Below are 144,179 nucleotides of genomic sequence, written 5' to 3'. Positions count from 1 at the left end.
AAAAAATTAAAAACACGTCATTTTTATATAATTTTATCTTTTGGGAGGGTGGAAATAATTTTTAAAAATATTATTTTATATTTATTTTTGTTAAATTAGTTTCTATTTTTTCAAAAGTCAAGCATGGCGACAACTTTGATGTCATTATTAAATCAATCCATTAATCAAAAAACCCAAAAGTAAAAATATTACATATATTAAACATATCGATTACACCTTAAAAGCCTAATAACCAACCATTACATGATAAACATCCAAACATATCTGTTAACAACAATTATAACGATCTATTACATGATAACCATTTAAAAATATCAACAAAAATATTTACCCATTACATGATCATCATCCAAACACATATTAAAAATTAATTTGGTAAAAAAAAAATGTAAAAGATTTATCATTTTTATATAATTTTATTTTTGGTAGGTAGAAATAATTTTTTTACATTTATTTTTGTTAAATTAGTTTATATTTTATCAAATTGACGACTTTGCCCTTAAAATGAAGTAACGGTGTCTTCAATTGTCCTTATTTGGAATGAAATTCAAAATTTAGATCCAAATGTATCACAATTGAAAGGTTAAAGACAAAAGTGATACCCCCAAACTATAGGGACCGTTAATGTAATTCGCCCATCTATTTAAATTTTTCAAAAAATAAAAATAAAAAAATAAGAAGGGAGAGATGATTTGTTTAAAGAGTTATGCTAGGGACCCCAAATAAATTACCAAATTTTCTACCAAATCTCTCACATAGGTGTGGGACCCACACACATTTGATTTGTGTGGATCCCACACCCATATGAGAGATTTGGTAAAAAATTTAATAATTTGTTTGGGATCCATAGCATTTTCCTTGTTTAAAAGATAATCTTCATTTTCACCATATTTTCCACTATTTTCCAATCGACCAAATAGAACCCATTCCAAGTAAATTAAACTATCTTGGCAACTCTGCTTCGTCCCCATTGTTAGGCCTCTCTTCGTACTGAAACTTTAAAGATAGAAAAGAGACGAATAAGAGAGGCTAGAGTAATCTGCATTTGATTAAGATCCATGGCTCTAAAGCTAGTTCACTCAGGTCGAGCTTCGAAGCATGAAATCTCACATAAGTCTTCGAAATTCTCATTCTCATGCTAATTTTTGCTACAAATCTTTGATCTCTTGATTGCAATGGCGAATTATGATTGTAATTATCGCAGTTCATGACAACGAAGAGAGAGAACGGTCGTTTCACGCTTGTCAACCTGGGGACGAAGATGTTGAGGCTGAAACATGTAGGTGAGAATGTTACAGAGCAAGAGAGAACTTCATCTCTTTAAGATACGTATCAGAACTTGGACGACAATGTCAATTTCAATCTCTTTTTTGCCAATGCATACCAAGTTTTCTAGGCAGTAGACAACGTCATAAGCCTTGGAGTCGGCGGTGAGGTAGATGAATTCGCCACTGTGGAACTCTTGTGTCGACCTCTTCAATGCTGTCAGAGTCCGACACCAACAGTGGCGACTTTAGAAATTTTTGTCAGTGGTGTCAATCAAAAACTTAAATGTCATTGTGTGGGTGATTCTCCGACCACACTGCCCGCTTAGTAACCAGCTGGAGAGCACTGGCAGAATAGATGGCACCTGACTGACCTGCAATAGAAATATAAGAATCCCGCGGTGGTTTCGACCACCCGGGGGCACTCCGACGATCAAGTCAGTAGATCTCTCAAAGATAAATCAAATACTAAACTCACAAGCTTGAGTATCAAAAGCATACCTCAGACCCATGGGGGTGCCTCTCTTTTATAGCCATTACAATCCTAGTCCCAATAGGAGCCTAGCCCTAATGGACTTAGGATTGCTCCAAATCTGGGACTCCCAGTGATATTAGGATAAACTCTCTAAGAGTCTTATCTTAATACAAACTGAAGTCTTCTCCCAATCTAGGACTCTTGTCCATATCCAAGTTGAGTTCCTTCTTCATTCTAGGACTCTTGTCCCTTATCCGCTTATCTCGGATTTCGATATCTTCGGAGGCAACCTCGGCCTAGCCAAGATGACCTCGGCACAACGACCAAGACACGTGGCACCTCGGCTGACACATCGGCGTCACCTTACCACGTGTTGGTACTCAGAAAATATTTCCCCACAGTCATATATCTTACAAAAAATTCACATTAATCATTATATCACCTATGAAGAAAAAAAAATCAACAAATTAATTTAAATTCTGAAATTATAAACAAAAATATTTCAATGTATTGATATTATTGTTTAAACAAAAGACATGCTAATACACGAGCTTCTACAATTGACCATGACGCAATTTCATATTTTGAAATCATTGCATAATAAGCTCATTATTAATACTATCAAATACATCTTTCTCAATATATGTAACCAAACAATCATTCAACCATTGATCTCCTATTCAGTTACGCAATCAATTCTTTATGAATTTCATTGCTAAAAATGCTTTCTCCACTGTTGCAGTCGCAACTGGTAAAATCAATGCCAATTTCACAAGCAAATACACTAATGGATATACAATGTCTTTCTTTGTCTCTACCAACTTTCTAGTAAGGTCACCAATTCCTCTGAGTTCAGAAAATTCATTGCTCGAGCGCATGTCAACAATGTAGTTCTGAAGTTGATTATCAAGTGCCATGAGATCTACCACAGAAAAATCAGATAGATAGAATTTAGCAAGATGGATTAACCTTTGCTTATCAAAAGCAAAAAATGAATTATTGGGTTTCAAGCATGCCACGCATAGAAGCAATTCTGTACTTGCCTCTGTAAACCGGTCGTTAAGCTCTTGAAGTTGCATATCTATAATAGTATAGAAGATAACAACATGGTAGTGGTATAAATTTGTGATTTCAAGAGCTTTGCGGCGTGACCTCCCACGAGCTACAAATCTATCATCAATGTTGGGGATAGGAATATCATGTTCGCCACAAAATAAATACACTTCTTCCAATAGGGATTCTCATTCATAATCTCTCATCATTTGCAATCGTTGCTTAGACACTTTAACTAATGTCATTGCATTTACAATATCTTGATCTTTTCTTTGTAGTGGTAATGACAACTCATGTGTGATCCATAATATATTTTTCATCAAGTGTAAATTGAAGACAAATTCAAAAGATTGCATTGAATCCATAAGAGAACGAGCTTCAACTCTTTGCTGGGCGTGTAAACCATCCTCTTTAACAACCTCAAGCACATCAATAACAGATGGGAACATCAAAATCAAGTTTATAATTGTTCCATAATGTGATCCCCAATGTGTATCACCAATCTTTTTAAGATTAGTTTCTTGATTCAAACCTTGCCCAATGAAGAGTTCACCATTGTTCAATGCTTCAGCAACTTTAGTAGTGTAGACACCCCATTTTTGACCGCCCTTAAGACTTGGGTGCCTCCGATTGATCTCTCAATGATGAATTTATACGTTGGACAAACACTCAATTTCCTCAACAAGAAGCCTTAGTTTTAAGTCTGAGAAGCCTACAAACCTTGCACCACTTTTGGACCAAAACATTATTTTTCCAAGCTTGACCACCCATAGGCCCGCAGGCCAACTAGTGGCTGGCTGACCAGAAATTACTGGCCAGCCGTCCCCCTAGTGATCGGCCGACCAGTTATTCCGGTAGAACAGATATTTTGCTGCCAGCTGTGCCAGTTGTCCCCACAGGTGCATACACTACACTAGCTGTCTCTATACTGATATTTCCGAGATAGTAACATATTTTTCTATATATACTTGACTACCCCTCTTGAAATTAGGTTAGAAAAATTTTGTGAAGCAAAATTCTTGAAAAATATTTCTCTTTCTCTACCTTGTAACCTATATACCCCTTACCTAGACTCCCTAAAACAAATTTTTAGGGCTCTTTGCTGAGGTTATTGAGCTTGAATTTTAGCTCTTGATGGTGGGAATTTGTTGGTTTGAAACTCAAAGTGTTACTCCTCTTCAAGAGGTATAACCCCTAGCTCTTTTACACCACTTCTTTCCTATCTTTATTTGTTGTTTTTGGACTATTTTTTTCAACTATTTTTATGGGTTAAAACTTATGGCTTAAAGCTATTAAAGGTAGAGGGGTTCATCACCCTTTTTTGAACCTTATTTCCCAAGCTTTTGCCCTTATGTTCCCATCTTTTTCTCAACTTTTTACCACTGTTTTTCAGAGGTTTTAGAGGCTGAAAATGTTGTTTTGAGGTCCCAAAAATGGACGGGTTAGCCACTTCTCCTTATGCTTGTTTATTAGCTCAATTGCTCTATTGTTTTAGCTAACTTTTTCAAGCTTTTCCTGTTATCCCCATCACTGTTTTTAGTTATTTTAGGACTGTTTTGGGTTGTTCATTTGGTTTATGCTTTGTATAGCATGCTTGTAGTATAGTTGTCCTTATAGGTTTGATGGTTTAGGCATTAGCTACCAACCTATTTGAGTTGATAGCATTTATTTCATACTTTTCATACTTGTGTTCACACATAATCATCTCTGCACTCTCCCTCCTTTCTTGGCTTTTTGTTACTTTGAGAGTTGTTTCAACCAAGTGTTGTGTAAGCTTAAGAAAGAGACCTTTCCATGCTTAATGGTTTAATCTCTTCGGAGGTTCATTGCCAAGGCATGACATCTCTCTCATGCCCAAAATAACTTCTTGTTTGACACTTCTCTCCATTGGTGGACTTAATGCTCGTTTTTGGACTAAAATAACTAAAGAATGGAAAGGTAATTAAAAGAAACAACAAAATTGGCGCTAAAATGGAACAAGATAATAAAATGGTTTGGGTTCAATCAGACATTAATTGAACCCATCGAGTCTTGAGTCATTTCATACTTTTAGTGATGAAAATGGTTCAAGATTCAAGGTCTACCACTTCCCTTGATCAATTTCATGATAAGGAGAAGGTCTATGAGTCTTTCATTATTATTTATTGAGATTTTGTCCCTTCATTCATAAGTCGTTATGCAATGAGTTTGCGTCGATTGATGCCTTGCGAATCAAGCCTACCCCTCATTTGATATGTTTGATGATAAGGAGAGGTAGGGTGGACAAACATCTCCTGAAAATACTCTGTTTGTGCTCTGTTTCTTTTTTGTTGTAGCAGGGGAGAACCCAAAACTAGTGGGCAGCCGGCCACCTCTCTATACAGCCGACCACTTTTACTGGCCGACCGGCTACCTCTTTTCAGCAAAGTAGTGTTTTTTTTTCCTTGCAAAACAAAGTAGAGGCTGGGGTAAAAATAGTTCAATTTTCGAACTACACAACAGAACCATTCTGGCAGCAGAACAGAGGCATTTTCGGGTGGAAATTTGCATTCATGCATGAGCCATCCCTCACTTCTCGGGGCCCATTTAAATCATGTTTTATAATAGTATGTTGTACCTAAGTAGTGGACTTGTAATAATTAATTAGTTAGGCCTATTTTGGGAAGTGGGTTACAAGCCATTTCCCAGCTTTTAACCCACTTTCCTCTCTCACAAAAAAGTCAAAAAAAGGCCAAAAAATAGCTTTTAACCATCTTTCCAAAACACCCCTTAGTTAATTAATTTCGTATTGTAACTAAGTAGTTAGTTTAATTCTAATTTGTATTAATTAGTTAGAATAGCTAGTTAATTTTTGTGTTGTAATTAATTAATTAGTTAGAATAGTTAGTTAATTTTTGTGTTGTAATTCATTAATTAGTTAGAATAGCTAGTTAAGTTTGCATTGTACTTAATTGATTAGTTAGGATAGCTAGTTGATTTTGGCGTTGTAATAATTAGTTAATTAGGACATTTATTCGGACCCTCCCGTGCGAGGGCGAAATTGTAATATTATGTATATCTTCCAACCCCTATTTCTTTCTCTCTTTTATTTACTTGCTTATGATGGATAGTGTAGAGCATCATGTTTCTTTTAGCATTTCCCATGATTTGCATCCATTTGTCTCGCATGCATAGCATTCGGTTTATCATTCTAACAACATTGTCATTTATTACTTTGTTGAATACGTGTGCCACCGCATGCTATCAAATTGATTCATATGACATATTAAAAACCGAACCTATTAATTGCATTCTTGCATGTATGGCATTAGGCACTTGCATATTAGAGCATGTATTTTTCTAACAATTTTGTTTCTTTTGGCTCGCCTCTGTTGAGTACTAGGTGGCATTCATGGCTTTAGCATATTGCATGAGTGTTAGTGTTACCATATCAAGCATAATACCATGAGGCTAAGTGCTTAAGTGATATACTTGTTTGATTGCCTGTAGATGAAGGCTAATTGCTTAAATTGGGATGGTTTGATTAATGTACATAAGAGCCCACTTTTTCAAAAAGACACTTATTCCAAACACTTTTTAAGATAAACATGAAATCAAAGTGTTTTAACTTTTGCAAATTAGTCTATATTTGTGTGCAACACATAGTAAAATTAGCCTAATAAATCGGAGGCCGATCTTTGATCGAGGGAGTAGGGTGCTCAATTCATGACCTTCCCTTCTCATATCTAAGTTCCCGAGCTGAGACACTTTGGTGATGACGGATAAGTGGCCTTTGGCACGAGTCTCGGGTTTCCTAAATTTCTCGAAAAATATTTAGATGGCGACTCTGTAATCTGGCAAAGTAGTCCATTTTTGGTATTTTGATTCAAAATCGATTTTCCAAAAGATTTGTCGGATTTGGACTCATTTGTGTTTATTTATTTCACATGGCATTTGTGAAATCAGATTCAGAACCACGAGATTCTGAACTGTAGGGCTATCATATCCGAAACGAGCACAAAAAGTAAGCTACAAGTAACTTGTGTCTCGAAGAATATCTCGTCTCTTACAAGACCCTCTAACAACATTCACCAAATTGGAAACCAAGCAAAAAACTTCAGTAACATCAATGTGATTTTTAGCATCGGCAATAAAAGTCAACTGAAGTTGATGAGCAAAATAATGAACATCATACGCTGACTTATTCTCCCTCAGAATTAAAGTTTTAAGACCATTGAATGCACATTGCATATTAGAAGCTCCATCATAACCTTGCCCACGTATTCTTGCTGAGCTCAATCCATGCCTAGAAAACAAAGACTCAATTGCGCCTTAAATGATAAAGTTGTGGTATCTGCTACATGTACAATACCAAGAAACCGCTCAGTAACAATACCCCTTTTATCTACATAATGCAGAACAGCAGCCATTTGTTCTTTGATCGACACGTCATGAGATTCATCGACTAATATTGAAAAATATTCATTGCTAAGATCCTTGATGATAGCATTGGTAGTTTTACTTACAGCATCATTGGCAATATCTTTTTGAATATTTTGATGACATAACTTGTTATTTTTTGGACTATTCTTCAACACAACTTCATTGACAGATTCATTGTGATCAGCTAGAAATTGTAAAAGTTCAAGGAAACGCTCAACCCTGCCACGAAAGAAACCTTACACAATCAATCGATGCATTCAGACGAGTTTGATATTTAATCCTTGCTTGTTTAGATTGCTTAAAAAACACTTTCAATGTGTTGCTTTTGTTTCATAAGAACCTCACACTTCTTCACAACTTGATTATGAGCACTATTAAGACTCCCAACATGAATTCGTAGCCTTTCTTTCTTGTTCCAAGTTGTGAACCCTCCTACTATAAAAGTGTCACCACCCGATTATTTACCGATATTAGGTCTAAATAGATAACAACTTATGCAAAATACATCATTTTCTATGCTATATTCCAACAAATTATTGTTTTCTTTAAACCAAGCAGGATCAAACTGACGCATGACTCCACTAATGTCACTTTGAGAAAAATTGTGGTCAAGAGGTTGACAAGGACCCTTTTGTAAATATGCTCTTCTGATTTCATCCTGATTGTTAGGATGATAAGATGAAATTTTTTGTCGTAGCCCCGGGTCAGATGGAAGATTGTTCACATCTACATGACTTTGCTTAGAAGAAGTTTCTTGTGTAAGAGATGAATCTTCTACTATTGTTGATTTTCTTTTAAGAAATTTGTCCATAGCAGTAGAACCAATTGGAAAAAAAAAAAAAGAAAAGAAAAACATTGTACATAAAACCACACCAAGTCAACCACTCATAAATTAATTACAGTGCAATGTAACATCTCTAACAAAACATACACAAGAATTGAAGCATTATATGCATAATAATACATTTACAAATTACAAACAATTAGTGATCCAAAAAAAAAAAACAAAACTAAAGAAAAAAAAGGCCCTAATTTTTAGCCCCAAACATAAGGGGAAAATTAAACAGTATTGATGTTTTAACAAAACATATACAAACAAAATATACATAATACATTTACAAACAAGACAATTATTGAACCAAAAAAAAAAGCCCTAATTTTTATCCCAAAAATTGTTGATTTATATTTATTCTATCCAAAACACTATAAAATAGAAAAATGACTATACAAGATTTACCTAATAACTGAGTAGTTGATGTCGTTGGAGATGATTGATGATGAAAAGAGAGAGCTATGGATGGAGAGTGATGAATGAGAGAGAGCTTGGAGTGTCTCTATCTAAGTCATCTCTCGCCTGAAGCTTGAAAAGAGATGGCAAGAATAGTCTAGTGTCCAAAGCAAGATACAAACTATCACTTTACAAATAAAATATTTTAAACAAAAAGTTAACAAAAGAAAGAGATAGTTTTACAAATAAAATATTTTAAACAAAAAGTAGGCAAAAGTCAAAAAGTAAGCTTTTTTTATTAGTGGGTTCAAAGTTTTGGGACTGAAAGCTATGAGTTCAAAGTTGTATTTTAGTGGGTTTAGTTGCAGATTTTTTCCCCTAAAATCTAATACTTATATAATAATAATAAAAAAATCAACCAGGAGGTTCGGGCGACACCCCTGGCCATGTGTTGAAGCTGCTCCTAGACACTGTAGACACCCCATTTTTGACCAACCTTAAGACTCAGACGTCATCGTTTGTGCGTGCGATGATTGTGCACGTTTGTGCTCGTTTTGAGCACCCGAAAGTCTTGGCTGAGTGCCTTGTCTTTGAACCTATAAACACTTTGTGTTTTGGCCTTGTTTTTGGGCCAACCCTTGATGCCTCTTGCCTAGAAGGGGAGAAGGGCTTTGCCGGCCACTTTTGTTTCTTGTCGGTCACTTTTATCCTTTGTAGGCCACTTGAATCCTTTGTAGGCCACTTGAAGTGGTTGGTCGGCTAGGGGAGGTGGCCGGCTATCCACCTGAAGTGGCCGACGGCCAAAATTCTTATTTTTCAGATATTTTTAGATCTTTTGAGCCAGTTGGTGAGCACTGAATGCATCTATGGAGGGATTGAGACCAAGCTTTTGGCTTGACCCTTTATATAAGGGGAGGTCCCTCCCCCTTCTTGAGGGTTCAGAAATTTTGGAAGCAAAATTTTACTCTCTCTCTAGATTTCTCTCTCTCTCTCTCTATATATGTATATATATTGTACTTGAAAGTGAGCTTTCTCTACAATTTTGCAAAGGGACTCTTGATCAAATATCCCTATCTTGGAGATGAGGTTCCTTAAGGCTTGTTTGAAGTTCCTAAAGTTGGTTTTGGCTTAGAAATTGTGCTGTTAGTTGCTGTGCTTCAAGGGTAAGGCATTACTCTCTTTAAAGCTTTGTCATAGTTACTTGCTTAGTCACCTTTGCATGCTGTTTTTAGGCAAGTTTTCAACTAAAAAAACCTTTCTTTTTAAGGTTAAAAAATGGTGGTTTAAGGCCCTTTTGGAGTTGGGGGTAGTCTACCCTCTTTGGTGGCTTGTTTGCGAAGAATTGTGATACTTTTAAAGCTTTTCAAACAACCACTTTTTGGCCTTTTAACCATTGAAATCCAGGGGATTTTCAGTGGTAAAAACTTGGTTTTGAGGTCCAAAATAGGAGGGAGTGGCCTTCCCTCCTTGTGTTTTCTTTGCAAGTGTTGATGGCCTAACATTTGAGCATGTTTTTCTACCTTCTCATGGCTTGATCTCAGCATGTTTTTGTGACTTTTTTGACCTGATTTAACTCCATTTTTGGCTGGTTGTGTCACTTGTTGCTTGTTTCTTACACTTGTAGTGTAACCATGCTTCCTAGCTTAATATGCCTAATGAGTTAGCCTATCATTTCAGCTTATGTTAGCGCTATCTCAGCATGCTTTTGCTCATGTTTTGACATGCTTTAACTTTGTTTTGAGTGGTTTTGGTCATATGGCTCATGCTTTGTATAGCTGTAGTGTAAATGGCCTTGGCTAGTTTTGAGTTTTAAGGCCTTTAACATATTGTGCATGTGATGATTGCATGTTTTGGAATCATTTAGCATGTAATTTTAGTGCATATAGTATAGTCACACTCTCACATATTTCACTCTTTCATAGCTTTTGAGAGTTGTGCTTTACGCCTTGTTTATGAGCCAATACATGAGCATGATTTTCTTACTTTTCATGCTACCATCTCACTATATTTTAGCCTTTGTTTTGACATGTTTGAGGTCTATCCAGAGTTGGTTTGGTCCTTTGAGTTTGATATTGCATGCCTCTAGTGTAATGCTCTTCACTAGTCTTGATGATTATGGCTTTTGAACATGTCTTGTTTGCATGATTTAGTGTCTTTAGCATGCCATTTCAGCACTGAAAAGCCTGCTACCTCCCCCCTCTTTTTCACTTTTCAATTTGCTTTGAAAGTGGACTTCAGCCCTTGTTGACTTGAGTGTGAATTTGAGGTTCTCATGCCTAATGGCTTTAATCCTCTCTTGAGGGTTTCTACTAGTCAACAGCATGAGACCTATTTCATGCTCAAGGCACTTATGGCTTAAGCCATCTTTCCCATTAGAGGACTTTCACATTTGGACAAATCAATTAAAGAATGGTTTGGTAACTTAAAGGGTGTAAATAAGAATTGAGCAAAGTAAAACATGAACAAGATAAGCATTTGCATCGCATTGCATGTGTTTGGATTAGACGTTAATCCAAACACAAGAAATGTGAGACGTTTCATACTCAAAGTGATGAAACGTATCGCGTTTCTTGGTCGTCATCACCCTTGATCATGAATGATAGGGGGATGGTCATTTGAGTCTTATGTGCGCATTCACTAAGCTTGTACAAGCTTGGTTCTTTGGCCATCATGCATGAAAATGCTTGATTGGTGGCTTGAGAACCAAGTGTCACACTCCTTTGAGCTTGAGACATGATAAGGAGGGTGACAGTACACATATTCCTTGAAGAATACATTGTTGTGCCTCTGTTATTCTCTATTGCAGCAAAACTAGCAGCCTAGAAAAGCAGGTGGCCGGCCGGCCACTTGAGGTAGCCGACCGACCACTCTCACTAGCCGGCCGGCCAGTTGAGATAGTCGGCAGTCACTTTTTGTGGCCGATCGGCCACCAGTCCAATTTTTGTGCAAAATGTTCCTATTTTGAAACAAAAGTAGTCTGGAATATTGGTTCGATGTTGAGAGACCAAGGCGAGTGTAAACAGAGGCAACTGGTGGCAAGGCGATAGATTTTCGGGGAGACGCAACCGAGTATGCATGTCTCCCTCACCTGCGAGGTTACTTTATCGCTTTATTAGCTAGTTGTAGCTTTATTACATGCGTTGTAATTTAATTGGTTTATTCTGTTTTGTAATATTTTAATTAGCTTAGCATAGCTAGTTATTTATTTGTGATGTAATAATTAATTAGCTTAGAATAGTTAATTAGTTTGTTTGTAATAATTAGCTTAGCTTAGTATAGCTTAGCTTATTTATTCGGACCCTCCTTCGAGAGGGCACAATATTGTAATAAGGGTGCGTATGTGTGTGCATGTCTGCCAACCCCACTTCTTTCTCCCTTTTACTTTACTGCTTTCGATGGTTAGATTAGGGCACATTTTCAATTAGCATACCTTATGCTTGCATGTTTGCATCATTCATTTGTCTTGTATGCATCGAGGCTCGGCGCATCATTCAAACTGCATTGTATTTTAATACACTTATTTGAATACGTGTTTAAAAGCATGTATCGAATTGTTGCAAATCATATACCATGTTTAGGTAGTCGAGCCTATTTAGTTGCATTATTGCATGTGTTGCATTAGGCATCTTGTATAGTTAAGAATCATGCATTTTTCTAACTTTGTTTTCTTTTGGCTCAGAGTACACTGTGAGTCTTTACGATTTAGCATACTTGCATACGTGTGAGTGTTGCCATAATAGCAGGCTTGCCATGAGGCTATTTGCTTAAGTGCTTAATTGCATGAATGCTTGTGGATGAAAGCTTTGTTACTTGAATTGGAACAATTAATCAAATGTGAGTTTTAGGCCAACTTTACAAAGTGGCAAATCATCATGTTTTAAGCCCACTTGAGGGTGGCAAATCCGCGCTTTAGCCCACTTGCGAGTAGCACTTTCAAACCATTTTCGAAAGCAAACATGAGTTGTTTCATTCCAATTCTCGCGATTTAGTCTATACTTGTATGTTGTGCGCATCACATTGTAAGTTAGCTAATAACCGGATAAGAACACATGAGGTTTCTAAAACAACATATCTTGTTAGTAGAAGCCGATCTTTTGATCTGGCGGGCGGGGGTGCTCATTTCATGACCTTCCCGCCTCGAACCCAAGTTCTCCAGCCGACGCAACTTTGGTGATGACAAATACGTAGCCTTTGGCACAAGTTAAGGTTTCCTAAATTTCCCAAAAATAAAATATTTAGGTGGTGACTCTGTAATCTGGCAAAACAGTCCAGTTTGGCATTAGTTGATTTAAAATCTAATTTTTCAAAATGATTTGCCGGATTGGACTCTTTGGTGTTTATCAGTCTCGCATTGCACTTTGTGAGATTAGATTTAGAACCGTGACAGGAGTCCGAACTGTAGGAGACCAATTCGCGCCTCTCCAAAATGGGGGGCATGCGAAGGAAGTCAAGTCTACAGTTTCTGGCGACTCTGCTGGGGATCTAGAGAACTTGACTCGAACTCATGATATGTTATTTTATTTACACTTATGTGTTTCTTTGCATTACATTTGCATTGGTGCGCCTAAGTCACAGTGTTTGCCATCTACTATTCCTGAACGGTTTGCCAGAGGCTTGCTTGGAAAAGCGTGCCATAAGGCTGACCGGTTGCTGGCTCTGCCACGACGGGAACACAAACCTTGGATCTGGACTACCGTTATGTCGTTTGATCCTCCTTTCACTTCTCGGTGTTAGGTGTGAGAGGTATATTAGGTGGTTTTGCTGAGGCACCCTTTTTGACCATTTGACCTAGTTGCATATCGGAAGCCTTAGAGACTGTTCCAAACTAGGACATGTTGCTCACCCGAATGCAGGATTGTTTTAAACCACATGCGTTCATAGTGAACCCCTAGTTCCTGACGAAACTAGGACAGGGAAACCCTACCCCACCATAGGGGTGTTTTGACTGTCACTTGTTTGCTATGTGCTGTTAGGGTATGTCTCTAAAGGAATGGATGTATCAGTCGCAAGTCTGGGTACCAGTTTTGGGGTATCAGTTCTGAGGCAGAAAATTTGGGGGGCAGAAATCAGTGTTTGAGTATAGATTCTCCAGCTTATGATTTCAACTGTGTGCTGTCTTTATCTAATCCGAGGTGTTGTGCTTTTGCTGATTGTTGTTTCCTTTTTGCTTTGTTTTTCTTTTTACAAGGTAGTAGTTCATCATTGCTTCCGATGAGGCAGTTACCCCCCAAGCACTCTGGACCAGAGTTAGGAGACTTTATCGATCTGGGGATCTTGGTAGAGGATAGCCAGTGTTTGCTTCGCTCCCTCCGGTTACCAGACGGAGAAGAGTTCAGCATAGTTCACCGGCTCGTTAGTTACCTATGCTCAGTGAGACCCAGTTTTCTGCTTCTACCTCAGAAAGAGGATACACATCGGATCAGATAGATCAACACCCCTCAGTCAGTATGCAGTCAGTATGGAGGAAATGATGCATCAACTCCAGCAAATTGTCGAGGCCATGCAGCGGGACGCTACTCGCCAAGCGGAAGTTACCGCTCGTCAAATAGAGGTTGTAGCCCAGCAAGCTGAAGTAGTTGCCAGGCTTCAACAACAACAGCATCAACAACCACAAATAGCAGCTTCTGTTTCGCACCCACCCCCACCTAGGGTTCCACTACCCGGGGATACGGCTAATGTCCAGGAGAATACAGACATTCCGGCAGGGCCAGTCCCACCTCAGACAACAGGACCAGTCCCGCCTTAGACCTCTAAGGCACCGGCCTATCCAATAGATACACCATTCGAATTTGAGGTTGATCCTACAGCCTTGAAAGTAAGCAAGCTCGAGAAGCTGCTCAAGCAAGCTTAGGGAGTCAACTCGATCCCAGATATAGAGAACGACTACACAGATTCATTGTCGAACAGATTTAAAATGCCTTACATAGATCGCTTCGACGGCTCGAGCGATCCTATGGTTCATTTGAGGCTCTTTTCAGATATCCTGGGGCCGATGGGCCTGACTAGACTCCAGAAACTATCCCTTTTTGGCCGGACCCTGTCGAGTATTACGGCTATCTAGTATGCCAAACTGGAGGATTCAGTGAAAAGAAGTTGGGAAGAGATGGATGAGGTCTTTATTGCCCAATACTCTTACAATACTCAAATCGAGGTCACAACTCATGATCTTGAGGCAACCAGGCAAGAGCCGAAGGAGGGCTTTTCTGACTTTGTCACCAAGTGGAGGGCCAAGGCCTCCATGATGCCAACCAGGCCAACTGAAGAAGAGCAGATAAGGATGGTCGTCCAGAATTTGTAACTGAAGCTGATGCAGAAGATGATTGTCTTACCCCTACCCACTTTTGCTGATCTTCACGAGATTGGGGTACAGATCGAGGACGCTATGAAACAGGGGCTGATTGACCATGAGAATGAGCAGCCCAAGAGGGCGTTTACACGCGGTTCGAATGCAGCTACGAGTAGCAATGCAGCCACAAGAACTTCTGATGTTGGCATGGTCAGCACTGCACCAAAAACAGCCACACCCTTGACCAGCACATCTGGAACCACCCCACCACTTGCAAAGTACCCACCCAGAGGCCAGAGGACCTTCACCCCACTTTACATGTCTTTATCAGTGGCCTTGAGGGTCTTGATTAGGAAATGGCATCTGAAGCCCATAGAACCATGTCCATTGCTGAATCCCCTCCCTCCCATACATAACCCAGCCAAGTATTGTGCCTTCCATCAGCAGCATGGATATGATATTGACCAGTGCTTCAGATTACGTCATGAGATTTAGGATCTCATTGACAACAAAGTAATAGCACCTCTTGACAAGCCAAATGTCGCCACAAACCCTCTCCCACGACATAATCAACAACCCCCTCCTCCACCTAGGCAAGTAAACCTGATCCAAACAATGGCCGTCCCGTACGACCCCAGCATATACATCACTCCCTCCCACATGCCTAAGCCAGCGTTGTTCATTCTAAAATGCACAGATTTATGCATGATGAGCACGTCAACACCTCAACCTGAACCCATGGCGGTGGCCATGATAGAAGAGGGCATGCTTGAGGAATCTGCAAGCTTAATTGAGGAAGCATACAATCCTTGTCGCTTTATTGCGCCAACTAATCAGACCAAGCCGATGGTAGAACTGCCAATAGGGGTTGAGGTTGATGTAATCTGGGAGGATAGGCCAAGTCAGGGGCTGGATTGTTTAGCTGAGCTTGAGAAGGATATCAGTACCCTACAGTTCTTTGATGAACATGATTCGGGGGATGTGCGCATCAATTGGTTTGACTTGAATGGAGCAACGGATAATACGGGGTGGCTTAGTGATGAGCTAGATATTGATGAGGGGTCTCAGCCGAAATAGGGACAGTCAGAAACAGGAACATCTGCAATGCCCGAAATGGCCGACAACAAAGAGAAGATGCCAGATAGCACCGGTATTGAGAATTTTGCTTGGGAATTGGGCAGTTTGTGTACAGATGATACAGAACAGGGGGCCGTGTTGAGGCGTTTTGAGGATAAAAGGATTGAGACTGATCAGAGGGCAAGAAAATCCAAGAGTCCTGAGGGGACAGAATGTGTTGTGAACATAGGAACAAATGCAGCGGAACCGGAAAGTTGTTTGTTGGTGTTGAGGGAATGTGGTGGGAAGACGATGATTTGCGTCTGGCCCATACTGATGAAGACTGGGGTCAGAATCAATCAGACGATACTTGGTATACCGAAGAAGCAGACCACATGACTCGGAATGGGCGGTATTTCAAGCCCTCGTACCTAGACCAGCCAGAGGCATCTGGGAAAGATAAGGAAACAGAGAAGCAGAAAGAAAAACTGTTGGAAGAGGAAGCTGTACTGAAGCAGCTGAAAAAAATTCAAGCAGACATCTCCATCTGGGGACTGCTCAAGGCCTCACGGGTGCATAGACAAGCCATCTTATCAGCAATGGATAAGCCAAAGCTTTCTATTAATACAACCCCCGAGCAGTTGGTGGGACTGGTGTTCCCGGGTGGCGCTTCACCAACTTTGACATTCACAGATAAAGAATTACCGCCTGAGGGCTCCGAGCACAACAAGATGCTATATATCTCTATGGAGTGTAAGGAGAGTGGATACCAATTGTCTTACTTGATACAGGATCTGCAATAAATGTGTGTCCGTCGCATGCGGCCTATGCTATTGGGTTAAAACCTGCAGATTTCATACCAACAGCCCAGGTGATCCGGGCTTATGACAATACCAGTCAAGAAGTAATGGGATATGCGGATCAGAACTCAGGTTGGCACGGCCCAACAGGATATTGAGTTTCATGTTTTGGATGTTCTAGCCACTTCAACTTACTCCTTGGACGGCCGTGGCTGCACCAAGTAAAAGTTGTCTCTTCTACTTTACATCAGATGCTGAAATACCCCCATAGGAAAGGGGTAGCAATTGTTTTTGGGAACTCTTCCATACATCCACCGCCGAAGGTTACAACGCCGATCTTGGAAATTGCACACGGTGAAGAGGATGTTTTCCTGTCTGGGTTTACTTTGGCCGAGGCTTGGGTAGTGCAAGATCTTCTAGCTGTTGATGAGGGACTGTATGTCAGTCTGCAATCTGTTTACCTCATGAATAAGCTTCAACATATGCCCGGAATAGAATTGGGAAGGAGTGACTGGAAGGGCGTCGCTGAACTGGCCAAAGTGCCACATAACCCTTATACCTTTGGTCTAGGTTACACGCCTACCAAGGAGGATTGGGTGAGAAAGGGAAAGGAAATGGCTGGAAGAGCCAAGGCTAAACAAGCTGGAAATCACTATGAGTTGGTGCATAGACCTATTCAAGGAACCCTGAACGGACGCTTTGTCTGGGAGGGAGAGGATTTCCCATTTTGTGGCTTTCCAGAGCCATGGCTAAATTCAAAGAAGTGGCGTTTGCCCGGCTTTGAGATCTTTTTTGACTTGCAGTTGCCAGGGAATGAAGTTACAAAAGAGCAGACTGACCCACCAGCTGAGGCTGAACAGTGCAAAGAGGATGAGTCCAGTGGCACAGAACTTGAGATGGGAGCAGCACTGGCTTGTCTCATCTCGGATCCTCAGATCATATCGGAGTGCTCAGGGGATGACTTCTTTGTTACCATGATTGGGGATCAAACGGCTGTGGGCCCTTATTCTGGCATTCTGGACACATCCATCACACCCTCCTTCGTCTGGCAGTATGAGGAAGGCTTTTTATCTAGCAGTTCTAGGTCAGGTAGTGAACCAAAATTTGATTCCACAGAGTCTGTGGAGTTGGAATCAGATTCTAGTTCTTCTGAGTCCGAGTCCGATATTCCTGGGGGTAATAACCCGGATGCCGTTGTCTTGTCCAGGTCATCTTTTTCTTTTTCTTTTGAGTCGGTTGTAACCGAGGAATCAGACGAACTGAAAGCTGTTAATGAGAATGGCACCACTGCTGCTTTTGAGTACTTTTCTATGTCGTTTGTTTGTTGCATTAATCAGGACTTTCAAAACTTTGATGAAAACGACGAGGAAGAAATTCCTCCGGTTTTGAAAAATTTGATTGATCGAGAAGAGGAGAGGTTTGTAAAACCTTTGGTTGATGAAATCACTTCAATTAATGTTGGTACTGAGAATGATCCACGTCTGGTCCAGATCGGGTCCCCGTTGTCTTCGGAGGAATGCAAGTGCTTAGTTGCTTTATTAAAATATTTCAAAGATGTTTTCACGTGGTCCTACGAAGACATGCCTGGAATCGATCATGAGATTGTACAGCAACGGATCCCTCTTGACCTTGAGGCCCGACCCGTTAAGCAGAAGCTTCAGAGAATACGCCCGGATTGGGCTCTAAAAATCAAAGAAGAGGTGACCAAGTAGATTGATGGAGGGTTCCTGTTAGTATCTGAGTATCCTACTTGGTTGGCCAACATTGTTCCTGTGCCGAAGAAAGATGACAAAATTCGTATGTGTGTGGATTTCAGGGATCTGAACAAAGCTAGTCCGAAGGACGACTTTCCATTACCGCACATTGACGAATTGGTGGACTTCACCGCTGGGTATGCGCTGCTTTCTTTTATGGATGGGTTTTTCGAGTACAACCAGATCTTGATGGCACCCGAGGATAGAGAGAAGACTGCCTTTACCACCCTGTGGGGGACCTACTATTATAGGGTGATGCCGTTCGGTTTGAAGAATGCTGGGGCTGCTTATCAATGGGCTGTGACCACTATCTTACACGATATGATCCACAAAGAGGTTGAGGTGTACGTGGAAGACATGATTGTCAAGTCCAAGGAAAGAGACGGCCACTACACCGCCTTGAAATTTTTTTTCCAATGGATCAGAGAGTATCGGTTGCGACTAAATCCTCAGAAATGTACTTTTGGTGTCACAGCAGGGAAAATGCTAGGGTTCTTTATTACACAAAGGGGCATTGAAATTGACCCTTCCAAAATTAAGGCCATCTTAGAAATGCCACCACCAAGGACTGAAAATGAGATGCGTGGCTTTCTGGATAAAGTGAAATTCATAAGACGGTTTATTACAAAATTAACCTTGACTTGTGAACCACTATTTGGTCTCCTAAAGAAATGAAAGAAGTTCCAATGGGATGACCGATGACAAGTTGCTTTCGAGTAGATCAAGCAGTATCTACAGAACCTACCCATGTTGTCACCGCCAGAACTGGAAAAACCGTTGATTTTGTATTTGTCAGTAACCAACACGACAATGGGCTGCATGCTTGCGCAGGAATCTAAGGATAAAGTAGAGAGGGCTATCTATTACCTGAGCAAGAAGACGCTGGAATATGAGACCCGTTATACTTCGCTTGAGAAGGCTTGTTTGGCCTTGGTATGGGCTACCAGGAAGTTGAGGCACTACCTGTTAGCTCACTCTATAATTCTGGTTTCGAGATTGGATACCATCAAATATCTCTTCGAGAGACCAGCGCTTACGGGTAGTCTAGCTCGTTGATTGCTTTTTCTCTCCGAATTTGATTTGAAGTATAAGACTCACAAGTCTGTGAAAGGAAGAACGGTAGCGGAGTTCCTAGCCGATCACCTAGTGGAGGGGGATGAAGCAGTAGAGTATCTATTCCTAGATGAGGCCATTCTGCAGGTTGAAGAAAAGATTTGGACTATGTACTTTGACGGAGCGTCTAACCAGTACGGGTATAGGATAGGGGTGTTGTTGATAGCACCCGACAATTCCCACATACCCTTAGCCTTCAAACTCCGGTTTAAGGTATCAAACAACGAAGCAGAGTACGAGGCATGTATCGCTGGCTTGGAAGCCACCCTGGAACTAGGGGCAAAACGGTTGGATGTCATTGGGAACTCGAACCTTGTTGTGTCTCAAGCGAATGGAGATTGCAAGGTTAAAGAAGAAAGGATGAAAATCTATCACCAAACTCTGGACGTTCTAATTCCCAAGTTTGAGAAGTTAACCTTCACCCATCTGTTAAGAGAGAGCAACAGGTTCCCTGACGCTTTATCAACTCTATCTTCCATGATAGACATCCCTTTGTTGTGTTAAATTTGTTGATTTTGACACATAGATTGGATTTGGAAGAAAATGGGGTTTTGCCCTAAAACGTTCAAATAATTATTTTGTTTAAATAACGAAATTGATAATAAGAATATGAAATTCGATGAATGTATACATGAATGGTAGAGTTAGATATGTATTACCTCTCATTTATGGAAATTTGGATAATTTATTTGTCTTTGAAATTGTATAAATATTTAGAAATATCTGTTTTAGGCTATTGGTGGAAGATAACTATGATTGTTGTAGAAATTGCATGAGGATTAGGCAAATTGAAACTAATCTTTTGTTGGTTGTCATTGAATATGACTATATTTTAATATATTGTATATGTATGATGTTTGGGAGAAGAAATGGGATGTACTCCATGTTTGGGAGAAGATAGATGATGGACTTCATTAAATTAAGTTGGCCTATATATCTAGGGTGAAAGTCCCGAAAAGCGCGCGTATATATGGGTGTCGATCCCGCAGACAAAATTTCCGTAAAATGGTAAATTGAAACGTTTGTGTGATAGTTATATGTTAGAGAACCACTGGGTTGTAGTCTCAGCTTAGTTTTTCGGATAATAATGAACATGACTTATGAATTGAGGTGAAATGAATTGACGTGAATGGAATTGAGATAACATGGATTGGGATATAGAGAATTTGGCATATCATGATTTTGTGAAATGTGTATGATTTTACCACGGGCATTGTATATGCACATTTTACTTATATCTTTTTTAAGACTCATGTATTATGTTAGATTGTTTTTATTGGGATTTGACCCACCCTATTTGGGAAAAACCATTTTCAAGTGTCGATGATATGTCTCCGCCAAGGCAGTAGCTTGGAGAGATTTGGAGTAAGAGCTTCTATTTTTATTGTGTCTATTTTTGTATAGCCAAGGGCTTTAAATTTGTTAAGCTAGGCTCATTTTTGGGGGCTTTTCCCAAATTAAGCCAAATTTGCAACTTAATTCCCAAACTATGTCTAGTTCGGACGAAATTCTCAAACTAGGCTAAAGCGCTATTACAAACCACACTTCTGTTTCTAAAACCCTCCCGCGAAAAATTTGTGAAATAGTAACAGCGTGGTTACAAACCACGCTTTTAAGAAATTTTTTATTTTTTTTCATAAAACGTGGTTTCAAACCACGCTTTAGAATTTTTTTGAGAAAACGTGGTTTAGAACCACTTTTTCAACACACATCCTACGCTCGCTCTCTCTCTCTCTCTCTCTCTCTCTCTCTCTCTCTCTCTCTCTCTCTCTCTCTCTCTCTCTCTCTCTCTCTCTCTCTCTCTCTCTCTCTCTGTGACACACAAATACTCATCTCACACACACACCCCAAAGCAATATAATTTTTAATATATATAAATTTTATTTTATAAAATTAAGACCAATATTAAATATATATAATAATAATTTATAATAGCAAAAAATAATCAACTATATGAAATTAAGACCGATATTTTCAAATAATTTTTTTTTTCAATTATTTTTTTTCTATTAATTTTTTTTAATTAATCTTTTATTTCAATTAAATTTTTTTCAAATATTTTTTTCCCAATTAAATTTGTTTTCAAATATTTTTTTTTTCAATTATTTTTTTAATTATTATTTTTTCAATTATAATATGTGTCATCCCATTGTCATAAATAATAAAAATAAATATAAATATTTTAGGCCTGAACAAACATATTTTTTATTTTATGTTTTTAAATTTTTTTAAACATTTTGTTCAAACCAAACGCGTTTGTAATTTATGTTTTTCCAAAAATAAACAAAAATCAGTTTATAAAATTTTTATAAACATAAACAAAAAATGTAAACGTTACCAAACGCTACCTTAGTGTTTAGGGATTAAATTTTATAAAATTTATAGATATATAAGATTCCGTTTGGTAACGTTTTTCAAACCAAAACCAAACGCTACCTTAGTGGTTTTTGTTTATTTTTAGAAAAACATAAATTACAAACGCGTTTGGTTTGAACAAAATATTTAAAAAAATTTAAAAACATAAAATAAAAAATATGTTTGTTCAGGCCTAAAATATTTATATTTATTTTTATTATTTATGACAATGGGATGACACATATTATAATTGAAAAAAAATTAATTTAAAAAAAAATTAATTGAAAAAAATAGTTGAAAAAAAAAATTATTTGAAAAAATTTTAATTGGGAAAAAAAATATTTGAAAAAAAATTAATTGAAGTAAAAGACTAATTAAAAAAAATTAATAGAAAAAAAATTAATTGAAAATAAAATTATTTGAAAATATTGGTCTTAATTTCATATAGTTGATTATTATTTGCTATTATAAATTATTATTATATATATTTAATAGTGGTCTTAATTTTATAAAATAAAATTTATATATATTAAAAATTATATTGGTTTGGGGTGTGTGTGTGTGTGCGCGCGTGTGTGATGAGTGTTTGTGTGTCACAGAGAGAGAGAGAGAGAGAGAGAGAGTGGAATGTGTGTTGAAAGCGTGGTTCTAAACCACGTTTTCTCAAAAAAATTTCTAAAGCGTGGTTTGAAACCACGTTTTATGAAGAAAAAAATAATAATTCTTAAAAGCGTGGTTTGTAATTACGCTTTCTTAATTAAAAGCGTGGTTTGTAACCACGCTTTTACTATTTCACAAATTTTCCGCGGGAGGGTCCTAGAAATAGTGAAAGCGTGGTTTGTAATAGCGCTTTAGCCTAGTTTGGGAATTCTGTCCAAACTAGGCATAGTTTGAGAATTAAGTTGCTAATTTGGCTTAATTTGAGAAAAGCCCCTCATTTTTGTTGTAACTGAGCAGTGACTTTGAAAGATGTAAGCCATTAAGGTAAATGGTTATCTATGTAACCTTCATTCCTTCTTGTATCTATATCTCATGTATAGAAACTCTGATGAATGAAGGCATGTTAATTCAATTATATTTCCGCTTATGGGATAAGTTTGTTGTATTTATTTTTGGGCATTACATTGTTAGTTATTATATTTTGATCCTTATGTTTTTTTTTTTTTTTGTCCTTATAATTTTAATTGAATAGATTTTGATATTGAATTTTTAATTTTGTGCCAAATTAGTTCAATTCATTTTAATTGTTATCAGTTTTTTATGATAAATGCGTAGATGAATAACATGTGTCACGCTTTTAAAAGTAAAATTGTAAAATTGAGCAATTCAATAACCTAACTTCAATCAATTTAGTGAATTTTTTTATTAAAATCCTTAACGATATTATCAATTGAAAAAAAATTAATATAAAATTTAAAATTAAGAGTCAAAATTGAGTAAATTAAAATTACAAATACTAAAATACTATCACTGACAATATACACTTTGTTTGGTTTTGATTGATTTTTTAAAAATTAAATTTTTTTTTTTTTCGTTTTTTTTTTTTTTAGTGAATAAAATTTTAAGTAATTTTTTTACTTTCTAAATGCATATAATGTAGATGCACCTAAAAAATAAAATATTTGTGAAAAAATATTGAAAAAATTTATAAAATTTATAAGAATACAAAAATGTACTAAATATATATATTTTTTGTATTTGATGAATTTTGTAAAGATTTTTTCATAAATATTATATTTTTTAAGAATATTTAGGTTAGGTATATCTAAAAATTGAAAAATTATTAAAATATTAAATTTTTTGATTAAAAATAAAAAATACAATTTTATGAAAAGTGTACTTAATTTTCTGAAAACCGAAGAAAACAAGAATTACCAATATAATCTATCATTTTTAAAAAAATAAAAAAACTTTTTTTATTTTCTCCTTTTTCTAGACCTAAACAGGCCAAAACAAATGGGAAATGAATCAAAGCTCTTGTTTCATTTTTTCTTTTGCTTCCTAAAACCCCAAACACCCCCCCCCCCCCCCCCCAAAAAAAAAAAGATAAGATTTCACACTGTTTAGTTTTGATTTTCAGAATTTATTTTTTTAAAATTTTTAGTTTTTTATTTTTCATATTTTTTTTGTTTCCACTGAATTTTTTTAACATTTTAAGTAATTTTTAATTTTTAGACACGCCTAACATAAATATACTTAAAAAATATAATATTTGTAAATCTAAATACCAAAAATATAAAAAATAAAAAAATTCAGTACATTTTTTTAATTTTTTTGTGTATTTATTAATTTTAAAAATATTTTTTTACAAATATTTTACTTTTTAGATACATCTAAATAAGGTATATCTAAACAAATAAAAAAAAATTATTAAAAATATTCACTAAAAATAAAATATAAAAAAATTTAATTTTTAAAAAATTAAATTTAGAAAATTAAAACCACAATTTTATACTCACACTCAATCACCAACCAAAATTAAAATAACAAAGAAGAGTTGTGAAACATAATTCTAAAATAGTAATTCTAAACATTTTTTAACATTTCAAAATTTTAATGAATATTTTTAACATTTTAAACATTTTTTTTTATTTTTTTAGATGTACCTTACTTAGATGTATTTAAAAAAGTAAAAAAATTGTGAAAAAATATTTAAAAAAATTAATAAATACATAAAAATATAAAAAATGTACTGAATTTTCATTTTTTTTTGTATTTTTAGTATTTAGTGAATTTTTAAAAGATTTTTTCACAATTTTTTTATTTTTTAGGTATATTTATATTAAATATGTCTAAAAATTAAAAAATTACTTAAAATATTAAAAAATTTAATTAAAAAAAATTTAAATATGTCTAAAAATAAAAAAAATTACTTAAAATATTAAAAAATTTAATAAAAACAAAAAAAAACAAAAAAATAAGAAAATAAAATTCTTTAAAAAGTATTTTTGGAAAACTGACCACACAAAATGAAATAGAACTCTCACGGGAAGAGAAGAGAAAGGGTATATGCATGATCTCATGTCACATATGTATGATCCCATGTCACATACACACTACTCTCCGCATCATTAGAGCTCGGTCAAATTAGAGCCCCAAACATTATTTATTGCCCCAAACATCTATTATATATTAAGCAAAAATAATTTTTAAGCCAAGACTTGTGGAAATTTCAATATATCAATCCTAATTTTTTAATTTAAAAAAAAAAAATTAATCTCAGCATTTATTAACTTCTCTCAATCCATAAGACTTTTTGATTTCTCTCATAATTACTACAGTAATTTTTCCAAAACAAATAATATGTATATTAAAAAAAATTTAAAACAAATATAAATATTTATATTTATATCTATCTATTTATTTATATCTATCTCTAACCCACAAGTTTTGTGAGAGTTTCAATATCCCAATCTAAATTTCTTGATTTTTTGATTTAAAAAAAAACCTTTTATTAATTTCTCACAACCCCCAAACCTTACCCTTATAATAACACTTTAATACATTAAGAATAAGTATAAAAAAAATTTCTTGAAAAGTCCAACACATATGAATTACTTGAAAAGTCCCAACACATATGAGTATTATTCCTCGTAATAATACTTTAATACATTAAGAACAGGTATAAAAAATATTTCTTAAAAAGTATAACACATATGATTATTATCAAAATATTAAACTTTAATATAATATAAAAAAACAAGATATTTAATTCATTGAAAAGTTCAACACATATGATTATTATATTGAACTTTAATATAATATAAAAAAAGAAAAAGAAGATATTTAAAAAGAAAGACATTTAAAAATCACAATTCACATATATATTACATGATCAGCATTTATTACTTTTTTTCAATCCACATGTCTTTTCACATGCCTGAATTTATTGATTTGGTCAAAATTATCTAATCAACATTTAAAATCCCCTCATACAGATAATTATAAATACAACCTGTGCATAGTTACTGCAGTATTCTTTTTAATTTCTCCAATACATTATGATTAGTGATAAAATTATTAAATTATTATTATAAAAAATCTTAAAAAATATAATTTATATACTAAAAAAATTTAAAATAAATATAAATATTAATTTTTCCAATACATTACGATTAGTGATAAAATTATTAAATTATTATTATAAAAAAATTTTAAAAATATAATTTATATATTAAAAAAATCTAAAATAAATATACTCCCTCCGTCCCATAATATTAGTCCCTTATTCCATTTTTCATTGTCCCAAAATATTAGTCCCTCTTTAAAAATCAAGTACAAAAATAATATAAATTTCTCATTTTGCCCTTCTTTTAAATTCATAAATAATATAAAAAGTACAATTATGACATTGATATTTCCAAAAAAGTGTACTATCAAAGGGTAATTTTGAAAAATCAAATTTTTAAAAGTACAATAATTGTACTACTAAAAAAAGTTAGATTCCCAAAAGGACCATTATTTTGGGACGGAGAGAGTAAATATTTATAATTATCCGTGCATGGCAACGGTGATACTACTTTATTGTAACAAGGAATTCCTAGTGTTTTTACGCAACTCTCTCTCTCTATATATATAGAGTGTGGTAGTGTATTTGTTGGGTACATGCTACATACTTACAGGTTGAAGTGAGGTTGAATTGGTGGTAGTGGAATTGGAAATGGGTTCGATGGAGGAAGGGGCGTTTCCGGTGAAATTGAATTCGGCTTCAGATTCGGATTCGTCATGGAATCCGACGGACGGAGTGATATTCTTCGGGATAAGCATGGTGATGGGAATTGCATCCAGACATCTCCTCAGAGGAACCAGAGTCCCTTACACCGTCGCTTTGCTCATCCTTGGGATCGCCCTCGGATCTTTAGGTTCGTCTGTCTCACCGTTTCAATTTTTTTTTAATAATTTGAAAGAAAAAACCAGTCAGTCTGTAAATGGATCAGAAAAAAGTACGGTGGTTGTTTGATTCTGGTTTTTTAAGAACTACTAAGAAATTACTGTTCAATTCCAACTGTTCCATATATATAGTGTTAATTTCAATAAGAAATTGAGTTCTTGTCGATAGATTTTCATTCTCCCTATTCAAAAATGTATATGAAGATTTTTTTAATTTCTTATATATTTTTTACACTTCTATATTATTAAGAATTGCATTTTTATATAATTAATTACTATATAATATGAAGATTGGTTTCTTTCTTTCTTTTTTCTTTTCATTTATTTTTTAAATACATTTTATAAATGGGAAATTCTATATCCTTTTGTGTCAAGGGATAACTGTTAGTTATGATGTGATATTAGTTATGATATTATTTTTGTTTAGTTTTACACGCAAGTTTGGATTATGGAGTGAGAAAAGAAAAGAAAAGAAAAGAAAAGAAAAGAAATGCTGGGTGAGAAAAGAAATGATTATGATTTCTCACAATTGTGTTTGGATAAATAGAAAAAACAAATGTGATTTTTCACCTATCTTGTTTGGAAGAGTAAATAAGAGGAAAAAAAAAGAAAGAAAGTATTTTATTGCTTCCACCATAGGATAATTTTGGTATTTTAGAAAAATTTTATTGGATAAATAGAAAAAACAAATGTGATTTTTCACCTATCTTGTTTGATAGAGTAAATAAGAGGAAAAAAAAAGAAGAAAGTATTTTATTGCTTCCACCGTAGGATAATTTTGGTATTTTAGAAAAATTTTATTGGATGAATAGAAAAAACAAATGTGATTTTTCACCTATCTGTTTGATAGAGTAAATAAGAGGAAAAAAAAAGAAGAAAGTATTTTATTGCTTCCACCATAGGATAATTTTGGTATTTTAGAAAAATTTTATTAAACCCATTTCATTTCTCAACACTTTTGGCGAGAAGCAAAACAAAACTTTGGTGACAAGTACTTTTCTCACCATTTCTCACTATTTCTCATCATTTCTCACTTATTTAACCATCTAAATAAGTAAAGGATTTCCTATTCTTACCATTTCTTTTCTTTTGGATGGAGTGTTAGTTATGACTCTGGCATAACTTGCATATGGTACACACCTCATAGCATTACCCTTTATAAAAATTAGTTTGCAAAATATTCTTAAATTTGAAGTATATATTTATGAGAAGTATAAAGAGTGTTTCATTTGTAATCAAATTGACACAATTTTAAGCACAAAGACACAAACCCCATATTTCAGGGACTAAAAATGTAATTTTTAAAATTATTGCTTTCTATGTTGACTTTTCTCTATGAACAATTTAACGATTGCTATTACTTCAAAAAGTCAGTTTGTTGGCGTTTTTAAATGAAAATTGGAACAAAATAAATTTTTTCTTTTTGTATGGGGTAAAGCAAAATAAGATTTACATAAATATTAGTTAAATCATCACACATTTGTTCTTGTTTGTGTTTGTGTTTGTGTTTGCGTTTGTGTTTGTGTGCCAGTATTTATATGAATTATTATTTCATGTGTAGGAAAATCTAGTCATAACAACATTACGCTAAAATGAAATACTTAATTATACTTTTAGTTATTAACTTTTACTTCAAACATTTATGATATGATCATTTTCATCTGCACTTTTAATGTAATAATGTTGTAAGCTATGTTACTTTTAATGGAATAATGCTTAAACTAATTTAGTTTGATACTTAAGTTAAATTAAATAATAATTCTAATTTTGAATTTACATTTGTGCAAAAAGATTATGTTATAGAAGGTTATTTATATTTATCAAAATACAATACCAAACCTTCTTAAAATAAAGTCTTGCTAAGTTATGCTAAAATTTTGAAATATGCACATGTCCTTATTAATCCATTATTATCTATAGAACTCTTCGATTTATTTTAAAAAACCCAACTATTGTCATCAAATTTTAACAGAAATCCACCTTATTTATTAGTGAATTGAGATAGATTAACTTGAAATCAATACCTCTACAGATTGGGCGCCCTTTATTGGTAATAATTATTTGCAAGAACCCCCTGGGCCTTTATACTATACAAAAGAATATGATTAATTTAGTCTCCTCCAATAGTTTGTTCTGCACAAGGTTAAGGTAATTTCTTTGTTAATAATTGACCTCAAAATTTATCGTGTAACTTAGTTTTGTGGTTTGTGTAAAGTTTAATAGCAAGTTTTTTAATTAGGAATTTTTGAAAAATTTTTAGGTAGATCAGTGTTTCCATTTATTCTATTTTATTTTATTTTTATAGGACAATTGAATTAGATTATGAAAAATGATCCGGACCCCCTTTCTCCCCGCACCCCCTTGACCCCCTCTCTTTCTGATTGGCCAGTTTTTGTTTTTTGTTTTTTGTTTTTTCCTTCTCCTCCAATCACCACCTGCCACGTGTGTGTGGGGGGTGATGGGGGTGGTGATTGGAGGGGGTCTCAATCACATCCCTTAGATTATTAAGTATCAAAAGATATTTTTTTAAGAATAAAGAATCGATATCTAACATATTTAATTTGATCATTTTAACATGCATGGCAGGGGTGGAAGGGATATTAGGCAAATTTGTTAAAAAAAATCAATAATTATATAGAATTACTGGATTCCTTAATTAGCAATAATTAGTAAAGGGCTTTTTCATTTATTTATTTTTTTGGTCAAGACTTCTCGATAATAAATAATGTTCAAATATATGGGGTATGATCCTTCTAAAATGTTGTCTGTCGAAAAGCTTTTTTGTTTATTTGTTCTTGAGGTTATTCCATGTGCCTTCATATCTACTTTCTGAGCAGAAATATACTGCTATCCAATTTCTTGAGCTCCTTTGATAGACACTCATACTTCTTCTTCCCATAGCGCTTCATGCGAAGGGCAGCGATGATCTACTTACTGATGCTAAGTTATATTAGTAGTCTCATCTATCTCACTATTTGTTGCCACGGCATTATTTGTGTTGTGCATGTTAAGCTGATTTGCTGCTCCCCACATTTGTCCATTGCATAGCTCTTCTTCATTCTTCGGTTTGTCTACCATGTAGCTCTTCGCCTTTTTATTAGACAAGCTCTTGGTGTGTGACCAACCATGAGTCAGTGGCAAAGTAGGGGCTTTAAATTTGATAGCATTTAGCCACACTAAATCATAACAATGTTTCTTTTTGGGCAGTTAAGCATTGTATGTGTGTATCAAGGCCTCGACTTCATTACACAACATGCAATTTTTCTCTTTCACAATGCTAACAGCGTGTTCTACTTCTAGAGTGATTTAGGATTGACCTATTTTTCCCAATCTTCTCAATTGGCATCAAGCTGCACCAGTAATGAACTAGTCATCTTTCCTATGAACTCAGCATCTTTAACATACTGATAGAACATTCAACTTCCGTAGAAAATTATATGCTTTAATGATATGCACAAACTTTCTTCCCATAAAGACATTAGGTACTCAATACATGCAACTTTTCAAATGAGTTAGATTCATAAACCTTGCCATATGCACCAAACTTGACCTGACTCTTTGATGTGTACAATCGTTGGCTGTGAAGGCTTACAGATGATTTTTCCTTTTAACTTCACACATCAGCCAAATGGTTTGTTATGCCACAGTGACCATGTTGTCTTGGTGAAATGTTTTGTGGGTGAGAGGATTCAAACACCTTTGCCTGTGTGCTATTCTTTTCCTCTCCCCCCCCCCGCCCCAAATTTTCCTTGAGGGAAAATGCAACCCTTTTTCATGGTTCTTTCTAAAATTTATTAGGTAATCAAGTTATCTGTTAGTCATTTAAATTTTCAGGCAGTTGAATTTAATGCCGATCTGCCATTAATACATCATGGTTTATTTCAAAATCTTAATGATAACTCAATCTGCAGAATACGGAACACATCATCAGCTGGGAAGGATTGGGGATGGCATTCGTCTTTGTGAGTTCAACCTGCATTTTACTTAAGTATATTGTGGTGTGGGGATATGCAAAGGATTGAGTTTGTTTACTTTTTCCTTCTAATATAGCTTTCAATTATGAAGGGCTTCTTTACTGTTAAAGTGTCAACTATTTAAAGGGGTTTGATGGTGTCCATGTGCAGGGGCAAATATTGATCCTAATCTTCTATTGGCTATTTTTCTTCCTGCGCTTCTTTTTGAGAGTTCATTTGCGATGGAAGTGCACCAAATAAAGGTTCCTTTATCTACTTTTTCAACTTCAGCAGTTGCATTTGAGTACGAGTGGCTAGATGAATTATTTCCTCTCTATCTCTCTCCCCTCTCTTTTTTGTTACGCATAAATTATGTGCCTTGGTGTAGTAATTGTACCTTTATTTGTTGCTTTACATGGATGAATTATTTCTTCTTAGCTCTCTCCCGTTTCCCTATTATGTAATATATAAATTATGTGCCTTTGTTTAGCAATTGTATCTTTCTTTGTTGCTTTAGTGCCTAGAAACTACATAGGGGGTGTTTGGCAAAGGTGGCAAAGGCTATGTTTTGGCTTTTTGGGCTAAAATTCATAAAAAGACAAAATAGGCTAAAATAGCCAATAAAACAAAATATCACATTAAACTCATAATCATTTCGTTTTTTCTCTCACAAACATCACATTCAACTACAAAAAAATCTAACTATCTTTCCAAACACAAAAATTTTAGCCTACTAAAATAGTCAAAAACTAAAATAGCAACTTCCCAAACACCCACATAGTGTAAAAGATCATTTACTATATGTTGAAATAAAAGAAATTTTGAAATGCAACATAGCACAAGCATTCAAACTTATGACATAAAAATGATAGATACATCAATTATATTTCGTCCTGATGTTTCAGATGTGTGTTTCCTTTCCTTATTCTTACGTTTATTCTACAAAAGGTTGCAATAACATTTTTCTATTGACCTATTTTCCTGTTATTTATTTATTTATTAATATTTCTGTTGGCAAATTTTTACTATTATCTATTATCTTTTTTAAAAAGATATTATTTTGATAAAGTAATACTCTTTTGGTCAGACAGTTCCCTTTATTTGTAAGGCATCTGCTTGTTGTGTGCTTGACTTCTTGTTGTGTTGTAATTTGTGCATCGCAAGCAGCATTTAACCTTCACAATCTTGTCCTGGTAGTTCATTTCTTCTCAATTCATTCACCCATCTATTCCTCCTCTACCCCAAGGACTTTCTAATGGAGTCTTGCTAGTGTTGGAAACCATTTCTTAGTGTATAATCTCAATTTTCAAGAGCGAAGAGGTTTAACATAACATGAGATGAAAAAGCATGTTGTGATTGATCATCATTTTATTTAGGAAAAGTTGGATAGACATCTATGCACCAATTTGAAGGGGAGTGTAACAAGTATGGGGTAACTTATACTAACCACTGAGGTTTGTGACTGAGGTCCTAGAATTTACATTCCCCTCTAAAGCTCTATTTTGCCCCTCTAAAGGTTTAGTCAACTGTTAGTTGACCTAATGTATTGGTCCGATGTCAACAATTAAAAATTTTAAATTACAAATTTTACCCTCATTAAAATCATTCCCTCTCAACCCGTCTTGACTTTCTCTCTATATCCTTCCTTGTCTCTCAACTTGATTCTTTCACTCTCTCTCTCTCTACCCCGTGACCCTCCACCAACAGTCAAGTAGCCACCAGTCTGTCTGTGTGTGTGTTGTGACAAAGACTCCCTTTTCTCTCTACAAATCAACAACCACTATTGTCGCTAGCATCTCGTCTACCTACCAACCCACCACCAAAATTACTGTATACATGGTATCGTGAAACCCATATCATGTATAAAAATAGTTAGTTTCTTACCACCAAGAAAGTTGGGATCATAATTGACATATTTTACAGCAATATTCATGGGAATCTTTGTGACTTTCCCATTGACACTGCTAAACCAAACCAAACCAAACCAAATCTTAAGTCTCATAAAATGGGGTCGGCTACATGAATACTTCTTCTCCACTCGACTTTATCAATGGTCATTTGGTTAGTCAAATTAAGGAGATTTATATCTCTATTTACTACACTAGCACACGTTAGTCTAGGTATACCCCTTCCCCTGATACTTCCATCTACCGTCACTATATTGCATCACTTCACTATTGCCTCCGTTGGTCTCCGTTGTATATGAACAAACCATCTCAATCTATTTTCTCTCAACTTATCTTTTATCGGTACTACTCCTACCCATTCACGAATATACTCATTCCTAATTTTGTCTTTTATAGTCTTGCCACACATCTACCTTAGCATCTTCATCTCAGCAACACTCATCTTATCTACATGTTGTTTCTTAGTTACCCAACATTTCGTCCCATATAATATCGCTGGTCTATAGCCATTCTATGGAACTTTCATTTTAGTCTAGTGGGCACTCGTTTATCACATAGTATCTTAGGCGCATTCCTTCACTTAAGTCACTCTGCCTTAATTCTATAGATCACATCTGCTCCAATCTCTCCAGCCATTGTGATAATCGATCCTAAATAATGAAAATGGTCACTCTTAGGTAGTTCTTGGTTCTCAATCTTCACTTCCTCTCTGCTTCCATGGTTACTGTTACTAAAATTACATTTCATGTACTCTGGCTTAGTTCTACTTATTCTAAATCCTTTAGATTCAAGTGTTTCTCTCCAAGTTTCCAATTTAGTGTTAACTCCTTCTCTAGTCTCATCTACTAATATAATATCATTTGCAAAATGCATATACCATGGCACATCATCTTGAATATTTCTTGTCAACTCATCCATAACTAAAGCAAAAAGATAAGGACTTAAGGTTGATCCTTGGTGTAACCCCACAGTAATTAGAAATTCACTTGTCTCTCCAGCAGGTGATCTAATAGTTGTAACACCCCAAAATAATATCAGCAAACCACCTCATAATATTCAATGAAAAAACAGAAGTTTATTCAATATTTACCTTTCATTGATTCTCTTTTGCAGTATAAAAGATGATGTATGCATGTATACATTCATAAATCTTAGATTCTGAATTTATAGCATATGACATGTGGTAATCGCATCAAACAAAAGAAAGTATGAATAAGTTTAAATCTTAATGGCTACATCTTTTCAAGTCGATACTTGGGTACAACAAAATGAGTTAGACTCAATACATATAAAGCTTAAGGCTTGTAAAAATAAATATTTATACAAAAGACCAAAAAGAAGCTCTCGTCTCCAAGGTCCTTCCAAGCTACTTCCTTGGTGGAGGCATATCATCAGTACCTGAAAGTTGTTTTCCATATAGGGTTAGCTAATGCCGAGTGTTATGTATCCACTGTCTTTTTTTCTGATGTAAAAAGTATTTTTTTATAAATTGATATATAACTATGGCATTGCATTGTTTTGAAAGAAGAAGTGTAACGTTTTGGTAAATGTTATGTATATGCATTCATCATATGATTTTGTATATGCATTCATCATATGATTTTGTTAAGCTTCATACATGGTGTTCCCCAAATCATTAACATATGATAACGCAGATTAACTCATCAATAATTCTCGATCCTCATTAATTATGAATCTTTTACCATTAAATAATCATATAATTTCCATTCAATCTCATCATACATGTATATTCATGACATTTATTCAAGAGATGTAAGGGTTCCACATGCCCTTATGCTTTCATAAATTCTAAGACAATATTTGACAGCATGTAACAAGAATTCAATAGAAATTAAAACACAAAATAATGCCCCTATGGATTACATATTCCGAGGCTTAAGCTCAGTTATAGGTAAATGGTTCTCTAACCCATACAAATATAGCTCTTGGTTTATCGAGATAAAACAATTAGAGATAAGAGCCTCGTGCTCCCAAAACAATTTTCCACGCTTCTACTTTGGCGGGATCACCACAGCTTTTCCTACAACAAATCCACTAGGGGTGAGCATTTAACAAAGTATATACATTTTATACAGTCTCATGAGATAGATGCACATGACATGCCATGCTCAAAATAATTTTTCTCTTTTGAAGATCTCATGCACGATGTTCGTTCAAAAATATAATCAAACCAATGATTTTCATATATCAACAAGGGATGGTTAATATGACTCAGACAAATCTCCAGGGCTAGTGTCTGCAAGTAGGCGTCTCAAGCACTACAAAATCCTACCTTACCAGTTTCTAATTGGAGGGCTTAGACACCCGCATGTGCGTATTTCTTGTCTTACACCAAGGACACTCAGGCTAATTTAATTCTCCAACTACACCTCCTAGCCGCATTTCCCACTATATTTACCCCAAAACGGTTTAGTAACAACATTTGTTCCACAAAATCATTTCCGTTTCAAAAGTGATCTCAACAATGCCAGTTTAAAAGAAAACAATGAACATGAAATGAAATGCCAATGAAATATAAATCTATATTAATGTCTTGAACTTTTTCAAATTTTCTCAACACTTTCTCATTTCATCCACACAATCTTCTATTGTGTTCAAGTCCCACATCTTTACTCAATATACATATATATATATACAGTATATATTCCAAGAGATAGATAAAAACACATCATTGAATACATTTCTTTCTTTTTAAATCAAAGAAATCTCAACAAGAAAATCATCATTTCCGATCTTCATCCTTTCAAGATAGGTACAACATACTATTCACCATTTTCTCAATATCAATTTCTTTCTTACAAGGGATTTCACAAAATCCTAACTTTTCTACAAATTTTCAAAATCTAGGTTTTCACAAAAGAAAAATAGAGTTTCTATTTTTGAAAGATTTTATGCAATTAGAAACCCTAACTATCACACAACTCATTTTTCATCGACACAACTTTTTTTTCAACTTCCTCAAGCCTAGGGTTTTCACAAAATTAGGATTTCCTCACTTTTAAAAAGGGTTTTTTATTTTTTATTTTTTATTTAATTATTTTAAACTCATGAAACTCCCAAAACATTCTTATAGTTCATAAATTAAAAGATTTGAGAAAACCCCTCTTTGAGCAAAACACAATCACATAAAATCAAACCCTAACTCAACACACTCCAAACAACATCAAAATAACCATAAACTTATAAAAAATTATATATAACTCAAAGAAAATCCCTATCTCAAAAGCTAGAAGAGGAAACAAGAAAAACCCCCAATTTTTGACGTTGTCGAATTTCTATCTCCACCGGTCAAAACATTCCCCTTGAGATGCTTGTCAAAATAGCCTTAAGAACTATGGCCAAAAAATTAATGAATTTGTGTGGATTAAATGAAATGCAAGAATTTTTTGGTTTGATAGAAAGAGAAACGAAGGAGAGCTGTGAGAGAGACAGAGAGCCAAGAGGGAAAGAGGGAAAGAGATGTGTTCTCTGCAAAGAAAGAGAAAGGAAAAGAGGAAAGAGTAAAGGAAGAGAAATGGGGAAAGGGGGGCCGCCCGACGTGGGTGTGTCCTTCCTTTAAAATTAATTTCTAATTTTTTTATTTTTTATACAAGTATTACATATACACATACCAATTAAAAGTATATTTTAGCACCATCATAATATTTTGTACCATAAATGACACAATGACATAATATTTTCTCACCACAAAATATATTTCGTTTGATGGTGCACATCATAAATATTTGTAACTCTCTCATGGCCATAAAATCAATAATAATAATAACAATGATAATAACAACAATACTAGATGGTTATAAATGAGTCGTAATTCAATCAATTGAGTCCAAAATGAATGAAATTTAATAATTTAAAATAAATCTCTAATTGAAATTAAAGTATAAAATAATTTAAATAGACTTAAGGTGGTCCCCACCCTATGAAGCATGGACACGCCAAAATGGAAGCCGTGGGGGTGTCGGATATTGTCCCTGAAATTTGCCTAGATAAAAAGAATAATAAGATTTATTTTTATCACAATCACCTAATCTTTGAACTCTCAATAACCGCCTCTTCATTGAGACATTACTTCAATACCCCCAAACACTTACCAAGCCCACTCTCAATGATTTAATGCTTTCTTGCCTTCTATTATAAAAGACACCGCAACCAAAATTGAAACTCTCAAACACACTTTAAACGTAGGGGATCTACAAAAGTATTATACCAATATGAAGTAATATCATATCCCTAATCATATTAGTGTAACCTTTTGCCCGTTTCTTCTCTAATACCCACCAGATTTTATCCCGAGACACTCTATCATATGCTTTTTCAAGATTAATAAAAATCATATGAATGTCTCTGCTATTTTCTCTATATTTTTCTGTTACTATCCTCAAAAGATAGATTGCTTCCATTGTTAATCTACCAGGTATAAATCCAAATTGATTCTCTGACATCTCTGTTATATCTCACAATCGACATTCCATCACTCTTTCCCACACTTCCATTATATAACACATCAGCTTGATTCGTCTATAGTTGTTGCAATTTTGCACATCTCTTTTATTCTTATAGATTGGCACTAAAATACTCTTCCTCCACTCCTTCGACATTTTTCTAGTCAACAAAATTTTGCTAAATAACCTAGTTAACCAAGCAACCCCTTTCTTACACAAACATTTCTAAGCTCCAATAGAAATATGTTAAAATTGATGTATTATTGATTGATTGTTTTGATATATTACAATGATTCCTATATATAGAAGAGAGGATGTGGGAAGAGAATAGGTGAGCGTGTAGTAGGTGAGGAGTAGGTGGAGAGTAGGTGAAGTAGGTGAGTGTGTAGTAGGTGGTAGTGGTAGGTGTGTAGTAGGTGAATTTTAACAGCCCCGCAAACTCAAGGGGGATAGGAACTAACCAACTTGAGTTTGGAGAGAGTAACAAAACAAGAAAATACATAAAAATAAAAGAGGATAGGAGACACTGTATGGTCGTGTCAGACCATTGGTGAAGACACTGGATGGTGGTGCCATAACGTTGTAGAGGACACTGTATGGTGGTGTCATAACGTTGTAGAGGACACTGTATGGGGGTGTCATAACGTTGTAGAAGACACTGTATGGTGGTGTCATAACGGTGTAGAGGACACTGGATGGCGGTGTCAGACTGATGTAGAAGACAGTTTATGGGGTCATGTCGGACCGTTGTAGCAGACAATGTTGTGACAGTTGTTGTGACAGTTTACAGAGTCTTGCTGGACCCTTGTAGAAACTAACCGGAATCAATGTCGGGACAGTTTACAGAGTCTTGTCGGACCCATGTAGAAACTAACCGGAATCAATGTCGGGACAGTTTACAGAGTCTTATCGGACCCATGAAGGAGCTAACCGGAATCAATGTCGGGACAGTTTACAGAGTCTTGTCGGACCCATGAAAGAGCTAACTGGAATCAATGTCGGGACAGTTTACAGAGTCTTGTCGGACCCCTAAAAAGTCGCACCCTCAAAAGGTGTTGTCCAATCTATCAAAAGGCGTGCCATAAAAAGGCGTGCCCAATCCATAAAAAGGCGTGCCAGATATGATGGCGAGGCACGTGAGTGCCTTGGCTGGCGCGCCCGTTTGTCGTCTGGCGTCAAGTGGCGCGCGATACGCGTGGCTGCCTCGGCTATTTAAACTAAGGTTGAGGCGGAGGCTGTGCAAACCAGTCTGAAACCGCTAAACATTTTCATTCTGAAACATCTGAATATTTGCATTCTGAAACATCTGAACAATGGCCTCTTCTTCTCGTTCAGCTACCCAGAATATGGCCTCCTCTTCCCGTGGTCTGCTCACGCTCTTTCCAGACCTAAACGAGTCCACAAGAGAAATAACTGGTGCGGTGGCACTGGAACCTCAACCAAGCGCCCCGGAGTTTGCTCCGTTGAACTTTCCTATGCGGTCTGTGGAGCAAAGAATGGCAGTGCAGTCGGATGTGGAGGCCAATCAGTATACATTGAAGTCATGTGTGGAAACCATGACTGCGGTTACAAATTTGTCGAACCGGCTGCAGAGTAGGACAAATGAGGTGCAGCAGTTAAACGCCCAACTGGCTCTGCTCCAACGCATGTATAAGGATGCGCGAGTAGAGATAAGTGTGCTAAAGGCGGAAAATAAGGAGCTGAAGCGGAAGGCCACCGTGATGTTCCGATTTGGAGGGCCGCCATATGCTGCAGTGGAGGAGCAGGGAGTAGTGATCATGCCCAGTGGAGTGGGAAACACGGAGGCAACACCGGCAAGGGCCGCCCAGGACGGAGGCAAGAAGAAAAGACCGGCGGCAGAGTAGAGAAGAAAAATCCCACTGTGGGTGTGGTTGTTTGGTTTTTGTTTGTTTGTGTTTTGCGGTTTTTTTTTTTTTTTGTTTTGTTTTTTTTTTTTTTTGTGTGTAAAATTGTGATCGGGGTTGATCCCTGAGATGAATAAAATATGGGTTGTTGTGAAAATTTGTAATTTTTTTTTATTTTTTATTTTTTATTTATTTTTTTTGAGCATGGTGATGATGAATATATAATGATGAATAAAAAATAAGAAAAGTAGGAGTGGGGAACAGGGCGAATCAAGAGCACCAATTAAGCTTGATAAGAAAAAAAAAATTTTTGGGCGGTGGTTTTTTTTTTTTTTTTGGTGTGTATCCATGAAAGAGAGGAATGTTAGAGAAAAGTTGATATAGTCGGGGCAAAAGTTGACATAGTGGAGGTGTAAGTAATATAGTATAATAAACATATATATATAAAATAAAAAGAAGAGTGGGTAGTAAAATAAAAAGAAACGAAAAGAGGGGACAAAACTCACGTGATAAAGTGGAGAGGAGGTGAGAGAATAAATGCATTTTCCTATTTTGAGTTGGCAGAGATTAAATGCATTTTCCTATTTTGAGTTGTGCACCCTAGCATAGCAGAGTCTCTCTCTATTTCTGTGTTCCTGGCCACTGCACGCCCTCTTGGTTGTGTATTTGAAAAATAAAAATGAAAAATTGAAAAGCAGATTGGCGGAGTTGCAGGCCGAAACACCGTCGAGCTTCGAAGAGAAGAGTGACTCGGTTGCTCTTCCATGGCTACAATAGCTGCTGAATCAGTATCTATATGGACAGTTGATTCAAATGCTTCATTCACCCCAAAATGGAAAGCTTCAAGAAGTGTCAAATTCAATGCTTGCCCATTTCAATCTGCAACAATTCGAGCTTCTCAGCCTATGGAGGACAAGAACAAGGTCTACAAAGAACTGGGTATGTTCTCTTTAAGAAAGAAGATTGAAGATGCGGTTCTTCGTGCTGAGACATTGGCACCAACAACATTGGAACTTGAAGAAGCAAGCTGCATTAAACTGGAATCTCAACAATTCTCTGATAAAGATGGATCTGTTAAAAATGCAGTAATTGGTGAATCATCTTCGGCTTCTGCTTCTGGTAATGTTGAACTAGAAGGGAGTTCAAAGCCTCAGGAAGGAGCTGCTGATGATGTTTCTGGCGGGAAGGATCAGGAAGAAAATGATAAGGAAAGTGATGTTGAGGACCTGCCTGAGGGAGATGAGGACAGTCAGCGGCTGGTTTGGACATGTGGGGGTGAATGAAGACGACCGAGACGGTGGTGTATGGGAGGACAACAGTGAGAGGAGGGGCAGTGGTGGTGGACTCAAAGAAATTTCAAGGTATGTGTAGAAAATTCTAGCGGACTAGGTTGAGGTCCGGCGGGCGGCCAAGGCGAAGTTGCCGCCCGCCGGTGAAGCAAAAATGCTAGGTTCTAAACCTGCTCTGATACCATGTTAAAATTGATGTATTATTGATTGATTGTTTTGATATATTACAATGATTCCTATATATAGAAGAGAGGATGTGGGAAGAGAATAGGTGAGTGTGTAGTAGGTGAGGAGTAGGTGGAGAGTAGGTGAAGTAGGTGAGTGTGTAGTAGGTGGTAGTGGTAGGTGTGTAGTAGGTGAATTTTAACAAAATATCATCGGGTCCTAAAAGCCTTATTCGATTTCATCTTCTTAAGTTTAATCTCCACTTCAAAGTTCCTAATTCTGTGATAGAACTTGTAGTCTTGGTTTTTCTTATTACTGGCTACTTACCTTTTAACCTTTCTCCATGGTTCTCATTTAACAACTTCTCAAAATAGTTCTTCCACCTCTCTTTAATCTCTTCATCTTTCACCAACACCTTATAGTCCTCACTCTTGATGCATTTAACTTGATTAAAATCTCTTGTTTTCCTCTCTCTTATCTTAGCAAGTTTGTATATTCTCTTCTCTCCTTCCTTACTATCTAGTCTAGTGTATAGGTCATCGTAGGCTTTCAACTTAGCCTTTCTCACTACTTTTTTGACCTCCTTATTAGCCAATCTATAACTGATAAGGTTTTCCTCAGCTTTATCCTTTTGGCACTTTTTAAAATACTCTTTTTTCATCTTTACTACTGCTTGAACCTCCTCCTTCCACCGCCAAATTTCTTTAGAGTTGGATCCATTTCCTTGTGACTCTCCAAGGATTTCCCTTGAGATTCTCTTTATACAATTGGTCATCGAGTTCCACATAGTGTTAGCATTATCTTCCAAGTCCCAAGGGCCTTCTTTATCCATTCTATTCTTAAATATTTATAGTTTATCCCCTTTTAGGTCCCATCAGCTCATCCTATGATGCTCACTATCCTTCCTAGCCTGGTATTGCCCTTTAGAGCATAAATTTAGTACCAAAATCCTATGTTGAGATGTCAGGCTCTCTCTAGGAATCCCCTTACAGCCACTGCATTTTAGATGGTCCACTTTTCTTATTGAAAAGTAATCTATTTGGCTCCTAATTAATCCACTCTTAAAGGTTATCAAATGCTCCTCTCTCTTTTTATACATAATATTGGCCACCATCAGGTCAGAAGCTAACGCACAATCTAAAATACTCTCTACAACCTCAATTCCATCACCAAAATCATACCCACCATGCATCCTCTCATAACCTAATTTATCTATTTTTATATGGCCGTTGAAATCTCCACCTATAACTGGGTTTTCTCTTATGTGCATCTCCTGTAATACCTCATCCATTTGGTCCCAAAAATCTCTCTTAGTCTAATCCTACTTGGGAGGTGTATGCACTAATAACGTTAACTATATTCTCTCCAATAACTAGTTTAATTAACATAATCCTATCACATTTCCTAATGACTGCAACTACATTACAAGACCCTTGGCAATTATTATTCCTACCCCATTCCTGTGCCTATCCTTGTCACTATAATATAGTTTAAAACCGGTATCCTCTATTTCCCTAGTTTTCTCACCCGTTCACTTAGTTTTTTGTATGCAAGCTATACTAACTCTCCTTCTAATCATGACATCTACCAATTCCATAGTCTTACCAGTTAAAGTTCCTATATTCCTTGTGGCTATCCTAAACCTATGGTCTTGGACTAGATTCTTCATTTGCGCTCATCCAGAAAAACACAGAAATCTTTGCCCATTTTTCACCGCACCCAGGTGTCGATGCGGCGCCCCTTGCTCACTTTTCAAAACACCCGGAGACAGGCGCAACGCGTCACTTAAGGGGAATGACCTAGCATTTAATCGATTCAAAGTAGGACTTATTTTCATAAGGGATCAGAGTGGCTTTTTTAACGTGTTGACTGTCAGCTACCTAACACACAACGCTCCTCCTTTACCCGGGTTTGGGACCTGCGGAGTTGTTAAACAACCTGGCAGATTTTTCTCGTTGATACTGCTAAATGTGAATATTGCATAAGTGGGATCATAGATTCATAATTGTATAGAATTGTTTTCATTGATGTACCCTATGCAATTCACTCAGAAATTTCTTAAAATTTTCTTGGATTGCAGAGATGTATGGCACAAATGATTCTACTTGCCGGGCCTGGAGTTCTCATTTCTACCTTCTGTCTTGGCGCTGCTTTAAAGGTTTGCTGAACTTTTTTTGTGTTGTTGGTAAGTATTAATGTTTTTCAATAATATCTGCAACAACATTCTGCAGCTTACTTTTCCATATCAATGGAGTTGGAAAATGTCTTTGTTGCTTGGGGGACTTCTTAGTGCTACTGATCCTGTGGCTGTTGTAGCTCTGTTGAAAGAACTTGGTGCAAGCAAAAAACTGAGTACTATAATAGAAGGAGAATCCTTGATGAATGATGGGTATAATTTTTCATTTTTTCTGTACTATAGTCTGTTATCCAACTCTCTTAGATATGTTGCTAGGTTGAGGAAGATCACAAAAAATAGCAAGTTGCTTAAAGAAGCCTTTTCCTTGGATATTTTGAGAATGTAAATCATTAAATCATCCCTCTCCAATAGCTTAAGCTTTTAGATGAGTTGGTGGTCAATAATTTAACATGGTATTAAAGCAAACAATTGATCTTGTGTTTGAACCTCACCCCCTACCAGAAAATTATATTACTTGCACAGGTTGGGCCTTCTCATGGAGGTGTTTGAACCTCACAAACTACCAAATAATTATAATACTTGTGTGTTTGGGCACTTATAGAGGAGAGGATGGCTAAATGTGAGGAGGTTGAGTATATAAATGGTTAAATTTTTGCTCTCCAAGAGCTTAAGCTGTAGATGTGTTGGTAGTCAACAATTTAACAAGATAAAATATCATTAATCCTAATTACATCCTTAATATATGGTCTTATTTGAAAGAGCTTGATTTTTGTTTTCAGGACGGCAATAGTGGTCTATCAACTATTCTATCGGATGGTCCTTGGGCAGAGCTTTAATGTGGGCTCTGTCCTAAAATTTCTAACCCAAGTTTCTCTTGGAGCGTAAGTGTCTCTTATTCTCAACTTATAATGGTGGCACATGTAAGTTGGTTTTTAAGACTCATTCCTTGGTTCCAGTGTAGGCATTGGTCTAGCTTTTGGAATAGCCTCTGTTTTGTGGCTTGGATTTATTTTCAATGACACTGTGATAGAGATTGCGTTGACACTTACCGTGAGCTACATTGCTTACTTCACTGTATGTACCTTTTCCAGCTTGGGAAATCCAAATTTTTTGAATTCATGAATTTGTCATTTCTGAATTCTGCTATACGTAGCTCGCATATTGCCATTTTCTGTTAATTTGGTAAATGCTATCTCTCATAAATTGTGATTGCATCAAATGGGATTAGTTTGAACTGAAACCATAAATAATTTCACTTGATCAACAAGAGTCTCAAGTATCAATAATTTTTCTGTATTGCCTGCAATTTGATCAATTTGCTCTTTGGTTCCTGTAGATTTTTTCAATAGATGGCTTGTTGGTTGAAATATACATATATTTAGGTTTGAGATTCTGATAGATGTTGCATCTAAACTTGATGATATCAAGCTATGACCACTGTTTTTGCTGTTTGTTGTGGAGTACTTTGTTAGTATTGATTATGTTTGTCTGACGTGTTGACTGGTGCTAATTTCATTGAGATTGCATTTATTATAGTTTTTTGATTTTACTAAATCTGTGTATTTTTATTTTTTTATTTTTATTTTCCAGTTCATGCATAATTAGAATGTTGGATAATTTGATTTGTATTTTGGACCCATTTTCTAATAGTTCAAGCCCTTGGGACAATTAGTGGTTTAATATGGTGGTAAGATTTGGTGTCAAGAGGTCTTGAATTCAAGTCTCGTGATTTGTATCCCCATTATGTTTTCTATTGTGCATTCTGTTCTGTTTGTGCTTTTGCACCCATTCAGTTTAGTTTTTTTACTTCTTCATGTGTGACACAAGGTCACACTGAGGAGTGTTGGATGTGTCTCTTCAGCAAGTATATAGTCACTAAAACCACACAAATAAGGGACAGAAATCTCAGGATTAGACCTAAAAACAAGAAGAGACAATGCCATCCCCTCCACCCTCCAAAAGCTTTGACAATTAAGCGATTAGCTTTATATAATTTGAGGAACAAAATGTGTTTGAGATAAATATAATTACAAATAAATTACATTTCTGTGGAAAGCTTAAGTGCATCACCTCTTGAAACGTGTGTGCTAAGAAAGTATATAACCTCTTGAACCCTTCAAAAATTGAATCCTTTGACAACACCATTGTCATTTGATTAGTTATTATTAGTTTTAATATTATTTCTGATATATTTGCGTACCTTGTCTGGCAAGAAGCTTATGCACATTCAGAATCATAAACAATTGTGTTTGATAATTTGTTTTGACTCTAATTTAATGATTTTTGGTTCGTATTGGCATATGGCTCCAAATTGTACACTTACATCCTTAAACATGAATGGATTAGTAGATGTCATTCATGTTTTATAATTTAATTATCAGGTTACATTTGCATTTAGATGGGTTTTAGTTTCAGTTTCAAACACTTTTGTGTGATTCCAAAAACTCCTAACATCTCATCCACGTTTCCAAATGTTTCGGTTTCGAAGCTAACCGAAACAACATTTTTAATTGATATGAAGTTTAGTTTCTTTTTATAAAGAAGGTGCAGTTCCTGTGGTTTGACTGATTATTGGAATTCTTTGGTTATTCATTTTCAATTTTGTTTTATGGAAATGCTAAAGTTTTCTATTTTCTTTTATTTTTTCCATCTTTCAATTTGATAGGCTCAAGAGGGAGCTGATGTTTCTGGTGTTTTGGCAGTGATGACTTTGGGGATGTAAGTTAAATTGGCTTTTTCAGGGTTTTTCATTTTGTGAATAGCATTTGATATTACTATGCATGGACAGGTTCTATGCTGCAGTTGCTAGGACTGCCTTTAAGAGTGACGGACAACAAAGCTTGCATCATTTTTGGTACGCTTTGGGTCTTCTTATTTCCGTCTTGTGTAGTCCTTTCAAAAATTGAATTCAAAAGTTCATGTGATGAGTGGAGTTCTTGATAGTGTTTATAGTATTTCTTTTGCAAAATGTATAAATTACATTGCATAAAAATTGTAATTGCTGTCTTTCTATATACCACAGGAGGATCTATTAGGTTGTCTTTAAGTGTTTCAAAACTTGGAAAATACTTGCACATGCTTCTAAACTTTGATATATCAGTGAATACAGCTGAGTGGTGGAAAGAGAAAGGACCTAAAGTGAAGTAGCGCTTTTCTTCACAAGTAGTCTGAAATTGGTTTTCTTATGCTTAGATGTTTAAGGGTACAAATAATAACCTCCTTAAAGTCACCAAGTTATCACAAACCTCCTCTTTGTGGTTCTGTTTTTTCAACTTGAATATGCAATTACAAATAGACCATTACACACTTGGCATGGATTTTAATTGAAAAAAAAAGTTTTCAATTGATGATGAGCATGGAAAGAAGAAGAGGATAAATATGGAATTTCACATTGAGCATGTTTAGGATATCATGAAGTGAAGTTTTGAAATAATTTTGAGTCATTATTTGTATTTATTTCAGTTTAATATGCTGATGGACAGATTTATGTCATTATATTAGGTTTTAGTAATTTATGGTATTTTTTTAATTTTGCAAGTTCTTGGTCATGGGATGTAGGGGTCACCTATTGGTTAAGTAATGTAATTTGATTTTTTATTTTGACTCAGAGTTGATCTAGAAGATTTCTATTGTTCCAAATATTCTTAGTTTTTTAAAAATTGGAGTCTTAGTCCTTATAGTAGGAGTTTTTAAGCCTGTAAATTTATGTGTTATCTCGTTGATTCAATAGAGTTGATATTATGAGAATTTGAGATTGTGAGAATTTGAGATTGTGTTTGTGTGAGTTTGCCTAACCCTTGTGAGGGTGAAGCGTTCTGCTGCTCCTTTTTCTTCTTTTTTGTGCACATACCCAAGTTACTATTCTTAGAGTTTTGTTCAATAGAGTTTTGTTCACAGCCATAAAGCAATCCTGTTTCCAGTTTTGTTCACAGCCATAAGGCAACCCTGTTTTCACTATGGCATGAGCACAAGAGGGTTGCAGGGGCAAGGGGAGTTAAGTCCACCCAGTTCTACCAATCCAGAATAAGTTTGTTTTTTATATTCTTCCTGTCTTTAAAGATTATCATAGATTTAAAGGGCAGAACTATGATGCTATTTCTGGTTAGTATAATCTTTCAGTTAAGTATTTTGATGTTATATTGTTGTGTATTGGTACTCAGTGTATTAATTGCAAGCCATTGGGTCTTCTAAGACTTACATTTACACAAATATTTTGAACTCGACAATATATATGTACTTAATAGTTTGTCTTCTTGAAATTATGAAGTATTTAAATGAAAATTTGCAATGAAACTCTGTATATGGAAGGATTTTGTTCTTTCTGGGGATCTGTCCTTGGAAATGATGGTGCAGTGTAAACACTAAAATAGAAAAAAAACAAACCAGAATCTTTTGCTGAAAACAACAAATATGCCCCGTGAGACTGTTCAAGAGTCTGTACTTGGCCTTTTCCCCCCAATTTGTATGTTATTTAGTTTGTCCAGGCCACTTGAAGTCAGTATTGTGGTCTTGACCATAGGCAAGTTCAATTTGTCAAATCCAGTTTGTATGAGTTTATCCCTAAAAGGTTTCTACAGAATCGCTACAGGGGAAGAAAAAAAAAAAAAAACTGATGTGGTTATAATGGCAAAATTTCCTACAACATGTAATTAAGACACATTCTATCCAAAATGAACTCATAAAGTTTTTATTATTTGTATTTTTTAATTTTGTTTTGCAGGGACATGGTTTCTTATATTGCTAATACTCTGATTTTCATCTTAAGGTATGTGCTTCAATTTAGCGCTGCAGTTCATATAATTATTTTTGGTGTAACCTTTTTTGTTAATTACTTATTTTTAGGATGACAAAGTGGAAGAGAGCAATTATGTGCGCTTCAGTCAAACATATGTCAAACTCTCCTCCTCTTCTCTCTCAAAGTATATCTACATAAAGAGGAGAGAGGAGAGAGGAGAGGACAAAGAATAGAGAAAAGGGTCACTGCGAGAACCTAAATAACTCTCAATTCATTAATTCAAAGCTAAAGATTACAATGCAAAACCCAATATTTATAGGCTAGAAACCTAATCAAAATAGGAAACTAAATCATAACCTAGACTCTTAATAAAACTCAATTAGGGAACTAAATCCTAATAGAATCAAAGTTATTAATCCCGTACTGGTCATCATACCCATTTTATTATTGGTACGGTGTGTATTGCCGGTATATTTTGGCTTACTGTTTCGGATTTATCATTATAAATATTATATATTTATATAATTTTCTAAATTCATAAATCTTTAAGGAATTTTTTTTTCTAAATATTAATTACTTAAAATAATTATACATTAATTAATTCATATAGCATAACATGCAAGACTTAAACGTATCAATATTTTTTAGAAAATTTTTATTCAAAACAATAAATACATTAACAAATATATTTGAGAGAGAATGACTATTTCACACTCCTAAATATCAGATTGATTTGATATGACATTTGCTTTTCACACCATCAAAGAAGGTGTTGAAGTGAACTTGAATCGTGTATTGGTACATTGGAGAACATTACGGAATGGTGGTAGTAGTAAGACGAAACAACTTGTAAACATCGGAACAATCCGAAATATTTCAAGTGTATTGGTACATTGCAGAACATTACGGAATGGCTGTTGTAAGAAGAAACAACTTGTAAACATCGGAATAATCTGAAATATTAAGCAAGACGAAACTCAAATATAATGGTACCGTTTTTTGGTTGAAATGAGATATTCTGAGCCGTACCGGACATTATGGAATGGATTTGACAACCATGAATAGAATAGGAATACGAATATTAATTAAATTCCTAATCAAAATAAAACTCTTGCTTAAACTATATTAACAAATAAAATACTAAAATAACCTAAATAATAACTATTAAAGGCAAAATTATAACACATGTTTTGCATCCCTTCATGATGCCTCTTGATGTTTAGGGTTTAGGGATAACATTACCTCTTGATGTAATGTTATAGACAACCTAAGAAGTACGAACACATGACACGACACGACACGAATATGATACAGACAAACTAGCATGGCAATTTTAAAAAAAATGCAAGACATAACACGTGGGGACACACACAAAATATATGATTTTATATGTTTATTATATGTCATATAAATAAATGCAATCTAACACTAATTTTAATAAATTGACACCATTTTACTTTTATTATCATATTCTAAGTTATTTTGTTCAAATTTATAATTAATTTTGTGTGCGTCTAATCAATGGACGTGTTTAAGCCTAGGAAGCATGGATATGTATGCAAGATACAGATACACATACAGATACGACAAAATCTAAATTAAAAAAAAAAAAAAATAGGAGATGGGTATGGCTAGGATACATTTGTAAAAATAATATTTAAAAAAAATTATTCAGTGTGTTTGGTTTGTATTTTTTGAATTAAGTTTTTTGAAAACTGAGTTTTTTGATTTGTGTTTTTTTGTGTTTAGTGAATATTTTTAAAATTTTAAACAATTTTTTTATCTTTTTAGATGCACCTTACTTAGATGTATCTAAAAAGTAAAAAATTTGTGAAAAAATATTTATAAAAATTAATAAATACATAAAATACAAAAAATGTACTGAATTTTCATTTTTTTTTTGTATTTTTGGTATTTTGTGAATTTTTAAAAGGTTTTTTTCAATTTTTTTTTTTTTTTTTTTTTTTTACTTTTTAGGTATATTTATGTTAGGTATGTCTAAAAATTAAAAAAATTGCTCAAAATATTAAAAAAATTCAGTAAAAACAAAAAAAATACGAAAAATAAAAAAGTAGAATTTTTTGAAAAGTATTTTTGAAAAGTGGTAAGTAAGTGTAAAATAATCAATGTATAAAGAGAAAAATACAGAGAGAATAAATGTATTGATTGATATAATATTGATTAATATTCTGTTGATTACAAATGGTTCCTTATATAGATGTAGGTGTAGTGGATGGTGGTAGTGGTGTAGTGGGTTAGGTTTAGTGGAGTAGGTGAGGTGGTAGTGGTGTAGTGGGTTAGGTTTAGTGGAGTAGGTGAGGTGGTAGTGGTGGTAGGTGATGGTAAATTCTAACAGCCCCCCGCAAACTTAAGGAGGATAGAAACTAACCAACTTGAGTTTGAAGAGAAACAAAACAAGAAAATACATAAAAATAAAAAAAGGATAGGAGACACTGTATGGTCGTGTCAGACCTTTGGTGAAGACACTGAATGGTGGTGTCATAACGTTGTAGAGGACACTGTATGGTGGTGTCATAACGGTGTAGAGGACACTGGATGGCGGTGTCAGACCGATGTAGAAGACAGTTTATGGGGTCATGTCGGACCGTTGTAGAAGACAGTTTATGGGGTCATGTCGGACCGTTGTAGCAGACAATGCTGTGACAGTTGTTGGGACAGTTTACGGAGTCTTGCTGGACCCTTGTAGAAACTAACCGGAATCAATGTCGGGACAGTTTACAGAGTCTTGTCGGACCCATAAAGGAGCTAACCGGAATCAATGTCGGGACAGTTTATAGAGTCTTGTCGGACCCTTGTAGAAACTAACCGGAATCAATGTCGGGACAGTTTACAGAGTCTTGTCGGACCCATAAAGGAGCTAACCGGAATCAATGTCGGGACAGTTTACAGAGTCTTGTCGGACCCATAAAAAGTCGCACCCTCAAAAGGTGTGCCCAATTTTTCAAAAGGCGTGCCATCAAAAGGCGTGTCCAATCCATAAAAAGGCGTGCCATCAAAAGGCGTGCCCAAGTCATAAAAAGGTGTGCCTGACATGATGGCGAGGCACGTGGGCGCCTTGGCTTGCGCGCCCGTTGGTCGGCTGTCGGCAAGTGGCGCGCGATGCGCGGATCGGCCCTGGCTATTTAAACCAAGGTTGAGGCAGAGGCTGAGGCAGACAAAAAACTTCTGAAAATCCTCTGAAAAAACTCTTCCTTTGCTGAGAGAGAAACTCTGTAATACTCTGTAACCAACCCGTCTCTGAAACACTCAGCAACATGGCCTCTTCTTCCCGTCCAGCTACCCAGAACATGGCCTCCTCTTCCCGTGGGCTGCTCACGCTCTTTCCAGAACTGAACGAGTCCACAAGAGAAATAACTGGTGCGGTGGCCAGTGAACCTCAACCAAACACCTCTGGTTTTGCTCCGTTGAACTTTCCGATGCGGTCGGTGGAGCAAAAAATGGCGGTGCAAACTGATATTGAGGCCAATCAGTATACTCTGAAGTCATGCGTGGAAACCATGACTGCGGTCACAAATTTGTCGCACCGGCTGCAGAGCAGGACAAATGAGGTGCAACAGTTAAACTCCCAGCTGGCTCTGCTCCAACGCATGTATAAGGATGCGCAAGCAGAGATAAGTACGCTGAAAGCGGAAAACAAGGAGCTGAAGCGGAAGGCCACCGTGATGTTCCGTTTTGGAGGTCCGCCATATGCTGCATTGGAGGAGCAGGGAGTAGTGATCATGCCCAGTGGAGTGGGAAACACGGAGGCAACACCGGCAAGGGCCGTCCAAGACGGAGGCAAGAAGAAGAGACTGGCGACAGAGTAGAGAAGAAAAAATCCCACTGTGGGTGTGATTGTTGTGGTTGTGGGTTTTTGTTGTATTTTTTTTTTTTTTTGATGTAAAATGGTGAATGGGGTGAGCCCCGACATGAATAAAAGGAATTTGGGGTGCAAAATTGTAAAGTTTGTATTTTTATTTTTTTTTTTATGTGATTTGATTTGATTTTATTATTTTTGTTATATATATATATATATATATATATATTTTTTGAGATGCAAAGCTGTAGAGAAAAGTAAAATAAAAAGAAACGAAAAAGAAATAAAAAGAAAGAAATAAAATGAATGGCTTTGGGTGGAGAATAATTTAAAATATAAAAAAATTATATAATATATTTACCTCTTTGAAACTATATGCTTATTTTGATCAAAACCGTGGGCCAAATTACCACCCACGTGAGTTCAAACTGGCAAAAAGGAAAAGAGAGAGGTAAAGTGTGGTAGCAGTGACGTTAAAGGCAACCACATCACCCACCAGGGCCAGGCCATGCTCGTGATGTGGCAGCCGCAGAAAAAAAAAAATGTTTTTCTTTTGTCGGTTCTTGTCCCCACCATTATCATAAAAGAAACAGAGCAGAGTGCAGGCCACCATTATAATAAGCTTCTTACTACTCCCAATCACAACGTTTTCTTTATAGGTTCCCTTCTTGACATAGATAACATAACGAGTGCAGCCGGTGATAGCCGAAGCTGTCGCGACACCAACATTAGCCGAAGCTGTGGCCGCCGACGGTGAGCAACGAGGCATCGGTCTTCGGTGACGCCGACGATGCCGGCGCCTTAAGTTGCGGCAGTGGGCTAACCCAGGTTGCTGTCTTCTCCACCGAAGCTTAACGACGCTTCGTAGTAGTTTGCTACCTGAAAACCCATTGTTCGAGTCATACTTGCCGGAGAACAGGTTGTTCTGGAGGTAGAGGCTTCGCAGGAGCTTGAGGTTGGAGAAATCGGAGGGAATGGAACCGGAGAGACGGTTGGCACGGAGGCTGAGGATTCGGAGTTGGGTTAGGTTTCCGATGGTGTTGGCCGGAATCTGACCCACAAGGCCGAGCATGGCGGAGTTGACGTAGTGGCTGGACCGGCGAGGTTTCGCCGTGGGGTGAGTCGCCGGAGATTTGTCTTCTTCTTTCTCAGGTCTGTGAAAGTCTCTCTCTGGAAGGTACAGTGTTTGTGATATGTGTTGAAAAAAACTCCCGCGGGCAGCGAAGGCAAGGTTGCCGGCCGGCTGCCCGCCGGAAAGAAATGAGTATAGGCCTAAATCTTATAGCTCTGATACCATGTAAAATAATCAATGTATAAAGAGAAAAATACAGAGAGAATAAATGTATTGATTGATATAATATTGATTAATATTCTGTTGATTACAAATGGTTCCTTATATAGATGTAGGTGTAGTGGATGGTGGTAGTGGTGTAGTGGGTTAGGTTTAGTGGAGTAGGTGAGGTGGTAGTGGTGTAGTGGGTTAGGTTTAGTGGAGTAGGTGAGGTGGTAGTGGTGGTAGGTGATGGTAAATTCTAAAGTGATTAGTAGTCAGTTACACATGAACTTAAGAATGTTGAGAAACTATATTGTAATTTTATAATGCAAAATACTAATTTTCAAGAATTAAGTATTAATTTAAGTTGGTAGCTAGTTTACTTCTTTCAATTTTTAATAGGTTTTACAAATATTTCATTTCAATATTAAGTCTAATATGTTTATATTACAATAATAGAACAATGATATAAATTTTATTTTATTTTATGATTCTTATTTTCTATGTAGTTATAAGAGACGTAAATGATACAATAAGAATTAAGTCAATTTGGCAAATTATATTACTTTAATTCACTATGTTCTTCTTATCAAAGAACTAAGCGAAGTAGTGAAAAAATATTCTTGTATTTATCGTCGCATTGCAATTATTTTATATTATAATGATACGCAAGAAATGCTACAATTCTAATTTTGTAAAGGTAATACGTGACTTGGAGTATCCGATACTTCAAAATTAAGTATTCGATGCTTCAAAATTAATGAAAAATTAATTAAGAAGCATCTAATGTGTATGTGCGAGTATCCAAGGAGTATCGGATACATTGCCCTTTAGAAGTATTCGTGTTTCATAGGTTTAAGCAACGGAAATGCGTGTCCTCTTAAGTGTCCAAAGAGTGTTTGAGTCTAAATGCTCTTTAAAAATATAGGATACACTTGGATGAGTGTCAGACACATGTTGGTGTTGACATCCTCACCAAGGGAATTGAGAGTAAGCCATTTAATGACATCTTAGGCAAGTTGGGTATGAAAAATATCTTCGCATCAGCTTGAGGGGGAGTATTAGAATAATATATTATGATTTGGGTTATTATTTTATGTCTTAGGGCTTCCTTGTAATTATTAATCTTCATTAATATAAATAGGGGATGATATCCTAATCATTCCCTAATATTGTATTCTCTAAAAATAACATTATGTTGGGGGCTAGATTGATTGTTGTTAAAAAATGGCAACCTGGGCTAAAACTATCAAAATGTTGATTTTGGAGCGTGCCGTTATGGGTGAAGTTGTATAATGTTCCTTTGGAGCCTTGGACTGAAGAGGGTTTGCGTTACATTGCTAGTATCATTGGAACTCCTCTTTATTTGGATGAGCCTATTTTCAACAGAAGCAGACTTACGTTTGCGAGAATATGTATTGAAGTGCTAGCAAATAAAGAGATTCTCGAGTCTTTCAAAGTAAATCTTGGTTATGGTGACCCCGTATGAGATTAGAGTTGAGATTCCATGGAAGCCTCAAAGGTGTGATGTTTGTAAGACATTTGGTCATACACCACTAATATGTGCCTGCAGAAGCCAAAGACATTGAATCCTCCCATGGGGAGTCAAGGAGACTAAAACACAAATTGCGACTAATTGGGAAGTGGTGAAGAAGAAAAAGGGGAGAGATGGTGTGCAAGCTTCAACAATAGAGATAAACGAAGAGAGAGACACGGTCTTCCTGCCCCTCTATATCTAATGCCTTTGAAGTTCTTAAATTTTGTGAATGAGAGAGTTTGGGAATGGCGAATCAAGTCAAGAGTTGATGAATATTCTAAATCAGAGGGGGAGTCCATCTCCATGGGACCTTAGTAATAAGGAGACTTCTAAGGAGGAAATTAGAAGAAAACTCAAAGAGAAACTTCACACCATTGTTGTGATAGTTGTTTGATGCTTCTTGTAGGCTTAGTTTTGTGTCCTTTGGTGGGAGTAGTTTAGTTCTGTTTATTTTTGTGCTCCCTACAGAGATGTGTGCTGAACTTCATTGTAGATCTTCCTTTTTTGGTTATAAAATTACTTATTTATCTGAAAAAAAGAAATGCCTTTCTAATTGTGTTTTTTAAAGCATGTTGCTTCACATTAAACAATTTTGTTTGCTCTCTTGCTTTCGCAGCGGAGTTTTTATAGCCGAAGGTGTGATCAGAACGGACCATATTTTCGAAGGCCACGGTAGTCTTTAAATTCCAAACTTGCTCCTTATACTCGCATATACATTTGCTAAACAATCCATTCCAAATTGAGAATATTTTCGAAGGCCATGGTAGTCCTTAAATTTCTCACTTGTCCCTTATACTCACATATACATTTGCTTGTCTATGATATTTCTTTGTTTTCTATTTTCCGTCTATGTTTTTTCTTCACTTGTTTATTTGTGTGCATGCGTTTCATGCGTGTGAATGGCTAGGTGTGTGAATGGTATATAACAATTTAATTAGTAGAGATTTGAAGCTATTTATGGTCTTTATTTGAAGAAAAAAAGCTACGATGGAAATTTTTACGAAAATGAAATGCAATGTTTATTGCCAGAATGGTGAAATCAATTCAACAACTGTGAGCTTATTTACAACCCATCACACTTAGTAGTGCTAGAATAAGGCTGAAAGAATGGATCTGCATAGAGGATACATTTAGCTTGGTCAATTCGGACTGGATTGCTTAAACATCTCACTGGGGAGCCTGGTCTTGACTCATTTATGATATTTATTTTCAAATGGCCTTGGAATCACATCCTGCAGTTGGAGGGACTGTTTGCAAATCCATATGCTCAACCTACTTAATTGGTTCAATGTAGAATTTTTACTGACAACATGAATTGGGTATTGAAGGGCTGCTTGTGGCTGAAGTTTCTGTAGGGAATGTAATAAAGGAGGAAAAGAAGATAACCTAATTCCTCACTGTGGTTTGTATAGGATTTTCGTTTGCAAGAATCAAATGGAGTTTCACAATTAGAGAGAGGGCGCATCAACTTACAGTTTGTTCTTATTAACCACCTTAACGGTATTACGGATTATACTCATTGATCGCGTTGTTGATTTGTCTCAAGCAAACTAAAAGTAATCCTTTAATTCTCCAACTTCTCCAGGATTTAGAACTTAGGTTGGAGCAGAGGTGGAAAACTCATCCTGAAACCCATAAACCCACCAAATATTACCCAATTGAAACCTGTCTAAATTCACCAAATCTATAAACAGGTTTAAATGGGTTGCATCTTGCACACCCAATTAAATTTGGGTTTAAATAGGTGGACATGAGTACTAGTTTAAATGGTCCACCTCCTCCACCCCTGCCACCACCCTAACTCTTCCACCACCACCACCACCACCACGGCCACTCCGCCACCACCTCATTCTAATCTTCTAACAATATGTACAAATATATATGTAGAGAGAGGTAGTGCAGCTTGTTGATCTCTAGGTATTCTGTGACTGCTTCATTTCTACACATTTTGGCAAGTGGTTGTTTGTGCTTTGCAGTGCAGTTTAGTAGAAACAGTAGATAATTTGAGTTTGAAACAAGCAAGCGAGAAAAACAACTTAGAGGGAGGGAGGGGGAGAGGGCAACAAAACCGAAAATGATGTAAATCCAGCAAGACAAGTATGGAAATTGAGGCAAATGTCAATGCCCAGCTTGAGTCACCTCTACACACCCAATCACAATCACCTCTCTTCATCACCATCTTCATTCTCATCCCCGCCACCACCACCACCACCACCACCACCACCACTACTACCACTACCACCCACCACCAACACCGTCACCACCTCCACCCTGCATCCTCCTCCACCAACACCTCACTACCACCACCACCACCACCACCACCACCACTGCCATTGCCACTGCCACTGCCATTAGAAGAAGAGTTCAATAAAATAAATGGGGTTGGATTGATTAGTCCAACCCGTACCCAACTTAACCCAACCCATTTAAACCCATTTGTTATATGGGTGGGTTTAGTTGGATTGTTTTACAACCCGTTTTGACCCTCCCAAACCTGTCAGTTTTAACATGCTTGAGATACATCAATCATTGTCATCCCCAACCTATAAAATCCCAAGTAGTAACCCTTGCACACTATCAATATTCTTATGACTGGTTGTCACTAATTTGAAAATGCTATTTTCATAAAAAATACAGATGAGTAATACCAAATAATGTTACGTGGCTGTAGACAGTCCATTTCCAACTATGAAAAGAACACAAAAAACGGAGTCGGGGCATGTCTTCTCATTTGCTTCAAAGGGTCGTTCTTTTGAATAATGGAAAGTATAATGAGATGTTATAAAAAATAGCATGTTGCAATTAAGAGAATCTTTTGTAAGCTAAAACAGATATATAGCTCTGAATTGACAAAACATGGACGAGTACGTGTTGTTTGTTTGCCATTAATAAAGTGAGGTGGTGATGCATTTAGGTGTTAGCATTTTGCAATTGGGTCTTAGCATTATGCATCATAGCACATTGAATAGTTTACAACATCCACATGTCATATTATCATATACATACAAAATTGAAATAAACATGTAATTAGGAAAGTGCTTAATTTGATTAATTAAAGATCTATTTTTCATTTTTTCCGGGTCTTTACATATACTTAGCTGCAGATCAACTTCAAAATAAAATCGATACTACTTGCAACATGTTTGTGGAACCTTCTGGCAGTTTTTAACAAAGATATCAACATTTTAAATGTAAATTTCGTTTTGAATTAATGTTTTCCTCCTAAATTTTGGTTAGATCCTAGAAGCTTATAATCATTTTGTTAGATACCCATTGTATTTAGAAGTACATGCGACACAAAACAAAAACAGACAAATAGATAAATAGGTAAAATTACACGATGCTTTCTCAACAGTAGAGAATATAGTCAAGATATGCATATAATTTTGAAGTGTAAAAATTATGGGAGTGTAAAATATGGGACACACCTTTTGCTGTTACAAATCATTGGTTTCTTTTCTGTGATATGTATCAAGCTGTCGTCCACTTTATGATGTAAAGTGATGAGTGATGTTTTTCTTGATGCATGATCTAACTATCTTGAAGACATATTTTAGTGAGTAAAAAGTTATGCGTGATCTGACTATCTTGAAGACATATTTTACTGAGAAAAGTTCACAGTTAGCTATCTGTATCTTCTTCCCCGTTCTTGATCCAGATCTTTTATTGAAGTCATTTGTTCCATGTTTGATATTCTCTGTTGTCTTTTGGTTTATTGTGTGATTCATAATTCATTTAAATTCTTCTATTCGTATTGGCTTTGACTCAGGAAATTCATGGGGCTACCTCATTCTCCTCTATGTTTTTGTCCAAGTGTCTCGGATGATTGTTGTTGGGGTATTGTATCCCTCTCTGCGGTTCTTTGGGTATGGTCTGGACTGGAAGGAAGCAATTATTCTTGTATGGTCGGGTTTGCGAGGTGCTGTGGCATTGGCACTTTCATTGTCAGTTAAGGCAAGTTCTGCCCTCTCTCTCTCTCTCAGAACAAATAATAGAAAGAAAATGATATTTTGCCTGCTTTGATACCATAAAAGAACAGAAAATAGAAATCCAGTCTCGCATGCCTTTGATGTGAGGAGTCTTGGGTGTTTATGGAGTGCTGCCCACATTGTCTGTGCGTAGTTTTTTTGGGGCTGTATATTATTCGGATTATATATTTGTGTAATTCTTAACATTAGTTTGTAGCTAATAGTATAGCTATTAATTAATTTTCAGAAGGATAAAATGTGATAAGACAAACTACATGATAGATGTGTTTGCGGATTCATTGGAGAGTTCTTGATTTCACCACAAATTGGCACTCTTAATCCACAATTTTGCAAATCTAGAGCAGATGTGTGGGGTTCATTTTGGTTAATTAGGGCTCTTAGTCTGTCTAATGCACCTCCAAAGTAGAGCGTATGTTTCTTTTTCTATTTATTTTTGATTTTGTTTTTGTTTATATGTATATATATATTTTTGGGGCGGTTGGCTTTGTACTCCTTTGGTAGTTGTTTTTTCTTTGCTTTCACTTGCTGCTTTGCTCCCTAAATTCTTCCTCTTGTACGTCTTCTTTGCCCTTTTAATAAGTTTTTATTTCTCATATCACATGATAAAGCTTTTAATGCATGTGAAAGGCAGATTGTTTTAAGTCATGAACAGTGTTATGATACTTGACGAGGCATGACAGGATCTGAGCTTTGATATGAGATGTGTTGGCCACTTCAAGCTCATTTAAAACAAATTGGATTTATATTAGATTGATAATATATCATATCAAATGCTATGGAACCTATTTTAAAAAGTTATTCAAGATCGTCAAAGCTAGCATTCTTGTTTTGATTAACCTTTCATATTATTTTGTTTCTATGTTATTCCAAAGGTTATTTAATTGAGCATTTACCTTATTGGCTTTAGTTAGTGGAAACCTATGCCATGTTTCATGGACTCTTTTAAAAAAAAAAAAATTCAAGTACCTATGCCAAACACTTGACACCTGGATAGGGTTCTGGGATGTGTGTTCAATACCCCTAAGATATGTGCTTAGCAAGCATATCTATCAATTCAAATTTGTTATATAATTGTATTTTACATTATCATTGTGTTTTATGTATTTTTGTTGTGTAATTTCTATAAAATGAGTCAAGTACTTTTTGACACCAATGCTATTAAAGGTGCGCCTAGGCCCAAGGCTCGTCAAGGCGCAGTTAGTGCGCTTTGGAACATCTCAAGCCAGGCAACATAAAAAAGGCCCATAAAGGCGCATGAAGAGTGCGCTTTAGGCTTAAGCTCAAGGTGCACGATTCGTGTGCTTCTTTTAAAATGTTTGTTTATTACAATTATAACTCTTCATTTCACTTAACCTCATTGTTTTTTTGTTTACATGCGGCTACGAGGGATTGAACCCCTAAACATACATTGCAATTCAACACTTTTTGAGCCTAATTATACAAAGTTGTTGGTTGGATAGAGTTTTTCTTCGACCAGACTAGTAGTTGTCATTATTCTTCTTCATCTCCTCAATCTCCTTCTCTTCTCTATGCTTATCTTGTTTGACACTTCGATTTTGTTGCTATTTTCAAAGGTTTACGAGTTAGATGTTTGTGTTATGTGAACCAAAAATTATTTGTCTATAATAAAATATTGTTGTTTGTTGGTTTTTATGTTCTAAAATATTTAATATTTCATTTTCTTGTGTTGAACCATGAATTCTTTGCTTATATTAAATCATCTACTTTTTATTGTCAACATGAGCCTCGTTTCAATGAAGCCTACGCCTCGCCTTGCACTTTGCTCCTAGGCCCTAGGAAACCTTGGCGCCTCAATGCGCCTATCGCCTTTAATAACGTTGTTTGACATTGATTAGGACACATAAAACACCATTTTATCCCACAAAATAAATTAAAAATAGAAATAAATATAATTTTTTTTTTTTGCCAAGTCCACATTTTCAATTAGAGGTTTGATCGGTTCGACCCCCTACACACCTGTACCTGGCACCCATACCCAAGTTCATGTAACATAGGTGGAACTGTGGAAACCATCTACGGCTGGTTTCTTTTTGTATTCTTTCATTTAATTTGAATTTTATATGGATGTTGTGTTCATCTTCATTGCTCAAGTCCCTCTTTCAAGAGACGGTAACAGAACTGTCAAAAAATCTTACAGAAACATACTCGATTCGTGAACTTTTCAATTAACAATGGCATTAGAGAATATGTAAAATTCCAGTTCAAAAATCAATTGTGCTGCATGTGTACATATTTATACCAAGCAATAGGAAATTCATGCTTTGACATGCAATCCTTGTTCTAATACGAGATCTTATTTTCTAATTAAGTGATGCAATTTTTGGTGCCTGATTCTGATTTTTGTTCTAAATTGTCTAGTTTTTCTTTTTTTCCAGCAATCTAGTGGAAACTCATACATCGATTCTGAAACAGGAACTCTGGTACGTTATTGCGAAATGCATCTTGTTTGAATGTTTTTCGGGGGTAATGCCAAGGGGTTGAATTTTATCATTCAAGGAAAATAATAATACTAACAACGACATGTATATTTAATTGGCATGGCAAAATGGATTGGGATCTTTTGACTTGTCAAATTGTCAATGTGTTTCTTTCTTATCAACATTTTTTGTGTTTTTCTTTTGCAGTTTGTTTTTTTCACTGGTGGAATCGTATTTCTAACGCTTATTGTGAACGGATCAACCACCCAGTTTATTTTACATTTTCTAAATATGGATAAGCTGTCCGCACCAAAGGTAATGTCACCACTGATTTTTAGAATGCTTTGAGCAGTTCCAACAGCGTGCTTTATATCATGCTATTGACGGAATTTGGAACGATAGCACAAAAATCACATCCAGTGTGCTATTCATTGTGCCAAATTTAGTATGATAATATATATCGTGCCAAATTTGGTACGGTGGGAAGTATCATATGCCCAGTTCTAGTATGATGGATGCTGCCCATTGACTTTCAAATCTTTTACAGTATTACCCCCAAAATGTATCATGCCATGTATTTGTTTTATACAAATTCAATAAATTAATATAAAAAATTGTTAGAATAGTTGGGGTCATGTATGTCATTTATTTATATAATAAGGGGTATTATTATCATCATGTAAGACTTGAGTTTAATATAAATTAACTGTTGAGGTGAAGGGTTTGAATCAATTAACCAGATCCTATTACTTACGTATTCCTCCTCTGCCTCCTCCTCTCTTCTCTCTCTCAGCTTAACCTTAAATTCAATACTTTAATCTCTACCTTGGTATCAGAGCAAAGTTCTACTCCACAGAATCTGGAAATCTTTGCAAGATAACAATTGTGTGTTGACATCATCATCCGTACGATGAGGTCAGCATAACGACAGGTCTGTACGGACGTCTTGATTTGGGAAAACCCTTGTCTGAATCGAAATTTAATTCTGGTATTTATGGTCATTTTTACACAATTAATTGAAGATATCTGACGTAAGTTTCTTATTTTTGAATGTTTTTCAACAATATTGTGGCCTATCTTGTGGTATATGATTCCAGCACCTGTTGCATATTTTTGGTTGTTGAAACCTCGTCTATGGGAGCCGACTGACCCTATTAGGGCCTTTTTTGGTGTTTGTTTGATGTTTTGGTGCACTTGGGTTGAGATTTCATTCTTTTTTTGGCACTTCTTTGCCTATTTCAGCCCACTATTGTTCTTCTGATCGCTTGTCTGTGGCTGGAACAGCTTTATAACTCTTTTAATTAGGTAATTCGGATTGTTGCTTGCTGGTGTTGGGTAGTTCTTTAGGTGGTTTTGTTCTATAGTTTTGGTATTTCTTTACTATTTGGGTCTGTTGGCTGAAGAATCATCTCGAGTAGTGAAGGCTGAGGTATCTCACTCTCCTTTGGTCAAAGATGATGACTTGCCTAAGTCTATTGCTACCAAAAAATTGAATGGTTTAAACTACCTTGCTTGGGCTCATGCTGTTAAGGTTTTTTTTTGCGAGGCAAGAAAAAATTGCATTTCCTTACTAAACTTCCTCCATCTGATATGGATACCACCTATGATGATTGGTGCAACGAGGATTCTTGTGTTATGGGTTGGCTTTGGCATAGCCTGGAACCTATTGTTGCTACCACAGTTGAGTTTTGTGAGACGTCTAAGCAAATTTGGGAATCTTGCTGATTCTTTTTCGCATCAGAGTGATGTGTCTCGCGTGTATGATTTGTATGAGCAGATTTTTGCTACTAAGAAATCTGGTCGACCACTCTTTGAGTATTACAATAGCCTTAAGCTTCTGTGGGATCAGTTGTTACAGCATCGACCTTTCAGCGCTGATTTGGCCCAACAGAAGCAGCATTGGGAGGAGTTTATGATTGCTTCTTTGCTCACTGGTTTAGATTTTGATTTGCGTGGCTTCAAGGATCAAATTTTGGCCAGCGAGACTTTACCTTCAGCAACCAATGCCTATTCTTGCTTATTACGATCTTCTTTGGGACACAATTCTAGTATTTTTGGCTCTACTCCTTCGATTGGTGCTTCCTCCGTTTTGGTTTTTGGTCAGGGTACCACTCCTAGTAGGTCTCGTCTAAACTTTGGCTCTCGTGTCTCCCTGACTAGTTCTAGTGGGAATAGTTCCCGTGGTGGTGGTTCATATCGTGGTTCACGTGGTGGTCGAGGTTCAGCTTCTTGTGGTGATCGGAGGTGTGACTACAGTGGTTCCATTGGTGATACTGAGCCTTGGTGCTGGCAAAAGTATGGCAAGCCCGATCATATGCATCAAGTTATTGATGTTTCTGCCTCGTCCCCGACTTCTTCTGGCTCGTAGCTTCTTCATCTGATTCTCATGAGGCACTCACTACTCGGATTAATGAGCTTACTTCCCTTCTTCGGTTTGCTCTTCCCTCATCTTCTACTGCCACCTTGGTGGGTTTAGGTAATATTGCATGCATGGTCCAGTCTAACCAACCTTGGCTCCTAGATTCTAGCGCTAGTGCCCACATTTTTGGTAATGCATCACTTTTTCATGCTTTACATCCTGTTACCCATAATATTGTTCTTGCTGATGGGTTCTCTTGGCCTGGTAGTGGGATAGGTACCCTTCATCGCACCCTCTCTTTATCTTTACCCACTAGTGTTTATGTTCCTCATTTTCCATTTAATTTGTTGTTCGTTAGTTAGTTGACTAAAACTCTTAATTTTTCCATAACCTTTTCTCTTACTTCTTGTGTGTTGTAGGACCTCAAGACCAAGAAGATGGTTGGTTCGGGGCATGAGCATCACGACCTGTAGTATCTAGATACTGATAGCGTTCGTCTCCCCCTGTCTCCTGTTCTAAGTGCCACCGTTTCTCCTCTGAAATGGCATTTTCGTTTGGGTCATCCGTCCTTGGCCAAGTTAAAGCTTATTGTTCCTAGTTTGAGTCATGTGTCTACCCTAGAATGTGAGGCTTGTCAGCTTGGAAAGCATCACTGTAGTTCTTTTTCTAGTCATAGTGTCAGTCGTGAATCTGAGTCCTTTGATGTAGTCCACACGGGCATATGGGGTCCTTCTCCTACTTCCACCCTTCATGATTTTTTATATTTTGTTGTTTTTGTGGATCTCCCAAATGACTTCGTTGTTTTTAATGAGACATTGCTCTGAGTTACCTCATATTATTTATGTTTTTAATGAGACATTGCTCTGACTTGGTTGTTTTTATGTTTTAAAGTGTTTCGCTCTGATAATACCTAGTGTATTCAGTCTAGTGTTAATTCCTTTTGTGTTGATCGGGGTATTATTTATTTGACCTATTGTTGCTTATGGCCTAACTGGTATATCTTCTCTATCTGAGGTTCCTGTTCCCCCTTCTCAAGCCTCTGCTGATTTGCCTATTGCTTTTGCACTCAGTATCTTATTTCCGAGTTTGTTTCATATGCTTGTATTTCTCTTGTTTTCCTTTCATTTGTTGTAGTTTGTCTTCTCTGTCTATTCCCACTTCTTATTGATTGGCCTTGTCTAGCTTTGGGTAGAAACATGTTATAGATGAGGAGATGAATGCTCTTCACCAGAATTAGACATGGGAGCTTACTACTCTTCCCTTTGGGAAGCCTACTGTTGGGTGTCGTTGGATTTACACTGTTAAGCATCTCCCTGATGGCTCTGTTGAATGCCTTAAGGCGCGTTTGGTTGCGAAAGGCTACACCCAAACTTATGGCGTTGATTATCTTGAGACTTTTTCCCTCATGGCTCGTCTTAATTTAGTTCGGATATTTCTCTCTATTGCGGTTAGTTGTTCTTGGCCCTTATATCAGCTTGACATAAAAAATGCCTTCATGGTGATTTGCAAGAGAAGGTATATATGGACCAACCTCCTGGTTATGTTGTCCTTGGTTTTGAGCACCTTGTTTGTCGTTTGCTAAAGGCTTTATATGGATTGAAACAATCTCTTTGTGCTTGGTTTGACCGTTTTAGTCATGTTGTGCTTGCCTATGGTTTTCAGAGATCTACCTCTGATCATTCTGTTTTTGTTTGCCAGTCCTCTGCTAGGGTTGTAGTCTTGATTGTTTATGTGGATGACATCATTATTTCTGGCAGTGATTCTATTGGGATTGTTGATTTGAAACACTATTTAAGCCAGCAGTTTCATACTAAGGACTTAGGGCATCTTCAGTATTTTCTTGGGATTGAAGTTGCTCATTCTTCTTGCGATGTATTCTTTTCTCAATGGAAATATGTGCTTGATCTTTTTCCTGAGACTGGCCTCTTAGGTGCTCAACCCATTGATTCTCCTATAGACTCGTCTGTCAAGCTTGATGGTGAGCATGGCGAGTTAATATTTGGCCAGTATCATCGGTTGGTTGGGAAATTGATTTATCTCACTATCACTCGTCCATATATCACTTATGTTGTGGGTGTAGTCAGTTAATTTATGCATGCTCCTCACCAACCTCACTTTGATGTTGTGTATCGTATTTTGTGTTACCTTACCTCAAGAGTGCTCTTGGTCGTGGTCTTCTGTATTGCCCTTACTTCTTTGTCTATCACTGGCTTTAGTGATGTCGATTGGGTTGGTAGTCGAACCGATCATTAGTCTACTTCTGGCTACTACACCTTTGTTGGTGACAGCTGATAGTTTTGGAGAATAGCAAGATTAAGGAATGATTTTGATATCATCTCCTTTTTATATTAATGAAGATTAATAATTACAAGGGAGCTTTAAGGCATTGAATAATTACAACTGAATAATAACCCTACTACTACTAATAATAATAATAATATTCTAACACTCCCCATCAAGCTGATACGAAGATATCGCTCATGCCCAGCTTGACTAGAATGTCATGCAAAGGTTTACTCCAAACTCTCTTGGTGAGGATGTCAGCGAGTTGTTCACTAGTCTGCACAAATGGATTGTGCCATTAGTGAGTTTCCCCTTAATGAAGTGGCAATCAATCTCAACATGCTTTGTTTTGTCATGTTGAACCGGATTGTGAGCGATGTTGATGGTGGCTTTATTATCACAGTATAACCGCATGGAGTCCATCTGATCAATACCTAGATCACTTAATAATAACTTGATCTATAAGAGCTCACACACCCCTTGTGCCATAGTTCTAAACTTAGTTTCTGCACTTGACTTGGCAATCACATTCTGTTTCTTACTCCTCCAAGTAACTAGGTTGCCTCCACTAAAGGTGCAATACCCTGAAGTCAATTTCCTATCAGTTACTGATCCAGCCCTGTCAGCATCTGTATAGGCTTCCACACAAAGATGATCATGCTTTGAAAAATAAAGACCCTTAAACAGGAGCAGACTCTAAGTACTTCAAAATTCTCATGATAGCCTCGAAGTGAATCTGGTGAGGAGCATGCATAAACTGGCTAATGACACAAAAGCAATATCAGGACGGGAGTGAGATAGGTAGATGAGCTTACCCACTAATTGCTGATAACTCCTCCTATCAACAGCTGCTCCTCCTTCATCATTTCCTAGTTTCTGATTGGGTTCCAGTGGAGTGTTACAGGCCTTGCAGCCAAGCATCCCAGTTTCTTTTAACAGGTCAAGCATATACTTGCTCTATGAGATAAATATCCCATCTTTGAAGTGGGTAACTTCAATTCTCAGAAAGTACTTCAAGCTCTCCAAATCTTTGATTTCAAACTCACTTGTTAAATATTTCTTCAACAAAGGTATTTTATCACTATCATCGCTTGTAAGAACTATGTCATCCACATAAATAATGAGCGCTGTAGTCTTACCACATGAGAAATGTTTCACAAACAAGGTGTGATCTACTTGACTCTGTTTGAAGCCATATTTAAGCAAAGCCTGAGTGAATCTCTCAAACCAAGCTCTTGGAGACTGTTTGAGATCTTATAATGACTTCCAAAGCCGGCATACTTTACCGTCTGTTTGATGATCCTTAAAACCAGGATGAATGTCCATATTTACCTCTTCTTCTAGGTCACCATGGAGAAAGGCATTATTTACATCAAACTGATAAAGTGACCAATCTAGATTAGTTGCTAGAGAGAGAAGTACTCTGAATGAATTCATCTTAGCCACGGGCGCAAAGGTCTCCTGATAGTCAACGCCATATGTCTGAGTGAACCTTCTTGCCACAAGTCTAGCCTTGTAACGCTCAATAGAACCATCCGCTTTGTGTTTCACAGTATACACTCATTTGCATCCCACAGGTCGTTTGTCCTTAGGTAACTCAGTCAATTCCCAAGTGCCATTCTTCCTAAGTGCTTTCATTTCCTCAATCATGGCAAGTTTCCACTTAGAGGTAGCAAGAGCATCCTGAAAATAGTTAGGAATGTTAACAGAGGAAATATTTGACACAAAAGCTCTATATGAGGACGACAAATGAGATTAGGGCATAAAATTTGAGATAGGATGTTAAGTACAAGATCGCAGTCTCTTTCTTTTAGCAATAGGAACACCAAGATGAGTATCAAGATCAATAGGAGTATCAAGATTAGTGGACTTGAGATTCAAAGTTGCCTGGACTCTCATTAGAAGCAGGAGATGGCAGTGGGTAAGGGGAAGTGGTCTTTTGTATCCAATTAACTTTTTGTTTGTCTTTGTGCCTGATATAAACTTGCCATTCCCTATCCTTGGTGACATTGGGTTCTGTAGTCCCAGTAAGAGGTGGTGGTGCAAGAACAACTGGTTCCACCATAGGAATCACAGGAATCACTTCACACTAAGGCTCCCTCTGAAGGGAGGACTGATATCGGAGAAGACAAAAAATAGGGCTGAGGCTCAAAGAAGGTGACATCCATGTACACAAACTATTTACGAGAAGGAGGGTGATAACACTTATACCCCTTTTGAGTAGGAGAGTACCCAAGGAAAACACATTTGAGGAAATGAGGGTCCAACTTACCATGAGTAGGAGAGTGATTGTGGACAAAACAGATACAACCAAACAGTTTGGGAGGAATAGAAAACAAGGACTCGGAACCGAGGACTTGAAGGGGAGCTTGTTTTTGCAAGACCTGAGCAGGAAAACGATTAATAAGATGGGTAGCGGTGAGAACAATGTCATCCCAGTAGGACCATGGTACACTCATAGAAAAACACATGCACCTAGCCATGTCAAGAAAATGACGATTCTTGCGTTCTGCCATCCTATTTTGTTGAGGGATATCAGTGCAAGAGGCCTGATGGATAATGCCATGAGTAGAAAAATATTTCCCTAACCCAGAATCTATGTATTCACCCCCATTATCAGAACGAAAGATTTGACATTGGCCTCAAACTGAGTACAAATTATCTTATGAAAATTGCGGGACACAGATAAAATTTTACTCGTCTTTCATGAGATACTCCCAAGTAGTACAAGAAAAATCATCAATAAATGTAACAAACCATCGATGACCTTTCACAGACACAACACGAGATGGACCACAGACATCAAAATGGATTAATGAAAAAGGAACTAAACTTTTATTAAAACTGGGAGCAAAAGAAGCTTTGTGTTGTTTTCTAAGTTAACAAGACTCACAAAAAAACTTAGACACATTATTGTTGGCAAAAACAGATGGAAATAAATGCTTAAGTAAATAAAAAGAAGGATGCTCAAGACGCCGATGCCACAGCCATAAATCATCTTTAGTAGTAGGACTTGTAGTGGAAGAATGAGCAAGCGTGTCCGGTTGATCCAGGAAGTAAAGACCATTTTCTGCACTACCACTGCCAACTGTCCTCGTGACAAGGTCCTGAAAAAGACAATGATCAGGACTGCCAACCGTCCTTGTGACAAGGTCTTGAAAAAGACAATGATCAGGAAAAAATGTCAATACTACAATTCAAATCCTTTGTAATACAATTTAAGGATAACAGGTTAATAGAAAAATTGGGAACATGGAGAACAAAAGGTAGAGGTATGGTAGGAGTGACATAGACTAAACCTTCTTAGAAATAGAAGAAACAGTACCATTTGCAATCCTAACGTTGTCTTGACCTGAAGAGAAAAGGTCAGAGGATCTAGACATATGATCTGAGGCACCAGAATCAACAATCCAGGGAAAAGACTTATGAGAAAGGAAAACATAAGGAGAAGAGGCTAGGTTACCTGTGTGGGCAAACAACGAGGAAGATGTACTGAGACCAGTAGAAGACCAGCGGTCCAGTAGGTGACGCAGAACATCTCAGGAGTAATTATGCTAGAGAGACCATCAAAAGCCTGGCCAACAGGAGTGGAAGTAGAATCAAGTGTATCAACAACACTAGACTAATGAGCCCGTGGATGAGAGCCACGTCCTCTAGACTGGTCTGACTAATCTCCTTTAGAACCAGACCGATCACCTCGACCCCTGGATTGAGTCCCATGAGCTTCCAATACGTCTCACGAGTATGCCGCGGCTTGCAACAGTAATCATAGAATACAAACTCCTTGGCTGCAAACAAAGGGATGGGAGTCAGGCTGAGGTCATCTTTAGGGGTAGACAATAATGCTGAGTGGGCAGTAGAGATAGGTGACATCATAGTAGACTGGTGACCCTCCTCATTCTGTATATAGGTGAATGCCTCATGAAGTGAAGGAATAGTATCCCGACTCCGAACCGGATCATACTCCATATTGAGACCGGCCAGAAACTTGAAGACCCTTTCCTATGCAATGAACTTCCTGTACCCGACTGAATCTGCAGTGTAAACAAGTTTATAGTCCTACAGGTGATCAAGGCATTTCCAGCCGTTGGTGAGGAAGGTGAAGTATTGAAGAACTGTTTACTCCCCTTGAACAGAGCTCTCAATAGAGTGACGCAACTCAAATGCCTGTGAGAAATTCCCTTTGCGAGAATAGGTGGCAGCCATGGCATCCCAAACATCCTGGGCAGTCTCTATAGACAAGTAGCCCTTGATAATCTCCTATTGGTCATAACCCGAGTTAGTGATGCTGGGGGCCTGTATCCTACCATCAACATATCCCATCTTCCCTCTACTCTTCAAAAACATAGTCAAACTGTGCGACCACGCTAGATAGTTCTGACCATTAAATAGAGAGGTAGTGATTTTAAGACTACGGTTGGGGTTATTAGTCATAGTAGTAGGTATAGGAGAACTCTAACTCCTAGGTGTTTGAGAAGTAGCGGACACACTGGTAGAATCTGGTATGGATACTATACTACTGAACCCCCCACGAAACTAGTGCCAATCACAAACTCGGAAGGTGATGGTGGAAGGAAAAAACACAACGACCACTATTAAAGCATAAAGAATTGAATTAAGAACTCATAGAGAACATTATTTTTTATTTATTTTTTTGAATTGTTTAAGAGGAAAGAAGAAACAGAGGCATTAAATAGAGAATGGCACTTTTTTTTAGTTAACAACAGAGAGACAAATGACACCCAGATGACAGCATGGAGAGAGATAAGCAGGGAAGATGACCACCAGAGGCTATCGGCTGAAGCCAAAGAAGGCATAAGGGCTGTCGGCTGGGTCAAGGGAACTGTCAGTGGTTGTTGGCTAAGCACCAGTGGTCGACTAGGCCAGGAGGCCTGTCGGCAAAGACCAACGAGAGACCAGGATGACCTTCGGTGAGGATTCCAACCTACCCAGGTGAGTTTCAAACCCTAGGTGATCTTCAGTACTGATTTCGAACCCTAGGTGAATTTCAAATCCTAGACGGACATCAAACCTTCTCGGCTTGAGCCGAAACCCCTCAGGGTGAAATTTGCTTGAGCAGACAACGGGAAACCTGTCGGCTGCTGAAGTGGGTTGTCTTCGGTTGGTGGCTGGTGGTTCCGGTGGGTAACCGGAACTGTAATGGTATATGGGTTTAGGTTTTAGGGTTAGGCTCTGATATCATGATAGTTTTAGAGAATACCAAGATTAAGGAATTATTGTGATATTATCCCCTTTTTATATTAATGGAGATTAATAATTACAAGGGAGCCCTAAGGCATAGAATAATTACAATTGAATAATAACCCAATTAATAATAATAATAATAATAATAATAATAATAATAATAATATTCTAACCACACCTTGGTGACTTCGCGTAGCAAGAAACAGAATGTTGTTGCTCACTCCAGTGGTGAGGCTGAGTACCATGTTATGGCCCATACCGCTCTTGAGTGTAATTTAAGAGAATACAAAGCTTAGGTGATGATTATGATATCCTCACCTTTTATATTAATCAATCAACTGTTACAAAGGAAAGCCCTAAGGCACTGATTAAGGAATCATCTTTTATATTGATTAATTGATTGACTGATTAAGGAATCACGAAATGGTGAGGATGTCATGAAATGGTTTACTCCTAACTCCGTTGGTGAGGATGTCTGCAAGTTGTTCATCTGACTTTGCAAAAGGAGTACATATCATGCCGCTAGTGAGTTTTTCTTTGATGAAGTGGTGATTAATCTCAACTTGCTTTGTCCTGTCATGTTGAATAGGATTGTGAGCTATGTTGATGGCAACCTTATTATCACAATATAGAAGCATAGAGTTTGTCTGGCCCATCTCTAGATCACTCAACAACAGTCTAATCCACAAGAGTTCACACACCTTGTGGCATAGCTCTAAACTCAGCTTCTGCACTCGATCTAGCCACCACATTTTATTTCTTACTACTCCTAGTAACAAGATTGCCGCCTACAAAGGTACAATATTTTGATATAGATCTCCTATCAGTTATTGACCCTACCCAATCAACTTCTATATAGGCTTCCATTCTGAGGTGATCATGTTTGGAAAAGTAAAGGCCATTTTCAGGAGAAGATTTCAAGTACCTCAGAATTCTTATAACAGCCTGTAAGTGAATTTGATGAAGAACATGCATAAACTGGCTAACCATATTGACATCAATAGTAATATTAGGACGAGAGTGACATAAGTAAATGAGCTTACCCACTAGTTGCTGATAACTTCCCCTATCAACAACTGCTCCTCCATCATCATCACCAAGTTTTTGATTAGGTTCCAGTGGGGTATCACAGGCCTTACATCCAAGCATCCATGTTTCCTTCAAAAGGTCAAGAACATATTTCCTTTGTGAGATGAAAATCCCATCCTTGGAGCGAGTAACTTTGATTCCTAAAAATTATTTAAGGTTCCCCAAGTCTTTGATTTCAAACTCACTAGCTAAATATTTCTTCAACATGGGTATTTCCTCACTATCATCGCTTGTAAGCACAATGTCATCCACATAACAATGAGAGTTGTAGTCTTGCCACGTGAGGAATGTTTCACAAAGAAAGTGTGATTTGCCTGACTCTGATTAAAACCATATTTAAGCATAACCTAAGTGAATCTCTTAAACCAAGCCCTTGGAGACTATTTGAGACCATATAATGACTTCCGAAGTCTGCATACTTTGTCCTCCGTTTGATGATCCTCAAAACTAGGAGGAATGTCCATATATACCTCTTTTTCTAGACCACTGTGTAAGAAAGCATTTTTTATATCAAACTGATGAAGTGACCAATCTAAATTAGCTGCTAGAGAGATAAGTATTCTAACTGAATTCATCTTAGCCACCGGTGCAAAAGTCTCCTGATAGTCTACTCCATAAGTCTGAGTAAAGCCTTTTGTCACAAGTCGAGCCTTGTAACGCTCAATGGAACCATCTGCTTTGTGCTTTACAATATACACTCATTTGCATCCCACCGGTAATTTGCCCTTAGGTTAATTCCTAAGTGTCGTTCTTACGAAGTGCTTTCATTTCCTCAATCATGGTAAGTTTCCATTCAGAGGGAGCGAGAGCAGCCTGCAAATTGTTAGGAATACTAATAGAGGAAATGTTTAACACAAAGGCTCTATAAGAGGAAGACAAATAAGAGTGGGATACAAAATTTGAGAGAGGATGTTGAGTACAAGATCTCATACCCTTTCTCTTGGCAATAGGAATATCAAGATCAGTAGTTTTAGGAATAGCAATATCAGTAGATTCAAGAGAAATAAGAGGTTCAAAGTTACCTGGACTCTTGTCAAAAGTAGATGGCAGTGGGTGAGCAGAAGTGGTCTCTTGTATCCAAGTAACTTTATGTCTGTTTTTGTCCGTAATATAAACTTGCCTTTTCCCTATGTAGCACAGGTATGGGTACGAGTACAAATATTGGTACTTGTACAATACGGGTACATCGATACGGTAAAGTCCAAAAAAGTAGAGTACAGGGTATGGCTTGGTACGCTTGCAAAAAAATATTTATTTTTGATTTATAGTAATGCAAAAATTAATTAAATAGTTTAATTTGTTAAGATTCAGCCTATAATTAATATTTAATGCCAAAAGTAAAGATATAAATCAAAATTAAATGTCAATATATTTTACAAACCATAGTTTAATTTTAAAAACATGCCAAGTATAAAACTAAAAATAAAAAAGAAGTCTAGTTAAAGGAGTTTTATCTCTATAGTAGAAGAAAATATTGTTTCAACTGAGATACGGTACGGCTTGGGTATGTAGTAGATACATCTGGGTACGCCAAAAATTGAGAAAAAATTTGGGTACATGTTTCATGTACCCGATACGTATGCAGAAGTACCATACGAGGTACCATACGCTGGTAAGTACCCGGTAGGGGTACGACATATTTTTTGAAGTACCTATGCTTCATAGCCTTTCCCTGTCCTTGATGGCATTGGATTCTATAGTGAAAAATCTAGAAATTCGCTAGATATTGATTTGTGATTCTGTATCAATTTTAAGCAATAAAACAATCCCAATCAAACAATCAAGACAAATTGACACAACGATTTTAATGTGGAAAAACCACAATTGGAGCACCTCTAATTGTGATAAAAAAAACCACGGGCAACAGTCACAAAACAATCCACTAAGAAGATATAAAAGAATTACACAGGTATACTCTCAATTACCTAGCAAATCCGCGCCCGAATTGAACCAACCCCTATGTGCCTCTTCCAGCCCCGTCTTCACTTCGGAATTGTCTTGACGATGAGCCACTCCAGAAACCACCAAAGCTGCAGGCTCGAATTCTTCAGAATACACCGAAGAACAACTCTTTTTTGTATAGAATGAACAAATAATCCTTTAATGTATCCTCCTTAAACCATGAGTTGAATACTCAATGAAACATCAAAGAAAACTAACAAAATAGCCCCAGATATAAACCCTAGAACCCAAGAAGAAGATCTGGAGGTCAAATCCTAGATTTGGAGCAACATGCGAATTTGTAGAATCTGAAATCGCGAGGTCCGCTCGAGTGTGGGAATTGACGCTCAAGCGGGGACTCTATATGACGTGTTCCAAACCAGGATGTACGCTCGAGCGTAAAAACACGATACTCAGTATTTTTGCAGACACGCATACTTCTGGAACTCACCATTCTCCGCTCAAGCGAGGGAATGTTCGCTCGAGCGGACAAGCAACTATGAATGCACTTTTGCATTTTGCTTTGGGGGCGCTGCCTCTCGACCCCGCCTAAAGGGCGCTGCCCCCTGGACCCCCGCGAGCTGACCGAGCAACTTTATCCCTGTCATAGTCAGCGAAGTGGCAATCTTGAAAGAATTAAACACCACAAACTTCTCTGCAAGGCACGATTCGGGTTGGATTCACATCTAATAAACTCATAGCCTCACTGAAATAAAAGTGCGAAAACAAGTACAACTGAAAAGAGTTTTGCCAAATGGGATTGCCAAGAATAAAACCTAACATATAGTCCCAGTGATAGGTGGTGCAGGAACAACTGGTTCCACCATAGGAGCAACAGGGACAAGAAGAATCTCTTCACACCAAGGCTCTTCCTGATGGGATGATTGTGACGCCAGAGGAGACAAGAAGTAGGACTGGGACTCAAAGAAGATGACATCCATGGACACAAACCACTTACGAGGAGGGTGATAACAGCTATAACCCTTTTGAGTAGGTGAGTATCTGAGGAAAACACACTTGAGAGAGTGAGGGTCCAACTTACCACGAGTAGGAGAATGATTGTGGAAAAATAGACACGGCCAAATATTTTAGGGGGAATGGAAAACAAAGACTTTGAACTAAGAAGGACGTGAAATGGAGCTTGTTTTTGCAAAACCTAGGTAGGAAGACGATTAATGAGATAGGTTGCAGTGAGAATGGCCTCGCCCCAGTAGGACCGAGGCACACTCATATAAAAACACATGCAGAGAGCCATATTAAGAAGATGACAATTCTTGCATTCTATAACCCCATTTTATTAAGGGGTATTAGTGCAAGATGTCTAATATATAAGGCCATGAGTGGAAAAATAGCTCTCTAACCCCGAATCCATGTATTCAGCCCATTATTGGAACACAAGATTTTGACAATTGCCAAAACTAAGTGCAAATCATTTTATGAAAAATATGAAACACAAAGAAAACCTCATTTTTTTTCTTTCATGAGATACATCCAAGTAGTACGAGAAAAATCATTGATGAAGGTAACAAACCATCTATGGCCTTTTAAAGACATAACATGAGATGGACCCCACATATCATAATGTATTAAAGAAAAAGGAGTTAAACTTTTATTAAGACTTCGAGCAAAAAAAGCTCGATGTTGTTTGCTAAGTTGACAAGACTCACAAAGAAACTCAGATACATTATTGTTTGTAAAAACAGACGGAAATAAATGCCTAAATAAAATGAAAAGAAGGATGCCCAAGACGCTGATGCCACAACCATAAATCCTCCTTGGTTGTTGGGAATTGGATGGAATGATGAGCAAGCTTGTTCGGCCGATCCAAGAAATAGAGACCATTTTTTGCACTATTAGTGCCAATCATCCTCCTCGTGACAAGGTCCTGAAAAAGATAATGATCAGGAAAAAATGTCACATTACAGTTCAAATCCTTAGTAATATAACTCGGGGATAGAAGATTAACAGAAAAATTGGGAATATGGAGCACTGAAGGCAGAGATAAGGTAGGGGTGACATGAATTAAACATTTCTCAGAGATGGAAGAAACAGTAGCATCAGCAATTCTAATTTTATCTTGACCTGAAGAGGGCTTATATGCTGAGAAAAGGTCAGAAGACCTAGACATATGATTTGAGGAACCAGAATATGGGAAAGAAAAGCATTAGGAGAAGAGGCTAAGTTACCTGAGTGAGCAAACGACGAGGAAGATGCACTGGGAGCAGTAGAAGACTGGCGGGCCAGCAAATGACACAGAACATCCTTAAGCTCAGGAGAAGTCTTGCTAGATAAACTATCAGAAGTTGGATCAACTAAAGCGGAAGTAGAATCAAGGCTATCAATAGTAGTAGACTGATGGGCCCGTGGATTAGAGCCACGTCCTCTAGACTGGCCTGATCGACCACCTCTACTACCAGACCGATCACCCCGACTCCTTGATGGAGCCCTATGAAGCTTCCAACATGTCTTACGAGTATGCCGCGGCTTGCGGCAGTAATCACAGAATACAGTATCCTTCCCTAAAGGATGGGAAAGAGGTAGTGACAAACCAGGCCCATCTCAAGGAGGAGCAGAAAGTAATGTTGAATGGTCTCCAGTAGCCAGTGGTAACATAGCAGAACGATGACTCTCCTTCATCTGTATATATGCAAAGGCCTCTTGAAGAGATGGAAAAACATCCATGCCAAGGACACGACTCCAGACCGGATCAAACTCTACATTGAGGCATTCTAAAAACTTGAAGACCCTCTTCTTTGCAAGAAACTTCTGGTAACCAATCGAGTCAACTGTACAGACATGCTTGTAATCCAGGAGATGATCTAGGTGTTTCCAACCATTATTCAAAGAGGTGTAATACTGGAGAATTGTCTGCTTCCCCTATACTGAGCGCTCAATAGTTCGGCTCAGCTCAAAAGACAGAGAAAAATTCCCTTTTCGAGAATATGTAGCAGGGACTGTTTCCCAAATATCCTGTGTAATATCTATGGATAAGTAGCCTTTGTTAGAATTTACCATAAACCTACCACCACTACCACCTCACCTACTCCACTAAACCTAACCTACTACACCACTACCACCTCCACTTCACCTACTCTCCACCTACTCCCAAACACACTCCTATATAATAGGAATCCTTGTAATTGTAATAGATACACATCAATCATACAACAATCAATAATACAATCATTTCTCTTTATACATTAAATTTCTACATGGTATCAGAGCAAGGTTAAGAACCTTGTCATTCTGCTTCACCGGCGGGCGGCAGCCTCGCCTTGGCCGCCCGCCGGACCTCTACACATACCTTGACTCCACTGCCACTAAACCCAATTCAACATTCACCTTCTTCTAATGATGGATTTTCCTCTAGTGCCTCGAAACTAGACTCAGGCACGCTCTTTGACTACTGAGCAGCAGGCTGTACATGATGCCACTCTGAAGGAGGTGGGATGCTCTTAGTAAAAGATGGACGAGGAACCACTGGTGGAATAGATTGCCCTTTAGGAGCTCGCAGTATAGATGCATAAGTAAATTTTGGAGGATCTCCGACAGGTTCCTCAACAGAATGTGAAGAGTCTGGCACAACTTCCACCACATTTTGAAGAAAATCAGCTGAATCCTCCGCAGGAGTTTCCTCCAACACTGTGTCAGTTTCTGGACTTTCCTGTTGCTGCCGTTGTTACTGTTGCTGTTGATGTTGATGTTGATGTTGCAGCTGCTCTTCGTAACTGTATTCATCAACTGGATCATCCTCGTCTATATGAACTGAGTTCACAAACTCACTGGCCTCTGCCTCTAAATTTGTTGAAGTTCCCCTCACTTTATTTTTTTTTTTTTATTTCCTGCTGGTCCCTTTCTCTCCATCATCAGACCCACTTTACTTTATCCATCATTCCCCTTACTTTATTCCACAATCTCTCTCTCCCTCTCGGACCCATGTGCACTGCCAACCCATGTGCACTTTTTTCACTTTCCAACATGTGCACTTTTTTTATTCTATTTTTTTTTTTTTTTTGACAAGTTAATGGATTGAAACTATCAACCCATGTGCACCTCTCTCTCTCCTCTTTTTTCTTTTTTAATCACACCCTACCAAACGAATCTCAAGGATATCTCCAGGTGGTCTACCTTTTAATTTTTTTTTATTACTATTATTATTATATCCAATAATCAATACACCCCACTTTACCTTTATTTATTTTATTTTATCTTTCCTTTTCATTTCCAAAAAAAAAAAAATATATATATATATATATACACACGTGAACCCATCTCTTAATCTCCTCTATTTGATTTCAAAACCACTTTTAATCTCTTTCACATACCCACGTGAACCAATTTTTTTTTTTTTCCCTAAAAAAAAAAAACAAAATAGGCAGCAGATGAACTGCACATCAAACTCATTTTATTCATGTCGGGGCTCACCCCGATCACCATTTTACACCACACGAAAAAAAAAAAAAAAAAAAAAAAAAAAAAAAAAAACAAAAAACAACAACAACAACAAAACCCGCACCCACAGTGGGCTTTTTCTTCTCTACTCTGCCGCTGGTCTCTTCTTCTTGCCTCCGTCCTGAGCGGCCCTTGACGGTGTTGCCTCTATACTTCCTAGACCACCAAGCAAGTTGCCTCCTCCCTGCTCCTCCACTACAGCATATGGTGGACCTCCAAATCGGAACATCACAGTGGCCTTCCGCTTCAGCTCCTTGTTTTCTGTCTTTAGCACACTTAGCTCTGCTCGCGCATCCTTATACATGCGTTGGAGCAGAGCCAGCTGGGAGTTTAACTATTGCACCTCATTTGTCCTGCTCTGCAGCCGGTGCGACAGGTTTGTGACCGCAGTAATGGTTTCCACACATGACTTCAGAGTATACTGATTGGCCTCAATATCAGTTTGCACCGCCATTTTTTGCTCCACCGACCGCATCGGAAAGTTCAACGGAGCAAAACCGGAGGTGTTTGGTTGAGGTTCACTGGCCACCGTACCAGTTATTTCTCTTGTGGACTCGTTCAATTTTGGAAAGAGCGTGAGCAGACCACGGGAAGAGGAGGCCATGTTCTGGGTCGTTGGACGGGAAGAAGAGGCCATGTTACTGAGTGTTTCAGAGACGGGTTGGTTACAGAGTATTACAGAGTTTCTCTCTCAGCAAAGGAAGAGTTTTTTCAGAGGATTTTCAGAAGTTTTTTGTCTGCCTCAGCCTCTGCCTCAACCTTGGTTTAAATAGCCAGGGCCGATCCGCGCATCGCGCGCCACTTGCCGACAGCCGACCAACGGGCGCGCAAGCCAAGGCGCCCACGTGCCTCGCCATCATGTCAGGCACACCTTTTTATGACTTGGGCACGCCTTTTGATGGCACGCCTTTTTATGGATTGGGCACGCCTTTTGATGGCACGCCTTTTGAAAAATTGGGCACACCTTTTGAGGGTGCGACTTTTTAAGGGTCCGACAAGACTCTGTAAACTGTCCCGACATTGATTCCGGTTAGCTCCTTTATGGGTCCGACAAGACTGTAAACTGTCCCGACATTGATTCCGGTTAGTTTCTACAAGGGTCCGACAAGACTCTGTAAACTGTCCCGACATAGATTCCGGTTAGTTTCTACAAGGGTCCGACAAGACTCTGTAAACTGTCCCGACATTGATTCCGGTTAGCTCCTTTATGGGTCCGACAAGACTCGGTAAACTGTCCCGACATTGATTCCGGTTAGTTTCTCCAAGGGTCCAGCAAGACTCCGTAAACTGTCACAACAACTGTCACAACATTGTCTGCTACAACGGTCCGACATGACCCCATAAACTGTCTTCTACATCGGTATGACCCCACCATCCAGTGTCCTCTACCACGTTATGGCACCACCTTTCAGTGTCTTCACCAACGGTCTGACACGACCATACAGTGTCTCCTATCCTTTTTTATTTTTATGTATTTTCTTGTTTTGTTCCTCTCTTCAAACTCAAGTTGGTTAGTTTCTATCCTCCTTGAGTTTGCGGGGGGCTGTTAGAATTTACCATAAACCTACCACCACTACCACCTCACCTACTCCACTAAACCTAACCTACTACACCACTACCACCTCCACTTCACCTACTCTCCACCTACTCCCAAACACACTCCTATATAATAGGAATCCTTGTAATTGTAATAGATACACATCAATCATACAACAATCAATAATACAATCATTTCTCTTTATACATTAAATTTCTACAGCCTTCACTAATCTCATGAACCATGGAATGAATAAGCCATTCCATGATTAAAGCGTTGGTAATCTCCCATTGGTTATCGTCAGGATCCGTAATACCTGGTGCTTGAACTTTCCCATTAACATATCCCATCTTTCCCCTACTCTTTAGAAAAAGTGAGATCATGAAAGGTAATTCTGACCATTAAACAGAGCGGTGGTGATTTTGAGGCTAGGGTTCAGGTTCTCAAATGTAGTAGTCATAACTGGACTGGAGCTCTCCCCTTTAGATGGTTGAGAAGTAGTGGTGGATTCACTAGTTAGGTTAGCCATAAGAACTCTACAGTTTCAATCCAAAAAACCTTGCACGAATCACAAGAATGGAAAGAGGAAAGGAATGGGCTGGAACAAGTAAAATCACATACAGACCACTATGGGAGCATAACAATCAGATTAATGAGTCATCTATGGACCCAAAAAAGAAGCTTTGGGCAACAAAAGATGGGCAGCCTTCAAATACTCATCCGCAGGAGCTGAAATACACACAGAGAGACTAGGATAGCCCTCACAAGGGTCGACTAGGCCAGAGGGGCCTTCGGCTGAAGTCGAAATAGCTTTGTGGGACCTTGGCTGGTTCCGACAGAGACTCAGGGACCAACGGTGGAGGATGAGTGGTGATAGGTGATGGCAGGTTGGTGGCAGCGGCTGTGTGGTGATTGTTTTTAGGGTTTTGGCTCTGATACCATGTAATTTAAGAGAATACAAAGCTTAGGTGATGATTATGATATCATCACCTTTTATATTAACCAATCAATTGTTACCAAAGGAATCCCTAAGTCACTGATTAAGGAATTATATTTTATATTGATTGACTGATTAAGGAATCACAATCAATCAATCAATCACAATCTAATCTAAATAAGGAAACAAGGAAATATTCTAACATTGAGATGTTGTGGGTTCGGTCTCTTCTGCAGGATTTTGGCCTTGTTATTCCCACTCCTATGCGAACGTGTTGTGACAATTAGGCAGCCATCTTCATTGCTAATAATCCAGTGTTTTATGAATGTACTAAGTACATTGAGGTTGACTATCGCTTCATTCGAGATTTACTAATTTGGAAGTACTTTATGACTCTGTATGTTCGGTCCGATGAACAACTGAGTGATATTCTTACTAAACCTTTAGCTCGCCCTTCTTTCCCACACTTTTCTGCCAAGCTGGGCATGTTCAACCTCTATACTCCAGCTTGTGGGGGCGTGTTAGAATAGTTGGGGTCATGTGTGTCATTTATTGTAGAATTTTTAATGTATAAAGAGAAATAGAGAATTGTATTATTGATTGATATATTGATGATATTGTGTTGTGTTTATTACAATTACAAGGATTCCTATTATATAGGAGTGTGTTTGGGAGTAGGTGGAGAGTAGGTGAAGTGGAGGAGAGTAGGTGAAGTGGAGGTGGTAGTGGTGTAGTGGGTTAGGTTTAGTGGAGTAGGTGAGGTGGTAGTGGTGGTAGGTTTATGGTAAATTCTAACAGCCCCTCGCAAACTCAAGGAGGATAGGAACTAACCAACTTGAGTTTGGAGAGAGTTACAAAACAAGAAAATACATAAAAATAAAAGAAGATAGGAGACACTGTATGGTCGTGTCAGACCGTTGGTGAAGGTGTCATAACGTTGTAGAGGACACTGTATGGTGGTGTCATAACGTGTAGAGGACACTGGATGGCGGTGTCAGACCGATGTAGAAGACAGTTTACGGGGTCATGTCGGACCGTTGTAGCAGACACTGTGTGGTCGTGTCAGACCGTTATTGAAGACAGTTTATGGGGTCATGTCGGACCGTTGTAGAAGACAGTTTATGGGGTCATGTCGGACCGATGTAGAAGACAGTTTACGGGGTCATGTCGGACCGATGTAGCAGACACTGTTGTGACAGTTGTTGTGACAGTTTACAGAGTCTTGCTGGACCCTTGTAGAAACTAACCGGAATCAATGTCGGGACAGTTTACAGAGTCTTGTCGGACCCATGAAGGAGCTAACCGGAATCAATGTCGGGACAGTTTACAGAGTCTTGTCGGACCCTTGAAGGAGCTAACCGGAATCAATGTCGGGACAGTTTACAGAGTCTTGTCGGACCCATGTAGAAACTAACCGGAATCTATGTCGGGACAGTTTACAGAGTCTTGTCGGACCCTTAAAAAGTCGCACCCTCAAAAGGTGTGCCCAATCTTTCAAAAGGCGTGCCATCAAAAGGCGTGCCCAATCCATAAAAAGGCGTGCCATCAAAAGACGTGCCATCAAAAGGCGCGCCCAAGTTGTCGGTGAGCACCGAGAGGCGCATGATGCGCGTGTCTGCCTCTTCGTCAGGGTCTATATAAATGAAGGCGGAGGCTGAGAGAACATGTGGAAATCAAACCAGTCTGAAACCTCTGAAAAACTCTTCGTGGGCTGAGAGAGATACACTGGTAATACTCTGTAAACAATCTGTAACCAACCCATCTCTGAAACACTCAGCAACCATAACATGGCCTCTTCTTCCCGTCCAGCTACCCAGAACATGGCCTCCTCTTCCCGTGGTCTGCTTACGCTCTTTCCAGAACTGAACGAGTCCACAAGAGAAATAACTGGTGCGGTGGCCAGTGAACCCCAACCAAACACTTCTGGGTTTGCTCCTTTGAACTTTCCGATGCGGTCGGTGGAGCAAAAAATGGCAGTGCAGTCGGATGTGGAAGCCAATCAGTATACATTAAAGTCATGTGTGGAAACCATGACTGCGGTGACAAACTTGTCGAACCGGCTGCAGAGTAGGGCAAATGAGGTGCAGCAGTTAAACTCCCAGCTGGCTCTGCTCCAACGCATGTATAAGGATGCGCGAGCAGAGATAAGTGTACTAAAGGCGGAAAACAAGGAGCTGAAGCGGAAGGCTACCGTGATGTTCCGATTTGGAGGTCCACCATATGCTGTAGTGGAGGAGCAGGGAGGAGTGAACGTGCTTGGTGGTCTAGGAAACACGGAGGCAACACCGTCAAGGGCCGGCCAGGACGGAGGCAAGAAGAAAAGACCGGCGGCAGAGTAGAGAAAAAATCCCACTGTGGGTGTGGTTGTTGTGTTGTTGGTGTTTTTTTTTTTTTTTTTTTTTTTTTTTTTTTTTTTTTATGATGTAAAATTGTGATCGGGGTTGATCGGTGAGAAGAATAAAAGATGGTTTGGTGTGCAAAGCTATATGGGTATGAATGGAATTGGAAAAAGATTAAAAATAATGTGAAAGAAAAATAAAGAAAGAAATAATAAAAATAGATTTGAATAACGAAAAATATATTAAAAAAAAATAAATAAATATATATATATACAATAACGAAAGTGGGGAACAAGGAGTGCACCATAAATTTTATAAACAAAAGTTTGGGCGGTGGATGCAAAGTGAGGAGAGAGAGTGTTGGGCTGTGTGGGTGGAGAATAAAGAAAAGAATCATACAGCTGTGTGTGTATTGTATGGCAGACAAAACTGAAATTCAGTCCACCAATTTAGAAAATCAGCCACCATATTGATCTGCCCCACGTGCTAATCAGCTCAAGTTTAAAACAAAACAATAAATAACCTCGTGGAGACACTAGCAACTGTGGGCCCATGTGTTTGAAAACACATACATAATATAAGAAACTCATATATATATATATATATAAAAAAGGATACGGCTGAGACCTACGATGACGAAGTTGCTGTGCTGGATGAGAATTAGTGGTGTCTGCAGTTGTTATCAGTGTGTGGACTCCGCAACTAGTAGGGCTAGGAGGTCTTCGTGGTACAACTATACCCAGATGTGGGGATTTGGTTTCAGAGGATTTTGCAGTTTGGCCACGGCCATAAAGTGGGACTAAGGATCTTTGTGAAACTTCGGCTTTGCATACAGGGCATTGTGGTTTTTGCTGGTCAGGGTTTTCAGCAGAGACACTCTGGAAATGGATCCATTTGTAAATGCAAGGCCAACAATAGAGGTGACCGCAAAGCGTGACAACTGGGTCCTGCACAGAGTCTAGGCAAATGTTGCAGTCAAAACCAATGGAAGGATTATCTTCTGACTCATCAACTGTGGCTAAGACAGAATTCCACTTCTCTACAGAAGCCCCATATTCAACGGATTCATTTTGTGCTTCAGCCTCTTGAAGATACTGCTCCATAACCATTTTGAGTGCTAAAAAATGCGTATCTTTCTTAGTTGCCGGAGATCAGAGAGAGACAAAATGGCGTCTTACAGACAAAATGCCAGAGAGAGGTTTTAGAGAGAGAAAGAAAGAGAGAGAGTATGCAGATGTAGCAAAGGGATGAACGTTTGAGTATGTGTAGAAAATAAGCGGAATAGGTTGAGGTCCGGCGGACGGCTAAGGTGAGGTTGCCGCCCGCCGGGGAAGCGAAAAATAGTAGGTTCTAAACCTGCTCTGATACCATGTAGAATTTTTAATGTATAAAGAGAAATAGAGAATTGTATTATTGATTGATATATTGATGATATTGTGTTGTGTTTATTACAATTACAAGGATTCCTATTATATAGGAGTGTGTTTGGGAGTAGGTGGAGAGTAGGTGAAGTGGAGGAGAGTAGGTGAAGTGGAGGTGGTAGTGGTGTAGTGGGTTAGGTTTAGTGGAGTAGGTGAGGTGGTAGTGGTGGTAGGTTTATGGTAAATTCTAACATTTATTTATATAATAAGGGGTATTATTGTCATCATGTAAGACTTGAGTTTAATATAAATAAAGTGTTGAGGTGAAGGGTTTGAATCAATTAACCTAGATCCTATTACTTACGTGTTCCTCCTTTGCCTCTTTCTTCGTCTCTTTTCTTTCTCTCACCTTAACCTTAAATTCTATACACTTTTAATCTCTAACTAAAATAAAATAATTAAAGTTATATTAAAATAATTTTAATTCAAACTCTTATTACTATGTTCATTTTCTTCCGATTAATTTTAATTACAAACTCTAAATCAAATAATTTAATGCTAGATAATAGATACGTTCAACAGACTCTAATTACTATGTTCCTCTTCCTCATTCTCCATGATTAATGTATGTTAATTAATTTATTTTTTGTAGGTTTGAGTTGACTTAATGAATTGAAATTTTTATAGGTAATAGTTATTAGAGTATAGTTTTTTTTTTGGTTGAAATTTAAATTTAAAGACGTGAATAAATATAATTAGGTACAGATGATCATAACATATGGTTGATATTCAATTATATGATATGATCTTGCTAAATAATAGTATATGCATTGCTATAGTGGGTTTGTCACAATATGACATTTTGACACTACAATATACTAAAAATATGACATTGGCAGGATTGAAATAGCATGTTATGTTGGAGATGGTCTTTGCTTTTATAGGTATAGGTTTACGAGTTTGAATTTACCATTAGAGTATAAGTGATTAACGTGGAGCATGTCTATATATAGAGATCATATAGACATGCAAAACAAGTTGAGAAAATAGGATATTCAAGAAAATAGATTTTGTAGTAAAAACTAAATCAGCTACAGTGGATTCTTAACAACATATTAAAAGGATATATGATAAAATTGTTTTCTCACTTGTCCCTTGTCATTAAATCTAAGTTGTCAAATTCATGAAATAAGGGTTTGTGTTCAAGTGCATAAGCATATTTACATTCCACCGATCAAATTACAAATTGCCATTGTTTAATGTGCTCAGTTTGTTTTTATGGTAAATTCTTAGTTTCAACAATACCAACACATGCTTCGTTGAGTTCTGTAGTAGTTCCTGATTTCAAAATACGAGTTATCCATGAATCTTTCTACTCTTTGTTATTTTGTAGGCTCATTTCTCTCACTTACACCTTAACCTCCGCAAAAACATTTGTTTGGTTTTGGTTTTCAAATACCATATTTGAGTTTTTTGTTTTCAATATTTTTGTCTCTAGTGAACTTTTTTTAAATTTTAATCATTTTTCAAACACTTGATGCACCTAACCTAGATGAATCTAAATAGTAAAATATTTGTGATATTTTTTTTATAAAAAAAATTCACTAAATACAAAAAAATACAAAAATTCAGTACTTGATTCATATATATATATTTTTGTATTGATTGAATTTGTTTTAGATTTCTCCACAAATATTTTACTTTTTTGGTGGGTTAGGTGCATCTAAAATAAAATAAAAAAATTGACTAACTTATGCAAAAGTTGAATAAAGGCAACAAAACACGAAAAACAAAAAACTCAAAAATGAGATTTGAAAACTCAGAAGCAAACAGAGTTTTTTGTATTCGTAATATAGTCTCTGTGTTAAAATTAATGTATTATTGATTGATATGTTTATTGATATCTATTACAATGATTCATGATTCCTATATATAGAAGAGGGTGAGTGTGTAGGTGAGGAGTAGGTGGAGTAGGTGAGTGTGTAGTAGGTGGTAGTGGTAGGTGTGTAGTAGGTGGATTTTTAACAGCCCCCCGCAAACTCAAGGGGGATAGGAACTAACCAACTTGAGTTTGGAGAGAGTAACAAAACAAGAAAATACATAAAAATAAAAGAGGATAGGAGACACTGTATGGTCGTGTCAGACCGTTGCAGAAGACTGGATGGTTATGGCAGACCGATGTAGAAGACAGTTTATGGGGTCATGTCGGACCGTTGTAGCAGACAATGTTGTGACAGTTGTTGTGACAGTTTACGGAGTCTTGCTGGACCCTTGTAGAAACTAACCGGAATCAATGTCGGGACAGTTTACAAAGTCTTGTCGGACCCTTGGAAAAGCTAACCGGAATCAAATGTCGGGTCAGTTTACAGAGTCTTGTCGGACCCCTAAAAAGTCGCACCCTCAAAAGGTGTTGTGACAGTTGTTGTGACAGTTTATGGAGTCTTGCTGGACCCTTGTAGAAACTAACCAGAATCAATGTCGGGACAGTTTACAGAGTCTTGTCGGACCCATGAAGGAGCTAACCGGAATCAATGTCGGGACAGTTTACAGAGTCTTGTCGGACCCATAAAGGAGCTAACCGGAATCAATGTCGGGACAGTTTACAGAGTCTTGTCGGACCCTTAAAAAGTCGCACCCTCAAAAGGTGTGCCCAATCTATCAAAAGGCGTGCCATCAAAAAGCGTGCCCAATCCATAAAAAGACGTGCCATCAAAAGGCGTGCCTATCAAAAGGAGCGCCCATGTTGTCGGCGAGCGCCGAGAGGCGCATGATGCGCGTGTCTGCCTCGGCTATTTAACCAAGGTTGAGGCGGAGGCTGTGCAAACCAGTCTGAAACCGCCGAAAATCCTTTGAAAAAAACTCTTCCGTTTCTGAGAAAGAGATTCTGGAACACTCTGTTGCCATTCTGTAACCAACCGTTCTCTGAAACACTCAGCAACCCATAACATGGCCTCGTCTTCTCGTTCAGCTACCCAGAATATGGCCTCTTCGTCCCGTGGTCTGCTCACTCTCTTTCCCGACGTCAACGAGTCAACAAGAGAGATAACTGGTGCGGTGGCCAGTGAACCTCAACCAAGCGCCTCTGGTTTTGCTCCGTTGAACTTTCCGATGCGGTCGGTGGAGCAAAAAATGGCAGTGCAGTCGGATGTGGAAGCCAATCAGTATACATTAAAGTCATGTGTGGAAACCATGACTGCGGTGACAAACTTGTCGAACCGGCTGCAGAGTAGGGCAAATGAGGTGCAGCAGTTAAACTCCCAGCTGGCTCTGCTCCAACGCATGTATAAGGATGCGCGAGCAGAGATAAGTGTACTAAAGGCGGAAAACAAGGAGCTGAAGCGGAAGGCCACCGTGATGTTCCGATTTGGAGGGCCGCCATATGCTGCAGTGGAGGAGCAGGGAGTAGTGATCGTGCCCAGTGGAGTGGGAAACACGGAGGCAAAACCGGCAAGGGCCGCCCAGGACGGAGGCAAGAAGAAAAGACCGGTGGCAGAGTAGAGAAAAATCCCACTATGGGTGTGGGTTTTTTTGTTTTGTTTTGTTTTTTTTTTTTTTGTTTTTTTTTTTTGTTTGTTTGTTTGTTTTTTTTTTTTTTTTTTTTTTATTTATGATGTAAAATTGTGATCGGGGTTGATCGTTGAGATGAATAAAAGATGGTTTGGTGTGCAAAGCTATACGGGTATGAATGGAATTGGAAAAAGATGAAAAATAATGTGAAAGAAAAATAAAGAAAGAAATAATAAAAATATATTTGAAAGCAAAAAAGAAAGATGGGAAAAATAAGGAAAGTGGTTTGGAGAAAATAAATAAAAATAATGGAGTTGGAAATCAAACGGAGGAGAGATGATGATGTTTTGTTTTGTTTTGTTTTTTGTTTTTTTTTTTTAATATAATATAATAAAAAGAGATATATATATATATATATATATATAAAATAACGAAAGTGGGGAACAAGGAGTGCACCAATAAGCTTTATAATAAAAAAAAAGTTTGGGCGGTGGATGCAAAGTGAGGAGAGAGAGTGTTGGGTTATGTGGGTGGAGAATAAAGAAGAGAATCATACAGCTGTGTGTGTATATGGCAGTCCTTTTTTTTTTTTTTAGAGACAAAACTGAAATTCAGTCCACCAATTTAGAAAACCAGCCACCATATTGATCTACCCCACGTGCTAATCGGCTCAAGTTTAAAACCAAAACAATAAATAACCTCTTGGAGGCACTAGCAACTGTGGGCCCATGTGTTTGAAAATACATACATAATATATAAATATAAGAAACTCATATATATATATATATAACAAACCAGCCCATGTGCATAAACTTTGAACCACGCTGTCAATCATATCAAAACTTAACCCAAATTTTGAGTTTCCCTCCATGCTACTAGCATGTGCCGAACCAAAAAAAAAAACTGCACAAGTACCAAACAACCCCTCCTGCAGTAGCCAGCTCTACAAAGACTTGAATGGTACACTCAACCAAACCTCAAAACCAGCCCACGGTTTACTACGAAACCACCCACAACTCAGATTAAAATAATTAAGAGAAGTGGGGACTGGAGGCCGGCTTTCTGAGATTTGGAGATCGATTTGGAGGACTTGGGCTTGCCTCTGCCTCCTTTTGTTGCGGTAAAGCGAGGAGCAGCGGAAGCGGGAGCGACGACATCGTCGTTGCTGATGAACGATAAGCGGCGATGCCAACATCTACGATAGCCGCAGAGGAGAACAGAGCGAGAGGGCATCGGAGCCTCTGACATCGACGGCGACGTGTTGATCTCTGTGTCTCTCTCCGCTAGTGCTTCGAATTCAACAGATGGAGGAGAGAGAGAGATGAAAATATGGCTTTGTCATTGTTGGTCAGAAACCAGAGAAAGGATTTGGGCAATGATGGGAAGGTATGTGTAGAAAATAAGCGGAATAGGTTGAGGTCCGGCGGGCAGCCAAAGTGAGGCTGCCACCCGCCGGTGAAGCGGAATTACTAGGTTCTCAACCTTGCTCTGATACCATGTTAAAATTAATGTATTATTGATTGATATGTTTATTGATATCTATTACAATGATTCATGATTCCTATATATAGAAGAGGGTAAGTGTGTAGTAGGTGAGGAGTAGGTGAGGAGTAGGTGGAGTAGGTGAGTGTGTAGTAGGTGGTAGTGGTAGGTGTGTAGTAGGTGGATTTTTAACACTTTGATTGCTGATATTTTCTTGATCTAGACATTTGATGACTGTCTTTTTTAATTTTTTAAATTTTTTTTTAAAGTTCTAAACTTGTTTCATCTATATTTTGGTGTGTGTGCGCATGTGTGCGCTTGTTTTAAACTATACGTCGTCTTTTTTCAGAGACGCATATTGGACTACACAAAATACGAAATGTTGAACACAGCTCTCAAAGCATTTGGTGATCTAGGAGATGATGAAGAACTAGGACCTGTTGACTGGCCTACTGTTAAAAGACACATTAAAAGCTTAAAAGATGTGGAAGGAGAAAGTGTGCACCCTCATACTGTATCTGAAAATGATAATAATTTGGACTCTATGAACTTAAAGGATATACGGATACGCTTTTTGAACGGTAAATATTTGTTTATATCCTGTTTGATCTTACAATATCATATCTGATTAATTTTGTTCTTGTCATGTATCTCTTTTAGTTTTCTTTGGCCACAGTGAAAACCTTACATTAAAGGCCTCCAATTCATCATGTAATTATGATTATGTTTGTTCAAAGAAAGGCATATATAGCGATTAAAATAGAACTTTATCCTCTATTGTCTGTCATCATCATTAACATGTAGCCTATTAAATATCTTCCATTTCATTCAAGAGCATTTACCTAGCAGTTTTACTGATTCTTACTTTCAGACTTAATATTCTGCTCTGCCTTCATTCGATAATTCTTCTACCAACAATAATTTGCATAAGGAACTTTATGCAATATAGCTTATGGTTGTACTGTTAAGTGTTAAGTTATTGGAGTCTAAGGGTAGTTATGTAATTAGTGTTAGTGTCTTCTATTATAAATACATGTGTACACAAAGGGAAAAACCTAAGTTTGAAATATAATAGAAGTTGCAACCGTTTACTCTCTCTCACTCCCTCTCTCTTGATTCTCTCTTTCATTCTTGTTCTTTGACTGTAAAATCAGCATGGTATCAGAGCACTATCTTCCTCGAAGATTTTTTTGTTCTCCTTCTTCTCTTTCTTTTTTTCCCTTCGTTTTTTAGATTTTCTTTGTAAGAGATTCAAAAAAAATAAAAAATAAATAAACACCCATCATGAATGACTGGTGATGGGTAACCATCCTATAATTTTCTTTTAATTTTTTGTCCCTTCTTGATTGGTTTTTTCCAAATTTTTCTTATTTTTTGGAATAATGGGTGATTATTCTGGAAATCCTTGATTGTGCCACTTCAAGCTGGTTTCTTCACTTCCCCCCTAATCCTTGCAGGCCAATTGGCTCTTTGGAGGCTCTTTGTGTCCTTGTTTTGCTGGATTTCTGGGGTTTCTGCCAGTTTCAGTCCAGTTCGGCACTTTCTGGTTCGGTTTAGGCAATATTTGGTTTGACCCTGCACTGTTTTTTGCTCTAGAGGTAACTTCTGGTCCTGTGTTTGGTTTTTTGGCCCCGCTTATCTCTGATTGCTGCTTCCGTGGGTTGTCATGTTATCTCTGTGGTGTGGTTTTTGAGTTTCCATGGCTGAAAGCGAGAATAAAGATCCTAAGGCCAATAAGGAGCATGGGACGACTCGTGTTATGAATCTTTTTGGTATTCCCTCTCTTCAAATCAGTCCCGGGAAACTGGATGGTTCAAATTACTTGATTTGGTCATGCTCTTGTAATCTTGCTATTGCCGCCCACCGTTTGATTGGCTACATTACTGGTGACCTTCCCTAACCTGCTGATGGTGCTTTACATACTCAATGGATTTCTGACGCTTTGGTTATGACTTGGCTGTTTAACTCTATGCGGCCCACCATTAGTCGAACTTTTCTTCTCTTGGATACTGCTTATAAGATTTGGACCGTTGTGGAACAAATGTATTCATAACAGGGTAATGATGCCTAGGCATATGAGTTGAGGAAGAAGATTCGGGGCTTTGACCAGTAGGATTGATCACTTGCAGTGTACTATGCTGAGCTCAGTGGTTTGTGGTAGGATTTTGATTATTATCAGAGTTTCTAGGCTGTATGTTCAAAGTATGCTCTTTTGTTTTAGAAATTTGTGGAGAAGGAGCGTGCGTATGATTTCCTTATTGACCTGAATCTAGAGTATGATAAGATTTGGGTTCAAGTGTTAGGTTGTTTTACTTTTCCCACCTTACGCGAAACTTTGCTCTTGTTCAGCAAGAGGAGAGTCTACGTAGTGCTATGGTCCATTCCTTTATTTCAGATCGTTTTTCCTTGGTTGCTGCTTCTACCACCCGGGACACTAAGCCTAGTCCGATTTAGTTTGGCAATACTAGTACACAGGTTGATCAAGCACGGCTGAAGTGTGATTATTGTAGGAAAGACAGGCATGATTGAGAGCATTGTTGGAAATTGAATGGTCGTCCTACTTGGGGACGTGGTCATGGTGGTGCTGTGCGTCCCCAAGCGTATGTGTCTAAGATTGCTCCTAGTACCTCTTTTGAGCCCATTACTCTTTCTCAAGATGAGTTACACACTCTCAGGCGTTTGATGGCTCGGCTTGGTTCACCATCTGCCATAGTTCCTTACACTTTTGCTGCTTCCAATTTTGCCCTCATAGGTATTCCTGCTAGTGCTCCTAGTACATCTTCTTCGCCTTCTCGGATTATTGATTCCGGTGCTACCGACCACATGACAGGTGCCTATAGTCTTTTTGATTCTTATTTTCCTTGTTCTGGGAGGGATAAAGTTAGAGTAGCTAATGACACTTTATTTTCTATGTCTGGCAAGGGTTCTCTTCATTGCTCATCTTTACTTTCTTTTTCCTCTATGCTTTATGTTCCTAATTTTTCTACCAACCTACTTTCTGTTAGTAGTCTTACTACTTCTCTAAATTGCTCAATGACATTTTTTTCCTACTCATTGTGTCATTTAGGAACTGGCTACAAAAAAAAAAAAAAAAAAAAAAAAAAAAAAAAAAAAAAAAAAAAAAAAAACGATTGGTAGTAGTAGAGCATATGGTGGACTGTACTTTCTGGATGTTGTCCCTCCCACATTGTCGTTGTCCTCCACCCAGGCTCTTCAGTGCATTACTGGCTCCTCTCTTTTTCTCTTTCATCAATGGCATCGTCGTTTGGGTCACCCTTCCTTTAGTATTTTAGAAAGGCTTTTTTCCTTCATTAGTTCATGATTGTTCTAGGAATAATTTTGTTTGTGATGCTTGTAAACTTGCTAAGCATAAACATACTTGCTATTCTTTAGTTAATGAAAGAAGCACTTTTCCTTTTATACTTGTTCATATTGATGTGTGGGGGCCTTCCCCTGTAGTGTCTACTTCTGAGTATTGTTGGTTTGTCACTTTTATTGATTGTTATTCTCGTGTGACTTGGGTTTACCTACTTCAAACTAAAAGTGAGGTCTTTTCTTGTTTTCATCTTTTTCATAAAATGGTGACCAATCTCTTTAATGCTACTATTAAAATTCTTCGAAGTGATAATGGGACTGAGTATGTTGATGGTGATTTTCGAGGGCATATCTTGAGGAGCATGGTATTCTTTATCAAACTAGTTGTGTTGGCACTCCTCAGCAAAATAGAGTCGCCGAACAGAAAAATGGCCATCTCCTTGAAGTTGTTTGCTCTCTCTTGTTTACTATGAATGTCCCTAAGTCTTTTTGGGGTGATGTTCTTACTGCTGCTTACCTTATCAACTGTATGCCTTCCAGTGTCTTCCAATTCCAAATTCCTCTTACACTTCTTTCTATGCTTATCCTACTTCTTTTCTTCCTTCTCAGGTTTTTGAGTGTGTCTGTTTTGTTCATCTGCAGCGTCGTAGTCATGGGAAGCTTGATCCAAGGGCTATGCATTGTGCCTTTCTTGGATATTCTATTACTCAGAAAGGTTACAAATGCTATGATCCTCACACTTGTAAAGTGTATGTTAGTATGGATGTCACCTGCTCCTTTTTACTTCTCCTTCGCCATATCTTCAGGGGGAGAGTGTTATGGATGAGATTGTGGATGAGGCAATGCCATACCAACATGAGTTGTCCTTTTTCATTCGTAGTCAGTGGGCTGTTATTTGTGATGAGGGGGAGCCTAAGAGCGTTTTTTATGGTGAGCCTAACATTGGAGGCCACTTGGACATGGTTGATCTTAAGACTTATTCACAGCGTCAGAAAGAGCAGCCGTCCCTTGTGGCACCAAGTCAATCATCATCCCCTATGCCAGTTCTAGATCTTGTTTCCACTAATTCCACAGGCAATGTACCTCATTATATTTCTTCACAATAGTTAACAGTCTTCTTGTTGATGATTTGGGACTTCCTATTGCTCTTAGAAAGGGGGTTTAGGCTTGTACTCAACATCTTATTTTTAAATTCGTGTCCTATGATTCATTGTCTCCTGTATATCGTGCTTATGTTTCGTCTTTTGTCTTCTGTATGTATCCCACAAGGATGGAAAGAAGTTGTTAATAATCCTAAGTGGAAATGAGCTACGGTAGAAGAGATGCAAGCCTTGAACAAGAATAATACTTGGGAGTTGGTTCCTCTTCCAAATGGGAAAAAACTAGTGGGGTGTAAGTTGGTGTTCACTATTAAGAAGAAAGCAGATGGGATAATGGTACAAAGCAAGATTAGTGGCCAAGGGATTTACCTAGACATATGGAATTTATTATCAAGAAAACTTTGCTCTTGTAGCAAAAATGAAATCCATTTGGGCCATTCTTTCATGTGCAGCTAACTTAGGATGGCCTTACAGCGACTAGATGTGAAGAATGCATTTCTCCATAGGGATTTGGAGGAGGAGGAGGTTTACATGGATGAGTCACTAGGATTCTCTTCCCAGTCTATAGCTGGAAAAGTCTGCAGGGTGAATAAAGCTTTATAAGGTCTGAAACAGTCTCCTCGGACGTGGTTTAACAGATTTTTGAAGGCAATGTTGAGATTTGGGTATAAGCAAAGCAATGCATATCATACCATGTTTGTCAAACGCAATGCAAATAGGGTAACTGTGCTTATTCTATATACGGATGATATAGTTGTAATAGGGAATGATAAGGAGGATGTGACACATCTAAAGATACAGTTGGCTAATGAATTTGAGATAAAAGATCTTGGTCCGTTGAGGTACTTTCTTGGGATTGAAGTTGCCAGGTCTGACAAAGGCATCTTTATTTCCCAAAGGAAGTATATCCTAGATCTGCTTGAAGAAACGAGCATGTTAGGCTGTAAACCGGTTGATTCACCAATTGAGATTAATCATCATCTTTGCAGTGGTTTGGTAACTCAGTGGAGAAAGAAAGGTACCAAAGACTTGTGGGACGGCTTATATACCTATCTAACACTCGGCTGAATATTGCCTATGCAGTTGGGATAGTAAGTCATTTTATGTATGATCCTCATGCAACACATTTAGATGTTGTGTATCGTATTTTGAGGTATCTTAAATTAGCTCCTGGAAAAGGAATTTTGTTTTTTAATCAGGGTAACTTGAGGTTGGAAGCATTTACAGATACAGATTGGGCAGGTTCTATAGATGATAGAAGGTCTACATCTGATTACTGTGCTTTTGTAGGGGGAAATTTAGTCACTTGGCGTAGTAAGAAGCAGGCAGTGGTGTCCAGGTCTAGTGCAGAGGCAGAATGTTGAGCTATGGCGCATGGTACATGTGTGCTTATGTGGTTTCAGTCCTTGTTGGATGATATAGGAATTGTTTGTGGTGAACCTATGACTTTGTACTGTGACAACACAGTTGCCATTAGTATTGTTCACAATCCTATTTAGCATGATAGGATCCAACATATTGAGATCGACAGACATTTTATTAAGGAGAAATTGAATAAGGGTTTGATATGTATGATTTTTGTGAAGTCTGAAGATTAATTGGCTGATGTATTCACTAAAGGTCTTAGCAATAAGATTTTTCATTCTATTTGTTGCAAGTTGGGTATAAGAGATATATTTGCACCAACTTGAGGGAGAGTGATAAGTGTTGAGTGCTGAGTGTTAAGTGTTAAGTTATTGGCGTCTAAGGGTAGTTATGTAATTAGTGTTAGAGTCTTCTATTATAAATACATGTGTACAGAAAGGGAAAAACCGAAGTTTGAAATATAATAGAAGTTGCAGCCGTTTACTCTCTCTCTCTCTCTCCCTCTCTCCCTCTCTTTCATTCTTGTTCTTTGGCTATAAAATCAACATGTTCCTATTTTTCTGGTAGATACTCTATCATAGCTGTCAAATCATGAATTGAAATGGTCTTGTACCGAATCGCTAATTGAATCGAATTGTGAATCGTAAAGATTCGGTCACATTTTCTAAATTACTTAGAAAAATATTTCTATACACTTGGATGTTAAATATATGTTATAAGTATAAAATATTTAGACTTAAATAAATGAAATGTTATTTGGAATGATGATCACGTGGTCTAATAGATAATAAGTTAAAACAGGTTCCACTACAAGATCACTATCTTACCTTTTTGTTTTTTAAATACTAGCCTATCACCCGTGCTATGCACGGGATAATTTTAGATATTTGTATTTATTTTAGATTTTTTTTAATATATAAATTATGTTTTTTAAGACTTCTTATAAAAATAATTTAACAATCTTATCACTAACCTTAGTTTATGGGAGAAGTTGAAAAGGGTACTGTAGTAATTATACACGGATTGTATCTATAATTATTTGTATAAGGTGATTTTAAATGCTGATCAGGAGTTTTTGACCAAATCAATAAATGCAGGCATGTGGAAAGACATGGAGATTGAAAAAAGTTAATAAATGCTGATCAGGGAATTTTAACCAAATTAATAAATGCTGAGTTTTTTTTTTTAAATAAAAAATTTAAAAAATTTAGATTGGGATATTGAAGCTCCCACAGGCCTTGGGGTTTAAAAACCCCATTTTGCTTAATATATAGTACTAACATATCACCCGTGCTATGCACGGATTGTGTTTACAATTATCTATATATGTGATTTGCGATTTTTAAATATATATATATTTTTTAAATGTCTTCTTTTTTTCCTTTTTTTATATTATATTAAAGTTTAATATTTTGATAATAATCATATGTGTTAAAGACTTTTCAAGGAATTAAATGTCTTTTTTTTTATTATATTATATTAAAGTTTAATATTTTGATAATAATCATATGTGTTGGACTTTTCAAGAATTTTTTTTTATGCTTGTTCTTAATGCATTAAAGTGTTATTATGAGGGATAATAATCATATGTGTTGGGACTTTTCAAGAAATTCATATGTGTTGGATTTCAAAGAATTTTTTTTTTGTTTTTTTTTAATACATTAAAGTGTTATTATGAGGATAGGACTTGGGAGTTGGCAGAAGTTAATAAATGTTAAGATTTTTTTTTTTTTTTTTAAATCAAAAAATCAGAAAAATTAGATTGGGAGATTGGAGCTCCCACAAGGCTTGGGGTTAAAAACTCCCTTTTGCTTAATATATAGTATAGATAGCCTATCACCTGTGCTATGCAAGGGATAATTGTAGATATTTATATTTATTTTAATTTTTTTAAATATATAAATTATGTTTTTTAAGATTTTTTATAAAAATAATTTAACAATCTTATCACTAACCATAGTGTACATGAGAAATTAAAAAGGCTACTGCAGTAACTTATGAAGCACGGACACAGACACGCGACACGACACGACACGGACACGCTGACACGCAAATTTTCAAAAAATGGGGGACTCGACACGCTGGGGACACGTTCAATATATATAATTAATTTTATTTATTATATGTCATAAAATTATTAAAAAATAATTAAAAAAACATTGAAATAACATAAAATTACATTCCATCTATACATAACATGTCATTCGAAGCTACCAACCATCATTTGTTACAAAATGCATGAAAATCAAACCACAAAATATAAAATTATCCAATGTTACCAACAACTAATAAAATATATATATATATATATAGTCTGCAAAAAGACATATTAACAAAACTAATTAATAAATATATATATATATATATATATATATTCTGAAATAAGATATAGATGGAAAAAAATATAAAATGAAAAAAAAAAAAGAAAAAAAGACGGAAGCCGAAGAAGAAGGAAGAAGACCAGAAGAAGACTAGAAGAAGACCAAACATAGAGAGAGAGAGGAGACTTCGACACAGAGAGAGAGAGAGAAACATCGACTGACGAAGACCAGAAGAAGAAGGAAGAAGGCCGAAGCCGAGGAAGGAAGAAGAAGGTGTACCTTACGAGCGACGAGCGACGGCCGAGGAGCGACGAGCAACGAGCGACGACGAGCGACCAGGTTCTCTTTCTTCTCTGTTATCTTCGCCTTCTCTGTTTCTCTTTTTGTTCTCTGCTAAGCTCTTAGATCAATTTAGGGCTTTTGATCGATTTAGGGCAAACATAAGTTATTTTTATTTTTTTACAGATTGACCCCAAAAATATTTTGTAAATTCTGAAATTGACCCCGTGCGTGTCCTGAAAGTGTCCATAACGTGTCCTGGATGTGTCCGGCTTCAAAAAAAATAAAAAAAAAATTGGACACGCTCTAGTGCGTGTCGGACACGTGTCCACCGCGTGTCCGACGCGTGTCCGTGTCCGACACTGGTACGGAGCCCTCGGAGAGGTGTCCGTGCTTCATAGGCAGTAACTATGCACGAGTTGTATCTATAATTATTTGTATGATGGGATTTTAAATGCTAATCAGGGATTTTAACCAAATCAATAAAGGTAGGTATGTGGATTGAAAAAAGTTAATAAATGCTTATCAGGGGTTTTTGACCAACTCAATAAATGTTGAGGTTTTTTTTTTTTTTTTAAATCAAAAATTTTAAAAATTAAGATTGAAAGATTGGAGTTCCCACAAGGCTTGGGGTTTAGGGTTTAGAAATTCCCTTTTTCTTAATATATTTACAATTATCTATACATGTGAATTGAGATTTTTAAATGTCTTTTTTTTTTTTTTTTTAAATGTCTTCTTTTTTTCCTTTTTTATATTATATTAAAGTTTAATATTTTGATAATAATCATATGTGTTGGATTTTTCAAGGAATTAAATGTCTTCTTTTTTTTATTATATTATATTAAAGTTTAATATTTTGATAATAATCATATGTGTTGGATTTTTCAAGAAATTTTTTTATGCTTGTTTTTAATGCATTAAAGTGTTATTATGAGAGATAATAATCATATGTGTTGAGACTTTTCAAGGAATTCGTATGCGTTGGATTTCAATTTTTTTTTTTTTTTTTATACTTGTTCTTAATGCATTAAAGTGTTATTATGACGGTAAGACTTGGGGGTTGGGAGAAGTTAATAAATGCTAAGGTTTTTTTTTTTTTTTTTAAATCAAGAAATTTAGATTGAGAGATTGGAGCTCCCACAAGGCTTGGGGTTAAAAACCCCCTTTTACTTAATATATAGTATAGATTGCTTAACAACAATTCTTAACAAAGAATGTAAGCAAAGACAAACTCTCAATTAGCAATAATAACTTAACAACGATGTTGATATTTCATAAGCATACATACCTTTACGAGTAACAATGACCCAATAATAAGAAAGAAGTGATTATAATATTTTTATTTTAAAACATAAAACATTTTAAAAGGTATATTTGCTTATTGTTCAAAAAAGTACCTTTATTTTTTTATAGAAAAAAAGAACTTTCATAACCATTAGGTTTAATGGATTTCACCCACGTAATATTGAAGTATATTTATTTTAATAAAATAACAATAGATAATTCATCTTGCAAGTTACTTTAACCTTAAACATCTTTAGAATAAACATTATGATTTTTTTTTAAGGAGGGAAAAAAAAAGGTTAAAAACATGTTGGGTCTGACTAAATCTAATTGGATCCTATTAAAAACTCTTTGATCTCCAAAATAATAACAAATTATGTAAATATATTGGTTATTTTCGTACTAAACACTAATAGTTGTACTATGTCATTTAACTAAAAAAAAGGAGAAAAAAAGAATTGAAATATGTTGGACATAATAGTTTCAAGAATTGCATGAATCGTAAAAAGTGAATTGAGTTGTGAATCAATTGTGTGAATCGTGCGATTCACAAAAGATTCACTTCCGAAATATATTCACTCATAGATTTGTATCGATTTGTAAAAATTACGAATCGAATTGGGAATCGTAAGATTTTGATAATAGACTAGGGTAAAGGAATTTTTGATGTTCACAGCCAGAGAATCACTTAATGGGCAAAAAAGGATGTGGCACAGCTTTAGGAAACTATAATTTACTTACCATTGGGTTTGTTGTTGTGGGTTTTGGTTAATTCATTTGAAGAATTAGAGCTCTAGGCCAAAGGGTCACTCAAGAAAAGGTAGGAAGAGGAGTAAGAGAGGATTAAAATCTGCTGGAAATTTGTATTAATGTATATAATATGATAGTGGTGTTGGTGAAGGATAGTGGCATGTATAGAATATGATAGTGGCGTTGGTGGTAGATAGTGGCATGTATATAATATGATAGTGGTGTTGGTGAAGGATAGTGGCATGTATAGAATATGATAGTGGTGTTGGTGGTAGATAGTGGCATGTATATAATATGATAGTGGTAGATAGTGGCATGTATATAATATGATAGTGGTAGATAGTAGTAATATATAATCTGTAAGTGGCATATAATGGGTTATAATGATGTTTGTAATATCTCCTATATAAGGAGTGTCATTTGGTCTTGTAAGATAAGAAGTTTTGAATATAACAGAAATATATTCCTTCTTCCTCATATTTTCGGAGTTCTTCTTCCTCATATTTTCTAAGTTGGTATCAGAGCAACAAAAAACACAGCAGCCCTAAAACCGTCATAGCCATGTCGGAAGTCACGTCCGAAACCACTTCAACCCCTGCCGCTGCCATTCCGGTGAAAACGTCCAACTCTCCCTCTGTCCAAATCACCACCATCCGCCTAAATGGTGATAATTTTCTCCGCTGGTCACAATCTGTCCGGATGTATATCCGTGGGCAAAGAAAGATCGGTTACATCACTGGTGACAAGAAGGCTCCTGCTGTTAATGATCCGCTGTTCGACAGTTGGGACGCTGAAAACTCCATGGTTATGACATGGTTGGTCAATTCCATGGAGGAGGATATAAGCTCTAATTACATGTGCTATACTACTGCACAAGAATTGTGGGATAATGTTAGTCAGACGTATTCTGACCTAGGAAATCAATCTCAAGTTTTCGAATTAACTTTGAAGTTGGGAGAGATTCGTCAAGGAGATGATTCCGTCACCAAATATTTCAATTCGTTGAAAAGGTTATGGCAGGATCTTGACATCTTCAACACATACGAATAGAAATCGGTTGACGACTGCAACCACCACAAGAAAACTGTGGAAGACAGCCGTATTTACAAGTTTCTTGCCGGCCTCAACATTGAGTTCGATGAAGTGCGAGGAAGAATTATTGGCAGACCTCCTCTCCCATCCATTGGCGAAGTATTTGCCGAAGTCAGAAGGGAAGAGAGCCGAAGGAGCGTCATGCTTAAGAAAAAAGGTACTGGTGAATCAATTGAAATTTCTGCTTTAATTAGCGATGCTGCGGCCAACAAGGCTGCAAATTACCAGCGCAGGTTTGATGATAAGCCACGGGTCTGGTGTGATTTTTGCAACAAGCCTCGCCATACACGCGAAACGTGTTGGAAGATCCATGGCAAACCTGTCAACTGGAAAAGCAGCAAACAATGAGAGAAAAATCGTGGCTGTCCTACCGCTAATGAAGCCGATTCAGGTCCCTTCAACAAAGAGCAGATTGATCAACTCTTAAAGCTGATAAAATCCAACTCCTCATCCGGTACTCCTAGTGTTTTGTTGGCACAAACAGGTAGAAATCCTAAAGTCTTCTCTTGCCTAAACTTCTCTCCGTGGATCATAGATTCCGGTGCCTCCGATCACATGACTAGTTTTTCCCATTTATTTAGTACCTATTTCCCTTGTTCTGGTCATGACAAAATCAGAATAGCCGATGGTAGTTTTTCACCTATTGCAGGAAAAGGATTTATTAAACTAATTGAGAAAATTAATCTCAATGCTGTTCTTCATGTCCCCAACTTAGCCTGTAACCTTTTGTCTGTCAGTAAACTATCTAAGGATTCTAATTGTCGTGTTACATTTTTTGAATCCCATTGTGAATTTCAGGACCAGAACTCGGGGATGATGATTGGGCGTGCTAGGATGCTTGAAGGTCTTTACTACTTTGATGAAGTACCTGTTAGTAATAAAAAAGCTCAGAGCTTTAATAGTACTAGTTCAATCTCTGTTCAAGAAAAAATAATGCTATGGCACTATAGGCTAGGACATCCTAGTTTTCTTTATCTGAAACATTTATTTCCAGAATTATTTAAAGGGATTGATTGTTCTTCTTTTCATTGTGAAAGTTGCATTTTTGCAAAATTTCATCGCTCTACTTATTTGTCAAAACCTTACCAGGCTTCCAAACCTTTTTATTTGATTCATAGTGATGTTTGGGGCCCTTCTAAAATCACTACTCTTTCTGGTAAAAAATGGTTTGTTACATTTATTGATGACCATACCCGCTTATGTTGGATTTATTTGATGAATAAAAAATCTGACGTGAAAAATTTATTCACAAATTTTTACAATATGATTGAAAACCAATTTCAAACCAAAATTGGTATTTTACATTCTGATAATGGAACAAAATATTTCAATGAGCAGTTGGGTGAGTTTTTGGAAAAAAAGGGGATTTTTCATCAATCTACATGTCGGGATACCCCTCAACAAAATGGCATTGCAGAACGAAAAAAATAAACATCTACTTGAAGTAGCACGTGCTATAATGTTTTACATGCATGTTCCTAAATATTTATGGGGTGAAGCAATTTTAACAGCCTCTTATTTGATAAACAGGATGCCTACAAAGGTGTTAACATACAAAACACCTTCTGATTGTCTCAAAACTTTTTTTCCTGACACGAGGTTGTTTTCTGATTTACCCGCCAGAGTTTTTGGATGTACTGCCTATGTTCATGTTCCCAGTCAATTTCGTTCAAAACTTGACCCCCGTGCTATAAAATGTGTTTTTTTGGGTTATTCCTCAAACAAAAAGGGGTATAAGTGTTTCGATCCTCAAACCAAGAAATTTCATGTGAGTATGGATGTGTCATTTGTGGAAACAAAATCCTATTTCCCCAACACTTCTCTTCAGGGGGAGACAAGTGGAGTAGAAGACCGTTTTTGGGATATTTCTATCCCGCTCCCCAATGTCATTTATCCTACACAAAAACCACATCTGTCTGATAATGATCACTTAGGAGAGCCAAGTTCTATGGTGCCTAGTCAAGAAGATTCTTGTTTAGGGGGAGAAGTACTACAAAATGATCTAAATCCTGAGCTTCAGGTTTATACTAGGAAGCGATTTCATCTGAGGAATAATGACCCGAATGTCCATCCTAATGACCCGAATGTCCACCCGAGTTTTGGCATCGAAATTTTAGGTAATCCTATTCCTTCTATTTCCGACCTCGATGTTCCTATAGCAATTAGGAAAGGTGTCCGAAATTGCATTAAACATCCTATTGCAAATTACTTCTCCTATCAAAGACTGTCTAAAAACCATAGAGTTTTCACATCTAAGATTTCACACTTGTTTGTTCCAAGGAATATACAGGAAGCATTGGATGATCCGAATTGGAAATTAGCAGTCATGGAGGAGATGAATGCTTTAAGGAGAAGTGGTACTTGGGAGATAGTTGATCTACCCAAAGACAAGAAAACAGTTGGGTGTAAATGGGTGTTTACGATAAAATGTAACGCAGATGGAAGCGTTGAGAGATACAAGGCGAGACTGGTGGCTAAAGGCTTCACTCAAACTTATGGGATCGACTATCAGGAGACGTTTGCTCCTGTTGCTAAAATAAATTCCATCAGAGTACTGTTATCTCTTGCAGTAAATTCAGATTGGCCTCTACATCAACTTGACATTAAAAATGCATTTCTCAATGGTGATCTTGAAGAGGAGGTGTTCATGAGCCTACCGCCGGGATTTGAGCAGAGACTTGGAAGCGACAGAGTATGCAGATTGAACAAGTCATTATATGGACTCAAACAATCACCAAGAGCGTGGTTTGAACGCTTTAGGAAGGCAGTTATCAGTTGTGGCTTCTCGCAGAGTCAAGCAGATCACACAATATTTTATAAACATTCAAAAAACAGTAAAATTGCAATTTTGATTGTTTATGTTGATGACATCATTTTAACTGGTAATGATGAAGCAGAGTTAGCAACCCTCAAAGAGAAACTCGCAAAAGAATTTCACATTAAGGATCTGGGAGCCCTCAAGTATTTCCTCGAAATGGAATTTGCAAGATCCAAGGAAGGTATATTCGTTAATCAGAGAAAATATGTTCTTGATCTCCTTGGAGAAACAGGTATGCTTGGTTGTAAGATGGTGGAGACTCCGATCGAGCCTAACTTGAAGTTACAAGCTGCTAAGGCTGAAGAAGTCAAAGAGAGGGAACAATATCAGCGACTTGTAGGGAAATTGATTTACTTGTCTCATACGCGGCCTGATATTGCCTTTGCAGTCAGCATGGTAAGTCAGTTCATGCACTCACCAGGGGCAGAGCACTTTGAGGCCGTTTATAAGATCTTAAGATATTTGAAAGGAACTCTAGGGAGAGGCTTACTGTTCAAGAAACATGGGCATCTTCAAGTTGAAGTATACACAGATGCAGACTGGGCAGGAAGTGTTACAGACAGGAGATCAACATCCGGATACTGCTCCTTTGTAGGTGGGAACCTAGTTACATGGCAGAGTAAAAAACAGAATGTGGTAGCTAGAAGTAGTGCAGAAGCAGAGTTCAGAGCTATTGCCCATGGAATCTGTGAAGTAATGTGGATTAAAAGAATTCTTGAAGAATTAAAGCTTTCTCACCCGACACCTATGAAGGTCTATTGTGACAACAAAGCAGCTATATCTATAGCTCATAATCCAGTTCTACATGATCGCACAAAACATATAGAAGTGGATAAACATTTCATCAAGGAGAAAATCAATGCTGGCATAATCTGTATGACCTACCTTCCAACAGGTGAACAATTAGCTGATGTGCTAACGAAGGGACTACACAAGAAGCAATTTGATAAGCTGACTAGCAAGCTGGCTATGGAAGATATCTTCAAACCAGCTTGAGGGGGAGTGCTGGAAATTTGTGTTAATGTATATAATATGATAGTGGTGTTGGTGAAGGATAGTGGCATGTATAGAATATGATAGTGGTGTTGGTGGTAGATAGTGGCATGTATATAATATGATAGTGGTGTTGGTGAAGGATAGTGGCATGTATAGAATATGATAGTGGTGTTGGTGGTAGATAGTGGCATGTATATAATATGATAGTGGTAGATAGTAGTAATATATAATATGTAAGTGGCATATAATGGGTTATAATGATGTTTGTAATATCTCCTATATAAGGAGTGTCATTTGGTCTTGTAAGATAAGAAGTTTTGAATATAACAGAAATATATTCCTTCTTCCTCATATTTTCGGAGTTCTTCTTCCTCATATTTTCTAAGTAAATCTGTAGAGATTTAAGATAAAGACAAAATGCAACTCCTCAAAATATTCTCTCATCGGGGAAAGAACAATTGGGGTAGAAAAGCCCCAGACTGGAATTTTATATTACTGATGGGTAATCACCTAACCATTATTTGAACGAGTGAACCATTTGGATATTGGGTTACTCCTAAAATATAGTGGTTTTCTACATAGAATGGATTTTATTTCATAAAATTATACACTTCTTGAGTACATTACAAGTGACACGGTTGGCCTTAAATTTCTATGGTTTTCAATTGTTACTTTTGTTTGTATTGTAATAATTTGTGCCCAACGTTTGTCATTCGCTAACACTCGTAAACTATTGATAATTTTCTCTTTAACTTTTCAGAAATTCCATAGATTCTGGAATTTGGTGATTTACATTGTAGACTCTTACCTTAAACATATAACACAGAACTAGTTAAATTCTTTTCCATGCTAATCAAATTAATGTTTAGCACCCACTAGCCTGTGTCATGTTTTAAAGCTTCTCTTAATCTGATTTTAACTTCCATTATTAATTTAAGAAAAGACATTTCATCATAGGTGTTCAAGCTGCTTATTGGGAAATGCTTGATGAGGGAAGGATCACGCAAACTATTGCAAATACCTTGATGCAATCTGTGGATGAAGCAATTGACTTGGTATCTCATGGGTCCTTGTGTGACTGGAAAGGTTTAAAAGCACAGGTGCATTTCCCAAATTATTACAAGTTTCTTCAAACAAGCATTTGTCCACCAAAACTGGTTACATATTTCACTGTGGAAAGGTTGGAATCTGCCTGTTGCATTTCTGCTGCATTTCTCCGGGCCCATAGAATCGCGCGACGGCAACTACATGACTTCATTTGTAAGAATTTTCTGTATGTTCTTGAATGTTTTAGGTTGCCATAACTTTGTCTTTTACAATGTCTTTCACTTTGTTGGAGTGCACAAATTCTATGAAGCTCAAAATGCTTCTTTTTAGTTTAGATAACAGAGAATGAAAAAGAGGATGCATACAATGTTTGTACCAAGAGGGGGGTGAATAGGCCAAACCCTAGGTATTACAAGCCAATTAAAAATTTAGATCAAGCAATAATAGGAACCAGTTCAACATAACAATTCAAAGTATTGTCAATAAATCCAAAGGCAACCACACAAATTGCAGTCATTATAAAACACACAAGCAATATATATGGAAAACTCTAGGAACAACCATCCCTCTGGGAAAAACCATGAGTAGCCCTCTAAGAGTGAACAATCCATTAGACCAAGTATTTCAAATACAAGATTTAGGAAAAGTGAGTTTTAACCCTAATTCGGATGCAATTTATCCTCGATGTCTAGAGCCACAAACTTCTTGTTTCATCTCCACTTGCAAGTGACTATAAACACAAAACTCCATTGAATTCTCCCCCCTCCCTCTCTCTCTAGATAGTGCGATCATGAATTCCCTCTCTTGATTCATTTCTCTATTTAATTTTCTCTCTCCCAATATAGCCACTGCCATTGAAGCACACGTTTTGAGCTTTGGTCTCTTTCACTCATTCTCTTCATTCTCTTTAACCTCTCTGTCCATGGTTGTGGGTGGCTTCTATACTCGGTTTTGGGTTTGCCATAGTTGTTTGGTCATAGTTTGGCAGCTCCATGCTAGGTCTTGCCATGATTGTAGGTTGAGCAGTGGTTGTAGGGGTGCCAACTTGCAAATATGAATTTTTTTTTTTTTTTTAATAAATATAGTAGAAGATGAAGATTAAGATGACATGGATTTTTTGTTTTGTCTTTCTGTAAATATTACACAAGTATAATTGCCTTTTTGCATTAAATGTTTACTTTGGCTTGATTTTTTCTCATCCCAACTCTCAGATAGGCATGTTGCAATATCTATCAATTTGGACATAGTTCGTAACTATACATTACTCCCAAACCACATGAAGGTTATGACGATTTTAGAGAAGAGAAAAAGTTAGGAAATGAGTAAAACCTCATCCCCTTATATATTAAGAATAAAGCATAATTACAGGAGTGCCATAAGGTAAGAATTATGGGCCAGCTCATTACAGTCCATTACATCAAATCAGAATAAAATATGTGAATATGCTTTCCTATTCCAACACTCCCCCTCAAGCTGGTGCGAAGATATTTCTCATGCCCAGCTTGTTGAGAATGTTATGAAATGGTTTGCTCTTTATTCCTTTGGTGAGAACATCGGCTAGTTGGTCCCCAGTTCTCACAAATGGAGTACATATGGTGCCCACTACTGAGGTTTTCTTTGATGAAGTGCCTATCAATCTCCACATGCTTGGTTCTGTCATGATGAATTGGATTATGAGCCATGTTGAATTGGATTATGAGCTATGCTGATCGCCTTATTGTTGTCACAATACAACCTCATGGAATCGGTTTGGTGGATCCCCAAGTCTTTCAACAGTAGTCAAATCTATAGCAACTCACATACACCCTGAGCCATAGCCTTGAATTCGGCCTCAACACTAGATCTAGCAACCACATTCTGTTTTTTACTTCGCCATGTGACTAGGTTGCCTCCAACAAATGTGCAATATCCAGAAGTTGATTGTCTGTCAGTGACTAATCCAGCTCAATCCGCATCAGTAAACGCATCCACACCAAGATGTTCATATTTTGAGAAATAGAGATCCTTTTCCAGAAGAAGATTTCAAGTACCTCAGGATTCTCATAACGACCTCTAAGTGGGAAGTTCTAGGAGTATGCATAAACTAGCTAACCATGCTCACTGCAATGGCAATATCGGGATGTGACTGGGATAAGTATATGAGTTTAATCACTAGTCTCTGATATCTCCCTCTGTCCACTGGCTCTTCCTCTTGATCCTCACTTAGTTTCTGGCTCGGTTCTAGAGGTGTATCACATGGTCTACCTCCAAGCATCCTAGTTTCCTTTTGCAAGTCAAGTACATACTTTCTCTGACATATGAAGATACCCTCCTTGGACCTAGCTACTTCAATGCCTAAGAAATACTTCAAAGTACCCAACTCTTTGATTTTAAACTTCTTGGCTAAGTATTCTTTCAACTGAGGGATCTCCTCAACGTCATCTCTTGTCAAAACAATGTCATCAACATAAACAATAAGAGATGTGGTTTTACCATGTGAGGAGTGTTTCACAAATAAGGTGTGATCAGCTTGACTTTGCTTGAACCCATATCTCAACATAGCTTGAGCAAAACTTTCAAACCAAGCCCTATGAGATTGTTTTAGCCTATAAAGTGACTTCTGGAGCCTGTATACTTTACATTTGGACTTGGCATCTACAAAATCAGGGGGAATATCCATATAAACCTCTTCTGCTAGGTCTCCATGAAGGAAGGCATTCTTTACATCAAACTGATGAAGTAGCCAATCCAAATTTGCTACAAGAGAGAGTAGTGTTCTCACAGAGTTCATTTTAAGCCACTGGTACAAATGTCTTCTAGTAATCTACCCTATAAGTCTGAGTGAAGCCCTTAACAACCAGTCTTGCTTTGTATCGTTCTATGGAACCATCGGCTTTATGTTTTACAGTGTACACTCACTTACACCCAACTGGATTTTTTCATCTAGATAACTCTACTAACTCCCGAGTGTCATTCTTGCTGAGAGCTCTCATCTCCTCCATCATAGCATGTTTCTATTTAGGAATAGAGAGAGCATCTTGGAAATTGGTAGGTAGACTCATAGAAGAAATTTTAGACAGAAAGGCTTTATATGAGGAAGACAAATTAGAATAAGAGATATGATTAGTAATCGGCTGCTGAGTACATGACTTAACCCCCTTCCTATTAGCAATGGTAACATCAAGATCGGAAAACTCAGGAACAGGAGCATTAGGATCAGAATTACCTGGGTTTTTAGGAGAAGAGGACGACTCTGGACAGCCATTTTTAGAAGAAGTTGGCAGTATAGGAGGGGAAGTAGTCTCTTGTATCCAGGTGACTTTCTGTCTATCCTTGTCCCTGACATAAACTTTATCTTTGCCTACTTCCTTTGTTGGTTCACCATCCACAAGCTGTTCAACCAGTAGCGATAGTGGAACAATCTCTTTCACATCAAGGCTCCCCCTAAAGGGATGATTGTGACACGGGGGAGGAGAGAAAGTAAGACTGAGACTCAATAAAGTTGATATTCATGGAGACAAACCATTTGCGAGTGGGAGGATGATAACACTTATACCCCTTTTGGGTGGCAGAATAACCTAGAAAAATACACTTAAGAGACCGAGGATCTAATTTACCATGAGTGGGTGAATGATTATGGACAAAGCAAACACAACCAAAGGTCTTAGGAGAAATGGAGAACTCGGAAGAGGTGGATTCGAACAAAACTTGAAGAGGGGCTTGTTTGTGAAGGACTTGGGTAGGAAGGCGATTAATCAAATAAGTGACAATGAAAACTGCTTCCCTCCAATAGGAATGAGGAACCCGCATCTCAAAGGAAAGACAACGGGCCATATCGAGGAGATGGCGATTTTTTTGTTCTGCAACACCATTTTGTTGAGGGGTATTAGTGCATGAAGTTTGGTGTATAATGCCATGAGTGGCGAAATAATTGGCAAGACCAGAGTCGATATATTCTCTCCCATTATCAGAACGTAGAATATGGACAATCGTCCCAAATTGAGTACAAACCATTTTATGGAAGTTTTGAAACACAGAAAACACCTCACTCTTATTAGTGAATGAAACGGGATGGAACTGAACTTTTATTAGTAGACGGAGCAAAAAAGGCTCAGTATTGTTTTCCAAGTTGATATGACTCACATTGAAAATCAGACATATTATTTTTCTCAAAAACAAAAGGAAATAAATGCTTAAGTAATAAAAAAGAGGAATGTCCTAAGCAACGGTGTCATAGCCAAATGTCATCCTTAGTAGATTGTGATTGGATAGATGAATGAGCCAGCTTGTCTGTCTGATCTAAAATGTAGAAACCATGTTCCTCTCTATCACTACCAATCCTCTTTCTCGTGATAAGGTCCTGAAAACAACAATGATCTGGAAAAAACGTCACACTATAATTTAAATCACGAGTAGTACGACTCAAAGATAAAAGGTTAACTCTAAAATTGGGAACATGAAGTACAGAGGACAAAGGAAGGAAAGAGGTGACATGAATTAAACCTTTTCCTAATACAGACGAAATTGTACCATCAGCAATACGCACTTTTCCTGACTTGAGGAGGGGTTATACTCAGAGAATAAATTAGAGGAGCCAAACATATGATCGAAAGCGCCAGAATCAATAATCCATGGTACAGTTGTATGAGATAGCAATGCATATGGGGAGGCAGCTAAGCTACTTGAATTGACAAAGGAAGAAGAAGGTGTACCTGTAGCAGAAGTGGAGGCTCGACGATCTAGCAAGTGGCAAAGAGCAATCTCAAAATTCGAGACAAATAACCCCAAAACATCAGCAGCAGGGGAGACAATTGGAGAGGAAGATGGTGGCTCAACAGTGTTTGAAAGATGTGCCTGAGCATTGGCCCTGCGGCGTCTAGACTGACCAAACCTACCCCCTCAAGTACCAGGACGGTCTCCTCGACCACCAGAGGGAGTCCCATGCAGCTTCCAACAAGTCTCTCGTGTGTGCCAAGGTCTATGACAGTAATCACAGAAAATATTATCCTTCTCGAAGGAATGACAAGAACCACGGATATTGCTAGGGGGTGCAGAAACCAAGGCTGAACGATCAATAGTAGCAGAAGGAAGCATCGCATAGCGGCGACTCTCCTCATTCTGCACAAAAGCAAAGGCTTCCTAGAGAGAAGGAAGCACATCCATGCCAAGTACTCTACACCGAAATGGATCATACTCCACATTTAGGCCTTCCAAGAACTTGAAGACCTGCTCTTGCGCCACAAACTTCTGGTAACCAGCAGAATCAGTGGGATAGATGGACTTGAAATCCTGAAGGTGATCAAGCCGCTTTCACGCATTGCTAAGGAAGGTAAAATACTGGAAGATAGTCATCTCACCTTGTACCGACCTTTCAATAGAGCAACGTAACTCAAAACCCTATGAGAAGTTTCTTTTCCTGAAGTACGATGTAGCTACAGCCTTCAAATAACTTGGGCAGTGTCCATAGACAAGTAGCCCTCTCCAATCTCAGGTACCATAAAATGTATCAACCAACCCATGATTGGAGAGTTGGTGATCTCCGACTGGTCATAACTAGGATCCGTGGTATTGGGTGCCTGCATCCTTCCATCAACATACCCTGTCTTCCCTCTACTCTACAAAAAAATAGTCAGACTTTGCGACCAGGTTAGATAATTCTGACCATTGAATAGAGAGGTGCTGATCTTAAGGCCAGGGTTGAGGTTATTAGTCATAGTAGGAGGTATAATGGAACTCTCGCTCTTAGGTGGCTGAGAAGTAGTAGACTCACTAAGGGAATCTGCCATGGATACTCTACTGTGGGGGCATATTTTTTGAATGACAACACGTGGCCGAGGTGGCACTGAAGTACCAGCCGAGGTGCCATGTATCCTGGTCATGAAGCCGAGGTAATTTCGGCAAGGCCGAGGTTATCTGCGAAGATACCAGAATCCGGGATAAGCGGATAAGGGACAAAAGTCCTAGAATGGGAGAAGACTTCAGTTTGGGTAAAGATAAGACTCTTAGAGAGTTTATCCCAATCCTACTAGGAGTCCAAGATTAGCAGTAATCCTAAGTCCATTGAAGCTAGGCTTTTATTTGGACTAGGTTTGTGTTGGCTATAAAAGAGAGGCACCATCATGGGTCTAAGGTATGTCTTTTATGCTTTGTCTAGTGAGTTAAGCACTATTGGTTATCTTTGAGAGATATTTTACTGACTTGATCGTCGGAGTACCCCCGGGTGGACAAACCACCGCGGGATTCTTATCTTTCTGTGATAGGTTGTTCGGGCTTAATCTATTCTGCCGGTGTTCTACAGCTGAGTACTAGTTTGGCAGTGTGGTCGGAAATTGACACACACATCTACTTTGTAACTCTCAAACACAATGACAATCACACACCCGAAAGATAATAGTAGAAGGAAAAACACAACTACCACGATGAAAGTATAAAGAATTAAGAACTCGTGTATTTATTTATTTATTTTTTTGCGGTTTGTGTGTTTTAGGTTGAAAACATTATAGGATAGAGACAAAGACTTGCCGACAGAAATCTAGATGTTGGGGATCAAGCCGACAGAGGCCTAGAGGGCCAGAGAGGCTGTCGTCAAGGTGGAGAGCCCTGGAGGCTTGCCGACAGGAGTCTCGGATACCACACAACAAGCCGACACAGGCCCACAGGCATAGAGGGGCTCCCGACAGACCCCTAGAAGGCCTGAGAGGCTACCGACTCACCCTAGTAGGGTGTTAGGTAGCCTCGGAGGACTGTCAAAGCCTGGGCAAAGACTTTTGGGAGGCCTGGTCTGGGCTGGGTTGACGGTCGGGGTGCGGGGGTGAAGAGGGGAGGCTATTGGAGAAGAGAAGAGAGGCTCTAGGCTGGGTATTGCTATTGTGTATGGGTGGAATAGGGTAGCTAGGGTCTGAGTTGCTCTGATACCATGTAGATTTTAGAGAAGAGAAAAAGTTAGGGAATGAGTGAAACCTCATCTCCTTTTATATTAAGAATAAAGCATAATTACAGAAGTGTTAAGAATTATAAGCCAGCTCATTACAGCCCATTACATCAAATCAGAATAAAATATGTGAATATACTTTCCTATTCTAATAGGTTATGTGGTCATTTTCAAACAACACATGGTAAAGTGTTTATAGGGCAATACACAAGGGGCAAAAACGGATTTTCCCTGCCACCCCATTATTGGAGACAATCCTTTAATTCTTACACGTGCTTTTTGTCAATTTAGGTGATAGTGACATTGCAACTAATGTCATCAAAGAAAGTGAAGCTGAAGGAGAGGAAGCAAGAAAATTCTTGGAAGAAGTTCGTGCTACATTTCCTCAGGTTTGTGTGTTTAAGCACCCTCATTGAATGTACTTGTAATCATCAATTATGCTGGATTCTTCTTAGAATTCATTATCCAGTCATAGGTCCAACTTTTGTATACGTGACAATGACTAATATAACTTAGCCTCTCTAGTAGATTTCTGCTTGGAGCATGTTCTAGTTGTAGTTTGGTACATTTAACTAAGAAAGTTGTGAGAAATTTTACACTGGGAACATTTTCAGGTTCTTCATTCTGTGAAAACGAGGCAAGTAACATATTGTGTGCTTAATCAATTAATTGATTATGTCAAAAATCTTGAGAAGATTGGGTTGTTGGAAGAAAAAGAGACGATTCATCTTCATGATGCTGTCCAGGTTCAATGATAAATATTTTTTTGTCATTTTTCCTTCTTATGGTCTTCCTTTATATATAATATAATCTTTTTTTTCATTTATATTTAGAGTATTATTCCAATTTTTATGCAGAATGATTTGAAAAGGTTACTAAGGAACCCTCCTTTAGAGAAGATTCCAAGCAGTGTCCATCGTTTCCTGGTAGAGCTTCCTTCTTCTGTCTGTGAGCAACTTGCAGATTCTCCCAAAGAGATAATGAAACTACGTGGTGTGACGCTATTTAAGGAGGGTTCAAGGCCAGACGGTATTTGGCTCATTTTGAATGGAGTGGTGAAGGTAGTTAAACAATTTGCCTGGGTCAATCCGAATCTGAGGGATATACTTTTATTTCATTTAAGATCTCTCACTACAAATTTTGAATTTCAATATGTCACAAATGTGAATTTCTGTTCGGCAGTGGACGAGTAAGAGCATAAAAAATAAGCACTCATTACATCCAACATTTACCCATGGAAGTACTCTTGGCCTGTATGAAGTGCTGATTGGCAAGCCATGCGTATGTGACATGATCACAGATTCTATGGTACTGTGTTACTTCATTGAAGCTGAAAAGATACGTACAGTGCTCAAATCTAATCCAGCAGCAGAGGATATCTTTTGGCAGGTATGATGATATTGGGAGTTTGTGACTCTAATCAGTGTAGAACATTTACGGCCTCATTCATTGGCATCTACGTTATATGGACTTTTCTAAATTTGTGAAGTACCCATGTCAGGCACTAACCATTTAGGAAATGCATGGGATATGTGTCTGGTAAATTTAGTTGGACATGCATCTAACAAGTATGTCTTAAGTAGTCAAGTTTACTAGTATATAAATATGCATGAGACCCCCATTGTATGCAATAAAAAGCTCTGTGTTAGTTGTTCAACATCATTTTATCCTAAAAAAAAGAAATATTTAAACATATAAAATCTAGTTGCATAGTGATGTCCTTAAGACATACGAATTTGATGACCTTAATACTGTTTAGTCACCAATTATTCCAAAAGCTTAAACTACCCAACAATGTATATCAAGCTATCCAAAACCCTCCCTTACGTTCAACCCCGTCTTGCAGATGGAAATGCAAACAAAAAGAGAACTAGACAACCAACCCAAGGCCTCTCACCCTTTTTTTTTTTTACAATCAGTCAATAATACATAACCATGTAAAAATTTATGTATTATTGATTGATGTTTATTGATATATATTACAATGATTCATGATTCCTATATATAGAAGAGGGTGAGTGTGTAGTAGGTAAGGAGTAGGTGAAGTGGAGGTGGTAGTGGTGTAGTGGGTTAGGTTTAGTGGAGTAGGTGAGGTGGTAGTGGTGTAGTGGGTTAGGTTTAGTGGAGTAGGTTTAAGTGGGTGAAGTAGGTGGAGAGTAGGTGGATTTTAACAGCCCCCCGCAAACTCAAGGGGGATAGGAACTAACTAACTTGAGTTTGGAGAGAGTAACAAAACAAGAAAATACATAAAAATAAAAGAGGATAAGAGACACTGTATGGTCGTGTCAGACCATTGGTGAAGACACTGGATGGTGGTGTCATAACGTTGGAGAGGACACTGTATGGGGGTGTCATAACCATTTAGAGGACACTGTATGGTGGTGTCATAACGGTGTAGAGGACACTGGATGGCGGTGTCAGACCGATGTAGAAGACAGTTTATGGGGTCATGTCGGACCGTTGTAGCAGACAATGTTGTGACAGTTGTTGTGACAGTTTACGGAGTCTTGCTGGACCCTTGTAGAAACTAACCGGAATCAATGTCGGGACAGTTTATAGAGTCTTGTCGGACCCATAAAGGAGCTAACCGGAATCAATGTCGGGACAGTTTACAGAGTCTTGTCGGACCCATGAAGGAGCTAACCGAAATCAATGTCGGGACAGTTTACAGAGTCTTGTCGGACCCCTAAAAAATACACTGTATGATGGTGTATATAGGCTGCCCAAATATATATATATATATGGATATATATAGTGAGCCCTCAAAAGTCGCGCCCTCAAAAGGCGCGCCCACTTTATCAAAAGGCGTGCCCGACAGAAAGCGTCGAGCCATCAAAAGGTGAGCCGGAGACGCGGCGAGGCACGTGAGCGACAGAGTGGCGTGTCGGCCGCGTCGTCAGTGTCGATATAAACCAATGCGGAGGCAATGGAAACCAAACCAGGCTGAAACCTCTGAACGTTGTCAGACTGAAACACTCTGAAAAATACTCTGTATCCAACCCTTCTCGGAAACACTCAGCAACCCAAAAAACATGGCCTCTTCTTCCCGTTCAGCTACCCAGAATATGGCCTCTTCATCCCGTGGTCTACTCACTCTCTTTCCCGACCTCAATGAGTCAACAAGAGAGATAACTGGTGCGGAGGCCCGTGAACCTCAACCAAACACCTCTGGTTTTGCTCCGTTGAACTTTCCGATGCGGTCGGTGGAGCAAAGAATGGCAGTGCAGTCGGATGTGGAGGCCAATCAGTATACATTGAAGTCATGTGTGGAAACCATGACTGCGGTTACAAATTTGTCGAATCGGCTGCAGAGTAGGACAAATGAGGTGCAGCAGTTAAACGCCCAACTGGCTCTGCTCCAACGCATGTATAAGGATGCGCGAGCAGAGTTAAGTGTGCTAAAGGCGGAAAATAAGGAGCTGAAGCGGAAGGCCACCGTAATGTTCCGATTTGGAGGTCCACCGTATGCTGTAGTGGAGGAGCAGGGAGGAGGCAACTTGCTTGGTGGTCTAGGAAGCACGGAGGCAACACCGGCAAGGACCACCCAGGACGGAGGCAAGAAGAAAAGACCGGCGGCTGAGTAGAGAAGAAAAATCCCACTGTGGGTGTGGTAGTTTTGTTTTTGTTTGTGTGGGTTTTCTTCTTTTTTTTTTTTTTTTTTTTTTTTTTTGATGTAAAAGTGTGATCGGGGTTGATCCCCTGATATGAATAAAATGACAAGGTTGTGGAATGTTGTTGGTGTTATTTTGTGGTGTTGTTTTGTTTAATAAGAAAAATAAAATAAAAGAAAATAATGGATAAAGAAAATAGAGAAAAATATTTGTGGATGGAATAAATTAAGAGAAAGGAGAGATATGATTAAAGTGGGTTTGAAAGTGGGAAAAGATGAGAGAGAGGGAGATAGAGTGGGTGCATGATGATGATGTTGGGTCCATGGAGAGAGAGAGAGAGGGATGTCCAAGAAGCTTGTGCTTTTGATAGTTACACATTACCCAAGCTGTATGTGAAGATGCATGTTACTGTCTTACACTTCTGCAGGCTTGGTATTCTTTGTGGGGCACTTGCAACACGTGACATTGAAAATTGTATTTGAAAATGATGACATCTCCAACATGAAACGTCTTGGAAGCAGCCCAGGCCTTGTAATCAATATTCCCAATGATGGTTCAACCAGCGGAGTCCCCAACCTTGTACACTGCTGCCATTGAAACCTTCAAGCCAGCAAACATGGCTACCAACAACAGAGCCACAGCTCTACACCCCACACCCAAATCCATGGCTAAGAGAGAGAGAGCAAATCGGGAAAAAAACAGCAGTGACGAGCAGAAAAGCAGCGCCAGAAACGCCAACGACGACGACGAGTAAGAGTACAACCACGGATATGTGAGAGGCGAGGTGAACGGCGATAGAGGCTAGACGATGATGCGGGTGCCGCCGCCGACATAGCGGAGGAGGGGTGTAAGAAAATGTTGAAGAAGTCAAGGTATGTGTAGAAAATAAGCGGAATAGGTTGAGGTCCGGCGGGCGGCCAATGCGAGGTTGCCGCCCGCCGGTGAAGCGAGAAATACTAAGGTCTTAACCTTGCTCTGATACCATGTAAAATTTAATGTATAAAGAGAAATAGAGAGAGAATAAATTGTATGTATTATTGATTGATTTATATTGCTGGAAATTTGTGATAATGTATATAATATGATAGTGGTGTTGGTGAAGGATAGTGGCATGTATAGAATATGATAGTGGTGTTGGTGGTAGATAGTGGCATGTATATAATATGATAGTGGTGTTGGTGAAGGATAGTGGCATGTATAGAATATGATAGTGGTGTTGGTGGTAGATAGTGGCATGTATATAATATGATAGTGGTAGATAGTGGTAATATATAATATGTAAGTGGCATATAATGGGTTATAATGATGTTTGTAATATCTCCTATATAAGGAGTGTCATTTGGTCTTGTAAGATAAGAAGTTTTGAATATAACAGAAATATATTCCTTCTTCCTCATATTTTCGGAGTTCTTCTTCCTCATATTTTCTAAGTTGGTATCAGAGCCACAAAAAACACAGCAGCCCTAAAACCGTCATAGCCATGTCGGAAGTCACGTCTGAAACCACTTCAACCCCTGCCGCTGCCATTCCGGTGAAAACGTCCAACTCTCACTCTGTCCAAATCACCACCATTCGCCTAAATGGTGATAATTTTCTCCGCTGGTCACAATCTGTCCGGATGTATATCCGTGGGCAAGGAAAGATCGGTTACATCACTGGTGACAAGAAGGCTCCTGCTGTTAATGATCCGCTGTTCGACAGTTGGGACGCTGAAAACTCCATGGTTATGACATGGTTGGTCAATTCCATGGAGGAGGATATAAGCTCTAATTACATGTGCTATACTACTGCACAAGAATTGTGGGATAATGTTAGTCAGATGTATTCTGACCTAGGAAATCAATCTCAAGTTTTCGAATTAACTTTGAAGTTGGGAGAGATTCGTCAAGGAGATGATTCCGTCACCAAATATTTCAATTCGTTGAAAAGGTTGTGGCAGGATCTTGACATCTTCAACACATACGAATGGAAATCGGTTGACGACTGCAACCACCACAAGAAAACTGTGGAAGACAGCCGTATTTACAAGTTTCTTGCCGGCCTCAACATTGAGTTCGATGAAGTGCGAGGAAGAATTATTGGCAGACCTCCTCTCCCATCCATTGGCGAAGTATTTGCCGAAGTCAGAAGGGAAGAGAGCCGAAGGAGCGTCATGCTTAAGAAAAAAGGTACTGGTGAATCAATTGAAATTTCTGCTTTAATTAGCGATGCTGCGGCCAACAAGGCTGCAAATTACCAGCGCAGGTTTGATGATAAGCCACGGGTCTGGTGTGATTTTTGCAACAAGCCTCGCCATACACGCGAAACGTGTTGGAAGATCCATGGCAAACCTGTCAACTGGAAAAGCAGCAAACAAGGAGAGAAAAATCGTGGCTTTCCTACCGCTAATGAAGCCGATTCAGGTCCCTTCAACAAACAGCAGATTGATCAACTCTTAAAGCTGATAAAATCCAACTCCTCATCCGGTACTCCTAGTGTTTTGTTGGCACAAACAGGTAGAAATCCTAAAGCCTTCTCTTGCCTAAACTTCTCTCCGTGGATCATAGATTCCGGTGCCTCCGATCACATGACTAGTTTTTCCATTTATTTAGTACCTATTTCCCTTGTTCTGGTCATGACAAAATCAGAATAGCCGATGGTAGTTTTTCACCTATTGCAGGAAAAGGATTTATTAAACTAACTGAGAAAATTAATCTCAATGCTGTTCTTCACGTCCCCAACTTAGCCTGTAATCTTTTGTCTGTCAGTAAACTATCTAAGGATTCTAATTGTCGTGTTACATTTTTTGAATCCCATTGTGAATTTCAGGACCAGAACTCGGGGATGATGATTGGGCGTGCTAGGATGCTTGAAGGTCTTTACTACTTTGATGAAGTACCTGCTAGTAATAAAAAAGCTCAGAGCTTTAATAGTACTAGTTCAATCTCTGTTCAAGAAAAAATAATGCTATGGCACTATAGGCTGGGACATCCTAGTTTTCTTTATCTGAAACATTTATTTCCGGAATTATTTAAAGGGATTGATTGTTCTTCTTTTCATTGTGAAAGTTGCATTTTTGCAAAATTTCATCGCTCTACTTATTTGCCAAAACCTTACCAGGCTTCCAAACCTTTTTATTTGATTCATAGTGATGTTTGGGGCCCTTCTAAAATCACTACTCTTTCTGGTAAAAAATGGTTTGTTACATTTATTGATGACCATACCCGCTTATGTTGGATTTATTTGATGAATAAAAAATCTGACGTGAAAAATTTATTCACAAATTTTTACAATATGATTGAAAACCAATTTCAAACCAAAATTGGTATTTTACATTCTGATAATGGAACAGAATATTTCAATGAGCAGTTGGGTGAGTTTTTGGAAAAAAAGGGAATTTTTCATCAATCTACATGTCGGGATACCCCTCAACAAAATGGCATTGCAGAACGAAAAAATAAACATCTACTTGAAGTAGCACGTGCTATAATGTTTTACATGCATGTTCCTAAATATTTATGGGGTGAAGCAATTTTAACAGCCTCTTATTTGATAAACAGGATGCCTACAAAGGTGTTAACATACAAAACACCTTTTGATTGTCTCAAAACTTTTTTTCCTGACACGAGGTTGTTTTCTGATTTACCCGCCAAAGTTTTTGGATGTACTGCCTATGTTCATGTTCCCAGTCAATTTCGTTCAAAACTTGACCCCCGTGCTATCAAATGTGTTTTTTTGGGTTATTCCTCAAACAAAAAGGGGTATAAGTGTTTCGATCCTCAAACCAAGAAATTTCATGTGAGTATGGATGTGTCATTTGTGGAAACAAAATCCTATTTCCCCAACACTTCTCTTCAGGGGGAGACAAGTGGAGTAGAAGACCGTTTTTGGGATATTTCTATCCCGCTCCCCAATGTCATTTATCCTACACAAAAACCACATCTGTCTGATAATGATCACTTAGGAGAACCAAGTTCTATAGTGCCTAGTCAAGAAGATTCTTGTTTAGGGGGAGAAGTACTACAAAATGATCTAAATCCTGAGCTTCAGGTTTATACTAGGAAGCGATTTCATCTGAGGAATAATGACCCGAATGTCCATCCTAATGACCCGAATGTCCACCCGAGTTTTGGCATCGAAATTTTAGGTAATCCTATTCCTTCTATTTCCGACCTCGATGTTCCTATAGCAATTAGGAAAGGTGTCCGAAATTGCATTAAACATCCTATTGCAAATTACTTCTCCTATCAAAGACTGTCTAAAAACCATAGAGTTTTCACATCTAAGATTTCACACTTGTTTGTTCCAAGGAATATACAGGAAGCATTGGATGATCCGAATTGGAAATTAGCAGTCATGGAGGAGATGAATGCTTTAAGGAGAAGTGGTACTTGGGAGATAGTTGATCTACCCAAAGACAAGAAAACAGTTGGGTGTAAATGGGTGTTTACGATAAAATGTAACGCAGATGGAAGCGTTGAGAGATACAAGGCGAGACTGGTGGCTAAAGGCTTCACTCAAACTTATGGGATCGACTATCAGGAGACGTTTGCTCCTGTTGCTAAAATAAATTCCATCAGAGTACTGTTATCTCTTGCAGTAAATTCAGATTGGCCTCTACATCAACTTGACATTAAAAATGCATTTCTCAATGGTGATCTTGAAGAGGAGGTGTTCATGAGCCTACCGCCGGGATTTGAGCAGAGACTTGGAAGCGACAGAGTATGCAGATTGAACAAGTCATTATACGGACTCAAACAATCACCAAGAGCGTGGTTTGAACGCTTTGGGAAGGCAGTTATCAGTTGTGGCTTCTCGCAGAGTCAAGCAGATCACACAATATTTTATAAACATTCAAAAAACAGTAAAATTGCAATTTTGATTGTTTATGTTGATGACATCATTTTAACTGGTAATGATGAAGCAGAGTTAGCAGCCCTCAAAGAGAAACTCGCAAAAGAATTTCACATTAAGGATCTGGGAGCCCTCAAGTATTTCCTCGGAATGGAATTTGCAAGATCCAAGGAAGGTATATTCGTTAATCAGAGAAAATATGTTCTTGATCTCCTTGGAGAAACAGGTATGCTTGGTTGTAAGATGGTGGAGACTCCGATCGAGCCTAACTTGAAGTTACAAGCTGCTAAGGCTGAAGAAGTCAAAGAGAGGGAACAATATCAGCGACTTGTAGGGAAATTGATTTACTTGTCTCATACGCGGCCTGATATTGCCTTTGCAGTCAGCATGGTAAGTCAGTTCATGCACTCACCAGGGGCAGAGCACTTTGAGGCCGTTTATAAGATCTTAAGATATTTGAAAGGAACTCCAGGGAGAGGCTTACTGTTCAAGAAACATGGGCATCTTCAAGTTGAAGTATACACAGATGCAGACTGGGCAGGAAGTGTTACAGACAGGAGATCAACATCCGGATACTGCTCCTTTGTAGGTGGGAACCTAGTTACATGGCGGAGTAAAAAACAGAATGTGGTAGCTAGAAGTAGTGCAGAAGCAGAGTTCAGAGCTGTTGCCCATGGAATCTGTGAAGTAATGTGGATTAAAAGAATTCTTGAAGAATTAAAGCTTTCTCACCCGACACCTATGAAGGTCTATTGTGACAACAAAGCAGCTATATCTATAGCTCATAATCCAGTTCTACATGATCGCACAAAACATATAGAAGTGGATAAACATTTCATCAAGGAGAAAATCAATGCTGGCATAATCTGTATGACCTACCTTCCAACAGGTGAACAATTAGCTGATGTGCTAACAAAGGGACTACACAAGAAGCAATTTGATAAGCTGACTAGCAAGCTGGCTATGGAAGATATCTTCAAACCAGCTTGAGGGGGAGTGCTGGAAATTTGTGATAATGTATATAATATGATAGTGGTGTTGGTGAAGGATAGTGGCATGTATAGAATATGATAGTGGTGTTGGTGGTAGATAGTGGCATGTATATAATATGATAGTGGTGTTGGTGAAGGATAGTGGCATGTATAGAATATGATAGTGGTGTTGGTGGTAGATAGTGGCATGTATATAATATGATAGTGGTAGATAGTGGTAATATATAATATGTAAGTGGCATATAATGGGTTATAATGATGTTTGTAATATCTCCTATATAAGGAGTGTCATTTGGTCTTGTAAGATAAGAAGTTTTGAATATAACAGAAATATATTCCTTCTTCCTCATATTTTCGGAGTTCTTCTTCCTCATATTTTCTAAGTGATATCTATTACAATGATTCATGATTCCTATATATAGAAGAGGGTGAGTGTGTAGTAGGTAAGGAGTAGGTGAAGTGGAGGTGGTAGTGGTGTAGTGGGTTAGGTTTAGTGGAGTAGGTGAGGTGGTAGTGGTGTAGTGGGTTAGGCTTAGTGGAGTAGGTTTAAGTGGGTGAAGTAGGTGGAGAGTGGGTGAAGTAGTGGGTTAGGTTTAGTGGAGTAGGTTTAAGTGGGTGAAGTAGGTGGAGAGTAGGTGGATTTTAACAATATACTTTCCATTAGATCTAGAATTGGACATGCACTATCAAGTTATGCAACCAGGTCAAGGATATGCCGCTCATCTATTGATGTGTTTTCTCTGTTGACTATGGAAATGAGGGTAAAATGGTATTACAATTTAATAAAATTTTTGATTAACTCTAGAGTGGTTATGGTGTCCCATATCCCTTAAAAATGTGTTTCACAGAATGGGTCATACAAGTTATCTATTATTTTTATTTTTGTTCTACTTTTTTTATTTAGATGGGTATATTTTCTTTTTCGTCTTTTGGCAGGAAAGTGCAACTATTCTTGCCAAACTCCTACTTCCTCAAATTTTTGAGAAAATGGCCATGCAAGACTTGAGAACCCTTGTTGCAGAAAGGTCAATAATGAGTATACGCTTACGGGGAGAAACTATAGAAATACCTCAACATTCCATTGGCCTTCTATTAGAAGGATTCGTAAAAACACAAGTTATCCAAGAAGAATTGATTACGTCTCCTGCAGCACTACTGCCTTCATATGGGGACCTAAACTTCCTAGGATCAGAAACATCAGGTGATTGAAATTTATTTAGCATCCTATAATATGCATGTTTGCCAGTACTCCACCTTCTGTTTACATACTATTTTCTGTTATGTATAATTCTGATGTTTTGTTTTGATATAAACTCGCTGTTTATAACTATTAGTGACCTTATCTTTGTGTTTTGGGTTTCCATTTTCACTTGGCATGGGGAAATGTGCCCTACAATGTATATCAAGCTCTCTAAAACCCTCCCTCACACAAAACACATTGAGATGTAGACATCCTTACATACAAATGAGAGAGAACGCAAACAGGAACCAATTGCAATTGGAGAGAATTGAACCCAAGATGTCCCCCAACCTGGACTTTGATACCATGTTAGATCGCCACTAGTCACAATAATATATATCAAGCTGTCCAACAATATAAATGTGACAGCCTAAATAAATCCACATTACGAGATCTATGAATCTTCAAAACAACTAGTGAACGTTCAAGAAACATGTTTGAGAATTGAGCTCTTGGAATGAGAACAATTCATAGATGAAAGATGAAATGTGTCTATTTGAAGATACAGGTTTCATGCAATGGAGGAATTAGAGGGGCCTGGTAGGGTCAATGGCACACCTAAGTACAAATTTCTCCCTTCTATATTAAGACATAATTTCAATAAATCTGTTTCCAAATAAAGCAATGGCCCACCTAACTTTTATTCTGCCCTTCTACCTCCACAAGATTCACCTAGGTCTTTTACTCACTTACTGACAGCTAATTATCCCTAATGTGGGATTAATTTTCTCTTTAATTAAATTGGTGTTAGAACTTTATGTAGCATTCAACCCATGCTATGCTTGGCTAAATGCATGTATGTTATCAACACATTTGTTTTATTTTCATAAAATACAGCCAAAAAAATAAAAATAAAAAATCACTGCGTAGCACATTAAGACTGTAGAGGGTCCGAAATTAAGGTCAAAATTAAGTATGGACCTAGGTGCTGAGGTTGCCCCTGTTAGGCGAGCAAGAATGATTAAAGAAGCATGGGTTAAAGCCCAAGGAAAGTGGGTCAACAGTGGGCGAGAACAAGTCCAACCCGCCAAAGGCCCGAACAAGTTGCATGAAAAAAAATTGTTAAGTTGCAAAGGCAACACTTACAGTGGTCAAGTTGTTAAGGCACTTTGTCTCAGCGCCGCCATTCTTAGTATTGTTAATGCCGCCATCCCAACTATTGTTGGCGCCGCCATTTGAACTTGTTGAGGGAAAGAGAAAACCGTAGCAACTAACTTGCTGAGGTAGCACTTGCAACAGCCAAATTGCTGAGGTGCTTTGTTGGCGTTACCATCTCTAGTATTGTCGGCGCAGCCAGTCGAACTTGTCGTGGGAAACAGTTGCCGCAGCAAGTACAACTGCCGCAGCTAACTTGCAGAGGAAAGACTTCACCAAAGTGATAGCAGCCTTTGAGTGAGGCTTCCCCTCCACAAGTAAAGGTTAATATCTGGCGTTGATAGCAGACCCCTAGGCATTACCTGCCTAGGGCTAATAGCAGGCCCCCAAAGTCATTATTAACTCGGCGCTAATAACAGGCCCCAAAGCTTACTAGTTAGAGCTAATAATAGGCCTAGAGATATCAATATACCGTGGCGATCCCGTGAAGATGGGAGCCGGGCAACCTAAGCGCAAGGGACTCCCTTTCCATTTACCCAGGTCATGGAGCTGTTTTGGTTGCACAGGCAGAACCAAGGAAGCCCCCGTGGGCTTGGTACTAAGGCACAACATGGCTAACAGTAGGCTTGGTTGTGGCCTTCACCCTGGGAAGCTGGGGAATTTGTGGTTAGATGCCTAAGGGTGGAGGCTTCGCTGAGACGAACACGAAACATGCCTGATAGCAAGCTATGAAGTCCTCAGAATGCATGTCTTGGCTAAACTGAACTGAAAAGGCAAGTGCGGTGGTAAATATGGCTGATAACAGGCTATGAAGTCCTGAGAATACATGTCTTGGCTAAACCGAATTGAGAAAGCAAGTGCAGCGGCAAACATTACCGTCGCAAGTGCACTTGTTGAGGTTTGAACTGAAAAGGCAAGTGCAGCGGTAGACACTATCTCCGCAAGTGCACTTGCTGAAGTTCAAAAAGGTAGTTACGGATGTACTTCTACCAAATAGATAGTACATAGTATATGCAGAGAGACATGTGACACCTTCAGCCTGGTGGTCTAAGACAGATTATTCCATGTGATTCTCAAGGATACATGTCCTCACCCTATTTGGCCACTTGGTATCCTTTGGTACTAAAAAAAAAATATATATATATATATATATAAGTAAGATGCATTTCCTAAGGTCAAAAAAGAGGATTTTCTGGAGATTTGGGGAGGTGCTGCCCATTTGTGCACTGCCATTCCTTTCTTTTTGAACCACTTGCTCCCCCCTCACCCAGATACTCATCCTCCAGCCAGCCTGGATCCGTTGGACCATTGACATAGTTTTGCCTCTCTAATCACTGTGTTAATCACTGTTCACTTCGAACCCCTTGCAAAGACAATAAAAAATATGTGAAACGTTGACATGTTATGTAGGATGACCCTATATCTTGCCATAATAATTTATGAGGACCTGTGAAGGTGAATTCTTTTTGTTTGTCTGGAAAGTAAGTTATGTAAAACTGGATCTTTCCAAATGAAGCAGGCGTTCTTCCATTTAGAAGAAAATTATAGTCTTATGCAAGTTGTAATTTCAAAAACTGATTAGTAGCGTAAGCTAAATGCAAGGCATGTCATCAATTGTGGGTGTATATGTGTCAACATACCAATTTATGCGATGATTAAACAAAGATGACCCTCACCTATAGGTTGAAACCAGTTTTTGTGATTTCTTTTCTATTTTGTTTTGTTGTCATGTAATAATACCCTGCATAACTTCCAATATCATTTTAGAAAATTATTTATTTTATTTTATCTTGATTGCCTTTCTTATTCTTGTTTTTTGTACCTGTGCCAAAAATGGTCCCTCTTTTCCGTTCACAGTTGATTCCAAATCAATGAAGCAATTGAACCGAAACAAATGAAAGCCACATCATGTTTTTGAACTTTATGAAATTGGTCCTCTGTTTAATCCTTCCATTTTTTAATCGGTGACAGCTACTAGGCAAGCCAGTTTTTCTCATCAAGCATCCTGGTATCACTTTGAATCGAGTGCAAGAATAATAATATTTGACATCGCTGCATTTGAAGCCCATAGGACTCTCCAGAGAAGGTCATCTTCAGTGGTGTCACGTTCAGTTGATCACCCTTCTAGATCCCTAAGTCGAGAACATTGTGGTCTTATGAGTTGGCCTGAGCATTTCTTCAATCCAAGGCAACAAGCAAACATGTCTGCTAGGGCATTGCAGCTGAACAAATTTGAAAGAATGGTATGTTCAAGTTATCTTTTCTTTAAGTCTGTGTTTGGAAGTAACTTATTGGATAAAAAACTCAACAAAAAATTATTAGACATGATTCAAGAACAATTCATTTTTTCCTCTTTTTTTGTTTTGTTTTGTTTTGTTTTGTTTTTTTTTTGTTTCCTCATCAATTTTAGGAAGCATGCTTTCAATTTTTTTTTTCTTAGAAGCGGACATGTTTATGGGTTTTGAGTTGTTTTATTGCTAGTGTCCCCGCTTAATTAAGGACAGAAAACCGGGAAAATTACACTCGTTACCCCCAAGCGTTCATCTAAATTTCAATTTGATCCCCATCTTTTGATTACAATGAAAAAAGGTTCAAGTCTAATGACCTAATTGTTGCAATAAAAAGATGAGGGACCAAAGTAAAAATTGGGTGAAAGTTCGAGGGTAAAAAGTGTAATTTACCCAAGAAAATACCATGCCGAAAAAAAAAAACAAAAAACTTTAGCAGTTGAAGTTATGTTCTTCAGTTTTCGTATTTATTTTGTTTATCTTGAAAAGAGATTTCAAAAAAACAAAAAACACCTAACTGCAATCAACTTGTGACCATCTAAATTTATAATGCCTTGAAGTTACCTTTTTACACTTCCATATTTTCTGAGTCGTAGCTTTTTCATTTGACCTTACTCCTTGCCTACATTTTTTCATATTTTGAATTTTAGTCTGCATTATTTTCTTTAATAGGTCAATAAAGCCCAATCACCTGTGAGAATTTTGCCTGTTAGTCAAGCGAAATCATCCCATAGCCTTTCATATCCAGCAGTTCCATCAAGTCTTGGGAAAGTGCTTGTTTCTGTGAGATCAGAAGGGTCCACTACTGTGAGAAATCACAACCGTGAATTCAAAAAGGTCACAGAACAAAATCCGGAAACTCCACTTCGAAGTTCAAACACACAAAAGAGTCCGTTAATAGATGATGACTCTAGCGATGAGTCTGGTGCAGAAGACGAATTGATCGTGAGAATTGATTCACCAAGTAGGCTTTCCTTTCGCCAGCCTTCTTGATTGTTCTTTTTATCTGGATTATCACAATTGTAAATTAATTTTTAGATTTTCATTTGAAAATATGAAGTACTTTTAAATGCCTGTGTAATATATAGAAGAAATTTCGACTAAATAAGAATGTACCTGATGAACTACAAGGAAGATTGGCCTAGTAATGGAGAGAGGGTTACATGCCGGATACATTTTAAAATTAGTCAATTTTTTGTATTTCAATACCAAATTGTATCATCAAACCAGACGTAACCTTTTGTGCCTTACTCAAATGGGATTGTCAGTGTGCTCTTTTAAAGTCTATGAGTGATGCTACATCCCCCAATTTTGGAGTCTCCGGATGTTATAAAATTATACTAAAATAAAAAAGTAATTATACTAAAGTTTTGGAGTCTCTTTGTAGTTTATGAAAATTTGTTGATTATGTGACTTGGTGATGTGGACTATCTTTTGTGGTATAGCTTGTCCATATCATTTGAGCTTGGTTGAATTGTGTGGGTGAAAAAGGTCATACACTTTGTTTAAATTAAATAAATTTATATATTTATTTATTATCGCATCGGATGTGAGTTGAGTTTTTTTTCCTTGCCTTACTATTCTGATATACTAGTCTGATGTCACTTGGAATGGACTGATTGCTTACTTTTCAACTATACATTTTCTGAATGTATTGTATTTTAGTTGCCTAACATTTTATTTCATAAAATATCACTTCCCTTATAACTATTTTGTAAATTTTTTCAAAATTGAACTTTTACACAGTATTCGATTATTTTTATTTGAATAAAACAATTTTGTTCAAATTATTAATGTTGACCAAATTATAAATGTTCATACATAAAAAAATTAAACATTTTAATTCCTTAATAATTTCATTTCTCAAAATTTTCAATTTAATAATTTAATTTGTTTTTAGTATATTTTCTTTTCTTTTTTTACAAAAAGTAGATGTACTCAACATTTATAAAAATAAATAAATGAACAAATATATAATATATATTCAACATAATAAGTTTGAACGAGTTGAAATTATTCAACATGTAAACTATAAATGTATTTATTTTGTTCAACATAAATATTTTGAACATATACAATTTGTTCAATTTTATTTTTTTGTATGATGATATTATATTCAGACAATCAAAGTTGAGTTAAACTCAAAATAGAAATTGCTATGGAAGTTGAATCAGTAACCAAATCAAAAGAAGATAGAAACAACATATGAATGTGAAAATAAAATGTGTGAATCAAGGGTGAGAATGACAAATTTTCAACACTGACAATGCATCGACGAAACAACGGCGAGACGATGGCAAAAATGGAGATCTGAAACGACGATAATACACTGGCAAGCCAACGGCAAAACGACGATGACGACGATGGAGATCTGAAACAATGAGAATGCATCGGCCAGACGAAACTCTTTGCCGACATTGGAGGTCTTCAACGCTGACGATGGAGATCAATGGTGTTTTGAAGATAGAAATATTTGGGTGTGGGTTGTGGTTTGTATTCAAGTACACCAGTGGTATGTTACCTTATGACTAGTAATGTAAAGTTAAGGTATGAACTAAAATATTTTCAAATTCTAAAAATTATTATGTGTGTGTACTAAATAATGGTGTGTACTGAGAGGATTAGTGGTGTATAAATAGAATTACCCTAACAAAAATTAGTGTGGGTTATGTGGCGATTTTATGGAGAAATTATACTTTGCCCCTTTTATTTTTGATCACTTTCTCACTTTGACTCTTAAAGTTTGCTTCTCTCTCTCTCTCTCTCTTTTTTTTTTTTTTTCACTTTGACCCTTCTTGTTTTAAATTTTTTCTAATTTACTTCCAAAAGTTACATATGTTAAAAGTTAGACAAAATATGATACATTGACAATCACGTGGCATAAAAATATTTTATTATATATAGCTCACATTTCTGACATAAATTCAAATCTCAATATCATAATATAATTGTTATATTATGGGACAATTATCGTGATACTTTCTGTCTAATTTTGAATACAAATTAAATTTAGAAGTAAATTAAGAAAAGCTTAAAATATGAAGGGTTAAAGTAAGAAAAAATAAATTTTAGAAACCAAATTGAGAAAGTGATCAAACATTAAAAAAGACAAAGTTTGATTTACCTTTCTTTTTTTTTCAAATGAGTAATATGCACATAAACCAAACCACAACTGATAAAGTAATTTATCCTTTTTTCTCTCTGTTTTTCATTTTTTTTTTTTTTTGAGCCAACAATATATATATATATATATATATTAATGATCTGGAAATTGAATTCTTATCAAATAAATATACAAACAGTTAACACGAAATCTTGTGAGGTCGACCAGTACACAACTTATACCAAAAAAAATAAATAAAATATCATAAATTGAGAAATAATTTCTTGTAATTATAAATTGATCCTTTTCTTCTGAACCACAATCCACTATTTCTTGTTACATTTATATATTCTTTTATGATACATTTTATCTCTCCCCTCAAAATCCGAAATACATATATAAATTATACCCACATTACATTCTAATTGCCACTACCTAAACCTTAACGTTACTTTGGCTTTTATACTAATCTCTCTCAATCAAGCCACATTGCATTCTCATTTTCACTGCCTAAAACATTACCTTGGCTTTTATACTCCTCTCTCTCTCTCTCTCTCTCTCTCTCTCTCTCAAACCTCATAGAGCATTCCAACCTCAACACGCTGCAATAGCGGCACCCGCATAGCAGGCAATGCTGACCTACAATTCCTATGCAGAACTTCATAGAATGCAAGCATATACCCATCAAACCAACCACAATTTTTACTTACATAAAACCTTGTCTTTCCCTGAACATGAACCGCGCCAGAGAGCTTTGCCTCTTCCATATCAGACATCTCTTCCTCAAGCTCAGAAGTAACTGATGTTGCATAGTCAGAGCCGTTTTGTATATGTGCCCGCAATCTATCAATAACTTGACTCACAAAACCGTCTCCTTCAAGATCAAGAGAATTAGCATAACCATATTGAACCACACATCTGTATACCCCTTTAAGGCCTAGTTTGCTGACAACAATTCTTTCGTGTGGCGCAACTCTGGGAACCAACAAGCATCGAAAGGTTGTGAAAATAGTAACCTTGTGAAGAGATTTCATGTTCTTTATGTAATGCCCGAGAATTGGGGTCACACCGTCTTGAATGCTGGTGTAGAACAAGCAAACTCCGGGAACTCTTTGGACTATGGGATCAGATAATAGCATTCTTAGTTGGTCTCTGTCTATCTTGTGGGATAGCTCATACTGGATCTTTCTGTGCCTTCCATGGAACCAACCGAACATGATGAAAGCAAGGATGAAAGAAATGGCAAATGGAATCCATCCACCTTGTAGGATTTTTGTGGAAACTGCACTCACGTAAACGCCTTCCATCACAAAATATACGACAAAGTAAAGAGCAACCAACGCCGGTGGAGTTCGCCAAATCATGATCATGACTAATGTCAATAGTATTGTGGTGATGAGCATAACAAGGCTAACAACAACACCTGTAAACAATGTCTTGACGATCAATAGATGCATTAAAATTGCAGAATAAGAAAGTCAAATAACATAAACAGGAAAAAAGAAGCTACATAACAGAATAGAACGAACAACAGTAAACACGTTTGATTGTGTTTTTTTTTAAAAATTTATACATATATATATATATATATTTTTTGAAAAACGCATTTGGCGAACTATTTTTGAAAAACATTATGATAAACTAGAAAGTAAATTTTCAGATGTTCGATTAAAAAAGAAATAAAGATTCAAGGTTAATTAGTTTATCATACCAAAAGCATTTCCGATATCCTTTCCATCACCAAAAATGAGAATGACAGCAACACAAAGTATCATGAGGATGTAATTGATTTCCGGACAGTAAACCTCGCCTTCTTTCTTGGAGGATGTGTGCACCACCTTGACTCGAGGGAAATAATCCAGTGTGACTGATTGCTTGATAATGGAAAAGGTGGCTGATATCAGTGACTGACTCGCAACAATTGCTGCCAACGTGGCTATGATGAACATAGGCCAGTAAATTGTTTTTGGTATAAACTTGTAGAACCCGTCATCGTGATCATTTGGGTTTTTGATCAGGTATGCTGTTTGTCCCGCATATGTCAGAACCAACGATGGGTATATAGTAAATAGAAAGGCTAGCTGCTAGGAGAGAATGTGTTAGAAAACCGCTGCATAATATCAGAGAAATGGAAATTCACGAGAGAGTGAGCTAAATACGACACCTGAATGGATTTGCGATTGAAATGACCAAGATCAGCAAACAATGCTTCCGAACCTGAAAAAAGTGAAATTTCACATTAATGAATCAAACGTGTCTAGAACACTGTACTTGCCTAACCAATAGATTCTTCCACCATGATCAACTAAGCAATTGAACCTAAAAACAAATTTAAAAAAATAAAAAAATAAAAAAATAAAAAAAAACATTTTCTGAACAATGGGCAACGACAACCAAAAAATCGAGAAAACGATATTCAAACGAAAAAAATTGAAGTACTACAATAAATTGGTTCAGCTTGAATTTTCGAATCAAAATTCCCAGATAAATCAGATTCGGATGATCTCTGATTAGATTTGTCATAACCAGCACGGGTTCAGGTTCAGATTTTTATAATTGGGACGGATTCGAAATACGCCAAATCCAATCTGAATCCAATTCGTTAACCAACCTAGTAAAGACCTTCATAAGTACATATACAAGCCAAAACACAGAAAACTTTAAGCACCAATTCTTTCTTGTTACTTGTAAAATCATTATATCTAAACCACTAAGGAAAAATTGATCATCTTCCTCAATCTTTCTGCAATAAAGTACCTAAATCATGGCTTTCGAACATTATTTTCAACTTTTAACACTAGCATTTAGCACTGCTATTCTAGTTATAGGCTAGAGGAACATGCTTTCCAGAGAAGTTTGTGGAAAGAACAGTAGTGTCATTTGTTAATAACCACAATGTAATAGACCAGAAATACGAGGCTCACCGGTGATGCAAAGGACGGTACCACCAAGCAATAGCCAGCCTTCCTTTCCATTTCTCAAAAAAAAACTGACGATGTAGTGTGGTGATATTGCCTTGAATATGCTCGGATAATGACGAATAATGCTATAAATTCCTATAAGAGGAGTCGTGACGGTCCAAGCACCCATAATGGGAGAGAAAATGAAACTCACTCGTGAGGTACCGTACTTCTGCACCAGGAACAGAACAATAAGAACTACTGCAGACAGGACTTCAACTAAGGCTGCAAATTCAAAACCAAGAAATCTGTGAACACAAACAAACTGAACTCCATAGAAATGAAAAACGTTTCAGTTGCAACTATGATCTCTTCCATCTCTCATGCTTTTTAGCTATTATATCTGTTGTCAAGTGCTTATATCAAGTATTTCAAAGGAGAAAACTTAAGTTCACAGAGAGATACTTTCAGTCCTTTACCAACACATGTTTCAATAGTCGACATCGGATTTACTTATCTGTTTGTTTTGATACTAGAAAAATGGGTTTTAATGTTGATTTTACAAATTTACCATTTAGTTAGGGACCATATCATATGCTTAACTGCAAAAAGTAGACAGAATGTAACAAAAGGATTAAATTAAATCAATTTGGAAAGTTAGAGGGCCTATTTGAATGAAAAAATAGATTAGAGGCTTAATTGAAAAAATACACAAAGATAAAGGGCTTTTGATTTCAAGAAAATGACACCTTGAAAAGATGTCATAGTCATTGAACTTTAACGACAATCAAATATTAGGAACTAGCTAAAGTTACAGAACTCCATGTCAATACTTACATTTGCTGACAGAAGGAAAAGGTGCTCTTATGCCGTCCATTGCTGATAACACTGGAACAATTTTGATAAAAGATAGAAGATTGTTATGAACAATTAAACACAAAAAAAAAAAGAAAAAAAAAAGAAGAAGAAGAAGAAGAAGAAGAAGAAGAAGAAGAAAGTTAAGGATAGTTAAATGGTAACAAACCTGAGATTGCAGGTGTAAGTATCCCATCACTGATTAGCATGCACATACCTAGCATTGCAATGAAAAGCAATACTCTTCTCGCGACCACACTTTTTTCGAAAAAAATACCCAGCCTACTTCGCTTTTCAGAGCTTGAGTTCAAAGCTACACATTTGGAAGAAAGAATTCCAATATCCAAATTCCTACAAAGTAATGAATACAAAGCAAATGTTCCACCTGCAATAAATCATTATCCAGAATTTGAGAATTCAGGCAAACGGATGCATATGGATGCAAGTGACATGTGGAAAAATTGTTCTTACAAATCAGGAAGAGAATTTAATATATCGAGCAAACAAGAATTTTAAATTTAGTCATAATAATAGAATTAAATGTATTGCGGAAACAAGCTTTTTGTTTTGATAAGTATATCGACCATATAGGACTTTTAGTATCATCTCAAAGCCATTGTCGAAGAACAACTTGGTAATAAAACAAGCAAGATTGTCTGATCATATTCTTTCCTCTGAATAGAACTTTTGAGTCCACAAGCTTCCACATATCAAATTCACTTCATAAGGACAAGTGTAATCTAAATCTGAGTTTATAACATTGAACGTGGGTAACAAATTTCCTAATAAGAGAATACAGGCGGTTCAAGAATGAAATATAAGGACAATGTTGTCAAAAGCACCACGCAATTACTATGCAGAGAGGGTCCCCACCCTCCTTCGCACATATGAAAGCCTTCACAACCAATAAGAATACTTCATCAACCAAAGCGATGCACTGAAGGAACAAAAAAATTGTTGCATGAATAATAAATTTCGAAACCTCGTAAAAAATTATTGTCTTATAGCTGTGATCAAAATTAAAGCAGAATAAAAACACTCAGATAGGAAGTTCTTTACCTCTGATCTTGCAGTGGCATTGGCAACATGGAAATTATTTTCATTCTTTTCTAAGAGTAGTTTTTTAAACCAGGTTTTTTCGTACAATAAGGTAATAGATATAGTATTTAAAATTTATACGTCACATATAGAAGGATGAAAGTCCATCATATCGCTCTTCGAACGTGATTTGAAGTATCAATCTTGGTAATGGTATCATGGTCCCTAACAAAATTATTTCCAATAAGGCTCATTTTGCTCAATTCACTATGCAAAAATCATGGCAAAAATTAGGTTTCAGTCTTTGATCCCACAAGAAACAGAAATTTATTGATAGTGATGCAAAAAACAAAAGACAAAAAAACAAAGAAACAAAAACAAAAACTCTTATCATTCTATCATATACCAAACGGTTTGTGGAAAAGCCAAAAAAATATATCTCCAAATAATCTTGCCCCTTAAATCTCTCGAGCCAAAAAAAAAAAAACATTGATGGGATTTGCAAATAGGCCAATCTTTTCCGGCCAATGAAAACATCATTTCCTACAAATGATAAGCAGAAGCATGGTAAATAGGAAAAATGTAATCATACTTTTGGCATCACCCCAACAGTTACCACAAAGCCATTCAAAAGCATCTTTAAAGCATATTACCCATGTCTTCCTAATTGCGGGTCATGCCTCAAACATAATTCTAGGTCAGTTTTGTCTAGTAGAAATGGACAAGATTTGTTAGCACACAGAAGTTGAAGGAGAAAGTATTTCGAAGAAAAGAATCATTTGGATCAAGTGGCCAAATAATAAGCAATAATAATAATAATAATAATAATTCTCATCATCACAACAAAGAAATGAAAAAAAAGGTGTAGTTAAAAGGAACTACATCAAAATTATCCTCCTACAATTTAATTCTGGAATTGTTTCCAACATAATACTTAAAACAAGGCAGACAAATAATAAAAAATGAAAAAAAGAAAATTATAAATGAAAGAGACTACTGACTAGTTGAAAGTAAAGGATAAACTATATCGACAAAGAAAGAAATGAATCAAATTCACGACAAAGTGCAAGATAAATGGTTAATGTCACATAAAAGCAAAACATATAGAAGGCCAAATTTTGGAAGCAAAAAGGGAATCCTTGCCACAACGTTAGATATTAGCATAAACTACAATGAATCATTTAAATTATTTTATACCTTCACCCTGATCATCGGCCCTGAGAGCTATGCAAGCATACTTGACGACCCCAATTAGACTGAGGGTCCAAAACATGATGCTGTAGATACCCAAGTAATCATCTTCAGTTGGAGATTTCAGTCGCATTGAAGGATAAACATACAGTGGGGAAGTCACAAGCCCTCCAAAAACAACTCCTAATGTCTTGTAAGCAAGTTTCAGAGTTCCCTGATCCAACATAACAGATTTTACTCACAACTTCAAATTATAAAAATTTCAAAAATTAAAACTAAAACTTTATATTAAGAAGAAAAACAAAAAAAGATAAGAGACAAAATTGAAGTTAGAGTAGTAAATAATTTCAAATATTTCTAAATGAACTATTAAACATAAATGTAACGATTTCGAATTAACAAATTTGGGAAGCCCCAACTGGATCATGTATAAAAATAAAATAAAAAAACAAAAATGAAAATTATAGTGAGACATAGGACTTGACAATGGTCTAACATTCTATTTGTTTTTTGATTTGTTGTGGGAAAAGACAAAGAATGCAAACTAAATAATTGTTCTTTGTTTGATTATCAGAGAAAACAACAAATATCTATGACACAAGTTTTTAAAATAATAATAATAATAATAAATTGTAAATTTTATTTGATAAAAAAATTCTAAGTTTGGAAAAAAAAAAATAGAATTTAGGGTATAACTGGCCATATAACTACCATCAGTGTATTTTGAGAAAACCCCAAAAACTAGAACATCAACACCTTTATAATAGTATGGAGAGATAGATAGATAGATGTATTATATTACTATAAAGCACACAATAATTCAAAAATTTTGTGATGCTTTTTGTTTTAGTCAAAATACCTTTACAATTGGTAATAACTGATAAAACTCCACATCCATCCAGTAATTATTAAACACTTTTGTAATTCAATCCTGGTTTGTTACTTTGTCAAAAAAATAATGTAAAATTACCACACACAAAAAAAAAAAGTTTGTGACATTTTTTTGTTACGCTAATAATTTAATAATTTATTTTTAAAATCATATTTACCGTTACCTTTTATGATCTGATTAAATGACTATTGATATCCCGTCCATGGTTTTGAAAACCGGACCGGATCGGCAGGTTCGACCGGTTGAACCATTGGGGTTGCCGTTCGGATATACCCAATAAACCGTTCCAACCTAAAAACTAGCCTATTTAGAGAAAACCGGAAAATCGGTGGTTGGACCGCTAACCGGGTGACCTAGAACGGGTCAAGCGAAACGGTAGGGTTAAAAAAAATTAAAAATTTAGAATTTTTGTTTTTATATTTTCAAACTATTTTTTTATTCTTTCTTTCTTGTTATATATACCTATATGTATATATATATATAATATAAGAAAATTTTAATTATAAATTCTCTTTCAAAGGTCTCCTCTTGTGAGGAATTCCATTGAGAGTTTGAAATGATTGTGAAAGTCTCTACTTATTTATAAATAAGAAAAAAATTCTTCCAAAAAAATTCAAAAAATTTATGTGGGATTCAACCAAATTTTTTGGAAAGAGATTTGAAATTTTGATATCTCTCCAAAACTTTTACTCTTCTTTCAATCAAATTATTTGAATTAAAATAATATGGATGAAATATTAAATATTTAATTTCCTCTTCCGAAGGTAAAATTAATAATATTTTAAAATATATTATTACATTTTTTAGTAAAAAAAATATATTAGAACAAATATTTAAGATAATTTAATATTTTTAATTTTTTAATTTATAATTTTATTACTTATATTTTTATTTAAATATAATTTAATATATTTATGGCGTGACAGTTCGATTCTGGTTTAATCCAACAGCTGAACCGATAACCCATCCACCGATCACTTTTTTAATTCGCTTATCGGTCGGATTTTTAAAACATTAATCCCAAATTTTTTTACATCGATGAAATAATGGACGAGTTAGATTTTGCGTGACGGGTCCAGTCCAATATAAATTGGAGAGAAGTACAAAATTTCGATACGTACATATGAATATATACGTATGGATACATAGATGTATAGTGTGTGCGGTGTATGGTGTGGTGTGGTGTTTGTGAGGGTAATAAATACGTACCTTGCCTTCTGAAGGTGTGTGTGTGGTGTATGTGTGTGTAAGGGTAATAAATACGTATCTTGTCTCCTGAAGGTGTGTGTGTAAGGGTAATAAATACGTACCTTGTCCCCTGAAGGTGGGATTGGAGGAGGAGGAGGAGGAGGAGCGGCGGAATCAAACACCACCAAAGCGACGTCGTCCGACCGAGTGGCGACCGAGTCAGGGATTCCGGGTTGCCGATCCATCTCACATTCCACAACTACCACTTCTCTCTCCATTGCTCTCTCTCTCACACAGAGAGAAAATGGAACAGAAGAGCTTCTTCGAGTGGTCAGGTGGGATTGTGGAATTCAAGGAATTGAAGATTTGTTTTTATAGAACAAGACCAGGAAAAGCCAATAATGTTATAAACACATAAAATTAAAGGGCAAATTACATATACACCCCTCCAGGTTTGACAAAATTACAGATATCCCCCTGAGGTTTCGGAAATTACATCCCGCCCCCTGAGGTTTGTATTTTCATAACAATTTACCCCCTGAGGTTTATATTTTATAACAAATTACCCCCTAATTTCTTATGCAAATATAGCATTCAGGGGGGAATTCGTAATTTCTCAAACCTCAGGGGGTATCTGTAATTTTGTCAAACCTGGAGGGGTGTATATGTAATTTGCCCTAAATTAAATATAAAACAGAACTCGCATGTCTATCTATTTATTGTTAGATAATGTCTCAATGGGGTCACATAATTAAATATGGTGTTATAAGAAACTTATAATTTAAGTGATTCAATTTAGTTAATAGGCTTCAAGGTATATGTGTTATGGACCTAATGTGTAGATACTAATTGTATAATTTCTATTTCTATGAGGGGCAGAAATAGAAATTAAAACATATTGGTTAAAGTTGGTTTTCATTCATTTTGAACTTTCACAACCTTTCAGTTTTGAAAACCAATAAATAGAAATTAAAACCAATAATGGTTAAAGTTGGTTTTCATTCCTTTTGAACTTCCACAACCTTTCAGTTTTGAAAACCAATTACAACCTTTAAAAGGTTATGGTCCCTATTCCTTCCCAAGTGGAAATAAGAACACTGCCATTTTTTTCCTAAATCCTCTCAAGGAGAAACATAAGGCACCAAAGGGGAAAGGATTAGAGGGCAATAATATAATCAATAACAAAAAGTTCATTGATAATCACGCTTCCGTTTAACCGTTCATCAATGGATTCAGGTATGTCATTTTTGTCTTGATTTCTTGATAATACACATGGTAAATGATCCAAAGTATAAGGTTTATGTTCTGAAATTTATGTTAACAATTGGTATCAGAGCCAGCATATCATGTGTCTTATCAGAATTGATATACTTTATTCATTCTATTTAGTTTCCTGGAATCAGATTCTGAATTTTCTTATGGATGTAAATTCTGTTTTTCCCTGTTTTGTTCTGTGAAAATGGCAATCGGAATTGTAAAATGATTCGGTGGGCAGTTTTTTTTTTTTTCTCTCAAATGGATGAACATCATGTATTTATATATATATAGATATATCTTGCGATTTGATCGGTTTAATTTTGAACATCATAAAAAAAAAACTATTTGTTTTTTGGACCCATCAATTCTATTTATATATGTATATATATAATTGGAATTGCTACAGATTATATAACATATACGGGGTCAAAAATTTAGAAATCTTTAAATTTAATATAATTTCATACAACGTCTACAGAAATTTAATTTTCTAACATTCTCAATATGAGTCAATTCAAACAAGATGTCACAAAAGTGATCTCTCTTGTCTAGATTGTTTTATATGGAATGTTTTGAAGTTCATGTCTGTGTATCTCATGCGGGTATTTATTGGTCCAAAGACATGATTAAGACTTGGCAGAATTACACACACATTTTGTGGTGATAAACATGTGCCAATTGTCAAGAAAACCTAATGTGAATAATAAATCCATCAAAAGATAGATTTGTTATTTGACATAACTTATTGTCAATGTTTGATCATTACAACAAGAATACCACTTACAGTTAATATCACTACCCAAAGGCTTGGTATTAATGTTGTGCTAGGTATCTTGAGATGTTGTCATTAAATTAATTTATTTAGAGATTATCTGTTTGGTAACTTAATGTGAACATGAGGTAATTGCAACATTTTTTGAGGATGTTGAGTTTGGGGGGAGAAATCCAATTAGAGACATTGTCTTTGAGGAGGAAGCAGGAGTAATCCCACTTCCTACTACTACTTTTGACCAATCACAGGTTCCTATACCTGTCATTGCTCGATAAGTAATTTCGGATCCTCAACCAGACAATGTTGTTCAAGATAATATAGTTCAAACCCCCATTCAAGATGAGGTAATTGTTCCTGAGGAACAAACTTTACAACCTCAACCTCAAGAATCTGTGTCATTAAGGCGATCCACCAGAGAAAGGAGATTTGCATTTTCAGATGATTATATTGTATATCTCCAGGAACATGAGGTAGAAAATGGAATGTCGAAAGATGATCCAATCAACTTTCGTCAAGCCATGAAAAGTTCCAACTCTCATAAGTGGATAGAAGCCATGAATGAAGAATATAAGCACTGCAAGACCACTTAAGTTATATTGTGACAATAAGTCTGCAGTTTTATATTCCAATAACAACAGGAGCTCGACAAAATCAAAGAATATTGATATCAAGTTCCTAGTTGTAAAAGAAAGAGTGCAGAGTAGACAGATTTTCATAGAGCACATTGGGACAAACTCCATGATAGCGGATCCACTTACGAAGGGACTACCACCCAAGGTCTTTCATGAGCACACTGCTCAGATGGGTATTGTTCTATTTGAGAACATTCTGGTTTAGTGGGAGTTTGTATTTATATTACTGCTTTATGTCAACCTTGAGTTTTATCTATGTAATTAGATTAATTTCTGCATAAATGAAATATTCAGTTTATTACGCTCTGTTACGTATTGTGAAGTATTGATCTCAATAAAGTTAAGTAGGACCAGTTGGAAATAGGCATGTATGGATCACATCACATGTAATTTCCATGCTACGCATCCATGATTGATCTATGTCATTTAGCTGTATTAGTATACGTGACCATTGGTGGGTCGAGTTACGATTGATGTAACGAAGACCGCTTTGATCCTATATTAATATAGTTAATGGACAAGATTGTTTGGATACCCTCAAGTTATGATAACAAATTTCTGAGCTCACTAAAGTTAAGCACATTTTTCATGATACATATGTGGTCCAGTGGGAGTTTGTTAGATAATGTCTCAATGGGACCACATAATTAAATGTGGTGTTATCATTTATAAGAAGCCTACAATTTAAGTGATTCAATTTAGTTAATAGGCTTAAGGGTATATGTGTTATGGACCTAATGTGTAGATACTAGTTGTATAATTTCTATTTCTATGAGGAGCAGAAATAAAAATTAAAACATATTGGTTAAAGTTGGTTTTCATTCATTTTGAACTTCCACAACCTTTCAGTTTTGAAAACCAATAAATAGAAATTAAAACCAATAATGGTTAAAGTTGGTTTTCATTCCTTTTGAACTTCCACAACCTTTCAGTTTTGAAAACCAATTACAACCTTTAAAAGGTTATGGTCCCTATTCCTTCCCAAGTGGAAATAAGAACACTACCATTTTTTTCCTAAATCCTCTCAAGGAGAAACATAAGGCACCAAAGGGGAAAGGATTAGAAGGCAATAACATAATCAATAACAAAAAGTTCATTGATAATCACGCTTCCGTTTAACCGTTCATCAATGGATTCAAGTATGTCATTTTGTCTTGATTTCTTGATAATACACATGGTAAATGATCCAAAGTGTAAGGTTTATGTTCTGAAATTTTATATTAACATCTATTATATTATATAAAGAAAAAGAAATTTTTAACCCACCTCTAATATCTCTAACTAAATTTTATAATTCTTTGATTTTTAGAAGTTAAAAAAAAAATTATTGGCTCACTCTTATTCAAGTAAATAAATAAATAAATAAAAATTAATATTCCTTAATTTATTACTTTCAAATAGAAATTACATCAATTTTTTTTAAAAAAAATGAAAAATATATTAATCCATTTCAAAATTTAAATTTGTAGGTGACTAAATATGAAAAGTAATCGATTAATGATTTTTTTTTTAATCTTTTCCACTAATATGTAATTCCCCAATGTTATATGTCTTTTTGATTGTGTTCCCCAATGTTATATCTCTTTTTGATTGTGACATTGAATTAGTAACCAATAGATGTATCTCTTTTCTTCATATAAATTTTTTTTAGTTGTAAAAAAATAATGGAATTGAAAATTTTATGGAATTGTTAATCCCTCTAAAAATTAGAGTTAGCATTTTTATTTGAGTGAGATTTGAAAATGGGGTGATTGTTGTATATCAGCCATTGTTGTTCTTTTGATGAGACTCATTTCGGATTTTATTTTGATAATTTTAACCATTCATTTTTTTAGAGTCCGTTGAGTAATATATCCCTATAAAAAAATTAAATTAATCGAATATCGATAACCTTTTGATCAAATCATATTTGAAATTGCGAGGTTTACAAATATTAAAATTGCGAGGTTTACAAATGTTAAAATTGTTTTTGCTATTGAGAGGTTTACAAATATTTAAATTGTTTTTGCTACACTAAAGTAAGCCATCAATTTTTGGCGCCGTTGCCAGGGATCGAACCCGAGTCACCCGCGTGACAGATAGGCCTAAGGTGGTTGTGGGGAATGGGAGGTAATGGATGAAAGTGGTTGCCATCGATAAGAGACAGTTGGCAATGGCTAGAGGTGGTTATTAGCCGCAAGAAGTGTTGGTCAAAAGTGATTGTCAATAGTTGGAGATGATGGTTGATTTGCAGCCTAAAATGGTAGTTGAATGTAGTTTTTAATAAAAAAGTGATGGTCAAAGATGGTTACCGCCAGTAAGAGATGGTTGGTGGCAATGGAAGTTGGTTGGCGGTTGAGAGATGTGGTAGCCGAAGATGGTTGACATATGATGTCATTATTGGTGATGGTAGCCGATAGCTATGAGAATGTATGACAACGAGATAGGTTTGAAGCGAATTTACCGTCCTTCACCCACACCCTATATATGAAAAATTATTAAAAATGGTCCAAATATTCCTTTCAAAATTGTAGATACAAAGAAAGTCCCTAAACAGAAGATGAATGAAATAAAAATGACATTAAAAGTATTTAAGAAAATGCTAAAGTCAAACATATATATTATATTGTGCATTTGATCCCAATGAATTTAATAGAATTTTTGCATATGACATTGCAAAAGAAATTTGGGATAATTTAGAAGTCATGTAAGAAGGCACAAATCAAGTTACGGAGTCACGTATTAGTATGCTTGTCATAATTATGAATTGTTCAAAATGAAATCTAATGAATCTATTTATGAAATGTTTACAAGATTTACTGATATTGCAAATTCTTTGAAAAATCTTGATAAAGTATATACTAATAGTGAAATGGTAAGAAAATTCTCAGGTGCTTACCAAAGAATTAGGAACTGAAAGTGACGACAATTCAGGAAATCAGGGATCTCAAGACACTTGGTTTAGATAAACTTATTGGGTCATTAATGTTCCATGAGATTTTGATGACAATGACAAGAAGAAGAAAGGAATAGCATTCAAAATATTAACTCAAGAAAAAGATGAAGACAACAATAACTCAAGTGATGAGGATGTTAACATTGCCATGGTCACTAAAATATTTAAAAATATATTGAAAAGAGATAAACAATTTAAAAAATAATGAATAAAAAAAAGATTTCCCAAAAAAATCATTCAATAAAGATGAAGAAAAGAAAGACCAAATAATTTGTTATGAGTGTAAGATACCAGATCACATTAAATATGATTGTCCCAACCTAAAGAAGATGAAGCAAAAGAAGAAGAGCAAAAGAAGAGCTATGGCAGCATAGGGAGAAAGTGACTATAGTAGCTTAGATAACGAATCAAGCGACTCAGAAGTGGCAAATATTTGCTTCATGGGGATTGAAGACGATGAGGTAATCGAAAGCTTTTTTTCCTATGAAGAATTACTAGATATTGTTGAGTAACTTTATAAAGATTTTCAAAAGATAATTTCAAAAAATTCTACTATTAAAAAATCAAATACTTTGCTTCTCAATGATAATGAAAGTTTGAAAAAGAAAAATGATTCTTTGAAAAATACTTTAAATGATTTGAAAATTGAAAATAATTCTTTAAAAGAAAATATAGAAGTTTAAATAAAATAATTTTTAAATTCACACAGGGAAATTTTTTTAAATAAATTACTTAGAAATTAAATATGTGTTTTCAACAAACTGGTATTGGATACAAACCTCACAATAAACAAACTTTTTTATAAAAATTTCTTTGTTAAAACTTGCTCATCCAATAGCCCACATATTACTTGTCATTATTGTTTTAGAAAAAAGCATTTATTTTCATCCTATCCTTACAAGAAAAAATTGTTATGAACAAACATGAGATGGGTTCCAAAATCAAATAATTCACAAACTAATAATCACGGATCCGAGAAGATATGGGTACCAAAACCAAATACTTGATTTTTTTTTATAGGTGTGCAACAAGGCAAAATCAGGAAAAGGAAAATGGTACTTGGACAGTGGATGCTCAAGACACATGATCGGAGACAAATCAGTATTCACTACCTTATCTCTAAAAGATGATGGATGTGAAACATTTGGAGACAAAAATAAAAGAAAAATCATCGGTATAGGTAGTATTAGTAAAAGTCTCTCTCCTATTATTGAAAATGTTTTACTTGTTGATAGATTGAAACACAACTTACTTAGCATTAGTTAATTGTGTGACAAGGGAAATAGGGTTATCTTTGAAAAATCTTTTTGCAAAATCAAAAATCTCAAAGATAATAAAACTTTA

At 37.0% G+C, this 144,179-nt stretch overlaps 4 protein-coding genes across 6 annotated transcripts; 1 reads left to right on the top strand and 3 right to left on the bottom strand.

Annotated features, from left to right (window-relative positions):
• Nucleotides 1-2,432: 2,432 nt before the first annotated feature.
• Nucleotides 2,433-8,005, bottom strand: LOC114270367 (uncharacterized). Its single transcript, XM_082894885.1, has 3 exons — nt 7,746-8,005; nt 7,124-7,413; nt 2,433-2,821 (listed from the first exon to the last, which is right to left on the bottom strand). Exons 1-3 carry the CDS (start codon nt 8,003-8,005, stop codon nt 2,433-2,435), a joined length of 939 nt encoding a protein of 312 aa, XP_082751011.1.
• Nucleotides 8,006-26,292: 18,287 nt separating this feature from the next.
• Nucleotides 26,293-127,255, top strand: SOS1 (sodium proton exchanger, putative (NHX7) (SOS1)). Of its 2 annotated transcripts, XM_028211807.2 has the most exons (23): nt 26,293-26,648; nt 30,588-30,638; nt 30,801-30,892; nt 42,399-42,476; nt 42,550-42,707; nt 43,235-43,336; nt 43,412-43,529; nt 45,121-45,173; nt 45,244-45,309; nt 47,176-47,220; nt 54,434-54,489; nt 57,587-57,771; nt 60,203-60,247; nt 60,452-60,559; nt 89,086-89,317; nt 105,014-105,316; nt 112,305-112,402; nt 112,628-112,759; nt 112,871-113,074; nt 113,196-113,402; nt 122,386-122,650; nt 125,756-126,027; nt 126,745-127,255. In XM_028211807.2, the coding sequence occupies exons 1-23, from the start codon at nt 26,447-26,449 to the stop codon at nt 127,063-127,065; spliced, it is 3,393 nt and encodes a 1,130-aa protein (XP_028067608.2). In that variant the 5' UTR covers nt 26,293-26,446; the 3' UTR covers nt 127,066-127,255. The 2 variants fall into 2 exon arrangements, with proteins under 2 accessions (XP_028067608.2, XP_028067609.2); XM_028211808.2 differs by lacking the exon at nt 105,014-105,316.
• LOC145801886 (E3 ubiquitin-protein ligase RMA1H1-like) lies at nt 82,700-83,641 on the bottom strand. Its single transcript, XM_082893679.1, has one exon. The coding sequence runs from the start codon at nt 83,493-83,495 to the stop codon at nt 82,836-82,838; it is 660 nt and encodes a 219-aa protein (XP_082749805.1). The 5' UTR covers nt 83,496-83,641; the 3' UTR covers nt 82,700-82,835.
• A 2,189-nt stretch (nt 127,256-129,444) lies between the features above and the next one.
• Nucleotides 129,445-137,606, bottom strand: LOC114270340 (putative potassium transporter 17). 2 transcript variants are annotated; one of them, XM_028211809.2, is made up of 8 exons: nt 137,362-137,605; nt 135,166-135,373; nt 133,100-133,315; nt 132,913-132,963; nt 132,100-132,360; nt 131,340-131,392; nt 130,887-131,256; nt 129,445-130,598 (listed from the first exon to the last, which is right to left on the bottom strand). In XM_028211809.2, exons 1-8 carry the CDS (start codon nt 137,515-137,517, stop codon nt 129,745-129,747), a joined length of 2,169 nt encoding a protein of 722 aa, XP_028067610.2. In that variant the 5' UTR covers nt 137,518-137,605; the 3' UTR covers nt 129,445-129,744. The 2 variants fall into 2 exon arrangements, with proteins under 2 accessions (XP_028067610.2, XP_028067611.2); XM_028211810.2 differs by lacking the exon at nt 132,100-132,360 and having other exon boundaries at nt 137,362-137,606.
• Nucleotides 137,607-144,179: the final 6,573 nt, after the last annotated feature.

The sequence above is a fragment of the Camellia sinensis genome, chromosome 11, assembly GCF_055761805.1.
Source record: "Camellia sinensis isolate YWXY chromosome 11, ASM5576180v1, whole genome shotgun sequence".
Classification (NCBI taxonomy): Eukaryota; Viridiplantae; Streptophyta; class Magnoliopsida; order Ericales; family Theaceae; genus Camellia; species Camellia sinensis.
This window is presented reverse-complemented; position numbering and strand designations above follow the sequence as displayed.

Coding starts and splice junctions, on each gene's coding strand:
- LOC114270367 (XM_082894885.1), bottom strand. CDS start 8,005: ATGGACAAATTTCTTAAAAGAAAATCAACAATAGTAGAAGATTCATCT. Junction 7,414..7,745: donor CGTCAGTTTGATCCTGCTTG/GTTTAAAGAAAA, acceptor CTTTCGTGGCAG/GGTTGAGCGTTTCCTTGAAC. Junction 2,822..7,123: donor TGTTACTGAGCGGTTTCTTG/GTATTGTACATG, acceptor ATACTATTATAG/ATATGCAACTTCAAGAGCTT.
- LOC145801886 (XM_082893679.1), bottom strand. CDS start 83,495: ATGGTTATGGAGCAGTATCTTCAAGAGGCTGAAGCACAAAATGAATCC.
- LOC114270340 (XM_028211809.2), bottom strand. CDS start 137,517: ATGGAGAGAGAAGTGGTAGTTGTGGAATGTGAGATGGATCGGCAACCC. Junction 133,316..135,165: donor GGCCGATGATCAGGGTGAAG/GTATAAAATAAT, acceptor GATTTATTGCAG/GTGGAACATTTGCTTTGTAT. Junction 131,257..131,339: donor TCAATCGCAAATCCATTCAG/GTGTCGTATTTA, acceptor CTCTCCTAGCAG/CTAGCCTTTCTATTTACTAT.
- SOS1 (XM_028211807.2), top strand. CDS start 26,447: ATGGGTTCGATGGAGGAAGGGGCGTTTCCGGTGAAATTGAATTCGGCT. Junction 26,649..30,587: donor GATCGCCCTCGGATCTTTAG/GTTCGTCTGTCT, acceptor CTCAATCTGCAG/AATACGGAACACATCATCAG. Junction 60,248..60,451: donor ATTCTGAAACAGGAACTCTG/GTACGTTATTGC, acceptor TTTCTTTTGCAG/TTTGTTTTTTTCACTGGTGG.